We start from the raw sequence: 123,281 nt of genomic DNA, 5'->3' as shown, positions 1-123,281 counted from the left end.
AACCAAATCAAACAACTCAAGACACCCGTTCAGCACCACACATACAGAAAACACAAGTGACTGTGGCTAGACTGTAGAGGGATTATCTTTTGTCCTCTCTCTCCCCATGGCCATATGCTTGGCACAAAACACACCTCCCCCATTACACACTTTTATGCATGTACACACAAACACACTATTAGGATCTACAGCCTTGCATTTGTCAATGGCCAAAAAGACATATTTTTTTAGCCTGCTGGTAATCCTTTGACCCAGTTTGCTTTGCAAGAGCACACTAATACATTACCAACTTTTCTCTCATTCTGTCATCCTCTGTTTTTCTTTCTATAATTTTTCACAGCAGAGCACCCATTTGTCCGCAAAGATTATTCTCTACATGAAACAAAACGTTTGACTCTATTATTCCTTCTTATAAAATGATTAAATATTTGGCTGTAAATCTTGCTGATGCTGTTTAAAATAAACGAAATACAAAAATACACTGTTGAATTTCCTTGAGATAGAATGATAAATGAGATTATTACATTTTCTGAAGAAAACGTGTACTTGCCAAGCAAAGGTCATGATCATAATGCTAAGTGTTGTGGGTGGTTGACATGTCATTGCTATTTGGTTTGAGAAGGTGTTCTGAGTGGTTTTTAACGAAGTCTTTCTAGAAAGTCCACCGGCAGCCATCTTTGGAATTCTCAACTGCAGCTATTTTTCTACGTGAACAAGCGGCATGTAAGAGCAGTTACTACTTGAATGGGGAAAGACTGAAATCTCAACAGTTGGTAAATCTTACGATCAAATCAGCAGTAAAATCTGACAACACTGGAATCATAAACTGGTTTTTTTTTTACCTCTTTATGCTAAAAAAAGGAGCAATGTAATGCTGATGTGCGTTCTCGATTTGATTGACAGGTGATGTCTGTCTGTAAAATTACCTGAGATGAGACTTCCTTTCTACATCCATTGTTGTTCCATTTTGTTCCATTCACTTTAATAGAAGTGGGCTGTCTCTGCTAATTATTCTCTGTTTTAGCTAACTGCTATGCATTTGCTAGTGTGTTATGTATGGTGCACTCAGTAATTTTTTTTAGTCATCTTGGACTTAAACTGACACCTAGCGGCGTGGATGTAGCATCTTTCAAACACAATAATTCAGTTACAGATGTCATTGTATAAACTCACTATTCACAGTCAGAAAGGATTGATTTAACCCACGAGTGAATGTGTCCAATAACAGGGCGTTTACTGAGATTAAGCAAGTAGTATTTGTCTGGTCATGTGATTTTAACATAGCAGCCCTCATGAGGGGACCTTCTCCATGTAGTATAAAAGTACTTTTAAATAGTTACTGATATGGCTGGATTCCTCAACTCATGTAATTGGTCATGATTTTATACATATGTTTCAAAATTACTATTACTTTCTTATGGAGTAAAAGTTTTTTAACCAGGAAAAAAATTACTGAAATCTTTAATCCTAAAGGTCAATACTTTTGTTTTCTGTGTGCCGGCAAATTTTGTCATCAGCACAATATGTGCAGACTATCCATGTGCAGCAGTCATAACAATCTTTAAAAAAGGCACAAATAGCATTGGTTTTCATATAAAGCTCTGTTTTTAGGATCCGGCATTTTGAAACTGACGATTTATAACCTAGGCCTTTGGAAATCCATTGTCATAGTTTATTTTCTAGGGAAATTTAAAACATAACATCATTGTCTCCAAAACTGAGTTTTGGGAAACCAAATCTATTCCAGGAATAGTTAATGCATAGGACAGATTTCCAACATAATGCATTGTGGCTCTAAATTATAGGATTAATTGGCATTAATGGCCAACACCTGAGTCATCATCTCTCTCGTCTGTATCTGTCAGCACACTAAATGAAAATTAAAGCCTCCGTATGGAGCGCCATCCAGTTGAGCACAGTTTTCAGAGGTCCTGTGCCCAGTTGGAGGTTTCAAAGGGGGGTGTGAGTGGAGATGAGAAATGGCAGACTGTTTTGCACCGACCCCATGGGATCCAGCAGTCTGTTGGCCTTCACTGACCCAGATCTGCCCCAAGAAAGATTAAACTCAAGGGTCCTTCTGTTCCCTAAGCCTGAGCTCCACAGGCGGAGAGCGCAAATCCATTGCCAGCTCAACTGGAGCTCTGAAGACAAATTTAGTGTTTTAGAATTGTGCAATTGGTCAAGAATTGTGGAGATTGAGGAAGCTCTTACGGGCTGATGGATTTGTTTATCTTTGAGGTGTGAACATTGCTCCCTTGACAGACACTACAATTTTTTTTTAAAATAATAATAATAATAATATTAATAAGTCTTAGTAATTTCATCTTGCTTTCCAGTAAAAATATCCTTAAAACAAGATTCAAATCTACGTTAAAAACATAAATTCAAAGGGAAAACAGACTTATTTTACTTACTCCATTAGAAAATGTTAAATTTTGTTAGACTTTTTTTGCTTCTCAAATGAACGTATCTTGTTTTACAGAAATGTTTTCAAAGTTCAATATAAGTTAAAATCAGTTGACAGCATATTTGGCATAATGCCTATCTAAACTTAAATTACAAAAAAAAAACGATTTCAACACGTCCATTGACACATTTTTTTTTTTTTTTCACCCAATTTGGAATGCCCAATTCATAATGTGCTTTTAAGTCCTCATGGTCGTGTAGTGATTTGCCTCAATCCGGGTGGCGTAGGACGAATCCCAGCTGCCTCCGCGTCTGAGACTGTCAACCCGCACATCTTATCACGTGGTTTGTTGACTGTGGTGGTGGTGTGGGTGTGATTGAGCGCCGGCTTGTGAATGGAGAGCGAGTTCAGGAGATGACAACGTAAGAATCGTTACCTGGCAATGATTGTCTCTAACAGCTGTTTGTCATTGCAATGAGAGCTGGAGACGGATTTAAGAGCGAGTCAGACACCAGCGAGAGGAGAGAGAGCTGAACCTGAGTGCAGTGTGTGCAGTTTTACATTGGCCACTGAAAAGCATTATTTTTGTTTGTGTTACATCCAGAGTGTGTAAATTAACTCATGTGGTTTGCTGAAGTCGACTCCTGCTTTCTTCTTTCCCCACTTACAAACTTGTTACACCGACCTATGACCTTATCTGTGTAAAGTCAAGTAATCCCGTAAGCGCTGTAACGCCGGTAAATCCCTGATTTCATCACAATAAAATCATGTTAACATGCAAATTGTTTATGTCTTGTGGCTATACATTTGAAAGAGGATGTATTTCAATCTTTATGGACTGGCCCCATTTACTTCCATTGTAAGCATCTTACTGTAACTGATTTTTGCTTCTTCTTATTAATAAATCAGGAATCAGTCAAAATATTTTTTTGAGGTTATCAACATTATGCCACGAGACTTATCGATTCAGCTTAACTTGTACTGAACCCAAAACATTCCTTTAAAGATGATTATTGTAGATATTTCTACTGGAAAACACGACCCTAGCAACTGTGCATCTCTAAACACTAGTATCATTCTTTTCTCGTCTCTAAAGTGCATTCAATGATTAACCTGGTGTTTGTCATAAAACACATTGGCATTGATTTCAAAGCCAAATGCCAAAGCCGGTATTTTACTAGCTTGTTTGAACATTGTCCTTTTGGTTTTAATGTGACAATTGCATGCACTTTGCATACATTAAATGAACAATGTGGTTGAAGGCATCCATCTCCAGGTTCAGTAATTAACATGGAAATGGGAGAATGGTATTTTGGTCCCTTCTGGCCCTCCTGGGTGTGTCTCCACTGACACAGAGCTAATGAATGAGCTGGTGATTTATGGGTGGTTGGTCTCCACTTGAGGAAGAGTGCATGTGAGTGTGTCTTAACTACTTGGTCTGAATTCTAAGGAGGTCTTTAAAGGTGTAAGCCCTGATGATGTCTGTACCTCCTACATCTCTGATTAAATGGTATCGCTTTAAAAAGGAGGAAGAAAATATTTGGTGCACCCTTCACAAAAGCCACCTCTGAAATTGAGATGCATTGAGAAAGTGATACAATGAAATGTTGGCTAAGAAAAGAAACCCTTGGGGTCTTCAACAGAAGGTCCATGACTGCTATTGTAGATGAGTAAACAAAAATACAATATTAATTTAATTACAACAAAAGCTAAATTTAAGAAGCTAGGAGGTCCCTGCTCTGTTCCTCTATCCACCAAGCGGTTCTTGGCCTGGCAAATGTTGAAGACTCCTGCCTTAAACTTTAATTTAGGACTGCCAATCGATACAAAATGTAAATCAAATTAATTACATGGTGCGGCGATTAATTCGCAATTAATCACATATACTGTATAAATATATTTGCTGAGAAAGCTCCTCAACAACAACAATAACAATAATTCAATATATAATGATGAAACAATTATAAATAGTTAGATTTAAATAATTTTGTTATTAATTAAATATTATTAAACATAAGCCATTCATAGCCTACAGTTCACAGTAATACATTTTGCGACTGAATTTGTCAATCAGTCTGAGATTTATTATACGGGCTTGACTAAGGACCCGTCAGTGTACACCTGTGCAGACAGATGCTTTTGGAGCTTCTCACTTTGGTTGCATCGCGTCATAAACATGCAATTTTTAGGTAACTTAAACATAAGTTAAACGTAGTTTAATACTTAGAAAAATACGTCTTGAGATCCCTAAGTGCTCCATAAAGCTGTGTTTTGTGTCCTTATGTTGTGCTGTCTCCTGAAGGGTTGGTTTGTTCTCTGTAAAAGCTGCACGTTGCCTGTACAGCTGAAGTGTTGCTTACTGCCCCCTGGAGAAAACAGATGATACTTCAAGCATGAATTGCATTAGGGTCTGGGACATGATTAATTGCCTACATTTTTTTAACGCATTATTTTAAAATGTAATTAATAATACTGAATTAATCGCTCTGAATTTAATTAGATCGTTTAAATGAAGTTACTGTTTATGCTCGGTGGCGGCACGTCCAGTCTCTTTTGGCACCCAAGGAAAAAAAAAAACGCTTTCAATGGGTATTTTGTTCAAATTAGCTGAAAATGATCTCTCCATCTAAATGAAACACCCAGTGTTATTGGAGATTTGGGCATCTTTCAATTTCCATCAGAATCGGTGGATCATGACAAACTCAGGATTTGATTGCGAATAAGAATAACGTACTATTCTAAAATATGTCTGCATTTATTTTGAATCCATTAATCAACTTGTTTAATCTAAATCAGGTGTTATCAAGCTTGAATTGCCTTAATTTAACAGTTTACATTCAGTTTTCTTACAAGTCACCTACAGTCTGCACAATCCTAGTAGTCGCTGTCTCTGAAGACCGATATATCCGTTTTACCGATTAATCAGTGCCAATAGTTGCTTTTTTTGCAACTATCGGTAATCAGAAAAAACACAGATAGTTGCCGATACTTTTTAAATGATTATTTCTTCATGTTCCTCCATGGCCAAAGCCCTTCATCTAGTGAATATATAGGCTATGAAAAGCTTAATTCGGTTAATATTTAAGTCACTATCACATCACTGTTTATGGACTAATTCACGATAATATAGACTCATATGAAGCACATACAATATTTAACATTTATTTATATAACCGTTATTGATTGTTGAGTTTGTGTTGATTTTGACTGACAGTGTCACTAGAGAAAGGGAAAAAAGTATTTGATTATACTGGAATACCAGAATTGACAAGTAAACTCTTGATCTACTGGATCTACTGATGAATGATGAACTACTGTAAATGAATGGTTTCTTTGGAAGCACAGACATTTCAAAATAAGAGTCCCTAATGTATTTTGGGCTTGTTTATAGTTATAAGTCCTGTGTTACGCACCAAATCATTTCTGGTTATGATTTGGATTGAGCCTCTATGTCTGTGCCATTTACAGTAAGGAAAGACTAAGACTTTTTTTACCTCCTTAGTTATCTGTATCGGCAAATCTGCTATCGGTAGACCTCCATTCCAGAGACAAAGACTGTTCTTGGCATCTGTTATTTATTTTCAGATTCTTTTATTCCCTTCTCATTTTCTACAAGTATACAGTACATTGCTTTCCATATATCTACTTCTTCACTATCTTTTTTCATTCCTATCCTTACATTTCACTTATGTCTTTCCTCCTCCTGAATTTCTCTCCTCAGGGTAGTGAGTCACAGGTGGGAGTAACACTCAAATTCCTTCTGTTTGTCCTCTTCTCAGTTCTTTCTTTACCCTCTGCTTTCTTTTCATCCAACACATCACACTTGTTTTTTTCTGTTATTCTCTTATCTTTCACAACCCCCTTTTCGTCTCTTGCTCAGCTCCCAGCGTTGCCCTATAAGAGGTAATTTAATGGCCCTCAGTGGCGGCTCAGTCAGGTGGAAGTGGCTGCATGCCTGCTGTAACCTTAGAGACAAAAGGTAGCTTTTAACGGTTTGTCTCTGAATAGAACTGCCTAAAAATGCATCGTAGTTTGCCTTTTGTTGTTGATAATTTGCAGCCCAATTTCTGAACAAAACACATTGCTTTTAAAATGCTTTCACACACGGTGTCGGGGAATCTCACAAACCCTTTATAGAACTTTTCTTACTTCACCCCATAATCAAAAGACTGAAATTAGAATATATTGTTTGCTTCGTTAAAGTAAATTAAGCCTATTTTAGACCAAGAATTGTTCCATTGTAATATTATTTTCATAAAAATTAAACACCCTCCCGGCACTATTCTACTGAGCCCATTAGAGGACAGGGCTATAGCGAGGGAATGCAAAATTGTTGCTAGGAAATGGAAAACGTATTGCAAGGGAACTCAAACTATTACGAGGGCTCCCAAAACTACTTCTGAAAAAAATTCAAATAAACACTCACTCTGTCCCATAAGGGACTCCATACAATTCTCATTACCATAATGCAAAAATGTAATTACTGTATTAGAAAAATAAGATGATGTATGAATCATTAAAAATGATTCATTCTGTATATTCATCATAATCTTAAAAAAAAAAAAAAAAAAAACATCTACACCAAGACAATAAATATATAGCTCAGCAAATGTATTTTATTTTATTTATACAAAACAACAAGGACTACCAAAAAGTTAGTCAAATGAACATATTTTTGTTTTTTTTAATGAAATACATTTTCTCACAGTCTTCAAAACACTCCTTAAAAAAAGAAAAGTCTACCCTTTCAAAACATTCGTCAAATGTCAAACTCTCTTGGCTTTGAAAAGAAAGGAAAAGGAACCACATTCTCTTTTGACCATAACGACAGGGATCCACAGATGGAGGGAGATAGACAGACAGACGCTTCCTCGTCTAGCTGGCTGGTCAAACAACACATTTTGTGCTTTGTATTTTTTTGTTGTTTTCCAACACAACGAGAGTGCAACATTTTTATGCTTTGAAATGTAATGTTTACATTTCTAGAAAAGTGGTTGGCACATTCAGACATGAACTTATCTATAATATCTGACTTTTTAACATGATTTCATTTCTTTCATGAATAAATACAATATACTCTTCTTTCCTTGCATCTGGACCCCATGTAAAAAGCTTCAACGGATGACTATTTACAGTGACAGCGTGATGAAAAATGCCCCCATGAAGGTCATAAATAACAATAATAATAACAATAATTAATAACATAATCAAAAGTCAGAGATTCACGCTCAGTGAGGCAGGCTTTGAATCTGGACACTTGTCCTCTTCACTTTGTTTCCTCTCTTTGGTCGAGGAAGTAGATGGAACGAAAATGAAGGGATGTTTAAGTCAAACTTCACTCAGCCTTCCCTTATCTCATATCCTGGAAGAGCAGAAAAGAATTAGAAATGTATTAGTTACATTTTAAAAACCAATGCAATCAGACAGTTTTAACTGGTCATTTAAGCTGGTCACCAGTTGATTCAGCTTTGCTTGTCTAGTTTGTTTTACTGAGCAGGATAAATGTGGCATTCATCTCTCTCAAGACCAAAGGGAGGCTCTTGGTTTGGTATGTCTATAGATGACTTTGAATACGATTGAAACGTCAGGGATTGTCCATCATGTGACATGACAAGATCTGCGAACACAGAATAAAGCCTGTCTCTGGGGTAGAGGCCTCCTCCCCTACCCGTCGGACACCTATTCATGCTCTCTGTCCGACTGGAAAGATAACGCTAAACACCATGACAGGACAGGGTAACCCGAAACTCCCTCCCTAGGGAACGTAAAGCCTTCTTTTATGTGGTCTGTCTTTTATGTTCCAGAGTGTGGGTAACCTGAGAGGGGGGCACATATCTGAGGAGACTCTTCAGACCATAGGGGGTGACCCCAGAAGTGCATAACCCAGTTCCCATGATAAAACTATTCACATATGTGGGTAAAACACTGTAAAAAAGGGGTTAAGGTCTCCATGGCCATGCCACTAGTTCACCCATTATTTCTTTGACTGAACGGCATCCATCCATTAAACCCTGTTCCGATTTTGTGCGATAAAAAGAAAAAGTAACCTGGTACTACCATGTTTTTAATGTATTTAATTGAAATACCATGTTTTTAAATGTATTCCATGGTACTATCATGTTTTTTTTTAACATATTCCATGGAGGTACCATGTTGTTTTATTTATTCCATGGTAATACCATGTTGTACCATGTATTCCATGGTAAGGTTGCATGGTATAACAATGAAATATCATGATACCAAAGAATTTAAAATGGTACGATATCATCTTGTTGTTAATTTTGTTACTATATTAAAGTATGCTGCCATTAGCAAAATGAAATCTAATCTGAAAGTTTTGAGATGAAATAAAAGACCATTTGAAAATAATAATAAAAAATTAATTTAATGAAATAATATACAGTCAAAAGCGTTGCATGCCATAGTATGAATAAGAAGTGCCTCTCTGCCCTGTCATTTCCTTCATACACAGACAGACACACACACACAGGTATGCACACGAACACACATACAAATGCAACACACATTACTAATGCTTGATTTTCATGCAGTGTGTTCAATAGTATCCATCTGCAGAGCCACAGATCAGTGTGTTGAGTGTATAAACTGCTGTGAACTCTCAAATGAACTCTTTCTCCATCGCAGCTCTGAGATTTCAGCTTGCGAGTGGTGGGAAGCTTAATATAACAAATCCTTCACAAACAGGAAGAACTTCAAATATCTTTCGAAATAAAAGTTCAGCTGAAATGAAAGCTCTATTCAACTGATTACTGTATAAAAGTGTAATATTCAAAGCAGTATATACACAATAATACTCGTAATAACAATAATATAATTAATATATTATTATAATTAAATAGTTATATGATTATTATTATCTGTAAGCAATATCACATAAGCAAGTGTAATGAATATCAGCAGGTTGTGATTCAGCCATGGCAGCCTTTTGTCTAAGGTAATCAGATTGTTTTTATTTAATGTTTTCATTAATGCTGAAAAGCTCTGTTGTGCATCTTTAAAAAAAAACAAAAAAACAGGGCTGGTATCGTACAGAATCCTAAATTTTGGTATTGGGAGCAACCCTATTCCATAGTAATAGTATGTACAGTATTTTCGGAAATCGTGCTTGTATCAAAGTAATCATTGAAGCACCATGTAGAAAATACCATTATTCATGAATATGGATAAAAAATGTATTACCCTGATATCTATCAAAGTACAATGTTAATACCATCTAATACCGCCACAGTAATATGGTATTGCTACAGTAATTTTTATGTATGCAAGAGTGATTTACGTATTGCGAAGATGTAAAGTCATTTAGCAGACGCCTTTATTCAAAGCGACTTTTATCCCTAGTTCACACTAATGTTCAATAAATAATATAATATAGAAAAAGCATGTAATATAGTTTGTAAGCCATTAACTGTAGGTTGTGTATGGTTACTAAGCAATGCAAACGTTCAAAGACCACGGTAAAAAAAATAAAATGCAGTCACAGTTGTAAGTCTGCCTTGGAAAGTAAAAAGAGCAGTAATAAAAAAGTATAAAAAACACTTTGCGGATAGATAAATCTATTGTAGCATCTCTTCTGTCATCAGTTCTCTGTGCTGTGGAGAACATCCTCGCAAGTAGATGATTGCTGGCTAAAATGACCATGTCTTTTTCACTCTAGTGAACACTTATATTATATGCTGCATAGCCAGATGGAAGCGGTCTAGACTCATCCACACTTAGTCAATTCTGTCTCACCGATTAATGAGTGTTAAGAAAAGACAAACAAATGCACATGTTTGAGAGGCTATGTTTGACTAAGATGGGCTAATGTTTGAGATTTGGGATTAGGTTAAGGATTTGGTGGGAGAGGATTAATCTTTAAGTGAGCCTGAGAAATATTACAGTGCATTCGGAAAGTATTCAGACCCCTAAATTTTTGTTTTTGTTACAGTCTTATGCTAAAATGCTTTACATTATTATTAATATTTTTGACAAGAGCGTTCACAGGCTAGGCTGGATCAGGAAAACCAACAGACATCCATGGAACAGGAAAACACGAACGACACGAACCCGACCGGGAAACAACCACACAGTCAAGACATCAAGACCAAATGACATTTAGCCAGTAGACAATGAACTGGCACGAGACAGAGGACCAAGGGAGATTAAATGAGGGAGCAAATGAGGAGGGAAACAAATGAGGCTTTTGGAACTGATAAAAAGATAACAGGGCAAACAAGTGGGCAGGGTTATCACTCAAGTCAAAGAAACCAAAGCAAAACCACACACAAACGACAGATACAAACAATAGACATGAGTGCATACCGCCAGAATGACATGAGAGCAACATGCACTCATGCTAACACTCACATAAACAATAGACATGAGTGCATGCTGCCAGAGTGACACAAGAGCAACATGCACTCATGCTAGACAACAACACAAAAGAACAGATGACAAAATCAAAAGGCAAGACACAGACCAGACAAAACATTAAATCACATAACACGAGACAGAACTCAAGTGCCTAGACTCAGCCACCAAGTAAATAAAACAGAGTGACTGAATCCAGACACAATACAGAGAGTAACAAGTCAAGATTGTCAGGGCTCTGCCACATAAGTCAGAGAGACAAAACTGAGGGCAGAATCCTGACACAACTAAGTACTAATTTAAGGGTCTGAATACTTATGCCAATGTGATATTTCAGTTTTTTATTTTTAATACATTTGCAAAGTTATCAAAAATCAGGTTTTTGCTTTGTCTGTATTGAGTGTAGATTAATGTGATTTTTTTTTTTACTTAAAGCATTTTAGCACAAGGCTGCAACATTAAATGTGAAAAAAATAAAGGGGTCTGAATATTTTCTGAATGCACTGTATATAGATGATTTGATACTATGAAGAAATTCATAATTTAATTAAATAAATGTATGTATTATATATAGTATTTATATGCAGAGAGGACACACCTATTCCGGTTTGCTGGTATTTGGTTAAAATGTTTCCCAGTCTGACCAGCTGAAAATTGCCCAACTCCAGTAAAACAAGCCAAGACAAGCATAACCAGGCTGGGAGATCAGCTAAAACCAGCTAACCAGATTAGACTGGTTTCAGCTGTTATTTTTGGCAGGAAATGCAAAAGCTGTATTTGTACAGCCATCAGTCTTGTTATATGCTCATACATCATTCCTCTTCCTGCCCGTTCCGTGACTTTGAGATCCTGTCGACCCCCGTGATGATGAACTTCCTGTTGTGGAGCAGTTGCTGGATATCTGACCCCGGGACAGGAAATTGGGCTTGCTGTATGGAATTAAGTCTTCATCTGCTGAGTGTAACATAAACAAGTCCATAATAGCAGGGGTCAATAGTATAAATGTATTGAAACAATATAAGGAACTTTCATAAAATTTATAAATATATAGATAGATACACAGTGGCCTAAAAAAGCATTCAGACATTTAAACATGTATTAATGGGATTGCATTAGATAACAAAATATCTATCCAAGTGTCATTTATTTGAAAGAGAGCACAAACTGGACACTTTCTGGTTGTAATGCATAGTGGAACATATCCATTAATCCATGCTAATAGCAGATGCCACTTTGTTTGAAACTTTGTTATCTACCAAAACATTATAAAGTGAGGCTTAAATATCCCAAAAGGTTTTGGGGGCGCTGTACATATTCACAAAAGATGACATTGAAAAACAAAAATTACAATAGCACTTAAAATCTTTTTAAGGTTTTTTTAAGGGTCATCCAACATTGTGATAAAGTGTGTTATTAATATAGTTCTCTAACCATCTATCCGTTTATGAGCAGAGTTTTTTCGGTTGGGTGTGCCTTGTTCTCTCCTCTCCATGGAGGAATGAGAGCTTCCCACTCTCTCCAGGGATGGCTGTCCACATTCGAGTCCCCCTACATGGGCACAGTCAGCCTCATCCTCAGGGGGCGGCTCTGGAGGAGGGGGCAGATCTGCAAAGATGTGACCACCATGTTAACAAAACAGAAGGCAGTGCAGTCTACACTACAGTGTATGGCCAGAAGTATGTGGGCACCCAAACACCACATCCATATGTTCATTGTGAGCCTTAAATGCTCAAACAATTGGCATTAATAGGCATATAGTCCTCCCTAACAGCCTCTACTCTTCTTAGAAGGCTTTTTATTAGATGTTGGAACAAGACTGCAGTTATTTTCTCCCTTTCAGACAGAATGGGCCTTAGGTCTCGTTTGGTGTTCCAATTAATTCCTGAGGTGCTGAATTGTGTTCAAGTCTGGTTCTTTGTGCAGGCCAGTCAAGTTCTTCCACATCAGACTCAGTAAACTATTTCTTTATGGACATCACTGTGTGCGCAGGGGAATTGAAAAGGACCTCCCCAAACTGTTGCTAAAAAGTTGGAAGCACACAGTTCTCTAGAATTACATATGCTGAAGCATTAAGATTAAAAAAGGGGCTTAGCCAAACACATTAATTACAAAGGGGTGTCCTCAAACTTTTGGCTTTGCAGTGTATATTAAGAACAGAAAAAACGAATAACCAATTTCATTCTGATCATTAACTCACTGCCTTGCAGTATATCTCGTCGGTATTGACCGCTCTTGGAGGTTTTCTTCTTCACTTTGGATTTCTGCCCAGGAGGTGTGTGTGTCTGGTCTGCAGAGGGTCTTGCTCGGCCTGGCAGTGGTAAAATATTGATGCAAAGTTAGTGAAAGTGAGTGGAAAATCGTTTTAGGTAGAAACTGAATGAACACTGTAAAATGTAGCTTATTTTGCAGCCTTGGGGAATATGGAACTGGTGTTTTACTTTCCCTAAAGTACCTAAAACTCAAATGGCACATTTTAAAATGGCACATTCATGCCATGCTGAATGAATAAATATGACACACACAAAAGTTGTTTTTGATATAATTGTGGGGACTTGCTATTGATGTTTATTGACACACACACACCTGGCGTGGTATTGCTGATGTTCTCTATGCTTTGGGCAGTTCCCTGGCTCAGGTCTCGTTTATGTGCTGAACGGTGTGGCACAGTGTTGTCAGAGCACTCCTGATTGGCCGACAGGTTTGGATTGGATTGGGTGAGAGGCGGGCTTGGCGCTCGTGGCACAGGCACTGGTCCACACGGCAACCGGCTGTTGACGACAAACATGCTCGATCAGTTAGAACACAGTTCTAAATTAATTTGGTTTAAATTTCACATTTCCACATTGTGAAGGCCAACAGAGCATTTCAACATGACTTGTGAGGCATTATTCTGCTTCAAAAAACTATTATGGTTGCTCATGCTAAATAAACCCTATTAGGACATGATCAGAACAATGTAAAAGGAAATCTTTCTAAACTTTCTAGTAGGAAGCTTAATGAGCCCCATTAAAAGTTGGGGAAGTTTAAGAGCCCCACTATTTCCTCTGTGCATTTCATTTGTAGTCTACAAATACAGACTTGCAGAGACATAATTATAAAAACACCATACATCTATCTTTCGAAGACACTGTTAACACTGTTAAAAGTCTCCCTTTAGAAGGAAACCAAATAAATACTTAACAAACTGTGAAATGTTGACAGAGCATGTCTGAACAGAAATGTTGTGGAGCGCATGTGGACGAAGTGAGTTTGAGTCTGGCTTGTGTCATTTTCTGAACTTGATTTCCTTTCCTATTCTACCATCCCTATTAATAAAAGCGATTAGTCTCACCGTGCTATCTGCGGCTGTTCAAGTTGGTGTAAGCGTGGTATATCATGGCAGTGGCTATCGTCTCTGGGAGAAGGGGTTAAGGTGGCGGTGGACTGGTGGCTGTAAGACGTGGTGGGGGAAGAGGTCTCTCCTCTCGGAGGCGGTGGAGGACCATCCTCTTTCATGCCATCTATGAGGAAAGTCCTATCAGGGAGGGGTGGACACCACTCTTCCTCATCTGACCTGTGTGGGGGGATATATTGTCAATATTATGTTCTTGTACTGTATTAAACAACTCACTGCTGTTACAAACAATTTCTCAATTGCATGCCATGACAAAGCCTTTTGTTTATGTTTCAATGAGTCTATATTACATAAATGTTCTTAGCACTCACCTACTGTTCTTGCTTAGGGCACCTTCACACTAGAGAAAGTTCTGGCGGGGTATTTGACGAATAGGAATGTGTATGGTTTTTATTTGTTTTGAGGGTGTGGAAAATGCTGGGTTAGTTTGAAATCAAATGGGAAAATCAACTAATTAGATATCCGAAAACACAACTAGACATTGGTATTTGTCAACAGATGCCTATGTTTGTTCTCTACATATTTTCATCCCCTTTAAAACCGATGATTTTGCTGCATATTCTGATGTAGCGTAAACTCTAGTGTAGGCCCTTAGAGTAGTAAAATGAATGACTTTATTTCTGTTCTATAAACAAATTCCCTCATTTTTACCAGAAGGTTGAGTAACTCTAGTACATCTGTGGTAGCTCAATCAATCAGTGCATACTTATTATGATTGCCCTGCTGCAGTAGGGTCAATGCAACTGGTGGCAGGCATATTGATTTCTGCTGTCATTCAGTCAGATGAGACAGCCTGACCTCCAGATAAAAATATGCATGATCTTTCAGCTCTAGTGGGGCCAATCCATGCAAGAGCAATGGAGAACAAGTTAAATACAGTGGCATTTTGAGTGACACTGACGCAATTTTATGCCTTGGGCATTTTGATGGCATACCACTGAGCTAAATTACACTTACATTAAGTTCTCAGTTCAGGGCTTGGTTTCATACATGCAGTTAACAGCTGCTTGAAATATATTTGGAGAATTATTTAAAGCTGAAGTGTGGAATTGCAAAAATAATGACGATTTCAAAATGGTCTATTGGCTGGACCAACAGATAGCCCCGCCCCAAAGTCAGCCATTGGTTGAGCCAATGTTATTGTGTTGGGTTGGTAGGGACAATAAAACGAACAGAACAATGCTTCGAAAAGAGCTACAGAGCCACAATGTTTACACTTTTTTGGAGAAAATCAACCTACAAATGGCTTATTTATAGTCATCTCTGTATATTACAGTATAGTGGGACAAGGAAAATTATTTTTACATTGAAACAATTACAAACTTCAGCTTTAAGCTTACTAAAAATGCAATAACAGAGCCCATTTTGTCTTAAACCGCCTTAGGGCTGACACAAAGGTTAACCTTTTTATACATGCGTTCATTACAAATTTTGAAACTTCACTAAGGGCTTGTCATGAAAATCCAGTTTAGCTGTGAGTGTTGTATTGCGTGCTAGTGCCCATAATAATGGTCTTATTCTGCTCGGAGGAAGGAACTTGAGAAGAGCTGTAATTGTCATTGGCTAATGCAATTACTGTGGGACTGCTGTGTGAGAGGGGCTATGTCAAGGTTATCAGATTCACGGATCTCCACTGTGTAATCTGTGACTCATGGCTGGATAACTGCCTCACGGATATCCACTGGGCTAGAGTGGCTGCGGAAAGCTATAAGAGCATGGCCGCAGCTGGGGCACTCTGCACCAACCACTGACCATGCTCTTTGCTAACAAGAAACAAATGTGATACAGACAAGGAGAACAGGCCATACTCAAGAGTAGCATATAGCTAACTTTGTTAGCCTCCATATAGAGACCTGACAACAACAATTAAATAACCTGGCCCTGAATCGTAGTTAATGGTGAGACCATTTCTGGAACAACAAGAAGCATTTATGTTAAGCATTTAGACTAAGCAAGCATGTCTTAGACTGCTCTCAGCTTGAAAACATGCTGCAAATTGGTAAAAGATGTCAACATGTATAATTAAGTGGAAATTAAGTAAAAAACTTTAACAAAACAAAAAGAATTTAAGAAAGTGTGCATAAGAACATGGGGTAAGACGTTTTGTCTGGCAGATGTCATTGAAAAAAGTCACTCAGTTCTTTCCAAAAGATTTTACTTGGCGGCCATCTTGGCAATGCCCCAAGGCAGCTATTTTCTAGGCATGTAAGTAAAGCACCTATCTTCTTAAAAGTGAAATGATAAAAATCTCCAAAACATTTAGCCTAGCCAAGATAATGTTAAATAACATGCCAAATCCCCAATTAATTCTGACAACAGTATCATACATCTTTGCCTATTTAGCTTAAATCATGCCAAAAATATGTATTTTATCAGGCCAATCCAGCTAATGTGCATTTGTATTCCGGAGTATAAAGATCAGAATTCCATTACCAATTAAATAATTTGTTCTTTTAACAAAAAGATGGGTCTTATTTTTCTACAACTGCCATTATAAGATTTGCATTAAGAAGTGGTTTATCTCCTCCGCCTATACTGTATTTGGCACAGCACTGCAATTAAATGAATTTGAAGCAAGTGAACTTTACCCCATGTCTTGGATTAGCTCATTATCGTCCTCTTCTTCACATTGGTCCAGCTCTCCAGAGAGGGGTGGAAGGGGCAAAACATCCATCCAATTAAGAGATGGAGTTTTAACTGGCTTCCCCATCAACTTCTGCTTTGATGGTTTTGCTGTAGGAACAGACGCTGCAGTTTAGATTTCATTAGGAACTAAAGGGTCATTTAAAAAAAAAAAAATTGCTAATTTATGCAAAGATTATTTTCTAAATCAGTATTTTTGTGTTAAATATAATTAAAACAATGAATTAAGACTACATATTATTTACTAGAGGCAACTAGTAATCTAATCTATCCACACCGTTTTCAGTCTTGGAGCGATCTGGCTGGGCGTACTGAGCGTTGGAGGTTCCAGGCTGAGTTATCCAGTGACTGCCATCTTGCTCAGGGCTGCATGGCACCTGGTTGGTGAAAGGCATGATGGGTGTGCTGGCGTAGGGCGTAGTATGTTGAGAGTACTGAGCAGAGAAGCTACGCAGATCCTCATTGGCCGGGTCAATGGTGCTGTAGATTGGACCTTCATTGGAGTCAGTGCTGTACTTCTCTGTTTGGTTCAGGTAATTAGAGATTCCAGCCTCTGAGGAAGAAAAGGTAAATTAATAAGGCCTAATTAATAACACTAGAGTCAGCCAATTTGTGCTCTAAGCTTTCATACCTAAAGTTGTACAATGTTGTACAAAGTGTTTTACCGTTATAGTATCTCTCTGCTGTGTCATGTTTAGACGTACAGCAGTTGACCGAGTCTTTCCCATTGTGTACAAGGTTGGTTGTTGGCCAAGAGTCAGCCAGCCAAGGGTAATTTCCCATGTTAGCACCAAGCATACTAGGCCTATGACAAAGAAATATCAGCATAGATTGACAAAAAATGGCAATCTCAATCTATTTACACTTTGAATCTGTGTTTACTTGTCTATAAGTGCCAGTTACCTTCCATTGAGGCCAGAACTTTCTCCATGTGGAAAGCCAACTACAAAAGAGACATGAAAAGATTACATCTTGAGAAGAAAATCTAGAGGCTGTAGATGAAGTTGGTTAGGAGTACAGTGGAGTATTAGCACAAACAGAAATGAAAGACGAATTGTAAAACTATTCCTACGTAAATCACCGTAATGATTTTAATGCAAGAATTTACGTAGGAATAGTTTTAAGTATGATAAATACTTTCTGGTCATGTTTCATGAATAAGGCCCTGTGTGTCTTCTAATATGTGCACACCTGTGCATGTCTGCATACCTGCAGGTGTGTATGCAAATGATGCTGTGTAGTGACTGAGTTCTTTCCTCTTCTTGCGTCTGCAGTAGATCCACACGCTGAATCCCATAAGGATAACCCAGCATGCCCCACCAATACCCGCTATGAAGGCAGGCTGCTTCACTACATCTGTGATCTGCTCAGCCAGACTTACATTCTCGTCAGATTCACTGCCTCCACTAGTAACTGCCGGCTGCTCTGCAGGCAATTCTGAGAGAGAGAGAGAGAGAGAGAGAGAGAGAGAGAGAGAGAGAGAGAGAGAGATAGCATTATTCTCAATCTGATTGTCTTTATAGGTCCCAACCTGGAAATAATTAAACCATTTTCTCAAAGTCCTTAGCAGGGTTTTAAAAACCAATCAATGACAATTAACACAAATTTTGTTATACTCTTCTATAAAACAGATGCAGCCTGATATTCAACACTCACTGATAAGCACAGATACGGGCTGGGTGTGGGTACCCACACCGGCGCTGGTCACTGCCGCCACCTCAACCTGGTATAACACGCCTGGCAGAAGCCCCTTTAATTGGGTGGTCAGCACATTCCCGTCCACGGTCTGATTGATGTGGTAACGTGTCTGAGAGTCATTACCCAGACACCAAACCTGAAGTGAGACAAGATAAAACTTAGATCTGAATCCTAACACTAAGACTGAAATATAAGAAATAGATCTGAACCCATAACGCTAACCCATGTCCTAACCAGGCACAATGCGATAAAGCTTCTATTCCTGTGCCAGTGTGCTGGGTAGCCCTGACCCCAGTGAAATCTCATTGGTCAAAAAAACAGCTTCACAGAAGTCTACATTTAAAATCAAATTATGTTGGGATTTGTTGGGATTATGTCATGTCACACTGGATTTTCACCTTCAGTGTTTACAGACAAATTAAATTACGCCTATTTAGAACATGGTGTAAAATGTTTGTTTCATTTTTGCTTTACTCCTTGATGGGAAAACTTAAAGGAATATTCCAGGTTCAATATAAGTTAAGCTCAATCGACAGCATTTGTTGCAATATACTGATTACAAAAAAATAAATATTTGGACTTTAACCCTTTAATCTTGGATAGGCCCGGTGGCAAATAACACAAATAATTGTCAAAAAATTAATAACTACAGTCTTGACCAGCACAAAATAGGTATGGTTTGAAAGCTTATCCAAAACATGCAGATATAATGACCAATACTGTACAAGTGCTTTGAAATTTTCAAACAAATCAGAAGTGTTCCATTTTGATAATATATAATTTATAAAAAAAATTGTACTGTACATATTATCGCAATCAGTAAAAAAACATAAATCTCATAAAATAGCCATGTGTTATATGTTGCTGGAAAGCGCTCAAAGAGTATAATACAACCATATACTTACAGACAAAAATATAGTGAGTGATAGCAAAGTATATGTCTTTGACAATTATATTGGAGTTGCATGCATTTTCACTTATAAATTAACACGAAAAATAAACGGAACATAAAATATTGCTTAGAGGAGCTGATTATCTTTCAAAGGAGCCCCCACACAAGGTAATCGGATGCACAGATCATTAGATAATCCACATGAAGCACAAGGTTACACATGGTCACCATGAGATGGCGCCAAATACATGATACAGACTCAGTGATGCAAACACATTGAGAAAAAGGCACTCATTCTATGATATCTCATGACTAAAATCATGTCCGTTTGCTATGCAAACCTTTAGTCATTGTTGTGTTTGTATGTGTAATTAGTTCTTATGTACAATTATTATGTTTTATTTGTTTGGAGACGCTTTCGGCACATGGAGATGTTTTTGGACACTACGATAAATTCTATTTGTAATGCTATAACTTTTGATTGCTTTGTCATATTAGTAAAAATAAATTCGCAGAGATATATATTGTCAAAATTGGAAGTAAATGGTGCCAATCAGTAAATGTTAAAATACTCAAAAGTTTTTTAATGAATAATGGATTAATTCGAATAAAATTTGGCGTAGTGGCTAAAGCACAGGGCTGTTAATCAGAAGGTCAGAAGGTCACAGGTTCTAACCCCACAACAACCACCATTGTGTCCTTGAGCAAGGCACTTAAATCCAGGTTGCTCCGGGAGGATTGCCCGTGTAATAATTGCACTGTAAGTCGCTTTGGATAAAAGCGTCTGCCAAATGCATAAATGTAATGAATGGAATGCACGCGATGTGATTTCAGATAGGATGGGTGCGGTCTCGACTCAGTTTGCAGTCTCCATTAAGTGTGCACGTCTGGAGCTTGTCAAGTGTAACATTAACTAAGATCCGACATCATATACACTTTCCACTTCTTGTTAATGTATCAATTCAAATGTGATTCTCATGTATTCATGTGTCGCCTAAAGCTGAGCGCGATGTTAAATTCCTGAACTGATGATTTCACGTCGGAGCTCATCTATACGTCTCTACAAGTTGAACACATTTATAGCCACATCATATAATTTAGTTAAAAATGCACAGACAAACAAAACTTCTGTTTCATTTAGATATTATTATCAGAAATACCAGAAGAAACCACATATTCCATAGTTAATGTGGCATACAAATTCAGCTTCGTCTGTTAAAAAAATTATAATTGTATAATAATAATACTAAGAGTAATTAATAATATTATTATTAGGCTATTATTATGAAAAGGCATATACAAGGCATACATTATTAATATAAATTATAAATATAAGAGTAACACGTAACATTGTAATGCACTTCCGGCTTAAGCCCCGCCCACATCCGGTCCTATCCGAATACAGAGACATATAATTTGGTCATATGAACAAATACAGATAATTGCTTCGCTGCACAGCCCTAATAGCCTGAAGACATAAACAAAATGCATGTTAACATGATGTTAGTGTGATAAAATCACTTACTAACCTTTTGTGTAAAGTTATAGCCAATTTACCAACTGTGTTGCCATGACAATGTAACGTCAACAAACCCTAAAACTACTTTAAATATCGAAAACGTTTACAGCTCAAATAATAAACAAGTTTTAACAGAAGAATTTGTGTGTGCTTTTATAAAATTATAAGCTTTAGATTTCTGCCTTTAAACCCTCCAAAAATTTGCCCCATTCACTACCATTGTAAACGCATCACTGTAACCTTTATTTTAGCTTTTTTTAAAAGAAAAAAACATTAATTTGACAAAAACATTATTTTATTTGTGGTAATCAACATTATGCCACACATGCTGTGGATTTTTTAAAGAACCTGGAATACTCCTTTAATTGAATAACTGTTCTCAACATATTAACATAACTTCAGTAAAAACCACTAGTTGATTTACTCAGGTCTGCTGCAGCCAAGCCTAAAATCGCACCTTGTACTCTTGAATGACTCCATTTTGCATCTCATTGGGAGGTGGTTGCCATGAAACACTGATGCTAGAACTGTTGCTGAGCTTGATGGTTGCCACGGTTACAGCACGAGGTGGTGCGCTCGGAACTGTAAAAGGATTAAATTAAAATGACAATTTGAAAACTTAGTGTCCTTAATAGCATATCTGCATCATTATCCCCCTCCATAATTGTATTTTCCTGAATGACACGATTCATCTTGGTTACATGCAACAGAACAGAATTGAGTTGGACTGGGCTGAATGAACTCCAATTGAATTGATTAGAGCAAAATTAAATTGAAGTGCATCAATTGGAAACTGAAAGAGCTGCACATATCTCACCCTCCTCTGGTGTGCGAAACGTCAGTTGGCGGCTGTCCAGGCCCTGGATCTCGTTAAAGTAGGGTCGTATTTTAATCTCGTACTCTGTGCCTTTGAGCAGGTTAGTGATGATGGCACTACGCTCCGTTGCTGTTTTCACTTCCTGCTGAGACCAAGATCCACCGACAGGACGATAAAGCAAACGATAACCCTGGATGTACTGAGACTGACGATCAACCTGAAAGATGGCGAGAGGGAGACAGAGAGAGAGAAATTAGATAAGGTGAGTGGGAAGGTGAATCATAAGGCCGGGGAGAAGTCAATCTGGTGGGTCGATTTGGGTAGTACTCACATTCCAGCTGATCTTAAAGCTGGATGCGGTCAGCAGCACTGGTTCATGAAGCTGTACGGCCATCTCTCCCAGCTCCCTCTGTACCTGACGGTGGTCAACACCTTGACCTGTAGGACTCACATCTGCACAATACACCTAAAATATTAACATCTTCAAATGCTAAAACATATACTATATGTATGCTTTACCATGTTAGATAATAAAAAGGACATTTAAATACCATATAAATACTATTTTAATAATCAAAGAACATTTATATACGCTACGCACCAGATTTGCATAATCTCACAAAACCTGTCAAGAATAAATCCAGGTCATATTGTACTTTCCCAAAAAAATTTAAGAAAACAATAATAAAATTATATTTTGATGAAAGAAAGTATTTTGCATTGTGTGCATTGCATAATGTGAACAAAATAATGCTATATTATTTGTTTATATATATATATATATATATATATATATATATATATATATATATATATATATATATATATATATATATTTAACCATAACACAAATCTAATGAAAATTATCAAAAAGAATGACAATTATGGCATAACAGATCCAATCCAGATTGAAAAGTAATAGATTTTTATAAAATCTGTCAATATGGGCACAATTTATTTCTGATCACAACTGTCCACCTGTAATTGGTACCTGTTATATGACAATTTCAGACCAGTTATACATATAAAAGGTAATAAAACTGACTGGTCCCCATTGTACAGACCTTGCGTGCGTACAGGCTCGGATATGGGGCTTGGGTCACTCAGGCCATAAGCGTTGACTGCCCGCACAATGAACAGGTAAATAGTATTTGGAGACAATCCAGTGACTGTGTGCTTCTCCAGTTTTACAAAATCTGCAACCGTCTGCCATGTACTACCAGCTGATTGGCTGTAGAAACAGGTTGATCACTGATTAGTAAATTAAATTATTGATCGTTTTGCATTGCATCACATTTACATCACTAGTTATTTTCTTCGTTTTTACAACATTAGTGGGAAAAGGGTTTAACAGCAAAGTCAATGCAGTATATTCAGTGCATAAGAAAGAAAAATTGTTATGTAAAATGACTTGAATCCAGGAAAACCCAACCTTTTAACCCTGGAATTCCTCAAAGCCATAAAACTAAGAGAGTGCCAAAATGGTGACCTGAAGTCTGGCATGGCCCAGCTAAATGAGATGAACCACATCTGGCCAATAAAGTGAACAAAAGAGACTTGTCCAAGATCACACACCCCTCAGGGAGTCCACTCTTGGGAGACTGAAGCTCTCTTTAGGTTGTTTATTTGAGATAATTAACGTGTTCCAAATGGCTGGTCAAGGAGGCTAACCATTCTGCTAAAACAGCAAAAAAGCATGATTTAAAACAAAAGGGCCATTGGTCAGAGATGCCCTTGCAACCCACGGAACAGTGACATAGGGCAAACTAAATATGACCTTTTGACCTTTTGAATCTCTATGCATGTTGGACAAAGTGTACAAGATTATTGTATATCCCAGGCTTAGCCTGACTATATCATCTACAATAACAGATAATCAACCATCACCATGCTCTAACTTAATGGAGTAACCATTATAGCTTTTAATCTGTCATCCTATTTGGAGCTCTCAGTTTAAGTACAAAGGAAAGTAGGTCCCACCCCCTTCTTCTCAAAGTTACACTCAAAGAGTGTGAGATCTGAAGCTGTGAAATTCCAAGACTGGATTTACAAACATTTTACCCTCTAAAATACATGGATCTAACATTGTTCTTGTCATTTTCATATGTATATCTATGGTCATACTACCTCATGTAAGGATGTCCTTGCTTTAACCATATGATTTATTCTTATTACTCTTGTAATCACGTATCATGAATGTTATTACCATTGCAATTATTATAATTATTGTCATGTTTACTATCGTTGAGATTCATTCTGCATTTCAGGAATGTTTATGTTAAGTAATATTTGATATATCAGTTGTATCCAAGATATAAAATGTATAGTTAAAACATGTACTATTTCGAGTGGGAATTTTTAAGAATCCTTTTACACAAAGGTTTGTGAATTAACTTTGAAAAGGAAGGAAGGACTTGACCATGTGACTCTGAAAAGTCAATTCTGATTGGCTCAGGACATTTTTGGGGTGCAGTCAGTCTACACTCAAGACTCTTGTATCAAGGAAGAACACTCTTCCTCGGCTTCTCTTGCTTCTTCACTTCCTCTTCAGCTCCACATCCTCCATGCTCTGGCCCTTGTGGCTTGTAGCCTCTTGTCCCTCAAGTTCCGTACAATGTAAAAGTCCAGGAAGGCTCGGACGCAAAGTTCCGAGGAAGCCCCTCTATTCTCTGCGCTACGACTCACCAACCACTGTGCTCGTCCTCCATATGGAAGGACTCGATTCAAAACCCCGCCTCATCATCCCAGCAACAGACATCCACGATCTTAACAGAGGACCAAAACATTGATGGAACAACCAGAACCTTCAACAAAGAGTCAAAGAACCAAGCAACGCAAGGAAACGCCAGTACATCTCCAGACTTTGCTGAAAGTGCAGGTGTCTCTTTAATATAATTTGAGTTAACCAATTGCAAATCATGTTAGACTGAATTAAGTATAAACTGTTCTCAAGGAATTGTCTACAGACTCCATAAAGTTCATTTTCTTTGTATAGATCATTCCATTCAAGTCACTCTGTTCACTTTACTCACCAACCTGTTTCATGTTTGTTTGTGTTAGATTAGTATTGTTTAGATTAGCAATAAAGTATTGTTTGTATTCAAAGATGTGGTATATTTTGATAAATAATCTCGTCACTTATATATTTGTGATATTATTTTCAATAAGCCATGAGAATGATATTATTCCAATAAATTAGTAATATTAAAAGCAGATACAATTATATGTTGTATTATGATTTTAATGGTGGAAAATTTTATTCAGATAAATAATCAAATTATTTGTCATTTATCTTTGTTATAATGGTTGTTGAATGCGACTAATTCAGTTATAAATTCCTTACATATGATGGAGTTACATGGGCACTTCAACCCATACCCTGTACAATTATACAACCAAATTTCCTTACATCAATGACATGGATGGTTATCTGAACTTCTTTGATTGTCATTACATGCGTCTGTTTAATGAACCAGACCTAGGTAGCTTATACTTTATATCTGGGTGAAAGCTATTTTAAACAAAGGTGTTTCAGCTTTTATTTCAGGACCCATGGCCAATTAAATCCAAATCAAGGTGGTTGGTACAGCAAAAAGAACTTTGCTTAATGCGAACCCAGAGAATTACTCTGAAGACACTTTGCTGTATTGACCCAGTGCTGTTCAGATAGGGAAGATTCATAATAACATACTTCGCCTCTAATAAACAATGAATTTTAAGTGCAGACATCTGTTTGTGCCAGAGGGCATTGGGATATGTCTCTTCACTTGTCTGTGGTTAACCATCATCCTTGTTTAGAGTGGTAGTCACGTGCACTGTGTTCAAGGTTTATTTTTCTCTGGTGGCAACTGCTGTCGCAGACACAAAGCCAATAAAAGCCGACCTGCACAATTAGGCCAAGCCATAAATGCTGGGAACCTCGTAAATATTCCTTCAGCGGCCCACCGATAGCAGTGATAAATCCAAGGTCACTTTGCTATCAGCTGGCATGGAAAGAAAAGAAACAGAGGAAGCTTGGGCATAAAAAAATCTCTTTTCTCCATCTGGAATAATGGGTGAGAATTGGAGAGAGTATCCCACATTTTGTTTCTACAGGTACATGCGCACATATCTATAATCTCAATTGTGGGTGGCAATGTAAATCCATGCTTTTCTTTATAAGGTTTCAAGAGTATAAACTAGGGCTGGGGCGGTATGGATTTTTTCTAACCGCGGTTGAAAAGCAAGATATTCCCGCGGTATAGCGGTAAACCGCATTAAATACATTACATTGGATCAGAGAAGTCCCCCCCCCGACAGACTTTGGCGCACACATCAGAAGTCGCTTTTGATAGACAGACTTTAAATATTGTCACCTACATCCGAAGAAAAAAAACTAGCACAATTTTAAATAGTCAAATTTTCATCAAGCAGTAATTTGGCATGAACTAATCACTGTATAGATTTCCTTATTTAAGATTATTCTCAGATACATTCAGCATTGAAGATGGGTCAGACATGATTTTGACCACTTTATTAAGTTTTGTTTTGTAGAAAGCCTTTCTTTAACTTAAAATTTCGTTTTGTATAAATTGTATCTTAATTTTAATCACTGTTTCATTAACTAATTGCCTGGAATTATAGCAGACATATAATCAGCAGCAGGACGTGGAAGCGCCGATGCGATCTCTTGCGCGTGAGCTCTCTCATAAATGAACCGAAACTCGGCGGCTAGGCCTACTGCCTCACAGACATGAGAAATAAATAGAAATCTTAAAATGCATTTTAAACAAAATTCAAAACAAAATGATACAATTTTAGGCTACAGTAGCCTAGTAGTCAGGTTTGCCGATGTGCGTTACTATTTATTTATTTATTTTTATCCCTGTGCCAATCGGAAACGGACTTCACTGCTGATATTCTGGGGATACAACATAGCCAATAGGCTATAGCCTACTAGGGACTTTAGCCTTTAAAATATCTTTGCTGCATTGGATCAGTCTCCTTTCTAGAACAGCCAAGAGCTTTCTAGCCTCGCGGCAGCAGCGCCTTGCATCGCTCAGACCTTAAAACAGTCAGCGCCATGGATGCGGTTTTGAAAATTTATCAAAAAACGTTGGTGCGGACAGATGAGTTTTGTGATGCGGTTGCGGATTAAATAATAATAGCCCATCCGCACATCTATAATACAAATGGAATGTTATTATGTGTCATGGAACATTGCGCTCCCCAACTCGCGAAAGGTCGGATTTGCTCCATATTTTGATAAGTTTTGTTTAGAAAACCTTGAATCCATGTAGGCTAATATCATTAGACATAATAAATATCATTAGAATCAATGAATCCATGTCATTAGACACAACGAATCCATGTCATTAGACACAACGTGAACACATGTGCAGGCCAATGTTTTTTTTGTTTTTGTTTTTTTGCAGTGACGACGGTGACAAGCTCAGACCCGCGGTTGGAGTCACGTGACCGCGGTATTAAGGTAATGCGGTAACCGTCCCAGCCCTAGTATAAACCCCAATCTTCTTATTCACAGTCTCTCTCCATTCCTCTCCGTCCCTTCCTCGTTCCCTCCCACATCCCACTTTCTCAGGCTGGCCAGTATAACTGGTATACAAGACTCGACATTAAGCATTATCATGTGCTTTTCCTCCAGACAAGTAAATTGGTCATTCACTTGTCCAAGTAAAAAGGTTATTTGTAAGTAGAGAAAAAAGCACATTTAAGTTACATGCTCAATTAACATGTCAAAGTTTATGTTGTATATTTTTCTAAAATGATGACCGATGCCTAACCTAACTGTTTACCTATGCAATCAACTCAATTGTCTGCAAAAGAAATGTAAACTGCACTGGGTAGGAGAGGAGGCTATTGTCATATGCTAATAATTTTATGTAAAAGAAAATTCAGTGCTTTTTACAGCTTTCAACTCAAGTTTTTAACAGTTAAAAGTTACTCAGTCAAAAGCAGCAAATTTTTTCTCATTTTCTTGTTCTGGTTGTTTGATTATTATAATGACTCTTAGACAGCTTACATTCTATTAGCTAATATTTATACTAACAAGTCCGACATTTTAATACAAATTATCTTTTTCTTCACTGTTTACGTTCACGTTACTCCAGTGTTTTAATCCATGCCTTCTGAATTGATCCAATAGTTTTTTTGGGTGAGAGCATACCATCTGATGTCAAGATGTACAGTGACAAAGGACTTATATTTTGGTCTCAGCCAAAACTGATTAGATCGCTTAAGAAGACATGGATTAAACTACTGCAGTCATATGGATTACTTTTATGCTTCCTTTATGTGCTTTTTGGAGCTTTGAAATTTTGGTCACCATTCACTTGCACTGTGTGGACCTACAATGCTGAGATATTCTTCTAAAGAGCTTTGTTTGTGTTCTGCAGAAAAAAGAAAGTACTACACATCTGGGATGGCATGAGAGTGAGTAAAGGATGAGAGAATTTTCATTTTTGGGTGAACTATCCCTTTAAGGGATGTAGCTTGCAGCTGCTGGTTTAGTTGTTTTCAACGCTGTCAAATGTGAATCCAATCAGAATTTAAAGTAAGAACTATCCTTTTTATTATATTAGTTTGTTTTTCAATAAAGTGTTACATATGTTAAGCTGATGGCAGACTGATATCAATAATTGTATATTTTGGTTGGCATCCATTGGGTTACATATAAAAGGAGGAAGTATTCAAATGAGAAGATTATTTCATGTGTTTAATTAATTCACTAGATTATCCAAAAACAAGCATTACCAAATGATTATTTAATATATATACATATATTTTTTTTTATTAGATTTCTAGCAAAAAAAGAAATTGCATTGTGATATATACTGTTTCTGTAGTTTTAAAATTACTGCTCTCTGTGTTCCTCAACACCCCAGGGAAGGAAATTTTATAGCAAACACCCTTTTCAGCCCCACAGCGCACTATAAAGAATCCATTTTAAGGATGTGGGGCCATGCTAACTTTTACCCAGGGGGGCAAGGAAGAGGAGAGAGATCCAGCCTGCATACATGAAATACAGAAAGAATGAAAGTGTGTGTGTGTGTGTGTGTGTGTGTGTGTGTGTGTGTGTGGCACCCCAGATTTCCAATGTTGAATAGCCTGTTTGCTGTATGCCCTCCCTCTAAGGACCGCAGGACCTTGCTTCTGTAATTAGAGGTAGCCCCATTTCAGCCAGCTTTCAATAACGAGGCATCTGTGTGGACTAGATTTGAATTCATTACCATGTCCAACTCTCAAGCTTTATTTCCACATCCACCTAGAATTAATAAAGCTCTGGTGGATTGATCAAACCCCAAACCACTTCAGCTACACTACCCACAATTTAAGATTCAAAGGGGAAATATCATAGAAAAAAAGATTTTGTTTGCTTTTTGACATTTATCAATCTACAATGTAGACATACAGTATTTAAATGCTTCCTAACCAGTCCACAAAAAAACGGGTCATTCAGAAATTGTCTTGTCACGATGTCACAACCATAACCAAATAAACATATACCCACCCACATTTACAATTCAACCCATCTTAAGTATTGGCCTGCCATGTTTAACATAGCTGGTACATGGTATTTAGACATTTACAGTAGCAAATACAGACCATCAGAGAGGGTGGACAATGGTCGCATAAAACGAAATTATGAATGTTTTTGATGCAAGAAAGCTTGACAAACATTCTAAGTGAATTTTGGGGGAAAACAGGGAAATAAAACTGCAACTCAAGGGTAAAATATGTAGAAATCCAATAATTCATAAAAAATAGAGATATTGCCTTTAAACAAGCTATATTTCTGGAGTCTTTGACTGAAATTCAATTCTAGAACTCAAGGACAGTTGCTATTAATTTGGTTTTCTCTGGCAGTAGGTTGCAGCCTGGGGGGACTGATTCTTGCAGCAGTCATCATGTGAGATGTAAGCGCATGATGTAGCTGCCCTCGCAGGACTCTGAGGAGCAGAGGACCGAGGGGAAGAGGTCAGGGACAGGGCAGCCACAGGGTTGTATTACCTTGTCAGTCACAGCTGACCAGCAATGTTAAGGCAGTGACAGTGAATTAATAAAAAATGAAGAATGGATTTGTGGAGTAGCCGCTGGCAAGAGACAATTTTATCCCGGGTAGGGGGAAAATAAAAGTGAAGGACCAGGATGTAATGCACTGTTTACATTGTACAGCAATCCATCGTTTATGAGCTCACCTGAAGGCCTCGATGATGTAAGAAGTGACAGCGGCCCCACCTTCGTGTGCGTTTGGTTGCCAGGTCAGGGTCACGCTGTTAAGGGTCACGTCAGTTACGACAGGTTTCTGTGGTGGACCGGGAAGCTGGTAGGGCTCTGAAACTGGTGGTGTGGAGAGACCTCCACTCTCTGTAGAGTAAACACAGGTTAGGTAAATTAGATTAGCATCCATCTCTGCATATTTAAAAAAATTATATAATAATTGCTTGTGGTAACAACTAAATAATCTAGTATTATTCAGGTCAAAATTTATTTTTTAAGGGTCAGATCAGGTAGATTTAGTCCCAATATTTCACAATTGCTGTTCCACTTCATACAGTTTAGGTCTATGCAGTTCCCTTATCGAGAGGTCTCTCCTATTGCGTAAGTAGCTTACGCTATGGGAAAACTCCGTTTCTCGAGAAATACTGAAGTCTTTATGTAAAACGCATTGCAGCTGCACAGCAGACAGTGATGAGCGAAGCAGCTCGGTCATTGGCTGTGCTGCGGCAACTGCTCGAACCAATGACGGGGCGATTTAGAACGCGCCACCAATGGGGCGCCCGCTTCGCAGCTCATAACCTGCTGAAATTAGCATATGAGGGCTATATAATGAGCATCCTGTCATTCCGGTTCTTTAGATTTAATCTCCTTCAGCAAGACCTTCTCTTCGCTGGATCCTCCGGATTATTGGAGTCTTTCGCCGCCGTTGACACGCATACAGCGGGACTGCTGAGAGGACGCCGGCACCTTCAGCCGCCTTCAAAGCCTTCTGCTACGCCATCCAGCGCGCACCGCATATCCTTTTTCTTCTGCAAGCGTTCCCCCCGCGACGCTTTTTAGAATTAAAAGAGTGATTTTCCAAGGCGTTGTTGCAAATGCCTTCAGCCTGCGCCTCGTGCAGAGGCCCTCTTCACAACGGAGATCGGCACGTCCTCTGCACTCGCTGCCTGGGTCTGGACCATGCAGAAGCTGAACTCATTCAGGGCGGATGTCCTGAATGCGACTCCTTGGGCCTCGCCGAGCTGCGCGCTCGCTTTGCCGTTTTCACCGCCAGCGAGCCAGCTGCCCGCTGCTGCCACCTCTGTTCGAGCCGCGCAAGAAAAGCGCCGCTCACAGAGGCTGCCAGAGCACCCGACTCGGTGATGTCACGCCGGCTCAGTCCCCGCGTGCATCGCCGCTACTAGATGTCTCCCCGCAGCCGGTCCATTTCACGAGGCGGGCCTGCACCCCTCCAATGAAGCGGTGGGTCTCGCCTCGTTCGGGCGATCGGGGACGACGATCGAAAGGATGACAGCCTCTCTCTTGACGCTGCATCTGACGACTGGCCGGGCTCGTTCGACCCGCGCCATCTACAACAGCGGACACGAAGCGGGCACCGGTATGGACTCGGAGATCGTCCGTATCCTGTCCAAGGCCGTGGAAGACCTCGGGCTCGACTGGTCTTCTCCGGAAGAACCCACCCGCAGCTGGCTGGACGAGTGGTTCCTGCAGGGGCGCCGGCAGGCCCCCCGACAGAGACCCTCTCATTTCTTCCCTGAGGTGCACGACGAGCTCACAAATTCGTGGAAAGCCCCACACTCGGCTCGCCTAAAGCCTTCTTTCTCTTCCTCGCTCTCCTCAGTGGACGGCGCGAGAGAAAGAGGCTACGAGGCAACTCCGCCCCTAGAGGAGACTGTGGCCAACCATCTATGCCCACCCTCCACCGCTGGATGGAAGACCAGAGCTTCTCACCCATCATAGCCGTGCAGAACCACATCAGCTCTCACCGGTCGCGCATACGCCGCCGCCGGTCAAGCTGCGTCATCGCTGCATTCGATGGCGGTTCTACAAGTGTTTCAAGCCAAACTTCTCCGTTCTATGGACGAGTCTGGACCTGAACCTGATGCTTTTAAGGACCTGCGCACCGCTACGGACGTAGCTTTGCGAGCCACAAAGGCCACCGCCCAATCCATTGGCCGGGCCATGGCTAACTTGGTCGTCCTTGAGCGCCACCTGTGGCTAACGCTAACGGAGATGAAGGACGCGGATAAAGCACCCTTCCTTGATGCGCCTGTCACTCCGAGCGGCCTGTTCGGATCTACGGTGAGAGATTTCACGGAGCGCTTCACTGCGGCACGAAAAGATTCGCAAGCTATGCATCACTTCCTGCCTAAGCGCTCCAGCTCATCTCAAAAACCGCCCCAGCAGCAGCAGCGAGCCAGGGCAGAGCCACCCGTCTCCCAGCCTAAGAGCAGACCGGAGAAGGACGCTCGACGCCGCTCGCGTTCCGCTGGCCGAAGAAAGCCGCAGGAGCAACGAGGCCCTCAACCCAGAATCACCCTGAATTCGGAGCCTCGTAAGTCTTCCTAGCAGCAGGAAGGAAAAGAGGAAGTACGTGTCTCGCAGATGCCGGACTGCTTCCTCTCAAACATTCAAAACATTACCCAGTCCCCTTACAGGCGGCTGGAAATGTCTATACAGCAGTCAATGGGCCAGCCATAAAACTCGCTCACCTGCAATCAAACGCCGTTTTTACGGCGACACACAGAAATCACCAAAAGAGTCATTTTCTGCCTGTGTCACTAGAGGTTCACATGTCCACACTAAAGTGCGCATTCCAGTGCCAAACACCTCCCCAGCTCAGGGTGGATGTCCCAAACATGTAGATCGTGTGCCTATTGTCATGTATGCACTGCTACACACAAGCACTGTTCCCACAGTTATAAACACTTCCCCAGTAAAAACGGGAAGTGCTATAAGTGTAGCGCGTGTGCCTGCTGCATTGCACGCACCCCTACACACAGCTACTCACACAGTTTCAAACAGCTATGCCGTAAACATCACAGATGTAATGCGCGAGCTAAGAAACTCCCCGCTAAATGCGGAAAGCTTTATGAACGTGGCGCGCGTGCCCATAATGATGGATGCACCCCCATTTCAAAACACTGTTCATACAGTTTCAAGCACTCATGCTGTCGGCATTTCGGAAATAGCGCATGTGCCTGTACTCTCACACGCACCTCTGCACTCGGCACTCAATACAGCTGCTCAGCGCGCACCTGTGCCTCTGAGAGCTGTAGATTCTGTGTTAGCACAAAGCGATTTGCCGGCGGGGCCCATACGTCACTACGACACACCCCCAGCCAGCATTCAGCCCATATCTGTGCGAGCAGAAGCCTGGGAAAAAATCCCTGACATGCCGAAATGGGTTTTGAACATAATAAAACACGGATACTCACTTCAATTCGCTTGCAGACCACCCCGCTTTTCAGCGGTGGTCGAGACGAAAGTGAGGAAAGATGTGTCACATGTTCTACGCACCGAGGTGCTCAAACTGATAGAGAAGGGCGCTATAGAAACTGTTCCTCCCTCTTTGAGCGAGGCGGGTTTCTACAGCCGCTATTTTCTCGTCCGAAAAGGACGGTGGCCTTCAGCCCCATCCTGGATCTCAGACATCTGAACAAAGCGTTAATGATTCACTCGTTCAGAATGTTAACAACCAAACATATCCTCGCGCAAGTTCGCCCCGGGGATTGGTTTCTATCAGTGGATCTGAAAGATGCTTACTTTCACATCCCGATAGCGCCTCATCACAGGCCTTTTCTGAGATTCGCTTTGAGGGACAGTCATACCAGTACACAGTACTACCATTCGACCTATCATTGGCCCCCGTACATTCCACGAAATGTATGGACGCAGCACTTTCCCCTGAGACAGCGTGGAGTGCGGATACTGAATTACCTCGACGATTGGCTAATCATAGCACAATCAGAGGTTCAGTTAATGACACACAGATCTTGGACTATCAGCCATTTACAATGCCTGGGTCTGAGAATAAATTTTGCAAAGAGCGTGCTATCCCCCAGCCAGAATATTTCTTTTCTGGGAATAGTGCTAGACTCAGTGCAGATGACAGCGCGCCTCTCATCAGAGCGCGCGCTCTCTATTCGACGCCTTGCAACATCGTTCAAAACGGGCGAGCACGCCCCCGTCAAACGATTTCAAAGAATGCTCGGCCTCATGGCCTCGGCATCAGCTGTACTCCAGCTAGGATTGTTGCACATGCGTCCTCTCCAGCGCTGGCTCAAGAGCCGCGTCCCCACTCACGCGTGGCGCTCAGGCCACTTTTTGATCAGAGCGAATCACGGCTGTATAAAAGCCCTGACGCCCTGGAAAGCCATAAAATGGTATCAAACCGGCGTGAGTCTGGGCGTGAATACGCGGAGAAAAATGATCACGACAGATGCCTCCAAAATAGGATGGGGGGCCCTTTACGAGGGCAGGCCTGTTTCCGGTTTTGGTCAAACCCGAAAAGCGCCTACATATAAACTGTCTGGAAATGAAAGCGGTCGCCTTGGCTCTCAGAGCCCTGCTTCCGTACCTGCAAAGCGAACACGTCCTGGTCCAAACGGACAACATGACGGTAGTTTCAGTATATAAATCGCCAAGGTGGACTCAGGTCGAGCTCCCTGCACTCTATGGCCAGGAGCTCATCCTATGGTCACAACACCACCTGCGCTCGCTAAGAGCAGCGCACGTGCCAGGCGTCCTGAACCAAGGAGCGAACATGCTATCCAGAGACAAAGTTCTCCCAGGAGAATGGTCTCTCCACCCTCGGACGGTTCAGTGGTTATGGCGAACCTTTGGCGAGGCAGAGGTCGACCCCTTCGCCTCCAAGGAAAACGCGCACTGCCCTCTCTTCTTCTCAAAAAGCACGGACGCGCTCGCCCAAATCTGGCCGAGCCGCCCCTTGTATGCTTTTCCCCCGATCACGATGCTGCCTCAGGTCATCAGTCGGATCAGGGAGGTGAAATGTGCAGTGCTCTTGGTAGCCCCACTCTGGAAAAACCAGACGTGGTTTCCAGAGCTGGTACAGATGATGCAATCTGCCCCATGGCCGATTCCGCTGAGGCAACACCTCCTCGGACAGGCCAGCGGGATGATTCTTCATCCCCGCCCCGATCTGTGGGCCCTCCATGCATGGCCCCTCAACGGGTTCCCAAGAACCTCCCCAGTGGAGTTCTGAAAACTATTGCTGAGGCACGAGCCCCCTCTACGAGGCGCTTGTATGCCCAAAAGTGGAAAGTGTTCAGTGACTGGTGTGATACCAAGAGCTTGAACCCCAAAACGTGCAAGATACCGAGTGTACTTGCCTTTTTGCAGGAGCTGCTGGAGGCGGGCAGCACACCCTCCACGCTCAAAGTCTATGTGGCTGCCATAGCAGCGTCACACAATCCTGATAAAGGACATTCATTGGGAAAGAACGATCTGATTGTTCGTTTCCTAAGAGGCGCTAGGAGGATGAACCCTCCTCGCCCACCTTCGGTGCCGATCTGGGACCTGGCCACGGTCCTGGACGCACTCAAAGGTGCCCCTCAAGCAGCTCTCGCTCAAAACCACGCTCTTGCTGGCACTCGCTTCAGTTAAAAGAGTAGGCGACCTGCACGCGCTGTCATCAAGCGCTGCTTGCCTGGAATTTGGACCTAACGACTGCAGAGTTGTCCTTAGGCCAAAGCACGGGTACATTCCTGAGGTGCTCTCTACACCCTTCAGAGCACAGGTGATATCTCTGGCAGCGCTATCGTCTTCAGCAGACGAGGACGACGCAAACTTACTCTGCCCGGTCAGGGCGCTCAGAGTATATTTGGAACGTTCTGCCCTGTTCAGACAGACGGAACAATTATTCGTATGCTTTGGCGGCCGAACTAAGGGTCTCGCTGTCTCAAAGCAACGAATATCGCGCTGGATAGTGGATGCTATAGCGCTAGCTTATGAGGCCAAGGGCCTTCAATGCCCCTTAGGCATCAGAGCTCACTCTACGAGGAGCATGGCCTCCTCGTGGGCATGGTCGAGTGGGATACCCATTCAAGATATTTGTGCGGCGGCAGGCTGGGCCTCGCCTTCGACATTTATCAGGTTTTATAACCTACAGGTCCCCTCACTACATTCCAACATTCTATCAGTCTGACTGTGGAATGAACTGGAGTATGTACATGCTGGGCATTATCTCCTCCCTTATAAGGTTCGTCTCTGACCAGCTTAGAGGGTTTATTATGCGTACCAGTACATAAAAACTCAGTACATAAGATATGTGTTTGTGTTTGTACAAGGAGCACCCCACCTTGTAGGTAAGGGCGCCCTGTCATACCCCACTAAATAGCTCGCCTCTGGCCGGCTCGTGGAACATCACTTTGCTTTAAGGCTCAGGCACCCGCCTCTGGCTTTATACAGCAAAGTCAGCACGCACGGCGTTTTACATGGGGTTCCCATAGCGTAAGCTACTTACGCAATAGGAGAGACCTCTCGATAGGGAACGACTCGGTTACTAACGTAACCTCGGTTCCCTGAGAGAGGGAACGACTATTGCGTAAGCTGCCGTGCCTGTGCTTGGTCAGTCGCTTCAGTCGATTGAACCTAAAGAACCGGAATGACGGGATGCTCATTATATAGCCCTCATATGCTAATTTCAGCAGGCTATGAGCCGCTGAAGCGGGCGCGCCCCATTGGTGGCGCGTTCTAAATCGCCCCGTCATTGGTTCGAGCAGTTGCCGCAGCACAGCCAATGACCGAGCTGCTTCGCTCATCACTGTCTGCTGTGCAGCTGCAATGCGTTTTACATAAAGACTTCAATATTTCTCGAGAAACGGAGTTTTCCCATAGCGTAAGCTACTTACGCAATAGTCGTTCCCTCTCTCAGGGAACCGAGGTTACGTTAGTAACCGAGTCGTTATGTTGTTTAAACTACTGTTCTTGTCCGTGTTTGGTTTGAGCTATAGTCCCGTTGGCACAGTCTATCTGAAATAACTTGTCGTTTTTGTATAGGTCTAGATAAATAGGACATCATAACAGAAATCAATTTTGAAGAGGAAAATTCTGATCCCAGATTGGTGCTACGCTATATGCTGACATCAGCAAAATGTATATCAGCTGAGCAAACAAACAACAAAAACAGCTTCCTGAGCAAATTTTAGCATTGATAAATGATATGATGGAGTTTATCAAAGATAAGGGCAGATAAAGCTGATGATAAAGCGCTTGTAAGTGTGTGTGTGTGTGTGTGTGTGTGTGTGTGTGTGTGTGTGTGTGTGTGTTGTTTACCTTTCACTGTGAGTACACCACTCCAGCTTGTCTCTCCACTCAAACTGGAGGCAACACAGGTGTAGGCACCGGAGTCCGTTTCCTAGCAACAGCAGGCTCAGGGTCAGCATTTGTATGGACAAACTCAATCACAATGCATTGCCTCACCTCGCTCTTTGCAGCGTGAAAATCTTGACAAATGAGTAAGAATTCCTCGAAATTGCCTATTATTTCACTGTAATACGGCAGGGGTCATCACTTTTCCTTCATTGTTACTCGGCTCTCTGGAACACTCTGATTGGTCAATCGTGACATTCTGTGGCCAAACATTTTCATGTTATGACTGTAAAACTGTTTAATTGACGTTGTCCCTAGCAACCAATTTCTTATATAGGTATGCTAGTTTCTCACATATTATTTTGCAATCTGTTTCTTCTAACATGATATAATAATTATTTCAACCAGGGCTCGAGTTGAGGGGGTATGCGTGGGTATGCCATCTCCCTTGTTGCAAGAAATACCAAAAAGCATCAACCATGTAAAACCACCATCTCCCCTTTTTATCCCCTTTAGATCAATAGTGTTATGCATTACTTATAATTAATCATGCATGTAAAATATAACATTTTCTACATTTGATAATAACAGACTTTAAATAAGGGCAATTAGCAGGTCAGAATTAGATATTGACATGTTTGAGGTGAAATCCCCCAATTAGATTTTGACACTTGTACAGTTTGGAAATATTATGCAAGGCAGACATTTTAGTATGCAATCTGGCAACCTTGAGTGTGTGAGTTCTCTCTCTCTCAATGCCGAAAAGATGCCGGATTTCTGAAAACACGACGGATTTCTGAAAACACTGGCAAGCAGAGACAGTACAAAAAAGCTGAAATTCTTGAAAAAATTTAATGTCGGCAAGACTAGTGCAGAATAATCTTTAAAAAAAAACAAAAAAAACAACTGTGAAACAATTGTGTTCAAAAATATTATTCATATTTAAAAAAAGTCAATGGGTGAAACCAACATGATGGTAGCCATTGTTGAACATAAAAAACATAAAACAGAGCGGACACCTTTAGATCCTCAAGACTGAGTGTGAAGTTTTAAAAAACATCTGAAATTAATTTTGACATTTTTATGAAAAGGCACATTTTGTTCAAGTCATGTGGAGGAACTCTGAGAAAACCCTCACAAATCCATAATATTTATAAAAAATAAAAAAATTAAAACAAATGACCTAGAAAAATGTGTTTTAAAACTTTCAGGAAATGTGTAATGTTGTATAATCTCATGTATTCAAAGAGCAAAGTATTATAATACTTTCACTTGGTCACACCACATGACATTTTAAAGTTGCAATTTATTTATTTATTGTAGAAAATGCTAAAACATACTAGCAATTCTTTGACAAAACCATCCCCTTTGAAAATGTTTTAACAAATTGACCACTGATTTCATCTCAAATCAGGGTGTCAGGATTATTTTGCGATAATGACCAACTGATTGCATATTATCCCTTGCTTCCATAAACTACTGAAATTAAAAGAAAGCAATATATGCAAAATATTCAAGTTAATGCTAATTTGAAATAAAAACATCGCACCAGATTTCCGGTGACATCATTTTGAGGTGTAAAGAATTCTTTGTTTTGACCCTTTACATGCACATATAATTAGATACACAAATAACTATAGACATAACTTAATAGTGAACAGCTTAATCTATAAAACTCTTATTTAACCCTCCTATTGCGTTTGGTTCATTTTTGAACCGAGAGAGGTAGACAAGTACAAAACTTTGTGACTTTTTCAAGACTATCAAAACACACATAATAAATAGTTTTCAGATTTTTAATAAAATTGTTTAAGAGATAAAACCTTTTACATATTTTTTACAATCTTTTTTTTATATCTTTTGGGTTTGCTGGTCAGATTTGGCTCGGGCATCAATTGGGGCTTTACACATTTTTTTGTACATCTATTATCATCAATCAGATGTACATCAATTATATTTTTTCTTATAAACACTGCACTTACATTTTGCCTCTTTCCCATACTCTCTCAACATTGGTTTCATATATTTTGACCACCAAGTTGTATTGAGCAGTTATGAGTAATAGGAAATTAGTTCAAATTACTAGTAATTCTCACATTAGTTGTTAATATAAATTGTAAATTATGATATATTTAGATAAAATTTGTCTTCACATGTATCACACTGGTTTTGCTGTAGTTAATGTATATTTTGATATGTCAAAGAATTTCTGCATTGTATTATAAAAAAAGGCATATTAAACAATAACTTATGTATTTGCCAGTTTACATGGCAAATACATAATATACATGTATTAACAGTTAAGAACTTATTTATGATTTACAATATAGTTTTAGGTGAAACTCATCAGGTTATGAATGATATAATCGTGAATTCCACCAGGTCCAAATTGACCCGCAAATGCAAAAGGTGTATGCAGATTCTGTACGCAATAGGAGGGTGAAAAACAATGTGCAGTGTATCCAATTAAACAACTAATCAGATTTGAGATTTTTCTTTTTTACTAGTGCATCTATGTCTTTAAATCATTCCATGGTTAATTTTGTAATTATTTTGTGTGCATTAATTAAATTTGCAGATTTTGCATCAATCAATTGATTAGGACGGGCATACTGGATGTGTATAAAATGAAGGGAAATACAAAGCTAATGTGGTGAGGGGAGGGTGAAAGTGGCATAACATTTTTACCACAGGGCCGAGGGGAGAAGTCAGGCTAAAATTGCTTATGACACTGAAAGATGTAGTAGAGGTACTGTATTCTCTTTCTTTCTCTCTGTGACAACGATCTAATAGTGCAGACAGCTCAGGGGCACCGATGACACGTCTGAGGACTTGAGTCATCGGTGCTAAACAATCACATACCCTGACCTAGAATTACGATGTGTCTATATCGTCAAAAATGACATTTTTAAGTGCAGACGGGCACATGGCACATTTAAGCATGAATTAAAACCATCTGTAGTTGATGTACAAAGCAGATGTGTATTTGACATTTAATTCAACATAAAGATTTCAGGTTACTATTTACATATCCGTTTAAGTAAAAGTGAATATCTTGGGTTCCTTTAACTTGTCACTATTTCTTTCTCTCTGTTTTTCTCTTTTAATTTTGAAAAGTACAAATAGTTTATGTAGTTATTTAATTATAACATAGCAGAATTGGAAACAGCTAAAACTGCTTGAAACTTCTTGTCAACTACTCAGATATTGACAGAAAAGATTTAAAATGTTTTGTTTGTGTTTGAACCCCTTTTTAGAAGGATAGCTTTTTATCCTCATGCAGTACAGGAGTGTACTGTAGCGTGTTATTTTGGTCACTTATGAATCTCTCCTGGGAGAAGGAGGAGAGCAAACAGACAGTGTAGTAACAATTTTCTCAGTGACCTCTCAGTCTTTAAAGTGAATAACCTAATTGGTTAGACCTCTGCTGTGCTGGCTGGTCATTGGTGGAGAACTGGGTGTGCACAGAGAGGAAAAGAGCTGAGCTTAGGCTGATTAATCACGGATGGCAGCTCAGAACATAGCACTAAACACGCACTTAAAAATGTATGAGTAGTAGAAAAGGAAATAGGGAGCTAAATATTTCCACTCATTCTAAAATAGTCTCTCTCATCTTATCGCTTTTCAACGCTCCCCATTTCTTCCCCTTTCTATTTCACTTTAAGGCGATTCCCTTTAGATTTCACTAACTAACTTACTTTCCACATTTTGCTCTTCTTCACTCCTTTGGCACAGTCGAGAGCAGACATTTTCTGGCGAATCTCCCGGAATAATGGCACGTCTTCACAGTGTTCTCCTTTTCTCTCTCTTTCTCTCTCATATGCTACCATCTGTGCAAACCCCAGTTTCCCTGTCCCTTGTGCTCTCCTATCATGCCAGGGTAATTGTGGACTAAAGGGGGCCAACAAAGATACCAGACAAGAAGGGATGGGGCCAATACCACAGCCAGAGAAACATCCAATCGTTCAAATTTTAACAAAGCATTAAATAAATAGCCAGTAAAATAACAAAAAACACTAAAGCAAAATAACCTAAATCCATACTGATAAACTAGGACTATCACATAAATATACAGGGCCTGGGACGAACATTTTTTTTATGAGTGGGCTCCCACTCTCAGGGGCCCATTGAGAAGTAGGCTATACCATAGAGGATGTTAAGGAACGTTCACACAGGTACTTTGATATTTTTGGCCTATGCAAATGAGCTAAACTGACATTTTTGGCTGTTGCGTCGCGCCTTGACGTTTTTCAGTGTCTAATGCAATACATGCTGCATTTAGTGCTATAGTCCCTTTCACTAGCTGATTTTGAAAGCAAGAATGTGTCCTGTGTTATTGGCTTCTTAGTGGGCACAGGGCCGGGACATTGTTCCCAGTTGCCACCCTGAAAACAGCCCTGTTGATAAACAAAATCTGTGCAAATAATAAAAGGAGGATTCCAATTGGTCACAATAATGTAGCATCTGCTTTGGCGGTAGTTGTCCGCAAAGTCACTGTACATGGCTATCAAGGGCACATTTAATGTCTTAAAGACAATGAGGAGAGTATGGATTATTTACATGGTTGCTGAGAGTAGCACATAAAGATTGCTTGTCTTCCTTCCTCTCTCAATACTAGAATGAGCATTTAATTAAGGCATGAGTGTCTGTTAATCATTACTGGGCACAATCAATTAACACAACATCTCATGTTCACTGCAGTGCTACAACCTCAGGTGAAACCCACAATCACACACCCCTGAAGCCTTGAGCAATGGATTTCATTAGGCTAGCAAGCACTAACATTAACGGCAGCACACGTTCACATTACGATCATAATTACCGGTTTATTGCTGTGCACAACTCTCGCATTAATGGCTGGGTCACCTCAAACCCATCCACCAAGAAAATATTACGATCGATCTGCTAATTAATCCTGTCTGTTCGCTGTAACTTCGTTTGTGCATTTTATGTCTCCGTCATTGATTGGATTGTGGTAATGACATTTTAAAGCAATCATCTGTGTCTAAATGTCATATTTGCATGTCTGAAAATTGTTATGGTAGCTACATTGTAATTGTAGCCTCCAAAGCTATGCTACTCAAAATGTAAAGTTGTTAAACTACATTCAAGCTACCCTTTTAAAAATATATTTAGCTACAGTAAAAACTACTAACAAAAGTAGCTATCTGCACTGAAACTATAGTACTTAAATACATGACTATTAGATTATTTGATTTACAAATGTAGTAAGCGCTGCATTTTTCTGTAACAAAAACAAAGAGGGAAACTAGCTGTGAATAATTTTTTTAATCGGTTCTTTTCAATAAATCAACTTAATGAATTGATTCCCTAGAACTATTACATGTCCATTTATTTATCTATTTGGTAAGTAGCTGTGTAATAAGTGGGATAATATACAGTCAGGTGGTCATCGCAAAATAAACCCATTTTAAAAAACATGGTTGACCTCAAATTGATTTACTAGAATGAATCAGACTTTCCAACACTACATATGAAAATAGCAGAGCTACTGTGACTGTACTGAAAAGTGTTAACTTAGTAATGCAGCATCACTTCGTTTAGCTAGTTACAACATGGAACGGCATGTGATGTCTGTCTGGGTACATTACTGTAAATCAAATCACAATGAAAATTGTTCCAGATGAACACAACTGGAGAGTTGTTTGTACAGAATATCATACTATAGCATATGGTGTCTGCCAGCTCAGAGAGTTGACAGGACATGCTTTGAAATAACCATATGTTAATAATTCATGTGTATTAGCATTTTAGAGAATAAAAGCTGAAAAACATACCCTCATGCACACACTTAAATACAATCTTCATTCAAGTACCTGCAGGGCTGTGATTTGTAAAGTGCCATTTTCCATTAGGCTAATGCGCTCGTCGTTGCCCAAGATTCTTTGCCCATCTCGCTCCCACTGGATACTGGGAAGAGGGTTGCCCATCACATGGCACTGCAATTGGGCGGTTGTCCCTGGGGCAAGCGTCTGATTGGCCGGGCCTTGGCGGATGATGGGAGGGACCCGGTCAGAAGGGGCTAGGGTGAAGAGAATGAGAGAGGCGTGGGCCACAAGAGCCAAATTTGCATGTTACCCACATATCATCCACTCAGTCAAATGACACATTGAGAGGTCATTGAAAAAGACACATTGTGAATTATGCTAACTAAGATACGGAAAGCACATTGTGAACTGATGGCAACAGGGTGGGAAAATATTATATCAGACCAAAATTACACTAAATAACTCTGTAATCATTGTAAAAATTGGATGCCTTAAAGGGATAGTTAACCCAAAAATAACCAATATGACTTTTTTTCTTCCAAGGAACACAAAAGATGATATGTTAGCCTCAAGTCCTAGGTATACTTCCATTTTGATGCAAAGGCTCAGCGTCTGTGCGCAGTCGAACGTAGCGCTACACCTGCTATGAGACATTAGACTTTCTCTTCAGGAGTTTAGACCCATAAAGATGACTTTATGTTCCTTCAGAGTAATACAAATGCAGGTATCTCCACACTCACTCACAAATACACTCTTGACTTGCACATCCACTATTGTTGTTTTTACCATCATCTTCTGATGTTTAGTGGTGATTACATCTTCCTCTAGCGGTTATTTGTGACATCAATTGCTCAAAATGTAAGTGTAGTCACCTTTTGGACCCACTAATTAGTGCAAATAACTCCATGCGCACTCTGCATGTTCAAAGACGCACAATTAGAAAAATCCTGCTGCGTCTTCAGTGCTTGCACACACATACAACAAATACACACCCATACACATTATGCATTCAAGCATATTTACTTGTCAATAAATGGTAAAGATAGAGCTATTTTAGAATTGTATGTTATTAACATACGGAGACCAAACTGCTTATTGATACCAGAATTGTTTTCTCTTTGGTTATATAGCTTATAACATCATCAGGTTCTTAGCTTTATGGTATTCAGAACAATTCCACAGGGATATACAATGTTCTGCAATCTTTTTTTCTCTTTCAGCTGTGTTCCTACTATACGCAAATGTGATAGATGAACATGCCAGAGTTTGCATTAATTATTTATTATTTGTTTGACTAGAGCTGAAAACTCATCTATTGACCCAAGTAAAGAGAAAAGTCTATAGATAAATAATTGAAGATTCGGTCACTTCAGCATTCTCATTTGAAATAATAACAAGGACCAGGTACAGGTAGCCTGCATCTCTAACATTTTCTCTCCACCGCGGTAAGAGAAGGAAAGACCATTAGGTCAGGAAAAGGGTGTATTATTCAAACATACTGTGTTGGCTGCCTACATAATGTGATATTCAGAAGCACGAGTTATATATATATATGCCCTTCCATAGATCATTTCATTATGTATTATGTCAGTACAGAACAGCACACATCAGTTAGATGATGCCAGCATGCTTTAGTATCTGCCAGGGTCATCCTCCTTAGAGGCCACAGCAGGCAGAGGAGTTTCTGTAAAATGGGATTACATTTAATAAATCTGCAGCTGTTTTTTAGCAAGACTACAGAAGGTTAGAAAGAGGGTGAGTATTACAAAAATGACTTGGTGGTACATTGATATCACAAGCTACAAAATATAGATTTTCCTGGTGTTTCCTGTTTGGTGCACCTCAAGTATACAGGAAAATACAACCGAGATAACTTGAAAAATTGTATTTGTATTTGTAAAATGATATTTACATTCAATAGGGTGATGTCATATGTGTTTGAGTAAATGTAAACTTAACATGAGGGCGATTAAATGACAGAAGTATTCCTTCAACATAAATAGTAAACACATTACTAACATACCTTTATAGGAGACTTCCCCAAATAATTTCCAAATGAGCTTTTCAGGGGGGTCTCTACGTACACTACAGTAGAGAGCCTGCGCTAATATTGGACTCAAAGGTAACGCAAAGGTTTCTGTGTAATGTGCTGAAATGCATTTTGTGGTACACACACACACACACATACATATGGAGTATGCGCAAACTGTTTATCCTGTTACTGAAGAGCAAGACTGAGACGGCATATGTTCCTGCGGTTATTTACATAGCACAATTTCGCCTTGTCCTTTCTGATTACGTCTCCACTGCTTCCTGCTGTTCTCTCATTTGTGGGCCGCAGAAATTTTAATTTGGGGCGGCTTTGAAGTCTTTTCATTTATTTTGGTTTAGAGGAACAAGGCCACGGTGGGGCAAAGCAACAATTTGTTCAAACGCAAACAAAAATATGACTAAAATCTTTGTGATAAGGCCTCAGAGAAATATTTCAATTACATGTACAGTTATGGATCTTTAATGTAGTTTGATTTATATTTAAATATCAATACAAGCCGGCTGCTGGTGTTTGAAGCAGCTGGTGGGTGTGTGAAAGGGTAACTGTGGAGCGGAGGGGGGCGGGGCCGGTCGAAATATCGCGCGCCCGGTCCCCAATCAGCCTGATGAGGCGCGCGAGGGATAAAGGCGGCCGGTGACGATTGTTCGAGAGAGAGAGAATTACGGACATGTCCGTCATGTGTGTTTGTTTATGTGTTTTTCAGTTTCTCATTAAAATATAATTTATGTGGACAAGCCGGTTCTCGCCTCCTCCTTGCCCATCCTTCAACTGTGTTACAGTAACAGTATGTGTGTGTTTGTGTTTGTGTGACCAAAGCTATTTTAAAGTTTCACTCACTGCTTTCCACCTCTAGAAGGGCTTTTGTCAGGATGCTGCCTGCAACACTGATGGCCTGGCAGATGTAGTATCCAGAATCCTCGCTGTGAACATCTGTAATTGTTAGCTCTCCACTAAGCGATACAGAGAAACGACCCGATTGTGAAGGAGGCTGACTGGGGAACAGCAGGACCTGTTAAGAAGGGCAAATATTGTTAAATTCAATAAATCACAAAGTTGCTCAATAAGATTATTTTTAGCTCTGTAGCCTTAATAACTTGGACAAAAACAGAGCTGTTTGCTGTATACAACCAATTAACTTAATCTGATTGGTTGTTTGTAAAATCTAGGTGATTTATGATTATGTAACCACACATCAATTCAATTAAATATTAAAGCGATGCGGCAACCAAAAACAGCCAGAGTTTTCAAAGGAATAGTTCACCAAAAAAATGTAATTCTCTCATCATTTACTCACCCTCATGCCATCCCGGATGTGTATGACTTTCTATCTCCAGCAGAAAACAAATTAAGATTTTTAGAAGAATTTCTCAGCTCTATTAGTCCATACAATGCAGGTGAATGGGTGCCAACATTTTTAAGCTCCAAAAATCAAATAGGTCAGCATAAAAGTAATCCATATAACATAAATTTGTATCACCCTCACCTATCATATCACTTCCGAAGATATTAATTTAACCACTGGAGTCTTATGGATTACTTTTATGCTGCCTTTATATGCTTTTAGAAGCATAAAAATTTTGGCACCCATTCACTTGCATTGTATGGAACTACTGAGCTGAAATATTCTTCTAAAAGTCTTAATTTGTAGGGGCCTGGGTAGTTCAGAGAGTATTGATGCCGACTACAACCCCTTGAGTTGCGAGTTCGAATCCAGGGTGTGCTGGTGAATTGGTCCGGTTGCTAGGGAGGGTAGAGTCAGATGGGGTAAACTCCTCGTGGTCGAGATTAGTGGTTCTTGCTCCAAATGGGGCACGTGGTAAGTTGTGCGTGGATCATGGAGAATAGCATGTGCCTCCACATGCTGTGAGTCTCCGTTGTGTCATGCACAGCGAGCCAAAAAAATTATAATAATAATAAAAGAAAAAACGTACCTTGTGTTCTGCTGGAGATACACATCTGGGACGGAATGAGGGTGAGTAAATGTTGTGAGAATTTTAATTTTTGGGTGAACTATACACAATAACAGAATTTACCTTTTAAGGTACATTTTCTTTGTGGCTTATTGCTTCATCTTATAATTTTACATGTCGCATTACTGTTTGTGATTGTTTTTACAAGTGATATAGTAAAATAGGATATGGTATAATCAATAGGTTTGCTCATGTACTATATTTTTATCACTTATATTTTAAAGTTAAGACAGGCCAATTAATGATTGATTTGCATTTACAATAACGAAACACCACTGTGCATTCAACGTGACACTGGGGCATAAATTCTGCTTGACCGCAGTGATTCACTTCCTTATGTGAGCCGAACAATGGCTGCATTATCTCAGCTGCTGTTTAAGGGAGGGGGGTCAGGAAGAACTGATATACAAAAAACATAAGCAGTCTTCCTCTTGTGTGAGGCTGCAACACTAACAGCTGTCCTATTATTCCCAATGGGCAGTGTGTGTGTTAGAGGTCTACATGATGAGACCCGAGAACCCAATGAGTTTCGGGCTGGGTTCGGGTTTGTAATTAATGAAAAAATAAACAGACTTACCAAACTTGTTTTGTGCACACGCTCTCACTCAAAGATGCGCAAATGGACAAGTTAGGGGCCGTTCACCCCGTATGTGTTTTTGCTTGCATCTGTTCTGTTTTCCCATTGTTTAAAGACATGTTGGATGAATGTCTTTCAGATTTGCCAGCTTTTTCTTCAGAGTCTCGTGCAGGACTGGTATATTTTAAACACCATGTCAATTTAAAAAGAACGTAAAATTGTCAAAAACGCATGTTGAGTCACCTGCGCTCTGTTTCATTCTTTGTGCTGCATCTAGATTGTTTTCTGCACAGTTGTCATAAAGATTCAACATTCTAAACAAGTTCAGGCTGCATGGAGGGCGCTGTTTAATATTATACCAGATTGTTCTGAATCAGGTGAAGTTTCAGTGCATAAACGGTAAGGCATTGCGTTTTTCCCCTTCTGCTCTAGTGCAACAGTATTTTCTAGGAGAAGAAATTAGATAGTAAGTGATTTTGGGATTGGGCTTAAAATCTGACGATATCGTTCGGGCCGGGTAGGGTCGGGCCACACAGTCTCGGGTACGGGTCGGTTCAGGTTTCATTTTAAGGTCCGTGCAGACCTATAGTGTGTGTCACTGTTTCATTTTTGGGGTTAATCCCCTGACTCCCTCACCCCTAGCCCTCTGGCTCTGACTGGACTCACACTCGTCTTTAATTTTGTTTCTCTATCAGCCGACATCGAAGAATGACCCCACATACACACCAAAAACAAAGAATAGACCCAAAATTAAACAAAGCGCAGTTCATGACCCACAGTACAGCGGATATGCAATCACTCCTGGCCTATGACACACTCTGCTAGATGAAGAAAAAAAGGGGGATGGAAGAAAGGAAGAAGGGGTATGGGAGCCAGCTTCCTCCGAGTGCTTTAGAACAACCAGAGAATTATATTGTCATTTCTTGTGATGTGCTTTATTAATAGAGACGTGAGGGTGTTATCTAACGGGGCCCAGGGACAAGTTCTAACCCACTCTGACCCGTTGAGGAGACATAAACTGTGCACTCACACATACACATGCAGATACACATACACACAAAAGCTCCTGCAGAAATCCCACAGTTCCTTCTCACCTCTTGAATGGCCTGTCTCTCAGTATCCAGGATGACTGCAAGGCATTTTTTCCATCTTCCACCTCACTCTCTTTCTCTCTCTTTGTCTTTGTAACTCTGTGATCCCTGGACAAAAGCCTTGCAATTCTCCCTGCTTCATATATTGTTGTGAAATCTACACTAATATACTGTACATTAAACATAAATGATTCAATCTCATGAAAACTGCATGTTAAATATCCAGGACATATTTCACCCAAAAATCTAAAGAAAAAATTATATATATAAGTATATAACTTTAAAATATATTTTTCTTAACTGAAATAAAGCATGTTTTCAGGACCATTGAGATTTATTGCATTGTGATTTAAAAAAAAAAGTTAAGCACAATTCCCAACAAATTCTCAAACCAAAATGCATTTGTATGTTTAACTTTTTATTTTTTATTTTTTATAATTCCTTCTCAGTGATAACCTTCATTACATTCTCATAACTATGAAATATACACTCACTGAGCACTATATTAGGAGCACTATGAACCTAATAAAGTTCCCGTCATGGTCTTGGTCATGGCAGGTTTGCTATTGTAGCCCATCAAGGTTTGATGTGTTGTGCATTCTGAGATGCTATTCTGCTCACTACAAATGTACAGAGTGGTTATTTGAGTTACCGTAGCCTTTCTGTCAGCTCAAACCAGTCTGGCCATTCTCAGTTGACCTCTCTCCTCAACAATGCATTTCCGTCTACAGAACTGCCGCTCAATGGATGATTTTGTTTTTTGGCCCCATTCTGAGAAAACTCTTGATATTGTTTTGTGTGAAAATTCCAGGAGATCAGCAGTTACAGAAATACTCAAACCAGCCTGTCTGGCACCAACAAACATGCAATGGTCGAAATCACAGAGATCAAATTTTTTTTCCCATTCTGATGGTTGATGTGAACATTAACTGAATCTCCTGACCTCTATCTGCATGATTTTATGCATTGCACTGCTGCCAAACGATTGCTGATAAAATAATTTCATGAATAAGTAGGTCTACAGGTGCTCAGTGAGTTTATTTTTACAGTATAAAACTAAATTACTGTAATTATTTATTTATTAAAATAAATTAAACAACCAACAACTAACAAATACAACCATGATGTATTTAACTATTTAAATAGTAAGTCATTGTTTTTTTCACAGAACAGCAACAGAATGATTTTGTATTTTTTTCACGTTGCAGTATTTAAAATTTGGATAGGAAAATGTGCTAAATTCTCATGAAAACAATGCAAAATAATCTCAATGTTCCAAAGATAGGCTTGATTTTCGTTAAGCAAAAATTAAATCCTTTTTCTTTTTCCTTGTGATACAAGGGTGAAGCATGACCGGCATATTCTTGACAAGTTTCATGAGGTTCATTCAAATAAACCTTTTTCACACACAAAACACAGAATCAAATTCAGAGAGCCAGTTATGCATTATCAGTGACCACCCACCATGTCCTATCAAACAACAGACAACATGATCCTGTCATCAAACACATGGTGCTTCCCAAGGACCCTATCCTCCATGTGAGATCAGCTGGGTAATGAAAAATAAATCCATCAGATTTCCAGCCTATGTAGGCACTAGTCCTGCCTTCCCACTAACAATCTTAGAAGTATCACTCACCTCTTATTTAATCTCACATCTACAGAGCAGTAACAGTGAAAAATGCAAGATGTGCAATACACATATAGAGTACTTAATTTATCCTGTTGAAATTCTTGATTGAAAACTGTTGAACAATCCGACTGGTTGAAAGACGTTAAGATGTCATTTCATTTTATTTCTATATCTATGGCTATAAGTAAAATTGCTCCAGCTTTGTTGACTGCATTACAGTTCCATATTCTATTCCAACAAGTAATGGCAATTTGACCCATTTAAACCAAGATAATGAATTGGTGGTGTAAGGAAGTACTACTACACACAAGAGCATTTTAGGGACAAAACCCTGAAACATGCTTTGAGGTAACCACATTACATACAGACAGTACAGGTGGTAACCATGTAATAAGTCGAAAAATTGTCTCCAAATCACTGCATAATTGAAATTAATTATATTATATAACCATTACCATTTTGAGTGTGCATTCATTTTCAATTATTCAGTGGTCCAGAGTCGATTATTCCTTTTATTAACAACCAGTACCTTCTCTTCAAATCTTTCCAAACTGCTAAAAATTATTTTCTTGCTCAGAATTTTTGCCTTTTTTCCCCCAATAAAAATATCTTAACATCCTTAAAACAAGATGAATCTATTAAGAAGCAAAATTGCATATGATATTAAGACTTGTCTTCAGAGAATATATATCTTAAATTAAGTTTATTCTTTTTTATTGTTTTTGTTTTGTTGTCTATGTTTGTTGTCTCCTTTTAAGCATAAATCAAACAAAAGTTAGTGAGGTTTATGAGGTTTAAAGCATAAAACTTGTGAAAGCGAGTATTAATATCTTATAAAACTTTGATTCTTAAATAAGAATAGAATATTTGTACTGGAAAACAAGACAAAAACGCTGATTAAGATTTCTTTCTTTATTTATTTTATTTTTTTTACAGTGCAACAAAATGAACATTTGAACTGTTTTGGTATTGTTGACTAAAGAGTCATTTTTAACCCTGAATTACTAAAGAGCCTTTAAGGAAAGACCATAAAAGTATTCAGCCGATATATGTTTTGACACTGACTGTAAGGTTCCCTTGAAAGTGGGTGCACTGTTGTCTCTTACCTGACTGCCTTCTTTCTGCCAGAACACTGCAGGAGGGGGATTTCCCTTTGTGCCGCAAAGGAAGGTGACAGAGCGGCCCTGAGCAGATATCTGATCTCGTGGACGAACCACAATCTGAGGGGGAACTGTACAGAGAAAGAGACCTGTGAAAAACCGCTGCATAACCATACAGAACAAATCAAGATCCTATAGAATCTTGAGGAAGTTCTAGAATTGTTCTGCTATTCTGCTATGACGTTAGATGCAACAACCTGAACTCCAAGTTCAGTGCATCCAAGATTTGTACAGTCAAGCTGTGTTGTTTAGTCTAAACTTTAGTCTCCTAAGGAGATGAGCTATGTGTGTGCATGTTAGCATGCCTGTGGCATGCAGTAAATCTGTCATTGCTGATATTGTCCATTGTACCATGTACTGGGCCCACCACTGCTGTAAAAGAAGAAACAATGTGTGCAGAGTGTCTTCACCATGCAAACACTGACATTTGAGCTATGGAGCCTGTTTAAATTAAGTCATAGGTCATGCATGTATGCAGTTGAATGTATATAACACAAAACCAATACTGAGATCTAACTTGTAAATAGTTTGGGTTTCCTATAAAAATGTGTTCCACATTCAAACAATCACTTTAAGTTATGTTTCCTGATGTGTGTGGCTTTTGTTACGTGAGCCGTATTTCTGCTCTGTTTTGACACAAATCAGGGGCATTACACTAACTCAATCATTTTCAAATGCATATCTTTTTGAAGGCAGGGGTTTCAGTGGGATCTACTGTAATGCTGGTAGAGTATGATATTCTGAACAGAAAGAGATGGATTTAAAAAGCCTATTTATTATGGAAGTCTTTTCTCATCTGTTCCCACAGAGGTACTTAAAAGCATATGATAGCAGATCTGATGCAGCTCTGAAGAGCACTTATCTTGTGGGGGCTGTGCAGGCTTACCAAGAGCAAATATACATCTATATAAGTAATCTGGACTCTTTGGCCTAATGTACATTTTCAGTCCTCTAATGAGGTGCTGGACATAAACAAGGAGCTCTCGAAATTACAAGAGCATCATTGGGTGACCAATAGTTTCGGCTCTTAATACATCTATCTCTCTTTGGATCCATTCTCCCATCTTGCTCACTTTTGTTCACTCAATCTCTTTGATGAGACCTTGTTGGCTTTCTTCTGCTGCGGCTTCTTGGTTCTTGCCCTTGGCATGAGTGTGATCAACGATTCTTTCTGATGGATGCTAATCTTCTAGGCTTATCTGCCCTGCAGCCGTTTTTCTACACAGCACCATGTCAAGACCTAGCACAGCTCCTAACCTGCCAACTGCCTTGCAGGCCTATTCACACCAAGCACACATTTATGCAGTGAATTTTCACGTGGACCACAACAGTAAACCTCTATTATTAGTATTATACCATGATGTATTCCTGTTATGCTGTCATGACATTACTTTCAATATTCCAACCCAGAGGAGTGACAACATGCTTGATGCATTTAGTGCAATTTGTTGCATTTGGCTTGTATTTTGCATTACATTTAATGAAATCTTTATTGTCTAGCACATATGTAAATTTAAATGTTTTTTTTTTTAATACTTTCTCATATCTCAGCTTAATATCCAGAGGCAACTATAAGAAAGCCATTTTTTGTTTGATTTCCCCTTAAAGTGTAAACACTGTGGTGCTATCAAAACATTGCTGTTTGTTTGAGCATCCTGACCAGCCTGACATTGCATCAGTTTCAGGGCAGTACTATCTCTTTTTTCTTACAAACAAATGGCAATCAGGGGGAGTTTTCAGAAAAACTGTTGAAAACGTCATAATTTTCACAATTCCGTTTGGTGACACTAGAAATAACAAACTTCAGCTTTAATGTATGTGAATGAACTAATAGCATTTTGCTAAACTGATAAACTTGCTCAATTTTGATCAACTAAACTGACGATCAGCCTTCAGATGTTCAAACTGGGCTGGGGCTGATGGTATCGATTATTTCCATGCTATTGTCCTTTATCAGATGCCTGTGAATTAGCAATACTGTCACCTTTAACCTTCACCAGCTATTTGATTTCTCATTCTCCTTCCCACTCCCTCGAAATTTTTCTGTTTCACATACGATTAGAGTGATACGCCGGCTCTGACAACACACATTTTTACTCAGGAAGGGCTTTCTCCTTTAGCTCACCTCAAATTTACCACTAATTTATCAAGTCCTGAGCCTGAGAGTGTTTGCGCCTTCCACGCTAATACAGCTAACAAACTGCACTCTATTTCTCTCACACTCTAACTTTGCCATGATTTGAAGTTCTCCGTCTCACCTCTCTATTTATTTTTTTGTCTCTTTCATAACAAAAGCCAAATACAATCCAAAAAATGCTATTTATATAAAGACAGCTGTTTAGGATCAATTCCCCAATTCTCTTACAGCCTGCCTGCTGGATTTTCTCGTAGACCTTTTTGTACATCGTAGGCTGAATCACAGCTTGCAGGTGACAAGCATGCTGAAACAGAACAAGGCCCAATAGAGTGCCTGACCACAGGGGTCGTGGGGTTACTGTCCAGAGGTTAAGCTGAACCCCTAAACCTGACCCTAGAGGTCAAATCTGAAACATATCCCTTGTCTGTATAATTTGGGATCACTAAAGCAAAATGGGGAGGTTATGATACCCATTTGCCATTCTTCTGTCCATTTCTGCCTACAAACCTGTACTGACTGGTTCACCTCTCCCACCTGGGCTGATGCAAGGCCTGAAATATTTAATGGCTTGTATGACATACCTCCAAAATCATCTTATAAAAATACAGGCTCTCCCATTACTCTTTGCAGCACCTTAGATGCAGCTATATTAAATGAATAATTTCTGTTTTTAAGTGGAAACTACTATTCTTCTACTGTAATCTTGCTCAACAACAATTGTTGAGAAATCTCTGCAATTGTCAGACATAAAAAAAATAATAAAAAAAAATTAGCTGCATTGTCACTGATAAGCACATACACTGTCTCAAGGGATTTCACTCTAAAAATATGACTTCATAGTGTAGCAGCATGAACTGAAAGCCACCAAAAAAGTGCCCTGAGCTGTGATAAATAATTACCAGTTAAAACAACATACAGAAACAGCATGTGGTGTAGCGAAATGAGAATTGGAGGCATCATTTACATACTTATATGCTATGACAAGGAGGAGATTTTAAGAAAAAATATACCTGTGGAGGCGAGGGCATGGTCGAGTGTTCACCATGTTTCTGTGTTCACAATGAAAGATGGGAGAAATAAAAGGTAGAGTCCTCAGAGTGTGAGGGAGAGAGAGCCCAGCTGACAAGCTGTTTGTGTGTTGGCCATTGCCGTTATGCTAAACGCTGTCCTGATTGAATTCCCCCTTTTGGATTTTTTGTTATTTGCATTGGTTTTATTTTTTGCTGTTAAGTGAGCATATCTTCAAGGTTTTTCTTTAAGACAAGGTTTTAGTTTGAAAATCGTTGTCTCCCACTTCCTCGTTCCAGTGAACTAGTTACACTGATGCCAAAACCGGAAAAAACTCGCAGCTGGGGAGAATTGAATAGTCTTGAAGAAAATGTAACTAATAAAACTTTTTGTAAGATTTGTAAATTTTATTTTGTTAAAGATTAGGCAATTCAATTAGATGGAAATGTGTTATTCAATTGAAATGGATACATCTTAAAAATAGGCTAAAATATGTTTTTGAGTGCTACTGGATCTACGCATGGAGCAGCAGCAGCGTTTTGAGGTGCTCCTTCAGGCCAAGGAGACTGACCGGAAGGTGCTGCGGAGCCTAGTACCCCAGGAGAGGGCCGTCGCTGCCCTTTCCCTGGCAGCAGCGAGCCTTCATGTGTTGCTCACAAAGATGGGCCCTCAAGATAATCCGGAGGCCTACCTCAAGCTCTTTGAGCACACGGCCAAAGCCCTGAGATGGCTGAACGTCGCTGGACGAATTGGTCCAACTGTCGGAAGACCATCTGTCAGTGTATCTGCGGGCCGGTGCGCACCATGTCCTTTCCCCCCTCTGTTGTCTCATCCCCAGCTCTCTCCCCCCATCCCTCCTCCCTGTTCCAGCTCCCCGATCTTGGGGATTTCCTGTATCACCAAACCCTGTTTCTCCCTTATTTACACCCCAGGTGAGGAAATCTGCTGCCACAGGTGTGAGCGGGAGGCTTGGGCCGGTCTGCTGGAGTTGTGGGGAGCCGGGTCATGTCCGAGATCTGTAACCAGTAATGGAGGTAGGGGCCTTGATCTGGGTCTCCGACACTCCACAGACTGCCCCCGATCAAGTAGGGATGTACCAGAAAGTGTCAAGGGGATAACATACCAAGCCTTGGTGGATTCAGGTTGTAATCAAACCTCTATTCATCAATGCTTGGTTCAAAACAGGGCACTGGATGCAAATAATTGAGGTGAGATTGAGGTGTGTGCACAGAGATAATCAGAATTACCCCATAGTTACTATCACGATAATGTTCCGTGGACTGTATAACAGGGGAACTTGGCTACTACAGTTTGCATAGAGAGATAAAGTACTTGTATTGGTGCCCACATCAAGCTCGAAATTACTCGCGAAATGGCAAGGGAACTTTGAGGTCACACGGCGAGTTGGGGAAGTCGACAATGAGGTAGTGTGTATGGATTGTGGAAGGGCATGTCAGATTTACCACCTCAACCTACTAAAACCTATATTGAACGCTGCCCTGATTTAATTCCCCCTTTTGGATTTATTGTTATTTGCATTGGTTTTCTTTTTCGCTGTTAAGCAAGCGTGTCTTCTGGTTAAAAGATAAAGTTTGAGTTTGAAAATTGTCATCTCCCGCTTCCTCATTCCTGTGAACTTGTTAAAATACCCCATATATATCCCACCAAGAATCAGATCAAAATTTATTAAAAACTAAAATAAAAACATGCCAAATAAATGAATAAAAATAATTAAATATATAAATGTAATGTATGTGATATGCATTTGTTTAACTTTTGAATTAGGTTAGCAATGAAAAACATAACTGCTCAGGAGTAAAATCTTCCAAGTTATAGATAGAATGCCATCTGTTAAGATCACTATGTCTTTTCTGGATATCTCCTCCTTGTAAAAGCACATATGGTGTATTTAATAGTATACCAGAAGACAGAACCGTGATGGTGCCAGGCTGGCTGACTGGTTAGTGACAGGTCGAAAGTGTCACCCACTCACAAACATAGACTAACAAAAGTGTTAACGCTATAACATTATTCACAAATCGCCTTATCTCTTCAAGGTCATCTACAAACACCCCCCAAAAAAAAATGGGACAAAAAGTCTTTATTTGTCTTAATGGGACAAAAAGTCATTATTTACCCTCCGCTTATGTTGGTCCAAACCTAGGGTTGTCACAATACTAAATGAATAGTAGTCTGTACCAATACCAGTTTTCCAAACAAACAGTACCAAATATTTTCATGATTTTCAATACTAATTTTTATACCACAAAACAATAGGTAATACTCTTTTGAACACACTCCTTTAGAATACTTTTATATGTACCATTGCATCTTTTTAACTTAATAAAGTGCTTTAGCAAGGATCCTCACATTATAATATAAAACACAACATTGTTCTTACCTTTGTCAAATAAAGTGCTGCACAACAAAGCATCACATTAGAAATTAATACATTGATGAAAACCTCTATTCAGTATGTAAAGCACTCTTTCTTGTGAGATATTGCTTAAATATTATAATTATAACTATTATTATTACTACTACAGTAAATATTACATTATACTACAAAGTAATAACATATGTCTGTTTTCTTCAATTGATTTCTTCTTTAGATTCAAGCTTTTATTTGACTTAAACGCTTTTCCGTTTGCTGTGTTTTTGACAGCAGTTTCACACCTCCAGTTTAAGAAATAGTTCACACAAAAATGGAAATTCCCTCATAATTTACACACCCTCATGCCATCCCAGATGTGTATGACTTTCTTTCTTCTGCAGAACACAAATTAAGATTTTTAGAAGAATATCTCTGCTTCATAGGTCCATACAATGTAAAAGAATGGGTGTCAAAATGTTGATGCTCCAAAAAGCACATAAAGGCTTTGTTAAATTAATATCTTCAGAAGTGATTTGATAGGTGTGGGAGAGAAACAGATCAATATTTATGTAAATTGTTGCTAGAAATTCTTCCCCCTTCCAAGAGGCCTATGTATTATAAACAGAAGACAGAAGAAGTATGTGAAAGAGGAGATTGACTGAGCAAGGAGGAGAATTTATAGTAAAAATGTGCTAAAATATTGATCTGTTTCTCACCCACACCTATCAAATCGCTTCTGAAGACATGGATTAACTACTGGAGTCATATGGCTTGCCTATGTGATTTTTGGAGCTTCAAAATTTTGGCACCCATTCACTTTCATTGTATGAACCAAAAAAGTATTCTAAAAATCTTTATTCGTGTTCTGCTGAAGAAAGAAAGTCATAAACATCCGGAATGGCATAAGGGTGAGCAAATGATGAGAGAATTAAAAATGTTGGGTGAAATATCCCTTTAAGTTATGTGGCCCAATGTGATTATTAAAGCACAAAATGCTGCGATTTAATTATATAAATATATAGTCTGCAGGTACTGCACACGTCACAGTGAATGTGCACTTCTGTCAACTTCTACCAACAAGCACAGTGCGTGATGCTCTTAAAATGCGGTATTTCAATGTATTCACACATTCACTTTGAAGAACACAGAGTGTATATTTATTTAATTAAATTACATCGTTTTGCAGTTTAATAATCACACTAAGAGATATCACAATTTTTATTTGATTAATTGTCCATTTCAGTGTAAAAGGAGTAACAAAGCACTCGCTCAAATAAGCATGTGAGCATTTGAAAGCAGTCTTCTGTCTGTTAAGCAGAGTGCGGGGAGCGAATTTAGTTTATGCTCGGTATTACTGGTACTGCAGAAACACTGGTATCATTTAATCATTATTATTATAGTATCAACTTGATCCTGAAGTACATACATTTTGACATCACTATCCAACCCCATATACAACTTTCTTTATTCCGTGGAACATAAAAGAGAGATTAGGCAGAATGACAGCCCCAGTCACCATTCACTTTCATTGAAAAAATATACAGTGGAAATGAATAATGACTGAGACTAACATAATGACGAACATGTCGTTTTGAGTTTAACGGAAGAAAGCAGGCTTGGCCATAGGAGTTTGGAACAACATGAGGGTGAGTAAATGATGACAGAATTTCATGTTATTATGAACTATCTCTTCAAAATATAGAAAACACAGCATCTATCCCCAGAGGGGTGGAAATGACAGGCAGTTGTCACCGTCAAACAGTGATGCAGACAGAAAGCATGGTGGGGTTATGCTTCACTGCTCAGTGCCGCAATTAAAAACCCCTACATGCAATTAATACAGTCTTTAGAGTGTAACAGATTAAACACTTTACAGGATTGGAGGTTATCTACACAAATACAGAGCATATGTTTACAATGACTAGCTGAGCAGCAGTTTATGTCCAGCAATATTTGCCAGATTCACTCAACATACAGTATATTTACTGCATAATCAAAATGAGTATAATCTGCATAAATGCTGTTTTTCAAGGAGCTTGTGCTGTTTTAAATTATCCTCCCTTGAGAATACAGTAATATGCATATGCGAATATCAGTCATGTCATTGTTTGGAATAGGACAGACTTTTTTCCCCTGTCTTTTTTGGACAGCTCATAATAAGTGTGTTTGGATCTAAGGGCTGCAGGATTAATCTGGTTTAAATTGTTGTAACATGGGTTTAAATCATCTTTACTGTCTCCTAGACATGCTAATGAAGAGGGCAGATGAGGAAAAGCATGCCATGGATTATCTTTTGACATGACACTGAGTGAATGATGAAACAAATTTGCTTTAGTGGGAAGAAAACATTCTCTCTTCCTATTCCTGCCTCTCACAAAGTCTGACTAACCTAAGCTTCACTCTTTAAATATGTCCATGACTCATTTCACCTAATCTATGAACCAGTGTATATGGAATGTCTTTATGACTAATATTCTAAAAAAATAAACATTGTGATACACTCAGTACAGACAATTCACTAGCTCCAAAACCTAGTAAGCTGACTATTGTCTACATAGGCACATTCTAAGATAGCATTCTAACTTAAATGGGACCTCATAAGTGACTGATTTGAAATGCTCTACAAAAAAAAAACACTACATTAAAATTAGATAGAACTATTTTATTTTGATAGTTTTGAGTATGGAATAAACACTAATTGAAAAATATAATGTGCTTATGATGACCTAAAAACTAGGTTTCCTAGGTAATCAGCTCAGAGATTTTGGAACAGAGTCTAGATTTCCACAGAAAGACTGAAATTACATGTTTGAGCAACCCTAAAAGTGTATTTCCCACACGTTCAATTCGATGTTATCCAAGACACTAGAGAGAAATAAAAGTGCAAAGACCCATCTTGGTGCTGTAAGAAAACTTCCTTTTACCCCTTTAGGAAAACATGTTCTTTCTTTCACACTGTCTGTCAGACTTTCTAGCTATCACAGAAGTGCTTTGTCAGCATAAGATATAGTAATTTCCATTTCTTTGTTTTTCCTTGACAGAAATAACACATCTGGAAATGACTCTTTGGTCAGAACTCTGTACATGCACTCCTCATTGTGCCTTTAGTTAAATTATGTTCTGTAAAGGAAACAAAGCAAATTATATAAAAGGTTAAGCTCTAAAAAAAAAATGCAAATGTTTATTTTATGCTATTCAAGAACACTTCAAGGCTAAAACGATTGTAGGTCTGGTGACCTTGAAAGGATACAGAGCCAAAACCAAGTGGTTTTTGGCTATTGCCTGACCATTTGGAGCTGTTTTAGCTGACAGAATAGCCCACACTGCATCAAACCTTGCACAGCCTTTGGGAAAAATTAAGTTCCAGATCCCACAAATCTTGCATATTATATAACTCACATTGCTACATTATGAGAACAAAATAAGAGTTCCAATCAGGTTTAAAGTGACAGCAGTTTGGCTTTGGAGTAGAAGACCAAGCTTGCGGCTTCTCTCCCCTTTCAGAATCTCTGAAATCACGTACTGTATTTCTCTAGAGTGGAAGGAGTGAGGTCAATCCTGTTTTGTGGTAGATTGTGACTTTTGTAAGTTTCCTCACTAAATAAAATCCAGTTCGCCCACCAAACCATTCAGTTTAAGCTCTTAAGTTTCAAATTCCTGCATTTTCAATGTTGTTTTTTTTACAGTGAAAGCCTCTTTTACCTCTCTGCATATCTGAGTTAATGAGCTGGACTGAACTACTCTCTGAGTCATCGCTTTTGTGTATTTCAGGTTAGGTAAGGTAAGATTTTAAGACTTCTGAGGATGTCTTTGTAGGTACTTTTACATTCATTAGGCAGATGCTTTCATCAAAAGCAAAGGTTTACATTTTATCAGTCAATGCATTCCCTTGAAATCGACCAATGTCCATGGCTGTTCATGCCAGGTTCTACCAGTTGCTATACAGAAACTTGTAGGTGGCTGATTGTCCATCCCTCAAGGGTCTTTAACCTGTCACAATCATTCAAAACCAATCACAACCTCCACAAAAATCTGAACCACACCCACAAGCATGCAGAGAAATGAAATGGAATGGTACTTACGAGATGGGCCCACTACAATGGAGGTGAGGATGGAGAGAGAGAAAGAGAGAGACAAAAGAAATTATAAAAATGAGAAGAGTGGACTGGTTCGATGTTGTTTTGCATTTATATCATTGAGGATGAATGAAAAAATAGCCAGAGTGGTAAATGAAACATTACTGTGGAATGGAACACCAGTGACAGGAAGAAGGGTATGAGGAGGAAGTATGAGGAGGAAGTGATGAGAGAATGCCATTCAAATTAATGCTGCATGCTTTTGGAATTACAAGATGACTACTCAAACATCTGTTTACATTGTCAGTCTCACAAATTATTTGATTCTATGGCAAAGCTCATAATGGGTTCTTGTGCACCCTTTCTATTTGATGTTAAAATACTTAATCACAATAATAATTCACCTATTTATTATTTTGCAAATTCCTTAAGAACAAAGAAAGCACACAAGTTAACATTGGCTAAAATAAAATACCCTGGAATTTTGAATGGGCAGCAATTATGGTTGTTTTTATATGACGTCAAAACGATCAAGTAGAAGGTGGAGATTTTCTGCATTGTTTTTTTTTAGCCTTTAGAGTAAAATAAATCCTAGACAATTCTGAGTTTCCATTTTTTATTACAAGTTCAACAAAAACATTATTTAAGAATTGGTAACTTGCAGTTATGGTAATTCCAAAATTACATGAACAGAGAATAAACTCTTTCCAGAACATAGATTCCTTCAGTCTAAAAGTAGTGCCACTACACTGTTTCTGCAAAACTGTACTAATAATGTTTTAGTTTCCCTCACATGATGAATCATCTTTCATTAGCTGTCAGGGAAAATAATTCACAGCAAGTGTGGTAGTGTAAGCATCTATTAAGTGTGTGGAATATTCTTAATTCAAGGCCACAGTCATGTTTTATGGGGCAATATGTGCCTCTAACCAGATGGAATTATGTTAATTGTATCTGTCAGACTTAAATAAATGGCTGTTGCCATAGCACTTCGTTCCAGTAATCAGTGAAATGCAAGGTGAGCGCAAGTGCATCTGGGCTCTGGCTAATAAAATTGAGACTTTGTTGAATATATGAGAAAGATGCTAAACTCAGAGGGAAGAATATAATAGAATTATTATCAAAGCTGGCAGATGTTTCAGTGTGTGTGTGTGTGTGTGTGTGTGTGTGTGTGTGTGTGTGTGTGCATGTGTGTGTGTGTGTGTGTGTGTGTGTGTGTGTGTGTACGTGTGTTTAACAAAGAGTTACTGAGCTAAGCAGCATTTGTGTGTCTGCACAGTTGTTGCAACTCACCGTGAACCTGAAGTGTTCCGGAAGCTTCTGCTTTGCCCACGCTGTTCTCAGATAAACAGGTGTACGAGCCTTCATCTTCAGCTTTCACCTTATTCAGATGCAGACTGTTGTCTGCACGGATCTCAAACCTATGAGAAACCACATACATACTGTATAAAGAAATACTCTACAGTTCTTTGCTTATAAACTGTGTCCCACTGTTCTAAGCCATCTGTATCAGCGAAGTTTCACGGCAATGGGTTTGGTGTGTAATGCTTTTTAGTGTGTTTTAAAAAAGAAATAATCCACTCAATGCTGTGCATCAACATCCCTTATTCTTGGAAAATCCCTGTAATGGATAGACTCTCGTGGGCCACTGTTTAGGTAAACAATCACATTTTTGTCAATCACATCACATGGCTCACCTTCCCCGAGGCAGCTCTCCTTCCTCTTTCTTCCAGCGTATTGTCGGAGTAGGATCTCCCTGAACTTCACACTGGAAATCCACATTGTCATCAGCAAGGACCACCTGATTCACAGGCCTGCGTACAAACATGGGCCGCTCTGTGGGCAATAGAGCATCACAGACAGATGAGTGTGAGAGAGGCACAATGAAAGAGAAAAAGTACAAAGAGAGAGAAAGAAAACCTACCAAACACTACAAGCTCAGCTGGGTCACTGTCCTTCTCTCCAACCATATTAGTGCCGACACACACGTACATTCCTGCGTCACTCTTCCGTGTGTTAGAGATCATCAACTTCCCTCCTCGGATCTGTAAAGAAAAGCAAAGTTAAAGGGACATACAGGTTTGGAACAACATGAGTGTGAGTAAAAAATTAAATACTTTAAATAATTTAATAAACATTTTCTTTAAATACTGTCAGTCAAAAGCACATATTTATAAAACATCCAAGGGAAAGAGACACTAAAAACCAAAAATCTTATCCTCTGTAGGAAACCAAGCATCCTGTGATGTTTTATGAACATGGTTTCTTGGCTCTAGAAAACTGCTAGAGGTGCTAAAAACTGAAAATATAAAAGCAAAGCGAGCTTGGTTGTTTATGAAACACATGACATAGAAAGAATGGCCAAACTGATACATTTAGAATACGTTGTAATATCCTATTTAGTTGAGTGGCTAATAAAAGAGTCATAAGAGGGTAAAACACATAAGTAGTGACAATAAGAGAGAGGGAAACAAAGAGACAGCTTTTAGTGTTGTGGATGAAATAATAAAGATAAAAAGACATAAAAAGATATTACATTTTTAGTTGTTTATTCTCATCTGTGTTATAATATAACTAATAAACAGTAACTTTTTCAAATTTCTGCTCATATAATTTCTGTTTTGTCTGAATGCCTTGAAATTTTTTTATTGAATTCAACCATGCTAATAAAGAATACTGAATTGGAAATATCTAAAAAATGTATGGATCTAATGAAATCTAAATTGAATCTGGGAATGTGAATTAAAATTGAGAAACATACAAATAGCAAGTGAAAAAGGGAGAAGAAATGAAAAGAAAAAGAAAGAAGAGGAAAAAAAGGGAAAAAGAAAGAGGATGATCAAAAGGAAGAGGAAGATAAAAATAGAATGAAAGATAAATGGAAAGAGGAAAACAAAGAATAAGAAAAAGAGGAAGTGAAAAATGAAGAGGAAGAGAAAAAGAGAAAGACAAAAAAGAAAGAGAAATGGAATGAGAAAAACAAGGAACAAGAGAAAGAGGAAGTGAAAAGAGAAAGATTAAAAAAGAGAAAAAAGATAAGGAAGAGAAAGAAAGAGGGAAAAGAGAAGGAAAGAAAGACGAAGTGCAAAATTAATTGGGAGAAAGAAAAAGGAAGAGAAGAGGAATAAATGAAAAGTAAGAGGTAGAGGAAGAGAAAGAGAGAAATGAAAATAAAAGCAAGGAAGAAAGGGAAAGAGAAAGAGGAAAAGGAAGAGGGAAAGGAAGAGGAAGAGGAAAAAAGAGAGAGAAAGAGGGAGGGAAAAGAAAAGAGGAAGAGAAACAGGAAAAAGAAAGAGGTAGAGGAAAAGGAAAAAAGAAAGAGGAAGAGAAAGCGAGAACGTGGGAGGGAAAAGGTAAGGGGGAAAAGGAAAAAAGAAAGAGGAAGAGGAAGAGGAAGAGAAAGAGAGAAATGGGGAGGAAAAAGGTAAGGGGGGAAAAGGAAAATGAAAGGGGAAAGGAAGAGGAAATGAAACTGTGTTGGGTGAATGTTATGTGAACAGGAAGAGGAAATGAAACTGTGTTGGGTGAATGTTATGTGAACAGGAAGAGGAAATGAAACTATGTTGGGTGAATGTTATGTGAACAGGAAGAGGAAGTGAGAGAAAAGGGATTAGACTCACCGTTATCCTCTCATCCTTATCATTTACTTTCACATTGTTCCTCTTCCAGGAGATGGTGGGTTCTGGGTGGCCTCTTGGAGGGATGCACTCCATCACTGCTGGCTCCCCTGCCGCAACCACCACGTCACTGGGTGTCTGTCGAAAATCATCCCTGAGAACTGCAGAAACAGAAAGAGGGTTTCAAAAGATAAAAAAACATCAGCCACTGGGTTTGGGGACTACTGTGAAAAATCTGTGGTATAATTACTTTACAAACAGCTGTACTCTTTGTGCTGTACAACAGCATTTTAAGATATTAATCTATTGCTATATAATCATTTTCCTGGTTTAATTTATTTGCAATGTTCTCTTGGTCTACCTCTCCCCCTAGTCTTAATTTGCTCACTGTCCATGTCGGCCTCATAAATAATGCAACATTTCCTCTAACACACGACTATGAATAATTAAATCAGTTATACACTGGCAAAATCACCCAGTTTGAGAAAAAAATTTTAAAAATCAAGCCGCTGTTACTAATCTGGACACAAAATGTTGCAAACATAAAGTTTTACCGACATGTCGCTTTGCCGGTCACATGCAATCTGCCACTCAGCACTGCTATGCAAAAACACACAGGAAACATGCAAATGCACAAAGACCCAATCCTCTCAGCAGCGCAAGCAATAACCATCACAAATATCCTTCAATCGACCTTCCTGCACCTTTGGGGCTGATGGTATCAATTCACCTCTCAATCCGGATTTCCATTTTATTGCCCTTTATCAGATTTCTCTGTGCCGGTACGTGCCAATACTTTAATCTGACCAGAGCTCTATCAACTCCGCAAAATGATTCTTCAGCTGCACGTTTCCAATTTGTGTTTGTGCCCCAGAGCGAAAGGTTTGTGTTTAGATAGACTGTACGAAGTGGAAGGTTTCCAATATTGTGCTGGATCAGCTCCAAATGTGAACCAAACTAGCTCTCTCACTCAGAACACAATATCCTGAGCTCAGACACAAAATAAAGACACTGAAATAGAACCCCTGTGGTAGTCAGCAAACCGAGAGAGGGAATTTAAAAGTTCCTTGCATGGCCAGAGGGAACAGACTGAACTCAAACATTGACAAATGCTGCAGACATTAAATACTGCCTGCAGAATATCTGTTTGCTGAATCCTATTATATGTTACCTTGATAAATTCCTGTCCCAAAGAAACCAAAAATAACACGACTTAATGACTACAGACCTGTCACCCTGACGTCTGTGGTCATGAAATCATTTGAGAGACCGGTGTTGGCCCAACTGAAGGACATCACTGGACCCTTTCTAGATCCCCTTCAATTTGCTTACTGAACAAACAGGTCTATGGATGATGCAGTCAACATGGGATTGCATCACATCCTGCAACAACTGGACAGACCAGGGACATATGCAAGGATTTTGAGGACTTCAGTTCGGCTTTCAACACCATCATCCCAGCTATTCTCCGGACTAAACTAAACCAGCTCTCTGTTACCATATCTATCTGTCAGTGAATTACCAGTTTTCTGATGCACAGGCAACAGCTAGTGAGACAGGGAAAATTCTCTTCCAGCACCTGTACAATCAGCACTGGTGCCCCCCAGGGATGTGTACTCTCCCCACTATTCTCCATCTACACCAATGACAGCATCGCCAAGGACCCCTCTGTCAAGCTTCTGAAGTTTGCAGACGACACCACTGTCATTGGCCTAATCAGAGATGATGATGAGTCTACATACAGAGGGAGGCTGAATGGCTGGCTGTCTGGTGCAGTCATAACAACCTTGAGCTGAACACGCTCAAAATAGTGGAGATGATTATAGACTTAGGAGGAACACTCCAACACTGACCCTCCTCACCATTCTAAACAGCACTGTGGCATCAGTGGAGTCATTCAGGTTCCTGGGCACTACCATCTCACAGGACCTGAAGTGGGAGACCCACACACATTGTCTCCATAGTGAAAAAGGCCCAGCAGAGGTTGTACTTCCTTCGCCAGTTGATGAAGTTCAACCTGCCACAGGCACTACTGATACAGTTCTACTCAGCAGTCATTGAGTCTGTCCTCTGCACTTCAATAGCTGTCTGGTTTGGTGCAGCTAGGAAATCAGATCTCAGAAGACTACAAAGGATAGTTCAGAATGCTGAGAGGAATATTGGTTGCCCCTGCCCTCCATTCAAGAACTGTACACTTCCAGAGTGAGGACAAAGGCTGGAAAAATCACTCTGGACCCCACTCACCCTGCCCACAAAATTTTTGAACCGTTGCCTTCTGGCCGACGCTTCAGAGCTCTTAGCACCAGAACCGTCAGGCACAGGAACAGTTTTTTCCCTCAGGCTATCCATCTCATGAACAGTTAAAACTGCCCCATTGAACAATAATTATGTGCGATTCACAGTGTAGTCTTTTTATATTTATCCAACACATCCAACCTCTTCTGCCATTACATTCTCCTGCACTGTATATAATAGATTTGTATTTAGATTTGTACCATGTTGTGTATTTATGTGTGCGCCTGTGTATATGTATGTATGTATTTGGGTTTGATTCCTGCACCTGCAGGTTTCTTTTCAAATTGTAATATATAGATCTAAACCGCAGTACAATTGCATCATCACCATGAGAGTGCATTATACTTGACCAAAAACGATATTTTACTCTTGCCTACTTCACTCTGTTTCTATCTATCTCATTCTCTCATCACTATTTCACTCTATTTCTCTTGACTGACCTGAACCTCTTTAAATTCTGTAATCCAACAGAGCTGACAAATCCTGATAACATCCTGGAGGCATTCATCTGTCCCTCTCTTTTTCAGCCTGACCACTTCACACATCACCTCAAAATCAAGCAATCTGAAAAGTGGAGTGAAATTTTAGGAAAGTTGTCTGGACAATGCTAAAGTTGAAAGAACATTCTTTTGTTTCAGCTTTAACTCAAACGGATAAATCAGAAAAGTTACATAAAACTTTCTAAACACTTTTAAATATTACAGCAAATATTTGAAGTTGAAAAGTTTGAGCTTTACAGCCATAATTTGCACATCAAAGACTAACGATTAATTAATTAACGAGAGACCATAAAGTGAAAATGCTGCATATGGAAACAGTCTAATTAGTAGTATTGACGATCCTCTCAAAAATCTATGAACTCTACACTTTGGAAAATGATGGTGGGTTTAGAGCTCCATTATTTCTGCAAATTGAATAGCATAAAGCTACTCACCCGCAAGCTCTTTGTTTTTGCAAAAACAATTCACGGTAATCACTTCATAACAACACATCATTAAAACTTTTTGTGTCAACATAACAAATAATTTTTGAAAATAAAAGAAAATAACACTTTGATCCAAAGTTCTAGAAGCTATTCAGGCTGAATTGTGTAGTTGCATGGTTTATAGTAATGTGTTAAATGAAAAGCACTTACATATATCCCATTTGTTCTGTCCTTGAGGTTACCACCTAAACACATTAGCATTTAACAATAAACGGTGTATGAGTTTTCTGAATACTACCCTAAACACAAAGCCATTAGTCACATCTGCAAATCCATCATTAATCTCACATAATAGATTGAGTGCAGGGATGTCAAGGTTTGCAGCTTACAGACACTGCATGTCCTTCAGCCCCATGAGCTGGCATCTCAGTGAGAGTTTGATGCTATCTCAAGGTCCCTATAACCTCTTGAGCAGAGGAACCACCAGGGAACGGACAGAGTGCTTCTGCGGCGGGTGCTCGGGATTAGAGTCACAAATCTTGAGAGGTGCTATGGATCAATATTATCCAAGATTTATTATAGCTGAAACAGGCTCAAAAGCTACAGCTGGACAAAAAAACATGCCTGCCTCCAGATGGAATAAAATTAGCTTCTGACCATTAATTAAGGGTGAGAATTAATTTGTGCACAGAATGTGTTTACGCAGCGTAAGGGAATCAGTGTGTGTGTGCTTTCCTTTTAGGATGGATAATGTACAGTCATTACGTCTAAATTACTGAGTTGTACTATGTCAGTACAATGTCATCACAGCTGGCCGTGAGAGTTCAGTTTGATGGATGAAGCTCTGAGCGTGTGAGTGAGTGAATATAGGCTATGTGTTGTTGATTAATCCAAAGCAGGACAAGAAAACAGGCAGATATTAGTGTTAGCTCTCAGGGTGGCCCTCTTTTCACCTCTAATGGATGTTTGTCAGCTGTCTCTGTTTTAATTTCCGTCTCTTCAAATGTATGCGATTGTGTGGCTTCTGGCTTGAATATACATTACACTTCATGACGATGTCAGGGTGAATGATGAAGTACTGAACTTGACAAACATGACTATAATTGGAATGTCTACCAATGTCTCACAACAAATTTAATCTAGTCTTGCCGAACCTATTTTGAGATAAAGCTAGTTGTTGTTTTGCTCACAATCCATGTTTGGTCTTTGTTTTGTTTAATAAACAAGTTTTTTAACAAGTTCTAACACAAAATTCAGATTGGATGAGCCATGTTTAAAGTTGATGAGCAATTGATTTTACACTTATTCATGTTAGATTCTATAGTAATATAATTGTAATAGTTAATTAGTAGGGTAACAGTTGACAATAAGGTTGTTGGTAACACTTTATTTTAACAGTGTCCTTGTTATACATATTACATGTATTGACTATAGGTATAGCAGTAAATTACGCATAATTACAAGCTACTAACCCCAAACCAACCCCTAACCCTAAACGTATAGTAAGTACATGTTGTTAATTAATTTTACTCAGTATTTACTTGTGAAATTACACTGTAACAAGGACACTGTAAAATAAAGTGTAACCAGGTTTGGACCCACTTTAAATTATTGTAAATATGTGTTGTTGCATTGTACTTACATTTAATGTACCGGCATTTAATTAAATCTATAGTTACACTGTTAACCTTACCATTAATACTGAACCCAACCCTACTCCAACCATTATCCTAAACTATAAAACATAACCCCCAACCCTAAACGCAAATGTTAATCTTGTGAGAATTTTGTAGAATAATTTGTAGTTACACAACAAGTACATTGTATTGTATTTTAAAGTTAAAACATAATAGTTAAAGACACCAAATATATACCACCCCTGGTGTTCGCAAGGTCGAATCCCAGGGCATGCTAAGTGACTCTAGCCAGGTCTCAAGCAACCAAATTAGCTAGGGAGGGTAAAGTCACATGAGATATCATCCTCGTGGTCGCTATAATGTGGTTCGCTCTCAGTGGGGCACGTGGTGAGTTGTGCACAAATGCCGCGGTGGACACCGTGAAGCCTCCACACACACCATGTCTCCACGGTAATGCACTCAACAAGCCACGTGAAAAGATGCGTGGGTTGACGGTCTCAGACGTGGAGGCAACTGACTTAGAGTGCATTGGGAATTGGGCATTCCAAGTTGGGGAGAAAAAGGGGAGAAAATCAAGAGAATAAAAAAGAAAAAATATATATATAAAGTGGGACTGTTAATTCTATATTAATGTGCTAATTTGCTACATTGCTTGGCAATTGTAAACAACCTAGTTAGGCTAATAAACAATAATATTTGGCAGAATATTTTTTTTTTCATTATTGTTATTTGAATAAGTATGAATAAATTTAACTTTTTAATTAGAAATTAATGTCCTTCATATTTTGCTTTGCATCTCATCTAAAAAAAAAAAACCCTTAACCAACACAGTAAAATAGCTGAAACGAAGTCTTTCATAGCTTATTGCTTTATTAAATGGCACCACAACAACAACACTAATTTTTAAAAACAAGTCGTATAAGTGGCTTGACAAGGTTTTAGCCAGCAGGGGTCTTGGCGTCAGTCAAATCCATTTGGGCCAGCTTGAATCCCTGGCACTACCTGGAGCTTTAATTAACCCTGTAAACCAGGCTTGAAACACACTCTATGTAGGCTTTCAACTAATTAATTTCTACACTCACACACATACATATATGAATGGAGAGAGAAAGTCCTGTGGGCTAATGGAAATCTAAATGTTGCCCATCAAGCCAACACCAGGGGCCGGTTGCATAAAACTGTTTTAGACTACACTTACTAGTTAGTCGTCTAAAAGGTTGGTCTTAATTTTTTCAGTCAGTTGCATAAAAACGTAGATCAGACTCATTTAAGACCAAAATGCACAAGCACACCCCTAGGCTAACTTTTGTTAACATTCCATGTTGCCATGAAAAATAGCTGTCAGCTGAGCCAGTGGGGGCTTCAGTTGACAGCTGAAAGGGGCTTGAGTTGAGACTTTGTAGAAGACTTGGTAACAAAATGTCATGTTTTTTATGATTTGGGCTAAAATCACTAAATTTCTTCATTAGAATACATTTTGAAGCACTGTAGTCCTCTAATAAGCAAATATTTTCAGCGATGTAAAATTGTATTGAGCATTCACTGTCTGCCATTTTATTAAAGCTGTTCAGTGTCTTACATTTCCCACAATGCAATGCAAATTAGACTGGCTTAATAAAGATAACTTTGAGTTTGTTTTATGCAACAGGCACTCTATGGCGTCTTTAGCTAGTCAAACTAATTGTTAAATGCAGTTTTAAGTTAATGGCTATGTTTATGCAAACTTTTGCTATCCAACTTCAATAGTTTGTGTTATTTTACAAATCTGTACTTCCAATAAAGGACAAGCTTTAGAATTAGCTCTTACTAAGGCAAACATCACTATTTTTATTGCTCACTTTTAGGGTTAGGGGTTTGAACAAACTTAACCCATGTTCTGTAAGACAAGGTACAGATGACTCGAACAGGTGCGAAAGGATATAATTCCTAACTAGTTCTAGACTCTTTCCTTAGAACAAGAGAGGCTCAACTGAGCCTGATTAGACTCTGCCAATTACCCTTAAACCCAAGGGATGAGGGATTAAGACTACGACCTTCGACCTCCTTGCGTTGGCCCTGGGGGGGAAAGCCCCCTCTCCATCTCCTTCTCTCCATCTTTCTATCTCCCTCTGAAAACAAAGTCGGTGTAATCCTACCCGTAAGCGCTACAGTCCACTTCAATTACCTTCTTCTCCTGCCACTAGAGCTGCATTCTGTGGGGCATGGCTAATGAATCCCCCGACTCACAACCTTTCCCCTCTCCAAAATCAATTCCTCATCCCCAGTCCTTCATTAATTTTAAAGTCGGATCTTCGACATTGTAAGGAATCCCTTAAAAACACACATATAGCTCTGCTGGGGGCTTTCACTTGCACCCAATGCAGCTGTCTATAAAGTAATGAGTCTGTTTGTTTGAGTCACCAAGTGGCCAGCTAAAAGCTTCATAAAATCAATTCATAGATGTGTATCAGTGGAAGCAGGTCTTTCCAAGGTATGTTTGAGATTACTTTTTAGCAATACAGGCATTTTTCTTTGTAGAGGATGCACTTTATAAGTATTTGTACAGCTCAATAGCTCTAAATATGACCACAAGTTGTTAGAATAGAAATTTGATGAAGGAAAAGTTTGTGCAAAAATCCCCCAAATGTCACACCAAAGCCAAATAACTTTTTTCTTCTGTAGAACACCAAAGGAGAAGTTTGGCATAATGTCTAAGCAGTTTTCTTCCATACAATGAAAGCTAATGGGGACAAGAGGCTGTCAAACTACAATGTAAAATCGAATTAGTTGACATACTTAGATTTTTCAAGACAATCGGTTTGCATGTTTTTCTAAGAAAACATACTTAATTAGCTCAAGTAAACTGAACGTAATTTTATAAGTAAATTTAACTAGTTACAAATAAGCTTAACAAAATCTCATAAATCTGCACTTTTGTAAGGTAAAATTTATTAAAGAAGAATGGCTAAAACTTAACAGGCTCCAAGTTCACCAGAGGAAACACTAATCACCCTCATGTTGAATTCACAAAAATCTCAATTATCAACCAGCAAGAACAAAACAACAACAATAGTCATAAGAATTAAACTAGATCTATTATGCAAAATTTACTTTTACATGGTGTTGTACATAAATGTGAGTCAGCAGTGTGTGTACACAACCATCCTACAATGTTAAAAGTCCACCCACTCTTTCTTATATTTCTATTAGTCAAAATCTGTGTGTCAAAATGAACATTTTTTCGTTTCTGCTCTAAAGTGACGTCGCGCTAGTGCAGGCCTCGCAGACGACTGGTGACTGACTCCACCCTATTATCATAGATCCTCCCCTGAGTGATCTACACACAGTCCGCCATTTTTTTCCGCATTGGAGCAGATACAGTGAGAAGAATAATGTCTCAGCTTTGTAAGCATCTTAAGTGTTCTGTTGTTGGCTGTAAAAGTGAACATAAGTGTTTTCATGTATTCCCAGCATCAGAGCCACTGAAGACGCAGTGGACAAGTTTTGTTTTTGAAGGAAATGTGCCCCAAAACATAAATAAAATTGTGTATGTTTGTGCAAATAATTTTACACTGGACTGCTTTGTGAATGAGTGTAAATATAAATAAATATAAAGATTTTCAAAAAAAATTATTCTCAAGCATGGATCAGTACCAATGTTCCAGCTTTATATCCTGAAGATGCAAGTATCGCACTTTATATTTTGTGAATGTTTGCAAATCACCTTTCCAAATGTGCATATTAGCTGATTCCACGGATAATGCAGCTACAGTTACCATTGTCTCTGATTGTATTCACAGAGACCAGAACTATGTCGAGTGTGGGGAGCATCAGCTCATTTGCATTTAAAGAGACACACACGAAAACACCCTGTTTTTGATTCCACCCAAAAAGAGGCATTTACAACATAGTATAATAAATGATCCATGGGGTATTTTGAGCTGAAACTTCACAGACATATTCTGGGGACATCTGAGACTTATATTACATCTTGTAAAAAGGGGCATAATAGGTCTCCTTTAAAACTAAAAAATGTTTAAAAAAAAACTATTATTTTACTACAGAAGTTCCCTTGTTTTGGCCAAACAAACAATTTATTCAAGCGCAAGAGTTTATGGGTATTCCACACAGCTGCAATTTTGTACTTGGTAATTTTGAGTTAGTAGTACTCGAAGCTAAAGTTTAAAAAACTTGTGTATTTGAGTTATGATTCCAAAATGTGGCATTTAAAGTAATGTTTAATTAGGACAACTTAAATGTTTTTTATTAATGACAACTGACAATGGTAAATCAATTAAACTAGTAAGAACTTAAGATTAAGTGGAGTAAATAATTTTTTTATAATTTCAGATGACAATTAGCATTTACAGTGTACAAATGTTCAAAATGACTAATGCACTTTATTTCAAGGGTCTTCTGAAGCCAAAGATAGCTTTGTGAAAGGAACAGACTGAAAGCCAGTATTCACTGAAAATCTTGCCTGACAGCAGTGGTCATCATTCACTTTCTTTGTACGGAAATGAGCAGCTCAGACATTCTGTTATAAATTTCTCCTTTTGTGTTTCTTTCATAAAAGTTTTGAAAGACATGAGGGTGAGTACATGATGACAAACTTTTCATTTCTTTGTGAAATATTAGTTTAAGGTACTAGAATCTTTTAAGCTCACCTTTCCAAAGCTTCTAAAAAGCAGCATTTTACTTGTGTTTTGGACTAAATGCACAAATGCATCCTCTGAGCAGTCAATTCATGTCTAATAAAAGGTTTGTTGTCAAGCGTGATCAAGCACTCAAGAGGCCATTATTTTGTTGCCTGAAAGCTTGGATGTTATATGAATCCTCATGAATAAAATCTAATATTCAAATGTATGAGCGGGCATGACAATAGCTCTCCCTCAGTGATGAAAGGTTTACGTTCCAAGGGCCGCTTTCGGCATTTGAGTTGGTCATCTGTCAATCTGTCCTGTCCGCATGAAACGATCTGTCACACATGCACAACATCCACATAGACAAACACACTTGTGTGAAAACAGCTTCATCAGAGCAGACACTGGCTGTAATCTCAGCGCATGATAGTTGTGAGGTATTAATCTTATTAAATTTGGGTCAGGAAATCGTGAACTGTGTCAATATCAGTTTTCCAAGCTCTAATCCTTGTGCCTCAACACAATATTGAAAATCAGCACCACTCCCTCCATCATGAATTTGATTTAAAGGGCTTGTTTACCTAAAGATTTGAATTCTGTCATCATTTACTCACCTTCATGTTGTTCCAAACCTGTATGAGTTTCATCTTCCGTGGAACACAAAAGATGTTAGGCAGAATGTTAGCCTTAGTCAGCATTCACTTGCATTGAATAGTTTTTTCCATACAATGAAAGTGAATGGTGCCTGAGGCTGTCATTCTGCAAAATACCTCCTGTTGTGTTACAAGTCACACGAGTTTGGAACGATGTGAGGGTAAGTTAATGATGACAGAATCTTAATTTTTTTCAAGGATGCACAGACATCCATGTGATGTCTGATACGCACAGTTGATACATTTGACATGTTTATGATTTTGTTTTATTTCATTTAATATTGCTTTATTTTATTCAAATTTGAGTAATGTGGCTTTAGCAAACATAATCAGGTGAACAGGTGTTAGTTAGAAGGCTATTGATTTCTCTGATTATGTATAATGCTAATCATTATCTGTGTGTGTGAACATACGGAGAGCTTTAGGCCTGTCTGTTGGCCTCTAAACATCTCATCACCTTTAAATGACCAGATTTGTCCTCCAACCCCCTAGACGTACACTTATCCTCAATAGACCATCCCTGACCACCTTAGACCAGGGCAGACCTGAGGCAGAGATAGGGAAAAACACTCCACTCAGACAAGACACCCACAAGCACTTAAAAAAGCCCTCAGGGAAACTTTAACAACCATGGCATGGCTGTCTGGTATGGGGAAAGTGTCACAAAAAAATAAAGGTACAAAAAAATAAATCATATTTGGGTACAGTATGCAGCAAACTTCATAGATATTTTGGCTAAAATATTTTAATCTACTGCTGGTGACATTTAGGATTCTCTTTTGAGCTGTCAGTGTGTGTGAGTGATTTCCATCTGTTCTCTGTTAGTGATCTGTTGCCACCTCTAAGAGTTCCCTTGTGGAGTCAACACAATTACAGCAGCTTTGAAAGAGTGCTTCTCTTCAATACACCTGTCCATGGCCCACATGAAAAGACATCTCAATATCTTCTACAAAATCTCTGGATAGACGGGGCCATGCCACTGCCCTGCAGTCAGTTATGGTCAGATACAATATACCAGCAAGGAAGTTATAAAATAAAAGCAGAAGACCCTGAAGAACTCGTGACATTTTGTGGAATTTAAAGTCTGATCTTCTGAGCCATCAATGACACTTCTGAGGATAAGAAGGATCTAGATCAGGTTTCATATCTTCTGGCTATAAGATTCCATGGCAGCTTGGAGATCATAGGTCATAACTGGCTTCTGCAGTCACGTAAAGGAATGGGTCAGAATGGTTGACTAGTTGTCCTTCAAGTGAAAGGACAACTAGTTTTTCGAATTTTATTTTAGATTTTTTCAAATATTGAAAACATAATTAATATGTCTTTTGTGTGAGTTTTTTCACGAGTATTGTGTTTTTAAGACCATGTCATGATGTCAAATGAACAGCAGAAAATGAAACATAACAAAACAAAACATTAAATGTCTTTTGTGTGAGTTTTATTTTTTATGGGTATTGCGTTTTTAAGACACGGCGCGAACAAAACGTAACAAACGTAACGGAACAAAATGTACAGAAACGTAACGAACCACTAAACAAAACAAGACGTAACGTAATGTAATGTAAGTAATGAAACAAAACACAAAAACTCTTTCCATTCTGTTGCACTCTGTTTTCTTGTCATAAAAACTCCCCTATGCGAGCGGCCCATATGAAATGCATATGATCAGAGCGTGGTGGATGCTTAAAATCGCTAATTCTACAAGGAATTCCTTATAAGCAACTAGTTGACTATTTCATTATAAAGAAATTTAGTTTAGCATATTCCTAGTCACAATACCATTAGTATGGCCCGGTGCCGAACACATCTGTTGCAGTCGATGGGCCCACAGGCTGGACCAGTTCCTAACTGGAGTCTGGGGGGGAGGTGAGACAGGAGTGGAGAGGTAACAGGGGAGCTGGGGGATTTATCTGACGCTTGAGGCACGTGCAGCTTGGACATCTGCCTCTCTCCCCTACCCCCACCAGCTGACATCCCTTGCAACACACACAAATACACATATGCGCACACAATATAGTTTGCAAGTGTGTGCGGCCACACACACACACACACACACACACACACACACACACACACCAATCTGGTGCCTGACGTTTCATCATCCCAAACCCCGATAGGATCAAAGAGGCCTCTCTAGACATAATGAGCCCGGTGCAAGCTCAAAGCAGAGGCCCAGACAGATATTGCTTTGGGGACAGTGGGAAATCAACGTTAAAGCTTCTACTCCTCTACTCACTTTTTTTTCAGTCTCTCAGCTTTTGTGGCATTAGCATGTGCGTGTTTGTCTTCGTCTCGACGTTCATTTAGATGCTGTCGCTGCTGTTTAGCCATCACCTGAGTCCTGTTAGAACACAACAGCTGGGATCTCTCTCTTTCCTTTCACAGCTGATTGATGAAAAGCATCTGGATGCAGTGATGTGGTGACTATGCATGAAAAACAATTTCCTCCATCTGAGAGAAATGCTCAAAACCACCAGGATGATGTTAGTATTCAGGCCCTGTCTCTGCTAGAGGGCCAAAATTGAAAACCGGACAAACAAACCAAGTAAAAAGGTTAAAATCTAAATTGCCAATTTTATGCAGTTTCGCAGATCAACCCTAACAGATTAATAGACTGATAGCTTCTGACAGTTTTCTTCTGTAGATCATAAATAATCTGGAATAAATAGTTTTAAACATAAAATACATGAACATTAACTAAAATGGTATCTGCTATAAAAAACAAACAAAAGCATATGTTTATGCAAAATAAAACACAATAAAATTAAAATGGGAATATTGAAAAAAATTAAATAGTAAATTTGATTAACTAAACTTTGCAAATTTGTACCACTTGCATGTACTAGGACACAAGTCAGCTTTACAGCACTCTTAAATCTCTGGTAGCAGTGGCAGGCCATGCTACCAGAAATAACAGTGATAGCCAACGTCATCCTGCAATGCTTAGGATGGTAAGGAGGAAGCTGGGATTGGCTTGACAAACACATAGACATTTAATTACACTTTTCAGTGTATAAAGAAACAAAAACACACACTTATTTTCAGCCAGCTGCATCAATTCATAAAGACAGTCAAACATGCAGACAAGCTTTGTACACCTCTCTCTCGTCTGCCGCTGTCTCTTCTCCTTAAATACACCCGCCTCCCCTTTCTGGAACACAATGCTGGTGTGGCGCGCAGGTAGAAGTCATTCACCACTTATCTTCCAGGCCTTGCTCTGCCCAGACACCGCTTGGCTCCTCCCTGCTCACCACACATTCTTTTATGACCCCAAAGCAGTACCCATCACCCCTTTCCAGCCTGATGAAATGATATGCATCCAATATGAGGAAGGCAAAGAACGAGAGACAGAGAGATGTACGAGATGTGCTGCCAAGGTGCATAATTTCAAGGCTATTAACTGCTCATAAACAGGCCTGTCTGGTCTTCCCCAAAACCTTTTAGCCCTTGCCGTGTCAAGGCAACAAATTGAAGTTATAAATTATTATTCTTTATGGATAAGGCCGCATGTGCAGAGCTAGGGGTGGGTGTCATTATCCAGAAGAGAAGAGGAGGGGGAGTTATAGACCAATAGTGGCATCCAGATACACAGAGCCAGAGCATCAACTCTAACCTCCACCCCATTCACTGTTAATCACTGACACACCAGTGGCTGCCTGGGGCAGCCCATTCTACAAAGCTGGTGTTTTATACAAAATAGAGGACTAATGAAGAGACGGTCAACAGGGAGTGAAACAGTAATTTAAAAACAAATGTGCGCTTGCATGTCCAATGAAGATTCAGTAAATGGTTTTGTGAGAATATTTGAATGGTTGATATGTATTTACACTTCTTTCTTCCTAAAATTCTCTCAGATGGTTAAGGCCTATTTTTAACAAATGTGAAATGAATGATGCAAAATGTCGCTGATAAAATTTGTATTCAATTTCTGCATGTAAATCTTTGAGAACCTCTAAAGGAAGTTCCACAGGAACCCTCTATTCACAAGATATTCTGATCTGTCCTCCAGTTAATCTCAGGCTCTCTGGTCTGGTGCTAAATTGGAGGTTAATCTTTACACCCTTCCCAGAGTGGGATGGCCTGCCATTCAGAACATACACTGATGAGCCAAAACATTATGACAACCTGGCTAATATGTTGTTGGTCCTCCGTATGCTGGCAAAACAGCACAGGCCCACCAAGGCATGGACTCTACAAAACTCCTGAATGTGTCCTGTGGTATCTGTAATCAAGACATTAGGAGCAGATTCCTTCTAGTCCTGTAAGTTGCGAGGTGGAGACGCAGTGGGTTGGACTTGTTGGCACATTCCATGCACATTCCATGTTTAGGTGCATGCAACGATGTTTAGGTAGGTGTCACGTGTCGCCTGTTGCTGGTTTTTGTTTTGTCCCTCCTCGGACCACTGTTGGAAGGTACACACCACTGCTGACTTGGAGCACCCCACAAGCCTTGTCGTTTCAGAGATACTCTGACCCAGTCATCTGACCATAACAATTTTGCTCTTGTCAAAATCGCTCAGGTCTTTACTGCCCATTTCTCCTGCATTCAAAACATTGACTACCAGAACTGATTGTTCGCTTACCATCTAATCTACCCAGACCTTGACATGGCCTTCACCTGTGAGTGGTCATAATGTTTTGGCTCATCAGTGTACATACCACATATACACAAACTAAACTCATCACAGGCACTTCAGGTAAAAGCCAACATTATAAACACTTCGACAAACCCATGTTAACTTCCTGCCATGATTTGCTTCAGTTTTAAGGATTCATTTAGCCTATCAGTCACTTTCACAATGTGTAAGTTGCACTTACATTACTACTTCATTACTGTTGTGATGTTGTGATGGAATCTAAATTTCAAGGCGTTCTAAATTTCCACTTCCAAAGATGTGTTAGGCTATTCAAACTCATCCTTAAAATTAAAGCTTACATAATGACAATACATTATTATTTCTGCTTAACTTGCAGGTCGAATAATCTATCTGAATAAATTATCTTAACCCAACAATTAACTGAACAAAATCAGACAAGCATCATATTTTCTCATCTTTGAAGCCCAATAAGAGGTCAACTCCAAACCATTTGCGTAACATTCCCTTCTGTCCCCATTGCATTCCATTATGAAGCATTTCCAGAACAACAGAAGCTTCTGAACCACTTAAAGTTTTTTGGAGGGAAAGGGGGTTGCTCTGTGGGAGGCAAACTGTCTAACACATTCACCCTACTGTAAACTCATCATTATTCAGTGCTTGGGTGTATTGCATGTATAAACCGTTACCAGCCCTGCGCCGCTGGACAGAACGCTGGCCCATAAAATGCCTGAGTGGACAACAAAAGTAGGGGAGATAAGGGGATGAGGGAGGGGAGGGGAGGCCTCTGTATTGATGCCACATCTAGGAGGAGAGCACCAGGCCCCCTCAGAGCTGGTCTTTTTGTATGCAGATACCGACAACAATAAGTCCATTAGTGATGTGGTCTAATATGGCGCGTGTGGCCGACCACTGTGGAGGCTAATAGAGACACAGTCTTTAGAAAGAAAGAGGATTACTTTAATCTAGTGATGGTCTTCTCTTGATTAATGAGAGGACAGAACTTAAACTCTATGTCTTTGTTCACAACTGTCCCATTTTCCCCTAATGAAGTGTCCCCCTGTACCGGTCCAGAGCCATCTGGGGAAACTGAAATGTTCAACTGTCCAAAATGAATCAACTACCGGTAGGATGAATTAGGGTAATCTGGAATTTTTTTTGCACTTTCAAACAATGTCAAAAATTACCCTAATACCCTCTACTAAAACTCCAAAACATATTTAGTTTTCCTGTCAAAATGCATTTATTTCCTTCTTAGGAAAGAAAACAAAACAAAACAATATGCAACAATAATGCTTTATAAAAATTTTCTAAAAAAGACATAAAGATACAGTATAACAGTATAAAGATAGAAATGCACTGAAATAGCACCAATTCAAGTAACATTAAACTTTCCCAAAGTCTGTGGGAGTTTGATTAATTGAAAGAACAAGTCACCACATATGTAGGTTGCATATTCACTGCAATAGGCATTAAACCTCTTAAACTCTCATTCGCCACAATATTAATCTGCCGGTAGACTGCAGCTATCCGTTTTGTTACAGCAATCGTGAAGCCTCATTTATGATTCAGGTCAAGGCATCAGTGCCTCTTTGAACTACACAGGATAAGTGCTTACAGACAAAAACATCTCATTCCACATTTTGGTGATAGTTAAGACTTGCCATGCTTCTGTGGTAGTTAAAATGTACCTTACTTACCGTAGGCTGAAAAATACTTGATTTCCATCACAAGACCCATCTGGGCTTGTTGTTTACAACAAATAGACTCAGGAGCTCCTTTCTCCATGATTTGATCACTTCCATGGCTGTTGTGTGTGTTTGTAGTGTGTGCGTCATTGTAAAGAGTCCGAATGGATACATTGAAACGGTTCCGCCATTCTAACCAGTGTTTATGCTGGTTTGTGCTGTATTAACAGTAAACGTTCAAATCGTGATTAAGCAATATTAATGTGCGAAACCTTTTAAATTAATTGCATGTGCTAATTTTGACAGCTCTATTTGAAATACACAAAAACATAAAGGCAGTACAAATAGAGTACTATTTTGATGTATAAATACTTTACAATTTAAATAAAAGATTTTTCACATTGCCATAATGAGAATAGCATAAAGACCATCTTTTTTCACGTTGCGGTAACAAGAAAAAATGTGCATAACTGTCATGAAAATGTCACAATGTAAAGCTTCTTAATGGCCATAAAAAATAGGCTCCATTTTCTATATGCAAGATATCATTTCCTAATTGGTTCTTTGGAATAAAATGGAACCAGCATATTTTCTAGAGAATTTTCATGAGAATCACTAAAGCCAAACATCTCCTTTTGTGTTCCATGGTAGAAAATCATGTTCAAAAAAAATCAAAAAATATTTTTTTTACAATTTCGAAAATGTCCTAAATTACCCTAATTCACTCTATGAAAACTATGGGTTTGTATTGTGTCTTTTCGATCTTGCAATAGGCCACACACTTCTTAATTCTGGTGAGGAATAGTAAAAAATGATGTAAAAGCAATGGTATGATTGCAGGCATTGCTGGGAGATTTAGAGAGAAAAAAAAGAATTATTCTGTAAGCACAGCCAATTTATTTTAGTGGCTTTCCTGCAGATATGCTCTAGTTAGGAAAACTGCTGCACAATAAAATGATTGATTTTAAGACAGGTTCTGGTTGGAACAGAGGTGTTAACAAAACAAAAGACAAATTAATGTACTACACAGAGAGGAGTTCAGCTGCATTAAACTGCAGCTGCAAAGGTAAAAAGATTTCATGCCATCTTACAAAAAGCCGATCAGCTCGTAAGAGCTGGTAAATGGAGCATGGCAATAACGAGAACAATGTCTAAAATAATCAATGCACCACCAGCAAAGATGTTACTTATTTAATGGATTTCAATAGGCCGCAGAAATCGAACTGAGTCTGAGCCTTACAAGATGCTGCGGTCTTCTACAATAGCACAGGTGGCACTGAAATCATAGGAGGAGACAGGGCTCAAACCCAACACAGCAGTCAGTATCTGAAAGCACTCTGCATGATGAGTCAGAGCACATCAGCGGGACAGGTCTTGGATAAGGTTTGACGTTGAAGCCTTTCCTGGCAGGGGTTTGGGGAGAGATTCGTGTTCAAAGGTAAGCCAGTATACAAGAGTAACTCTGTCTGGAAAGAGCTTTGTATGCTTTTGAAACAGACATCACAAACACACGGATGCTGAAACTGAGACAAGTCCATCTCCGAGATGGATTTTGATTAGACTGGCCAGGAAACTTGATTGGTTGACATTGTTTGATGGAACTTAACTGTCGGCTTTTTTTGCATGTCCTAAATGTTTGCATGATTTGCATCAGTTCTTGTTCAATTGACCTTGAATTTGCTTTCAAAGGTTTTTAGAACTTTATTAGACAGTAAAGTGAAGATGAAACAGGGAAGTGGTGTGTGAGAGTGTGTGTGTGTGTGAGAGAGAGAGAGAGAGCAAGAGAGAGAGAGAGAGAGAGAGAGAGAGAGAGAGAGAGAATGGAGTGTATGGGGTTGTAAAGAAGTCAATGGAAAGGAGGAGGCGAGAACCGGCTTGTCAATATAAATTCTAATTTTAATGATAAACTTAAAAAGACAAACACACACACACACATGACGGACATGTCCGTAAACTATCTCTCTCTCCCGCACAATCCTCCGCAGTCGGCCTTTATCCCTCTCGGAGGCTTGATTGGCCTGATAAGGGACCGGGTGTGTATAATCACGACCCGGCCCCGCCCTCTGCCCTGCCACAGGGGTGTATAGGATTGGTACATTATGCAGGTGCCACAACTCGAACCCGCGCCAACTACCACTGTGCCACAGCCCTGAACGCTGACCTTGAATTTTAAAAAGTATAAGAAACTAAAGCTGCCAATCAAACGAATCGGGCCAGATTTGTTGCAGTATGAGAAGCTAAGATTGAATGGCAGATAGCTTCTGTACAAGTAAGAAAACACTGAGGATAGAAGACTAAAAGATGGTATAAATTACCAGCCAAGGGAAATGTAATTAATAGCTTAAAGGGTAACTAAACCCCTGCTCAGAGTCTGACTCCACCCACTAGCAATATTTGGAAAATGCTGGAAAAGTGGGCAGACACCAGCGGGGATAGAGGGTACGAAACGAGGGCGGGGCTGAGCGAGGGGGCGTGCACCTGAGACCCGTAGTGACGGATTAATTGACAGCTGCTGTCAGACTCTAAAATGGAGTGTGACTGGAGTGGTAATTTTCTCCAGGAGTATTACTATTATGTTATTATTATTCCTCACATGGTCGCAAGACGACATGTACATGAATCTGATGAGTTTTATCGAGTTGATGTCAATAGCGCGCTCTGTAGGTATATTCATATTTTGCTGCTATGTGAAACAATCCAGCAAATGCGCCGGCGCGTTTGTCGACCCCAGAGGATTAAATTTAGCCTAACCATAAATTGTAATTCAAATATATATGATCACTCACCTCAAGACACCGCTGCGGTGGTGCTCCATGCAGGAGGAGCAGCGTTTGGCACTGCGTCGCTTTTCAGCGCGAGCTGTTTGGAGAAGCCCATTTCCACCTCCATTGCGTTGGAGAAGCAATCCCACGTAAAATGCAGTTTGTACACTCCTACAGCTCTAGGCGGGAACTCGCGGTCTTCCAGGCCAAGGACATGCAACCACTGGCGCCTAATTTCCAAGTCTGCTGGAAAGCTATACAGTCCAGCAGTGCTGTTGCAACCAGCAACACTACACCTACGTACCATCCTGACCACTGTACTAAATACAGATAATCTACACTAACTTGAAGCTATCCTAACTGACGCAATACTATGCTACTAACTAACTATGCTTCTAACAATACTACACTAACAAATATGCTAATTAACTACCTAGACTACACTAAATAATCTAAATAACTATATAAATGCTATGCTAAATAGATGCTAAAATACTCTATCCTGATCGTTTTCAATACTCGCAATTCCAACTCCTGACTCGCTACAGTGGTTTTGAGGAAACAAGATGGTTTTTATACTGCCATGGGCGTGGTAGCTCCTACCAAGGGCGTGGTGAGCTGGAACCTGCTTACGTCAGCTGTCACCGGTTACGTCACGAAGTACCGCAAACAGCCAATAGGAAAATTTAACTGCAGTAGCCACCGTTCAACCTGAAGAGGGCAGCACTCAGACGTTTTTACACCATATATTGTAGAATTAAAACACTTTATACACAAATGTCAAAAAAATTACTTGAATCAATGACCAGTACTAATAAAGCCCCATTCTTACAGATCATTAACTAAAAAAAGTTGGTTTAGGGTTTAGTTACCCTTTAAAGGGATAGTTTACCCAAATTTTTTAATTCTCTCATCATTTACTCACCATCTAACATGTGTATGACTTAATTTATTCTGACACAAAAAAAAAGATATCTCAGCTATTTAGGTCTGTAAAATGCAAGTGAATGGTGACCAGAACGTCAGCATTTTGGAGCTTTTCAAGTTCTGGTCACCATTTACTTGCATCATAAGAGGCAACAGAGCTGAGTTAATCTTCTAAAAAAAATTACTTGTGTTCTGCAGAACAAAGAAAGTCATACACATCTTAGATGGCACGAGGGTGAGTAAATGATAAGATAATTATTTGGTGAACTAACCCTTTAAGCAGTATTGCTTTTGCTGGTGGTGTGTGTATGGGTCAGATTTGGCCTATATTGTGGGGAAATCACCTAGTAAAATGGCTTAATAAACTAATTAGGTCTTAATGAAAGTCTAACATTGCAGAAAGGTTTGTGTGAGGGTTAGGTTTAGGGGCAGAGTAAGGAGATCGAAAATATAATTATCTCTGCAAACAGACAAAACATGTGTGAATGTGTGTCTATGCTCTTCTACCTTCTAAACACAAAACAATATCATTGCCCATTGCAATGAGAAGCAATCAATCATCCGATCGCAGAGATCAAGATTTTCAGAGTAAAATAACTTACATTTTGGCTTGTTTCTCAACAAAATTTTTGTATGTATTCAGAAGACTTTGGACATGAAACATGAGTTGCAAGGACTACTTTTATGAGACTTTTGGGTCCTCCTTAAATTTTTGGGTGAAATATTCCTTAAAGTGAATGGAGTATTTCCGCCAGTTTTATCATTTGCCAGTTGAAAATCATTAGTATGATCACTAAGAATTATTATTAATAATACAACATTAGATATAGTAATACATTCAGTAATGGAAAGAATGATTAGACAAACCAATTAGTGTTCATTTATCCGAGTTGGAGGCAACAATTGAAAGAGGGGTGTCAGAGGTGGGCTGTATTGTTCTCCGAGTCCTGCCTGCTCTGGTCATAACCCTGATTATACAAAAGCACAGATGCACCCCTGCTTATTATGTTTAGTGTGGACAGGATTGTCTAAACGCCTCCTATGACCACCTGTTGCTCATTCAGCAAAAGTCTCTCCCCTCCCCTCTTTTTCCTTCTGCATTTCCTCACTGTTCCATAACACAGTTTATTATGACTATCTTTGCTGCATTAATCCTTCCTCTCGCTCTTTCTCCAAGGTGGCCATGTGTTTGCATGTCTAATCCTGATCTTTATTTCTCCTGGTTGGCTTTAATGAATTCATTATGCAGTGCTCGAGTAAAATAGCCAAAGGACAGAAGTGCTGTGTCACCCCATGTCCGAATGACCACACGCTGTCGGCAGTCTCCCTGACCCCTAGAGTTCAGCTGGCTAAGTGGTCTCATTATTTCTGCATGGACACAAAGACACATTCACAGATATGCAGCTCTGTGTTTAATATGTATTTGCTAAAATTAATGAGGACAGGTGAAAATAAATCTGACACATCTTTTATGCAATACCTTGTCAAATTTAGGGAGATTAAAGGGATCGTTCACCCAAAAATTTTTATTCTGTCATAATTGACTCATGTTGTTGGAATATTGTTCCAAACCTTCTTTTGTGGTTACAGGCCTCAATCACAATTACATTTGATTGCATCTTTTTTGCATACAATTAAATGATCTCCTTTTGTGCTCCTTGGAAGAAAGGAGGTCATGTGGTTTAGAACGATATGAAGGTGAGTAAATGTTGACAAAATTAACATTTTTGGGTGAATGATCCCTTTCCTTAAATAGCTCATATTCACAACATAGACCAAGGAGTCATAAATCTACTTTGTAGATGCCGATACAGAATACAGGACTGAAATGGCCTTGTGAGTCGTGATGAAACAGGAAGACGGATAACAGAAATCTGATTCATGCAGTTTTTATAGCAGTATCAGGGTGAGCCTGTGCCTTAGTGCTAAAAGTCTTTGTACAAATTTAATAAAAAAAATGTCATTCAAAATGCTCTTTTACAATGCTCTTTTCTGCTGGTTATATAATCAATTTATATTGAGGAGTTTCAAAGTGTGGACTGGTACAAGGCACGCTTTAGCACTCACACTAAGTCTAGATTGAGGAGTTTTAAAGTGTGGACTGTTACAAGCCACGATTTAGCACCCACACTAAGTCTAGATCCAATCCAATAAGGTTAATAGCACTGAGGGCAGGCAGCCCAGTGAGGGGATGGCATGCCCTGCTGAACATAAGCCACTATTACTTTATTCTATCTTGTACTGAGGGGTTTCAGATAAATAGGCTTATCTGTGAGGATGTCTCTATTGCTTAAACCCTAGAGGTGTATCCTACAGAGTAACCCACAAGAAAGAACTTTCTGCCATCAAATTCTCTATGAATAAGATGGCACCATTCTGAGTAAACTCTGTTGTGCGTGAAAATCCCAGGACATCAGCAGTTACAGAAATACTCAAACCAGCCCGTCTGGTACATATCACATTTTCCCCCATTCTGATGGTTGATGTGAACATTAACTGAAGCTCCTGACCCGTATCAGCATGATTTTATTCATTGCACTGCTGCCACATGATTGGCTAAGTCTAATACAAATTTGACGATTTAAAATAGCAAGGTGATGTTAAACAGGGTGAGGCAATCGTGTCATAGTATAAGGAGCCTCCAAAAACAGCCTAGTCCTTCAAAAGCAAGGATCATTCAAGACTTGTCAATTTGCCAACAGATTCTTCAGCAAATGATCCAGCACTTTGAGAACAATGTTCCCCAAAGACCAATTGGAAGGATTTCTGACATTTCACCCTCTACAGTGCACAATATAGTTAAATTCTTGGTGCATAAAGGGCCAAACGAAAACCACTTCTGAATGTGCGTGATCTCTGATACCTTAGACGTCACTGACTTAAAAAACATAATTCATCTGAAATGGATATAATGAACATGGGCTTGGGATAACTTTAGTAAACCTTTGTTAGTCAACACCACTTGCCGCTACAGACGTAGATGCAAAGCAGAAGCCCTACATCAACATTGTCCAGAAGCTCTGCCAACTTCTCTGGGCTCGGCCTCATCTTAGATGGAAAGTAGAACAGTTTTTTTGGACTGAAGTGTTCACATTTCAAATATATATTTTTTTTTAAATAAAAGCTGTTGTGTTATCCGGGCCAAAGAGGAAAAGGGCCATCCAACTGTTATTGGCTTTGATCATGCCCATGGCATGGGTAACTTGCACATCTGTGAGAACAGATATGTAAAAATTTTGGAGCAACATATACTGCCATCCAGCACCGTCTTTTCCAGGGACATCCCTGCATTTTCCAGCAGGACAAATTCAAACCACATACTGCTCGGATTGTAAGTGCATGGCTGTGAAGCAGATTGTGGGTGCTAGATTGGCCTGCCTGCAGTCCTGACCATCTCTAATTGAGAATGTTTGGTGCATTATGAAGCACACCATATAGCAACAAAGACCCTGTACAATTGTGCAGCTAAATACCTATATAATGGATGAATGGGGGAAAATTCCACTTTCTAAACTTAACTTGTGTCTTCAGAATAAGACATTTTCCCACCTCACAGCCAATCACAACAGAGAGCAAGTACACAAGAATATCATATATTCCTTTCACCTGTTCTTTCTCAACATTCCATAGGACAGCTGCTCTCATTTTCACCTGTTGTTTTGGAAACCAGTGGTGGGGGTTACAGCACTGCCCCCCCCCCCCCCAACAACTTTCATTAGAAGCCCCGAATGGCTTAAGTTTATTCAAAAGCCCTTTCCTGCCTCGCAAACTTACCTACTACCCTCTTTTCCATACTGTAAACAAATGAAGAGAAGCAACACCAAACACTGAATCTCAACTAAACATAATTTAAAAAGTAATAAACCACAAACCAAAGATGAGCCGCCACTGATCGCTTCCCTTTCATCTATCATTTAAAGTGCGAGGGATCTGTCACTATAAATCATCACAGCTCCGGCTTCATCTTCCGAGTAATGTAACTGCACCTTAATAACTCATCACCCTGGCCATAAATAGTCTTCAAAAGCAGCGTACATAAACAGTCTGCAAAAACTCGCTCTGGGAATGTAGATCCTCCCACACACTCCGGGCCAAGAGCCTGTTTCTGCTCACCACAACATCTTGCGTTTGACCAAAGCTCTGTGCCCTCATAATGTATGACATGCTGCCGGCTGATGACAGATCAAGACGCTTGGCATATGGGATCCCTCCTTCCTTCTCTTTATCGTTCTGCCTCTCTCTAAATATATATATATACACAGAGTACATATAAGTCTACCAGATCGCCAAAAAGCCCTCTGGCTGGCAGTAGCTGAAAACACTAACCCCTTTCTCATGCCCACCAGCTGGCTGATGGAGCTGTGCCACGCTGGTGAAGTGGCACTGCTTTATGTGCCCTAATCTCATCTCCAAACCACCATCTCCTAGGAGCCAAAAAACTTAATTTAATCAAACTACATCTAACCTCAGATGTACTGGAATTATATAGCACTTTAGAAATCATTGGTTAATTGGTTCTATAGGATTTAATTGTTTACGTCTATTTATAATGTTGTGGTATAGACTGTTTTCCACCCTTTCTGACCCTTAAAATTAAACAGACTGATTAGGATACTGAACCTTTAAGACCTCTATATGTAAATTATCTCTGTTATGACTGCCTAACCTCCACATACCGGCTTAGTTCACACTGTAATTTTTAAATAGCTGAATACTGAATACGGGTTGATATGGGGTGGTCACATGTTAATGTTTTTGTGATTGTGATTTGTGCAGCTTTTTTCAACTTTTTTTTTATTCGTGCAGCTTATTTTTTTATAAATGGTCTGGGTGGAATGGGGAGGGAGCTTTACATTGTGAAAGATAGAGCATGTCTAGAAAGTGCATTGACATGGCCTATTTAAGGAGTGCATAAACTGAGCTGGTAATAAAATATCTTGCTATCTAAACTAACTGCAATTTTAGACTAACAACATACTGACTAAGCTATGAAATCTAGCTATATCTATGTGCTTCTTTGAAGTGTAAGGCTATTGGTGATTTCTCAACTTAAGAGCAGTTGGGCCATAGGGCAGTGTAGACATTCCATACCGTGCACAGCAATCTCTAGAGGCAATGTTGCATTATTATCTGACAGGAGGGACAAACATGTCATAACTAATGATGAAGGCTACCAAGACGACGGGGGCAGGGATAAAGAACAGTATAGACAGCTGGCGAGGATGTGTGGTTTCTGAATCTAGACTAGAAAAACCTAGAATCGCGCATGGGGTACTGGAATGTCCAAACAATTTGTTTATCAAAATACGTTCTGCTCACCTTGCACATTTAGTCTTTGGGTAATGGCAGGAAGGAATCCATTGGAAAGAATATATGAAAATTTCTGCATAATTTGAGAAGAACTCCTTTCAAAAACCTTTCATTTGTATGCGCAAACATGGGAATTTCCTACGTTTGATTAAGCATTTTAGCCTGCTTTGAGTTCTGTTAAAACAGAATTGTTTAGATTCTACTGTAAAATACTTTGAGGGTTAAATAGATGAGTTTCAGAGATGCATACATTTTCAAACATAAAATTGAGTCACTATCATATTCAAAATGACTGCTGGCATCTGTAATGCAACTTTGGCAAACTAGTTTTCTGAGCAACAATAAAAAAATGTATTATTGAACAGACCATCTGTTCCGTAACACTCGTGGATCATGAACTTACACTAAACTCAGAGCTGAGCAATAGCAGAGTGTCTGTAATAGCGCTGAATATCACTCAAATATGAACATTCCCTAAATTCAGATTTTGGGAAAGTAGGTTAATGGTTTCAGTAATATCATCAAGCAATCATATCATTTAGAGGAGTTACTGTTGAAATCCATCTGAAATATTGTTAAATCTGAAAAGGATTGTTGAGAATGAAAAAAAACCATTAGCTTACTGCTCGGCAGTAAATAACTGCTATTTACAGCTTTGGAAAGAAGTAACAGTTCCTGAAATTGCGTAAGAGAGACTGTCTAAAAAATGCGACAAATAAACATCTTCAATTAATCCTAAAAAGTGCGGCTGTTTCTTTGGTTTCCTTTTTAAATAAATATATTGCAGCTGGTATGAAATACCAGATGGTGAATTACCTGAAGAATGTGTACTTTGATGACACCATTTAAAAGTAAAGTGTGTAATTTCTGCTTTCAGACAGGTTTTCCCTTACACTATGTCTGTACGCCATTGGTCAACAAACAGGTAGTTGGCATATTAAGCTGGGATAGAAGTAGTATTTAAACTTAAAAAATGAAACGCTTCAACTTTAAGGTTAGCAGGTCTGCAGTCCACCTAGAAACATTCTGATGTTACATGTATAACAAATCACATAATCTTAACACACCAGCGCTTTGGGGTCACGTGACGAAAACATAATGTTGTGGAAGCATAATGAAATTGGTGATAATGTAATGACAAAAATTAAATACTGCCATTGGAATTTAATTACAGCCTATTGGATATGGGAAGCACTGCTGTTAAAACCTGGAGCCATTCCATGAGAAACACGGAAACGGTGGTGTATATTTTTAACGCAACATCTGTCACCAGGAAGCAGCCAGCATTATGCTCCTCTCTTGCCTATTTCTGGGGCTGAATTTATCTCTGATACAAGCTGCCATCCATCTACATTAATACCACAAATCAGATTACCTCCTCTAAAACTAACAATGACCTCAGTGCTTTCCTCCATCCAGGGACAGGGTTATGGGTCGCCGCAGTGATCAGAAGACTAAACAAGATAGAGAGGAGATGGAAGAGAGAGGAAAGAGATGAGGAGGGGAGGACAAAATGGGAAAGCTTTATAGAGTGAGGGGGGAAAAAAAGATGAGTGCTGCGGAAATTTGTAGCAAGAGAGATTGAGGTAGGGAGGCAGACAGAGCGAGGCAGTGATCAGTGTACAAATGAGCTGACTTACTTGCAACCTCCAAAGAGGCATTACGGCTGACAGCCTCGCCCAAGTAATTCCTTGCCACACACACGTACACGCCTTCGTCAGGCTTGCTGCGCCTTCCGTGAACAATTCGGAGGAAGAAGAGGGAGCCACTGGGGAGAAGCATGCGGTGGGAGCGCGGATCCTCTCGGTCCGTTTCGACTCGCTCGCCATCTTTGTACCACTCCACCATGGGGGTCGGCCGACCCTCAGCTTTACAGTTCAATGTGGCAGGTTCGCCTTTGGAAACAATCAGGTCTGATGGGTGTTCGACAATCCGTGGAGCAGCATCCTCAAGCCTGGGCCGAGATCCTAAAAGAAAAAACAAATCACTGGTCACATTAGCATTACATGGGAAAACGATGCTTAGGAATAAAACAAACTGCAATATCATTAACACTGTCTTAACCAGACGCAATGCGATAACGCAACAAGCACTAAAATATATCTCTGCCATGTTAATCTGAAATTTTTTCCAAGCCAACCAACTACTACAACAAGTTACAAGCCATTTTGTTGATCGCTTAGTTTCTATTTCTTTACAGTTAGTTTTTGGTGTGGACTGAAAAATTCCTTCTCGCTGGAAACTTGTCGCATTGTGCATGGTTAGAACATAATACCCACAGTAGGTGGAAGGTGGGATACACTGTATATAATTTGTCTTCTGTTTTAAGGCACATTTGAATTCATATTGACTGCCAAGGTTTTTTGTTTTGTTTTGCACAGTTGTTGTGGGGGGGGTGGATGTTGAATGGTATGGTAATTCAGGTAGGCTTTGAAATTGCTTTTTTCTCTCTCCCAATTTGAATGACAGTGTGGTGGTGGGACAATTACAGATGAATAACATCAACACCAACAGATTCTCAACAGGACTGGGGAATTTCAGCTATCGGGAGATTTCTGGGGATGAAAGGGAGTCACTGTGCATGGTGATTTTGAAAATAATTACAGATCTGGGCAGCAAAAGTTATAGTGGGTTTAAAATTATTTTGCAACATGACAGGAGAGTGGCAATGATTTCCAGTAGACAGAGAAAGGGATGGAGAAAATATCCTCCACTTGGAAATTAATCATGTGCTAAAAAGGTATTCCTATAGATGTAAAAAAGAGCTACAAACAACTCTTAATATGCTGTTGGTGATAGAATTGGGTTTCAATACCCATCACTAGATCAGGACTACAATATATATTGAATATTCATAATATATAAGCTGCAATTTTGATGGTGATATAAAATTAAGCAACATTGTGAATATCTCAATAATTTTATCTGTAAAGTTATATTTATTTGGCCATTAATGTTCTGAAATGCATGCCATTAGACAAGTTATGCAACTCTGATTGAGTATGTGTGCAATAAGGCAGAGATATTTATCCTCTCCGATTTAAACTTCAATACCAAATACAGCATTAGAGTTAGTAAGTCAATCAATTTCCATGAATCAGTTAAATTGTCCATTTCAAAAATCCTGATTAAAAGATTAATTTACATCATCAACCAAAACCTTTACACAGAAATCTCTACATGGAATTTTTCATATATTACATATGATTTATATGTAAAATATATATATATAGGTAGGCTAAATATTGTTGTTCATAACTATGTGTTGTTATTTTGGTGCATGCAAACAAATTAATTAAATTTTATTCTTCATGATTATTTGAATTTGAAGAAACTTGATTATTTCTTAACTAATTTTTACTGTTTTTTTTACTCCTTATCAAATTTCAGAGCAAATACATATATATTGATATTGACTATCATCAAAAGGCCAAAAAATACAGAGATATACATTTCTTTAGCAACATTGCCCAGCCCTTCCTATCACCACTCCAACACTCGCCAAAAGTTATATGGAATTATGAAAAACAACTAATGCATTTCAGGAGAAAGATGAGAGATTACTGCTAATCTAAAAGTCCTCAATTCAAAGCAGTAACCTGGCATTAATACTAGTGCTTTTAAGGATTAATTTTAACAGTGTAAATCTTTAAGCCCTTACTTTCTTCAAATTCAGTCGAGTGGATAAACACCCCTGGGCTCAGACGCTAATACAACCTAAAACAAAACCATTTCCGGACCACTTTACCTTAACTATGAATAAAATGACACAATGACTTCACAATGGTAGTTCATTGGACCTCCGTCCACGAGAGAGAGGGAAAAGGCCAAACAACAGGCGTTGCCTTCACCTCTGAATCCCCAGGACTGCAGCCCTTCCACTCTCAGAAAACAAAAAGCCCCACGGCCCCGCTGCGTTAAGGGAGCAGAGACCGGCAGGGTTTAGCTAATAGCTTTTAGCCTACACATATGGACTGTCGAACAGACTGCTGATAGCAGGGGTTGAATGAGAAGCACGGTGGGGTAAGAATTAGGGGTGTAAATTGGACATTTCATCACAATACGATCTTATATCGATTCTCTTGGCCTGCGATATTTGCCGATACTTTAAAGTCTACTGCGATACAATTTCAATTTGATTCGATTCAGGGCCCTGCGATTGATATTTTGATATTATGTGCCTATTTTACACAATCAATACAAATTTATTTGCCCTTAAATTCAACCAAAATATATTTTAAATATTAGCTCTCTGAAAAGAACAAACTTCCTAGTATCCACACTGGGACATCCACAACAAAATGAGGTCATATGTTGAAAGAAATTATACAAATAAAAAAATAAAAATAACATCACACATAAGTGATCATCAATCTTTTGATTATATCTTATTTTTCAGTTTAATCCAATTCAAAGTACTTACATACCCATTAAATATTTCCAACTATCCGTGCTATCCGTGGATTTCTTATCTACAACTTCCACAGTTGTAATGAAAATTTCTGTTACAGTTAACTGGGATAAATGTTAGTAAGGTCTTATAACTAATGCTGGGCAGAAGGTGATTTCTCATTCACTCATTAGTGCTGTTCAGAATGTCAGTGTTGTCAAGACGTATCACATGTTGGTTGAACTGATCCATGGTACATTTAAATAGCAAATTCTCAAGTAAAATTCAAATGGGTCACATGTGCAATGATATCGATGGAAGCATGAATTAATCGCACATGTGAGCTGATCTGTGTTTGTAACGATAGGAGTGCCCGGTTGACACGCACGCACTGATCCTGTCAATGGTCTGGAGCTCGCGTTTCACTGGAAGCCCAGACGCACGTGCATTTAGTGCTCAAAAAGTGAAATTAATGTAATAAAGTTGCTTCATTGCCTGACAGAAATGCATATGACGTGGCTGATATGAGAGTATTAAAATAAAGGTGCATCTTAAAAAATGTCTATATCGATATTTACATGTTGTATCAATAACATTGGATCGATGCATCGATCCAGATCGATGGATCGTTACACCCCTAGTTAGAATCCAAGAACAGGCTTACAAATAAAACAGGCCAAACACATGGTAAAAAGCGGTGAAGTGCAGAGCTAATTTAACTAACGTAGTAGTAGCTAATGCACCTCACCTGATCATGACCTCTAGAAGTGCTAGCTTGTTAAAATGAATGTGCATGAATATGCTGAAACCAACATCTGGAAAAGCGGACTAATATCTCACCCTGTTTTCTGACCCTGCAAAAGCTTTACAAGCAGTCAGATATTAAATGATTGACACCAAACTGCACTGCCCATTATGAGGTGCTAGAACTTTCAACAACTAAATTGAAAAAACAAGCACCACAATGGGTGTTTGGGGGATTTTGACAAATCTAAGGACTCATAGGAACTTTGTGGTCTCACACTCTGTCAGAGATAGTATCCCTCAGGGAAACAGGGTGTTTTGGAGGCTTTCCCAAGCAGAAAACATATCTCTTAGATTAGAGCATCTTTGACAAACAGTAACAACAATAGAAAAGAACACTAAAATGTCTTACATCCTGACAAGTTGTAAGACTTAAGTTAAAGGAGCTTTGTAGAAAAGAAAAATCAGAAATGAGACCTCTTATTTCAAATGTTTCTGGAGACTTTTGACAAAGGCCACATCCACACTAATCTGTTTTCTCTTACGTTTACGTTACTCATCCACATCAGAATGGCGTTTACCTCTGCCGAAAAATAGAAACTTTTGAAAAAACTCTCCACAACTGTGAAGGCCTTCTTTGGAAAACAAATAGTTAGGAAACAGAAAATTGAATAAACTAGAAAACAAAGATTTCAGGTTCTATTTTCGTGACCCCGCTAGGCAAAGTGCAATGCTCAATGGCCGTGTGCAGAGTTAATTTTTACGAGAGAGCTAATTAAACATTTTCATGGCAGCACAAAGCGCAGGTGGCCATGGGTGGGAGTTTTTTTCCGCAATCTGTGGGTGTATGCGCTCAAACTGAGGATGTATTGTGAGTTAATGAACTAGTATAAAGCTAAATTTGTTAATTTCCTGAAAAATAGGTAATTGCACCAAGACGTTTCAGAACCAAGTCTACAATTGTATTTATGATGTAATTTGTATTCATATTACTCCACCTGTTGTCTTCGAGTGATTTTTAAGTCACTGCAAAAGAGGCCAGTGGAAGACGTTGGAGAGGCTAAAATGTTAGGATTTTACAAGAGGTGGTTATACAGGACTTTCTTGACCACTTTGTCATTTTGATTACATTTTAATTTAGTTTGACGTGTAATTTGAATTTAGAAATATTTTTGGTTTAAATTTTTGTTTCACTAAATAGCCTAATTTTTGAAACAAATTCGACATAGAAGTGAAGTGTGTGCAAAAATCCACAGCCTAACCTGGAAGGCTGATACAATCACTCTTAATACCATTCATGTCACTTTTATGACTTATCACATAGCGCTGCAATTAGTGCTAGCGCTCTTAAAATAGGGCCCTTCTAGTCACATAAATCTAAAACCAAATTATCTGAGCTATGCTGAAATTATGTAAGATAATTTGAATTTAAATCTCTACACTCTTACTGTAAGTCTCATTTGTTTCTATTTTTATTTCTCCTTAAAATTTTTAAGAGAAATATCTGAGACAAAGTTACTTAAATGAAACACAACATAGAATTATGAAAAAGCAAAACCTTTGAGCAATAAAATTGTCCTCAGGGGAAGTGAACAAATAAGGAACAAAAGGCTGAGCTGACGTGAATATAATTTTAATGACCTAGTCACAAATGCTACCGACTGCTTGGAACAGCTTTGATTTCTGGGTGGACAGTGAAGTGTAATTAAGACAATCTTGCCCATATTGATTCAAGTTTAAGACACAGGGCAACATCACTACCACAGCTGCCCAGTTTCTCAGGATTACAGCAATTTGTATGTGCTGCTGAAAATTAGAGCATGTCCCTTTTTAGAACACTGACAACACACCATTTTGTTATAATATCTGTTGTGTGTGTTTCCCAATCAGTAAAACCCAGTGGCAATCTCACTTTGTGACATGCAAGTAATGATTCCAGCAGTTAGATTGATTCAGGCATAAAGAGAGGTGTCACAACTACAACTCATCTGCTCTTAAAGGTACCAAGTCCCTCTATCGTAATAGGGGTTTGACCTTGTTATGTGAAGGAAGATGGGGTAGACGAGCTGACTCGGGGTGAAAATACATGCATCTTGCAATCCTGACCAATCCCAATGGGCTTTTAGCACTAAAAACATTTATCTCCACTGTTATGATGATCTCTAAAGCCTAGTCCAGCAAAACAGAGACAGATGATGCAAGAGATGTTGTGTTGCGGTAACAAGACATTCGCTTTGGGAAATTTTCAAATGATGCTACAGAACAGCAAGTGTGTGTGTGTGTGTGTGTGTGTGTGTGTGTGTGTGTGTGTGGTGACATATGCAAATATTTTTAGATTTCCAAAAGAAGGTGTCAATGCCAAAGAATCTCCATGACAACCGAACAGGGAGAGGTCAGATGTCATTCCAATAATTGTCTTCTTTCCTTGAAGTATGAGTGAAAACCTTGAGGTCACACAAAAATGAATACAGAAGCTTTTAAGAATCAAATATTAAAATGCAGTGTATTGAACAAGGACTTATCAGTGCTGGAAGAAAAAAAAGAGAGTATAAAACAAAGTGTTTAATTCTAATGCTTAGATTAATAAGACAAGATCAAGCAGAACTATGGCATCCAAAACTTAACAGCATGTCAAATTGTGATTGTGAATTCTTATAAATGAACTAAGCTTATACTATTTAAGCTAATAATTTTAAAACCATTATAATTTACTCACTATCTTTTGTGGAACACAACAGGCACTGTTAGGCTGAATGTTAGCCTCAGTCACCATTCACTTTCATTGTGAGGAAAAAATATGCAATGAAAGTGAATGGTGACTGAGGCTCTCTTCAGCCTAATATCAAAAGAAAGAAAGTAATTCGGGTTTTGAACAACAAGAGGGCAAGTAAAGGCTGCAGACTCTTTAATCTTTTGTGATAAGGAAAACACTTTCTCTTTGGCATTTTGAGTGAAAATTACAACCTTTTAGTAGCAGGTTTGCCTCACAAAATAGCCCTGGCAGAAGTTTTACACCACAGACAAAAAAATAAAAAATAAAAGTTTCTGTGAGAATGACAAATTCTCCCAACCCTCATCTGATATTCTTTTGAGTGGCTTCAGGCCCCCCTTAAATAGTTTATTATTTGACAACCCCACAGCTCCTCTTTTTCACCGGAATCTGGGAATTGATTTGCAAATGTGCATTCATTACCCTCCGTTAAATTAAGAAGTTGGTGGTGTTCCTTCCAACATTCATTCTTCACCAATCTTTTCAGTTGTTCTGCATTTGCAAACAAAAGGGCCCTTGAAAAAGAACACAAACCCAGGGCCATAAAGCTACGCTCTTTACTCCTGAGGCTTCTGACAGTGGGAGGACAACGTGAGCAGATCACATGTAAAAAGGAAATTATACAGGAGGGCTGCTGTTTTCCTCTGGGACGAGCGATCTTCTGCCTGAATCAGTCCTGCAAGGTGGAAACCGGGGTGGATTAAGCAAAGTGGCAACCACAAACATTTCCTGACAGAAATTTGACACCTTAAGGGGTTACAGCAAGAGCTGCTTATGTGCTTCCTGCTTAAGAAACAGCGAAATATGTGGTGAGTTTACTGTAGGGGATGAGAAGAATTTCTCACTCGAACAGGGAGAAAAAGCACAGTCACAGAGCCTTACCAAAATAAAGTCAATGTGCCATTGTGGGTTCAGAGGCTGTGTCCATTAGATGAGCTTTGATGTTGTTCAAAGGGGAGAAATTCTCCTTTGTACAGCATGGATACTTGTAAACAAGGGTTTTAACATGACTTGTTTAAAAAATATTTCAGCAAAACCAGTACATATCTACTTTTTGACTGTTTAATTAAATAAAAGATCAAAGGGGAATATGTTTGTATCTCAAAAACAAAAAAGCTTTAAATATTGAAAAACATCAGAGTAGATGAAAAACAATTTCAGCATCAAGAGTTTAGGTTCAAGTTATATATATATATATATATATATATATATATATATATATATATATATATATATATAATACATATATATAAAATGCAAAATGTGTAAAAAGTTTAAAATTGTTCAAGAGTATCACATACCACTATGTAGGACACATTTACATTAGATGTAATACATGCCCACATTTAGGATAATTTTTGAGCATTTTTAGAGTACAACAATATGTGATATATAGGCCTAAACCAATCCTAAATTCTCAATAACCTTTAAAGTGATGCAAAGGCATACTTCGGTACCAAGTCGATAATAAAATAAAAAAAGATGTAACGATACCAGTGTTTCTACTCAATCCGGTACCAGCATGCAAAAGCTCACACGCTCACACTCCTTTTACACTGAAATGGACAATAAATCAAATTAAAATAGTAAATAGTCCTAGTGTGATTTATTAAACCGCTAAACACCAGTAATCTAAATACAAACACTCCAAAACTGTGTCCTAGGTTTCATTTGTCAGACTCAAAGGCCAATGTAAAGAAATTAGATTTCAGACATGACTTAAAAGTCTTCAATGATCTCACTGGACCGGTGTTATGATAAATTGAGTCTACCCGGTAAATGGAGTCCCCATGGGGGTAACCATTTGTAATGCCTGAGCAAAAACATCATGTTATCGTGATAGCATGTCAATGAAGTTTAGGCTAACTGAAAAACACAAACAATGACACATCTTTAATTTCAAAATCTTTAAATTCAGTTATATACTATTATGTATAACTTATGGTTTAAAAGTCACTTAATGTTGCATTTACAAAGATATATATCCAAATACATTAGAAAAACGATTTTAAAGGATTTCTACTTTTTTTTTACTATAGTAAATATAATACCCATTAATAGGTCCCTCAGCCAATGGAATTGCTGTGACGTCAGAGACACGACACGGTGTTGCAAACTGTTTATCTGGAAAAGTGAAGATTCCGGCAAAAAACACGTCATCGATAAAAGCACGATTCAAAATAAAAGCCAGATGCCTGAAATTTAAGAAATTGTGATAGAAATATATACAAAATGTATTGTAAAATGTAATATTAACTGTAAAAATAATAATAATAACAACAACTAAGCAATATATCACAAATATGACTGCTTAACAAAAACAATTAAATTTTGAAATGTTCTATTTTCACTTCTTGAAAATAAATTGATTAGACACTATTAGATACCATTTTGATGAAATAAAACATGGAGTTCTGGAACATAACAATAAAAAGGAAAATGTGATTTGGGAAACAATAAAAAAATATTTCAATAGGGTGCTAGTTAAAAAAATGTAATCAATGCATCCTTGCAGTTGCAGTATCCTTGCAGTTCTTTTAATGGCATTGAAATTTTACTTTTTAAATAGGCTAAACAGGTGTTTTCGATAGCATATTATCATATTAAAATATTTAGGCTGTGGGACCAAAATTGGAATTGAGAACAGTAAACTTCGGAACCGACTACTGAAGTTTTGGAACAGTGACAATGCTATCTTCATGCATCAGATCATCTGGCTACTCCATTTCTCTAAGATCCTTCTCACTTCACAAAATAAACAGCACTTCAAATGAACCTTTGGCTGGGCAGTGGTCATGTCCAGCTTTAGGTATTGATCCCTCTATGGATTCCCGGGAGAGAACTTGCAGGAAATGAGGAGGGAAATAAATGCGATTCTTTCGGCAGTTCGACCAGTTAGTGAGAATCTCTTCAAGTGCTGACCCTAAATCCTGCAATCTCAAATAACACTGAGCTCAGAGTTGCCTCGGGAGATCAGGCCATGAAGCGTAAACAACCACCTAGTTACCCTGGTCTTGTCGAAGTAGATAATTTCTTAGGTACGAGGATGACCTAAGCAGGCTGCAAAGAATCTAGCAAAAGGTTGAGGCATTGTAGTGCCTTTTGTGTTTTTCTGGGAATAGCTGGATTTCCAGCACAACATCAAGGCCAATTATGGTTCGTCAAGCCCTGACGATGCACAAAGACACAGACTGTCCACATATCTAGAAGAACTAACTGTGCTGCTAATGATATTTGCGTTATGTGCACTGTGTTTGAGACAAACCGGCACATGGAAAACCGAAGAATACTTTGGCCTTTAACTGGGTGGAGCCAAGTTACAACTGCATTTTGGTTTGTTAGTCAGACTTCACAAAAAAATGACAAAAGCATTTATGTGACATTTTAAAAAGACGAATTATTGTGCAATTCCTAGTAAAATTTAAAAGTGTATGTAAATGATCTGAGAGATCATTACTTTCACCTGGGTTTACAGGGGTTTATTTAGATTCTACAGCCCAAGCCTCCAATAAAGGCAGTACAATAATACCACAGTATGTTTTCCCTGACCTTCCCTGACCCTTTCCCTGACCAGCATACCGCAACTTGTTGAGATAGCATCAGTTTCCAGGTCCTCCTTAGTGGCGCACCAGAAACCTCCATGTTCCACTGGATTCATCTCCACAGAAACTCTCCCCCTATCCACTTTCCTTTTGACCCCAACACCCCATCAGTCAGGCCCACACAGAATAACAAATTTTGTGGAAAGTGAAGTTTCGTGGTGAGGAATATAAAAGTAAAGCAGATCTAGATGCAAAGACTGTTTCATAATCCTTCATTTTTTCCCCCTGCTATTCACACTAGTCATTTTAAAACCACAAGAAAACTTTTAAAAGCTTCTCTCAGAGGGCTTCCCCAATACCTTAAGAGTGCCATTTTTCAGCTTCAGGTCAAATATCAGTAAAAGAGTAAAACAAAGTGGATGCTGACTTTGAAGAAATGGGCTTCTCATTATAAATGATCAACCCTCAATGGTTATGGCCTTCAATGAACAGCCAACCTGACTATTTATGAACTGAATCTTTGAAAGTCAAACAGACTGAGATGAAAAGGAGTAAGCCGTAGTCAGCACTATAAAGTCAGATTTCATGTTAAATACATGATCAGTGTAGACATGCATTGAATGCGACATGCCAATGATTAGGCATATATTCAACATTTGTCTACTCTCAGCACAGCAAGAACCCTGCATATCTCCCCTGAGGTACAGGAGATAACATATCACATTCAGGATGTGTTCTTGTTGCACTGCTGGCTTGTGATTGCAAGAGGAAATGACCAAAATAAGGGTTAGGAAAACCCCTAGGCTTCCCTTAGCACTAGACGTAACCTATGTATGTAAACTGGTGAAATACACAACTGAATCATTCACAATTTGTGATTCACACAACAGGTTTAACATTTATGTCAAGTGGTGCTTGTGAGATGCTGGGTGTTTTGCATAAGAATGACTCACTGAGGTTGGTCATGGACAAGTCTACTCTTGGTTTGCGGATGTAGTGTAGTCTAGGGCATACGCAGGAATCCATCATATGCCCACCTATCTTTCTGAGGATTTTACGTATGCCCGCCTAAATAAGTGATGATACACATGGCCGCTAGAACAACGAGTAAGCTTTTGTCCCGGAACTTTCAATCTACTAACGGGGTGCCGCAGCACCATTGAGTGAATTTTGTTTTTTTTATTATTTTAAAAAGTGTACAGTGATTATCTCTAAACGCACAAGGAGCAGCGGTAGACGGTGGCGAACTGATGGCAGAGACAAGACAGACAGTCCGACTACGCTGATCCACCAATCAGAACATTCATTTCAGACACGACTGAATAATTGCTAACAATCATATTTTCTGTTTCAGTAATAGGTGGGACATTTCAGTCTAATGCTGATTCACATGCGTCACTGGAGTAACCATATTTTGCACTGTAAATATATATATATATATATATATATATATATATATATATATATATATATATATATATATATGCTATACATTTAAATATAACTTATGCAGTTAAACTTATATAGTACACATCTAATACAAATAACGATTAATTCTTATGTAGGCTATGGTAATTCAAGATAACATATTAACGTGAACATTACTACACTCATATGAGCTATACAATGCAAAACAGTTTGTTACATATTATGTATGTATTAGTTTATTAATTACAGTAATTATAAAGTATTAAAAATGTTCATGGAAGCCTAATGAAAGCAACATTAATGAGACCTATTAATGTAAATACATTTTTATCATCAGGATACCATCGTAGCAGTGCACTGTACACTATGCCAGCAAGAAACTTACCCTGACATACATGTTGTAAGTTCATGTGGGACTATGATTACAACAATATTTCAATTCACAGTATGCCCACCTCTTCAGACACTACTACACCACTGGTTTGTGGGGCAAAAAAACTGACATGTTAGGAGTGAAGAATTTTTAACTTGGAAAGCTTCATTAGATAAAGGTCTAATTAGTTGACTGTGTAGCAAAGTTTTGAATACAAATGCTGAAAAAATAAATTACATAGCTTTAGTAGTTATATTAATGAGATCCCTCTACGTTTTAAGAATGTAATAGTAGTATGACAAATATCAAATATGCAGAGTACCACTGAGTTCTATAATTCGCTTGCAATAGAGTGCAACAACTTCCCAATTATTGAAATCTAAACCTAATTAGCTTTGAATTTTTATAATCTTATATAATAGAGACTGAAAACGCAAACCCTGTGAGAATTAATTTTCAGTTTCTCTGGCACACAGGCTATAAATAATGAAACCTTGTCTGAACTGAATTGTACAGTACAGCCCTTAGAGGACAGAGAGATAAATTATTTTCTGAAAAAGTTTTATGTTCCCTCACATTAAGTTTTGCATTACTTCACAACACTTTGCGTTCCTTTGCAATACGTTTTTTGTTCTGTCGCAACACCTTCTGCGTTTTCTCGCAATAATTTGTGTTCTATCACAATAAGTTTAGCATTTTCTCACAATAGTTTGTGTTCCCTCACAATAGTTTGTTTCCTCACACTAAGTTTTGCATTCCGTCGCAATCATTTTTTTGTTTTCTCGTAATAGATTGCATTCGCTCACAATTGTTTACACAGTAGGTTTTGCGTTGCCTCACAGTAAGTTTTGCGTTGCCTCACAGTAAGTTTTGCATTCCATCAAAATAATTTTTGCATTTCTCACAATAGTTTGCATTCCATCGCAATAAGTTGTATGCATTTTCTCGCATTAGTTTGCATTCCCTCACAATAGTTTGCGTTTCCTCACAGTAATTTTTGTGTTCCTTCAAAGTCAGTTTTGCGTTCCCTCAAAGTAAGTTTTGAATCCCCTCGCAATAGTATACGTTCCCTTGCAATAGTTTGTGTTCCCTCACAAAAGTTTGTGTTCCCTCAAAGGAAGTTTTGCATTCTGTTGCAATAAGTTTAGCATTTTGTTGCAATACTTTGCATTCCCTCACAATTGCATGTGTTCTCTCGTAATTATGTTGGGCTCCCTCACAATAGTTTAATCCATCCCTAACAAAAAAAACAAAAAAACAATCAAGGTTTACTACATTAACTATAGTTCAACTATGGTATTTGTAGAAAAACCATAACCACAAAACCATCATTTTTGTTACATTAACCATATTTTAACCATATAATAACCATAGTATTAGTAGTAAAACCATAGTAATAATACAGAATAACCAGAACAATAATAATAAAAACATGGGTACAAAAAACATGGGTACAAAACTTTTACTTCAGTAACACCATGGTTTATAAAACCATTATGAGGAAATAAAAAACTTATTGTGAAGTAACTCAAATGTATTGTGAGAGTATGCAAAACGATTGTGAGGGACTGCAAAACAATTTCAGAAAATAAATTCCCGCCCTTTCTGGGACTCCATAGCATCATAGGCAACTCTTGGAACAGTTTTGTTATCTTGGTAATACCAGCACTAACCAGCATACACTTGGCTTAGTTGGTATTTTAAGTAGGAAAGGCAGCCAATTCCTCCTGTAATCGAAATTATTTAGCATAGAATAGAGCTGATAATATCAAAGCCTTGCCACACATCTGTAAAGACAATAACAACAGCTTGTTAACACTTCAATCGTTCCGACAGAAACAAAGACAAAGAATACTGAAACCATGGAAAACATTCACAGCATTCTTCGCATTGCAATCAAGGACCGATTTCAGCAAGGCCAAGATGTGATTTAGATCTACACGGCCATTAAACAACAACAGTGCAAGTAATGTCCTTGTCTAATAACGCCTCTGAACTCAGCACCCAAACAATGACAGCAACTGTTATTTACTGCAACAACACACAGATCACGACTGATGAGGATAACTGGGAGCCTAGGGCAAATAAGTCCAAATAAGTTGAACAGCATGCAAAGTGTGTAAACAGGCGCCAGAAGGGTAGAACGAGAAAGAGTGTGTGTTAATGAAGGTAATCTAATAGCGATGCCCATGCAGATAGTGACTGAGTCATTAAATTGGTGCTCCTGATGAGAGTACACACGGCCCCAGGCCCTTTTGTTTACAGAGTGCCCAACACACATACACACACACACGCCGGCTCTGTTCGCATCAACTAGCAAACACTACAAATATAGCAATGACCAGAGGTCTCTGTTTTTCAAAGGAAAACACAGTTGCCCCATGTAAACACTCAAAGCCCAAACTGGCTGTTTAGGAGTGAGTTGTTACTCAGTGCGAGAGTGTGGTAATCTAGGCTCAGCAGACCCTGATAATGAGCAGTCATACTGTGGAAAATAAACAGATGACTCGGATCAAGAATATTTTCTTAAATCAAGGAGCAAATGTTATTTTCAGAACATAGATTCGAACAAGTGGCTGAGAATTCATGCAGTGAAGTTGAACAGGCTAGGAATGCTACTGTACAAGACCTGTAGATAGTAGGAGTCTGGAAATGTAAAGTGGTATGCTGTCTTGGCACACAGGCTTCCCCAGCAGTGCCCCACAGCTGCCCACAGCTTCTTTACACTCAGGGCATTCCTGCAGCGCTCACTGGCATACAGATAAACCACAGACCACTTAAACACAATCCAAAGTACTCAACAAGCTTATCCCAATGGGTGTATTTACATGTTTAAAGAGTGGGGAAGTAAACTTTTTATGCATGGTCCAAAATGAATACTCAACAAATGTGAATAAAAATAAAAATTACTTGCCAGTTGGACGGTAATTTTATTAGGCTGGAAGTTGGTCAGGAGAGTATGAATGATAGTCACTATTATGATGAGTGGGTTTCAAATCACAACAACTTGCACATCAGATTACAACTTTTACCTCAGTGGAAATTTTACAATCAGAGGTTTATCTAAGATGCCTGAAGTATATTTTCTAACTCCTCATGGTGACACATACATGCAATATTCCTTGGATTAAGCCACGCAAAACAAAAACAAAAGGAATACCGTCGCAATATGTCAACGTTTTGTGACAGGTGCAGTTTCATCTCATATATGATGCTCCAGTTGTTTGTCACAAAGATGCAACGGAAAAATAGCTAAATAATTACATTATCATAAGGACAATATATCCTTTTTATTAAAAATAATGCAAAATAAATTAACATAGCTAGTATGAAATATTAATGGCTTTACATTTTTCAAGTCACCCACATTTGGCAGGTGTGGCAAAAACATACATTTTGGACTCCAAGTGTATGTATGCGGTTATCTGCGAAAAAGAGATTTGTATAAATAGTGAGTCTTCACGCCAAAAAAAGAGGATTACTGTGATACCTTGCTGTTGGATTAGGAAAGCAACAAACAAATGCAGATAATGTATGTGTGTTTCAAAAGCTTAGCCTACAAAATAAATACCAGCAAATCATGTAGAAAATGACATATTTAGTCTATGTTTCCTAATCTCAAATTCTGGTTTATAATGTAAATACATAATGCATACAGACAGACAGACCCAAACTGAACCTGTTAACCAAAATCTAAACTTCACTTGCTGAAAAAAATGCCCTCCTGCATCCATCCACCCATGTACAGATTTATCAGTGGGCCAACCAACCAGACATGTTCCCAACAATTTGGGAGTCCCACTTAAAGCCAGTACACGTAAAGAGTATAGGCCATTGCTTTTTTATTTAAATGGATAGGGTAAAACATACAGGGATGAGAGGTGGCAATGGGTTCATCAAGTCAGACTCAAACTCACATTACCAACATGAGCACCGCAGCTCAATGTGTCAGAGCATGAACGCTCACCACCAGGCCATGGACCTCAACATAATACACAAAGTTTTGCAGTGCAAAAAGTGACAAGAATATTAGTGACAATTCATCAGAAGGCTCGTTACCAACACAGATGGAGAAATTCACAGGAACAGCCGAGAAGTTCTATGTATTTGTAACTACTGGGTTATTGGAGAGGGAAGAACCACTGTTGCAGTGCATTTCAATATTGAAGTGGTGAGAAATTTTCTGATTAAAGGTGCTGTAATTCTACTTCCATGTTACTGATCCACTGAATTAGCCACGCCCCCTCTTTCCAAAACCCTGCACTCCAAATATAACATAACATTTAAAACAACAGTAGCAAAATGACGCCCTCAACAGACAACTGTTATGAACATCATGACTTAAAAGTTATTGACAGGTGAAAAGTATAACTGTCGGCAGACACATTTTTGTTTACTGTTTACAGAGTCAAGAGCTGTCACAGAGACAGGTGAGATATCTTACAACACTTATTTTCTTTCAGGGAGTTGGAAAAAGTTACAGCACCTTTAAGGAGTAGCTACATTTCTTGACAGTGAGCCTGTTTACATGCACACCAATACACTGTTAACTCCTGAAAAATCAGCTTATTAAAGGGATAGTTCCCCCAAAAATGAATATTCTCACATCATTAACTAACTCATGCCATCCCAGATGTGAATGTATTTTTTTTCTTCTGCAGAACCCAAACGAAGATTTTTAGAAGAACATCTCAGCTCTGTAGGTCCATTCAATGCTATCGAATAGTCCCATAACTCCAGTAGTTAAATCCATTTCTTAAGTTATATAATACATGTGGATGAGAAACACATCAATATTGAAGTCCTTTTTTTTTTTTATTTACTATAAAGCTCCACATTCACTTTCACAATCTAAAAGTGAAAGTGGAGATTTATACCAAAAATGGATAGAAATATTGGTCTGTTTCTCACCCAAAGTGATTGCATCGCTTCAGAAGACATATTAAACCACTGGAGTTGTATGGGAAAAAATATATGCTGCCTTTATGTGATTTTTGGAGCTTCAAAGGTCTTACATTGTAAGGAACTACAGAGCTGAGATATTCTTCTAAAAAACTTTGTTTGTGTTGTGCAGAATAGAAAATGTTGTACACATCTGGAATGGAATGAAAGTGAATAAATGATGAGAGAATTAAATTTTTGGGTAAAGTATCCCTTTTAAAAAAAAATGACAAAGCAAGAAAACTGTATTTATATGAGATTTGAAATAATCAAGTTATTCACTGCTTTTGACGTCAATTCATGAAGAGGCATGCACATAACACTTACGTTGATTGGATAAGAAGGTAAGAATGCCGGTAATGGTGTTTACATGCAATGCAAATCAGGGAAATGGGAAAACTCTACCTGTGTTGATCGGTTTATTCTTAAACGGTTTGTGTCCTTACACCGATAAATGAAAGCTGTTTAATGTGTTTACATGACCACACACATTGCCGGTTTATTAAGCCTAATCTGTGCAAGAGCATGTAAACATGCTCAGTGAAGCTAAATATTGGGCCTCAGTCAGTGTCACTGCTTTGGTGGAAAGAGAGATATATCTCTATTATTGAGAGATATAGCCTATAGTCATTTGAAGAATGGACAGATAGAGTCAAGAATGGGTTATGTTCCATCAACAATGAGTCAGGTGTCCTGATAATATAGCTCTTTAAACCTATTAATCATGAATCCCTTAAGTGTCAGGATCTTTTGTGCTCTTGAGGACCAGGTTCTTATAAAGGAATATTTTGTGTCCATTACAAGTTAATCTCAATGGACAACATTTGTGGCATAATGTTGTTTACCACAATATATAATTTAGATTTATCCATTGTTTATTTAAAATGGAAGAGACTTACTTACAATGGAAGTGAATGGAGCCAGTCCATACATTTTAAAATACAAATATTTTTAACAAAATATAGCCTCAAGATGTATAGGATTTCAGTGTGATAAAATGACTTATGTATTACTAGAGCCATTAGCAAACTTAGGGGGGAATCCACTAAGAATGAATTGCAAACATGCACACAAATCGTTGAAATCAAATTCCAATCTTGCAGGCCAAATCTGAATGCTATAGAGCAGAGGATGTATCAGACCACCATTACCTGACACACTTTGGCAGGTCTGAGCAGCATCCCTGACTATTGTGATCCAGACACCAGAAACATCTTTTTAACATACCGAAAGTGCGCTTGACTACTCTTTGCATCTGAATATATGCCAGGATATAACGCTCTTCTCCATCATTTGATAAATATTTGACGAATTACAGCTGATATAACAGATAGAACATGTACAAAAACGTGGTTAGTGAATAAGTTGCAGGTTTTTGCGCTGAAATATCACACGCAAAAGTGCCACAACTATTTAGTGAACTACCCCTAAGTTATTAAACTACCATCACTAAATTTGAAAAAGAAATTGCTGCAGACAGGTGTTACATCTAAACATATCCCAAAATACTCACATAACAGCCCTACTATTAATGGTTTCCAGATAAACACACTCAAAATGCTCCCTCATACGGTTTTGGTCACTTCCGTCTGATTCTTTGTCTGGTGTTTCCCATTTAAAACACGGTTTTGGGGGTCACCACCACAGCCATTGGAACTAATTCGTAGGGCTATTGAACTGTCTTCATCTGAGGCTAGAGACCCAGGGTTTGACAGATTGATGCCAAAGCATTGTGCTGTGTCCCATTCAGTGCCACGCCAGCCAGAGCTGATGTCTTTAGGGTTCAATTCAAGCTTCCTGTCAGTGCTAGACTCATAAGCCAGAACCTTATGTGTTCTTGGCTTCCCTAAAACTGCCCTGTTCTCCCTCCAGAGGAGGAGGTGATTTGATTGTGCTATTTTAGGACATGACTTATGCTCTTGCATTGTCAAATATGGAACAGCCTTGGATTTTGTGCTTCTAATTAAAGGTGTTAATTTTATAAAGCACATTAAATGGATAGTTCATTCAAAAATGAAAATTCCTCATGTTGTTCCCTAGAACACAATAGAAGATGTTAGGTAGAATATTTGCCTTGTCACAATGCACTTTTATTGTATGGCAAAAAGATGCAATGAAAATAAATGGCAACCGAGGTTAAAATTTGACCTTCTCTGTGGAAATAATGTCATTTGGGAAATTAACTTTCCCTTTAAATGCTTTACATGGGACTTCTGAACATTTCTGTGGAGTTATTATTCATTCTTAAACAAGATCTCTGCGGCAACAACAAAAAGAGAGCGAGAAAGATGTTCCCGAGCTGTTTTGTCTCCCGGCAAGGATCCAGTAAAAAGCGTAAATGTGACGGGACAGAAATCAGACTGAGACATCAGACGCACTCAGTAGGAGATGCTGTGTTTATCTCCCCCTTATTGACAGCCTCTTGACAGCACAGTGTTCACATAGAAGAAACAGGGAGTAACTCGGTGTGAGTGTGTGTATGGAAGAAGCACAATTTTCTGAGTCACACCTCTCACACACAAAATATGCTGTCATGCATTGAGGAAAACACTAAATGATGCGCTTTATGCGAAAAGTCACAAAGCTTTTAAAATGCTGCCAATCAAAAGTGTATACAGTATAGGGCATTATAATGGCTATAGATCTCTTTGTGCATGCATTATGAAATTAATAAAAAAAAACACCCATAAAAAGGTAATGTTGTCTATTTTTGATAGAGTCTTTCTATCATTTCCAGTGAGGTTCATCTGGTTTAAAGAGTATCATCACTGAGTGAGTCAAAGTGCTGATCAGAGGCCTGCTGTCGTTATATGCATGTTTGGGAACGATCCGGAAAAAAGCCAACAGCTGTTTGTGGCTGCTTAAAACGACTTCAAAAGAAGTTGAGCTAACACACGTCCTCCTCGAGGTACAACTACACAAATGCAACACAGACAAACAAGCTCCATCCCAGGCAAAATCAGGCACCTACAAATGACAAAGCTGAGGGCTTGGAGTGTAACTCAATGTATTTTCTTTCAAAATCCCTTATCAGGTATGGTGAGAGGAGATAGCCGGCAAGCCCCTGGCACATAACTGCGCTAGATTAAGTCAGCTCTTAGAGAGGCGTGGGAAAAGAATGAAACAATCCTCACAACTGATTGGCCTAAGTTCAGCTTCTATACTGTGCTGCACAGTTAAACTGAACAAATCTAGACTCAAACCCAATCACATTTTGAGGATTTTGGGCCTGTTCAGATGGTGGTATGACTCAGGTCTTGATCTCACCGGATCTGCCCATGAAACAATAGCAGATTGCAGTATTGATTACACATCCGAGAATGGTGGCGATTATAGCTCTAGTCAAATAAAAGCTTTTCGTGTCATTTTAAGCCACGTCCGGTGGCTGTGTTGCCCTTGATTATATTGGGAAACAGATTTCAGTGTCAGTGTTTACAACTCCATTCTGCAAGGCAGCAGAGCCAGCTATACCTCTGATCTAAGCAGAATAAAATTCAAACTATGCAAGTTTGTAGCTATATTGAAGAAAGACTGTTTGTTTTATGTGTTAATTAATTAATAATTTCTGCAAACAGATATTATTGTGTAATAAAATGCTGTATTTAAGAGAATTCTCTTGCATTCAGGGATTGATCTCCTAAAGTACATAAGTGCATTTATTGTAAAATGAGTCAACTGCTCATTTTCATCCATATGTTCCAAGTATAGCCTATAAACTAGAGGTTTAGGGTTGAATACAAATGTACAATTTTACACATACAGCCAATAGCATGTGATGTATGCCTCATAAAGACACAGGAGAGCCTGTATAATTCACTTAAGACTTTATTGTATATTACCTGATGCCTTCAACATATACTTATTGATTTCCTGTTTTAAACCCCACTAATCCTTCTGTTGCATATATAGGAAAGTAAGCATTATTTTACAACCTAAATAACAATAATATCTCACAGAATACCACTATCCATGTGGTAATACACATTATTTACGTTAGACACATGTATGTTCACAATCTTTTGCGTTTCCAATCTTCATATTGACATTGCATCGTTGTTTTTTCATCCAACTTACCTTGAGCCAAGCAGATGAGCGCAATCAAAATGAACACAGCATCTAAAGTCCTGCGAAACTCCATCACCTTCTGATATAAAGTCACTTCTGTCGCCTATCCCCAAGCCTCCTGTATGTTCGTTAATTCACCCCCAAAAGCGCTACAATCCGGTTAAAGTGAGAGGAGACGCATTTGAGCAGGCAGCCAAATCGAAGAACTTTCAAAAATAAAGCCAAAACATACAAAAACCTTTTTATTTGCCCCTTGATATGTAAATAAACCTCGGCATCAAAAATCCTCCTCGCGTGCGCCCGCTGTGTTGCGCTCGAGCGCTGATCGTATGGATATAGAGTCAATATAGAGGACAGATAGATGTGATGCTCACAGTCCGTCCCAGATGCTTTTCTTACATCTTCCAAGGTTCGTTTCACGGGAAATATATTTCTTTAGTCGCTTTCGCTCTTTAATATCCCGTCAAGTTAACCCGGATGATTTCCATCGCTCGCGCTGCCCCACACTCTTGCCTTCGCTGTGTGAATGAACGGATTTACTACTCGCGTCTACGGGCGACCTACTCGTGGCTCAAGCCCACCCCCTGCCCACCTTCAGCAGTTACCCACAATGGGGTAACTGCACTCTTAAAGCGCCAGTGGCTTGATTTCAAACAACTCTGCATGCATATATCGCTGTTAATAGTGAATTCATTAAATTTAGAGGCAGTTGCACGTGACCAAAACATCCTGGGTGTGCCACTTCTAACTGACCACTATTTTTTTTCTTCTGGTAATAACATGAGGGAAATCAACATTCATAATTAAATTTTCTGTGTGCTTTGTTATTATGACAAAACTGTACGTTTGCCAATGCAGTACAAATGAGGGAGATTTAAGTATAGTCACAACAGTGCAAATTGTGTAAGTATTCTAATATTCATTAAATGAGTACAATACATCATTACAGGAATAGTTCACCCAATCTAAATTTCTCCCCCTCATGTTACAAACTCATATGTTTGTCTTTATTCTGTAGAACACGAAATTAGATTTTGTGAAGAATGTTCAAACAGGGGTTGTCTAGGTCCTAAAATTACAACAACAACAAAAAAGCCACCATAAAGTATCATAAAAGTAGTCCATATAGCCTAAGAAGTTTTCTATGATCTAGTCGTAACAGGTTTGACATCAACAACATTAAATGTCTTTGGTTCTTATGACCGTTTGTCACTGACATCAAATATACATCTTAATGTGCCTTATTTTAATGTAGGCTACATGAGAACTACGATGAAGGGGAAGACTTTCAATGAATAATTAAATTATCATATGGCTTCAGAAGAAAAAAGACTGTATGGACCACTAATATTATAGTGATTGTGATTGTTTTGTCATTCATTGAGCTCAGTAGCCCCAGTCCCCATTCACTTTCATTGGGCCTCATTCATGAAACACGCGAAGAACTCATTTTTGTGTAAATCGTTTCTGAAGCTGTTCTGACGTAAATTCTCAGATTCATGAAAGTTTTCATATTTTCAAAATGTTAGTTGGTACAAACAAAATGTGCACCTGCTCCCGACCAAGTGTAAATCATCATGCGTAAGACATCCAAACGTATTGGCATGACTACATTTTGATTTGAAGTTAAATTAAATAAGTAATAAAAAAAGCATATATATGCCCTCTAACATAACTGGTTGGACAGTTTCTTCAATTGATATGAGCTCTGTAATTTAGGTTTCATAATTCTGTATAAGCATCGATAAATCGAGTTCAGTTAATAATGTATGGTCAGTGCTATTGCTGTTAAACCCATAAATAAACAAATCGTGTGCAGGTGTGTACACAATACAACAGGTGGGAAAAATTAGAAAAAGCCTGCATACTGTTGTTGCTTGCAAATCTTTATTAGTTTACAGCATTTTGGTCAAAGAACAGAACCAGAGAAGGTTTATGGTGGTGGACATCCTTCTTCCATTTTTTACACTAAAGTTCATGTAAAACCATTTTTATTAACATTTTGGATTGTTTGATTACAAAGATCTTCCAATGACAGCATGGTGACAGTAAGTTTCTTCCTTTTTTGAGAGGCTATTGAGTTTGCTAAATAAAGATTTGATATGCGAATGCTCTTCATTCATAAAACAATCTGGGGTGTACGCAGCGTTTGTGAATCTGGAGGAAAGTTTTCAGGAAGGTTTATTTTCTGCATAAATTACCCCCAATTTACTCATATATTTACAAAAGTGTTATGAATGAGGCCCTTTCTACTGAAAACTGCAGTTAGACATTAAAAAAATAAGAATTTATTAAAGTAACTCACTTTCCTACAGAAGAAAGTAAGTCATATGGTTTTGTAACAACATGATGGGGAGAAAACAATGACATTTTCTTTTCTTTCTTTTTTCTGGTTTAACTGTCTCTTAAACAACAATTATATTGATTTAGTCAAAGGCCTGAGTTTAATCATTATAATATTAAGATTCTACTGTTCATTTCAGTATTCTATTTTAATTTTGAATAAATAGATCTGTCTCCTAAAAGCAGTATCAATCAGCCCCCAAAGATTTAGGGCTCTAACCGAATCATAAATCACAGAAATGTCATTGTTTCGGGGGAATGACTAGATCAGAACTGAAAAGCAATATCAGAGGTATATCAGTGTGGTATGAGCCTCAGACAATGAGACATGACACAAGACCCTCTGTCTGCAGCAAGTAATGATGGTGGATGATACTGGTGGATTCAACCATGGCAAATAACACAGAAGAATCACTAAACAGGGAGCAAAGGGCTGTTTTGTATTCACAGCATTTCAGTCTTCCCATCCCAGGCATTTTCTCAGCTACAGTATTATGCCACTACATTTGTTGAAACATCAAACATTACATTTCATGTTCATTTTGAGACAGAATGAACTACATAAATGTTACCATTATTCAAAGGATATATTTATTCTAATTTTCCTAATGTAATATATTGTCTTTCATTGTGTTCTCAGCAGAGGACAGTCCGCGCCTGTGGTACACAGGGAGCTTCTGCAGCGATTACCCTTAATATTGTCCTCATGTATGATGCATGAGCAAGTTTAACTTAATTGCAAAAACTGATTAATTGAGCTTCAGCATGTAATTGAATAAAACATGATTCCTTTTTCTCTCTTATGACTGATTCAGCATGCGCCAACTACCGTAAAACATTAGCTGGACCTGCCAGGACGAGTGTGCAGTCTCTGAATTTAGCTGAATAATCGCATTAGGGTGAGAGTTATAGTGACATCATATCATCATGTCTTAATGATGCCATTAAGAAACAGTCACAGGAGTACAGAATGAGTGGGAGCTCTGCGAGGGTTGGTAGAGATGACAAATTATCACTGGATTTATAAAAGCTAACAATGAGTCGCTCACTGTTCTCACAGTGAATGCACAAACCTTCTCAGAATATGTTATATAATATCTGCTTGCTTTATTCACTGGAGAACTAAAACACAATGACTGCATGAGTGGGTTTTATGTTTGCTTCGTTTATTGATCATTTCTTTTCATCAAAGAAGATAATCTTGTGCGATTCCTGCACAAGAGTAATCCACTCATTTCCACAAGGCAAATGAAATACACCATAGAGCCAATTCACAGGCTTTATCAATAAAAATTAACGTAACCACCTGAAATAAGGTGACCACAAAAACGGCTTGACAATTTCTCAATTAAGCCAGGCTGGGATCAAAATTGCACCTCAACATATCAGACATAATATCAGTGTTCAGCAATCAACGGTGACAGCAGAAAACGTTCTGATAACGCTATAGCACTATAAGAAATTAGCCCAACCGTCATACAGCTGCTTGAGTCTGTGCCAGTGAAATGTGATTTATTACACTGATCAGCCGCACCATGAACACCTGACAACTCACACTGAACAGAGGCCAAGTCATCTGACAATGTGAATCAAAAATTCAACTCAAAAAATGAAAACAAACATGTGATATATTTAAATCTAAAAATTAAGGACTTTAATTTTTGAGTAAACAATCCTTTTAAGCTTAGCCTAAAGAATCTTAATACATTTATGACACCAGAACAGCTAGAAATATGTAGATCAGCAGATAAAATGTATGACCAGATATGTCACATACAGGTGACAATCACATGATCTATGCACATTGACAATATCACACAATCTCACCCTCCCACACACCTATACAACACGGCCACTCGATTCATGCACGTGTCCAGCATCTGGTCCTTCTAAAATCCCCATAGCAAGATACTGACTGCCCATCATACTGTGATGGCCATGGAGACTGACAGAAAGTGGAAACCAAAATGACATTTAATGTAAAAAGCAATACAGTGACTCCTTATGTAACGGAAAAGGACCGACTCCCCCGCACCCCAAAAGTGGAAAGTGTTGCATACGGTATGACAATAGAACATGAGGGAAGAATGTCAAAACACAGATGGAACAAATAGGAAGTGCAAATGCTCCATATGCACAAAAGCTGGAAAAGGAACAAAAGACCTGGCAGGAATGTGTTTATTTGCCACCCTTTGATGAGGACCAATTTGCTTGATTATACACTAAAACAATCCCAGTGGCTTGACCACAGCATCTGCACAGGCAACACAGGGAGTGATTGTTATGTTCTGCTTTGACAACTAAAACCATTCCAGGGAAGAAATATTGAAATATTAAAAATAAAATAAAAAAATAAAATATATACATTCTTGTAGCAGAAGAGTTAATCATCGATAAGACAATACAAAAAGCGGCTTTAGAATACAATGTATTGTTTACTACCATATTATTGATCATAAGTCAATCATTGGCATACAGTTGACAGTAATCCATTTCACAAGTGAATTTGTCAATCAGTTCGAGATTTATTATGAGGGCTTGTTTAAGAGCCTGTCAATCTACACCTGCATCAGACATGCTTGTGTAGCGTCTAGGGTGAGTCGCATCATAAACAAACAATTTTAAGTTCACTGTTTCAAGTTAAATATAGTTTAATACTCAATCTTTAAACACATCTTGAGATCCACATCTTGTTTTCTTCACTGTATAAACTGTGCGTTGCTCATACAGCTGAAATTTCACATACTGCCCTCTGGAGTAAACAGGTGGTACTACAAGCTTGCATTTCTCAGGAATCTTCCTTATTATGGTGCGATTAATTGTGTTAATTGTGTTAAATCGACAGCCCTAATATATATATATATATATATATATATATATATATATATATATATATATATATATATATACACACACACACACACACACACACACACACACATATTTACATACACGCACTGTATATTGTAAAATTCTATAAATACACTAATGAGCCAAAACATTATGACTACCCGCCTAATATGCTGTTGGCCCTACACGTGCTGCCAAAAAAGAGCCAATGCATGGACCCCTGAAGTTGTCCTGTGGTCTCTGGCACCAAGACATTAGCAGCAGATCCTTCAAGTCCTGTAAATTGTGAGGTGGAACTGCCGTGGATTGGACGTTTTGTCCAGCAAATCCCACAGATGCTCAATCAGATTAACATCTGTGAAATTTGTAGGACAGGGCAATATCTTTAACTCTTCATCATGTTCCTCAAACCATTCCCGAACAAATTGTGCAGTGTGGCAGGGTGCATTATCCTGCTGAAAGAGGCCACTGCCATAAGCGAATACCATTGCCATGAAAGGGTGTACCTGGTCTGCAACAATGTTTAGGTAGTTGGCACATGTCAAATTGACATTCACATGAATGGCCAGACCCAGGGTCTCCCATCAGAACATTGCCCAGAGCATCACACTCCCTCCACCGGTTTGTTGTCTTCCCATAGTGTATGCTAGTGCCATCACTTCCCCAGATTAACGGCACACACATAAATGGCCGTCCACGTGATGTAAAAGAAAACGGGACTCATCGGACCAGACGACATTCTTCCACTGCTCCAAGGTCCAGTTTCAACACTCGGGTGCCCATTGTAGGCACTTTCGATGGTGGACAGGGGTCATCATTGGGACTCTGACCGGTCTGCAGCTACATTGCCCAATACGCAGCAGGATGCGATGCACTGTGTCTTGTGTCACATTCATCCTGGAAATAATTAACATTTTCTGTGACTTGTGCCACAGTAGACCTTCTGCCTCTTTGGACCAGACGAGCTAGCCTTCATTGCCCTCACTCATCGATAAGCCTTGGGCACCCAACACCCAGTTGCGGTTTGTGGTTTGTTCCTCCTCGGAACACTGTCGGTAGGTACTTATCACTGCTGAATGGGAGCACCCCACAAGTTTAACTACTGTGAACTTGCCTACAATCAGACACATACAGGACTTCCTGGAGTGTTCAGACTAGTTAATAATAAAATGCTTCTTAATAAGCTATACATTTATATTGAAATAATGCGTAGTTTGATGTTCTTAACTGATTATGCAGAAAACGTCTCGGGTTATGACTATAACCCTTGTTCCCTGAGAAGGGAACGAGACACTGCGTCGCTGAAAACGACTCTTTGGGGAACGCTCCTTAGCGTGCGCCTCTGAATTATGAATAAAACTATTCCAATCTTGATTGGTGTTGCGTCATGACGTAACATGTGACGGCATAACTGGATGCATAAAAGTGACGCCGGCACACAAACACATTAGCCTAGCGATGAAGCAAGCCGCTCTCAGGCATTGAGGGACGTGGCAGGACGACGCAGTGTCTCGTTCCCTTCTCAGGTAACAAGGGTTATAGTCATAACCCGAGACGTTCCCTCCGGGGAACTCGCGACTGCGTCGTTGAAAACGACTCTTTGGGGAACGAATGCCCACTAGGCCACGCGACCGAAAAAGGCCTGCCCTAGAATGAAACTGAACTCAGGCACTCAGCTAGGACGAGAGCACACGTGCGCCAGGCGTACTCGGGAGGTGCAGAAAACCTGATGAAAGTGTGCGGGGTAGCCAACCGGCTGCCTCACAGATCTCCTGGAGGGGCACTCCCGATAAGAGAGCCCTAGAGGACGCCATGCCTCTAGTTGAATGAGCCCTTATGGCCAAAGGTGAAGGCAAATTGTGCACCTTATAGGCCGAGATAATAGCCTGAACAATCCAATTACTAATGGTTTGTTTCGAAGCAGGGAGCCCCTTCTTAGGTTACCCAAAACACACTAACAGTTGGTCCGACCTCCTCCAAGAAGAGGACCTCTCGAGGTAAATGCTCAAAGCTCTGACAGGGCAGAGCAAATGGAGCCTCTCTTCTTCTGCCGACACATGAGGTGGAGGATGAATGCCTGCAGGACCGTAGACCGTGCCGTGTTAGAAGGCACCTTAGGCACAAAGCCAGGTCTCGGGTGCAGAATGGCTTTAACTCCGCCAAGCAAGCTGGTGTTACTGCCAGGGCTTGAAGATCTCCCACCTTCTTTAGAGAGGTAATAGCTAAGAGAAAAGCCATCTTGAACGTCAGGTCTTTGGGCGAGGCCGACTGAAGGGGTTCGAAGGGGGCCAGGGATAACCCTTCGAGAACCACCGCCAGGTCCAAGGCAGGAACCCTGGACCTGGTTGTCGGTCTCATCCTCCATGTACCACGGAGAAAATGAATGACCAGCTGGTGCCTCCCCAGAGGCCCAGCACTCAATGGTGCATGGAAAGCCGCAATGGCAGCCACGTACACCTTAAGTGTGGAAGGGAGAGACCACGAGAGAAACGATCTTGAAGAAACTCCAGAACTGAAGCCACCGGGCAGTTAACTGGATCTACTTCATGTTCTCTACACCAAGTGGAGAACACATTCCACTTGAGGCCATATAATCTCCTAGTAGACGGAGCCCTAGAGTTAAGTATGGTTTCAACCACCCCGCTGATAGACCAGCATTTAGGTACTGAACCCCCTCAGGGGCCAGACCCACAGTTTCCACAGCTCTGGACGAGGGTGGAAAACTGTGCCCCCTGCCTGAGACAACAGATCCCTCCTCAGAGGAATCTGCCATGGCTGAGCTATCAGGAATGAGATTATGTCTGAGAACCATACTGGGCCGGCCACATCGGGCAACCAGAAGTAGACTGATGCCCTCTTGGCGGACCCTTTCCAGGACTCCCGGAGCAGAGCGATCGGGGAAATGCATACAGGCGAAGCCTCGGCCAGGCCTGTACCATGGCATCCAACCCCATTGGGGCTGGATGTGAGAGGGAGAACCAAAATGGACAGTGGGACGTCTCTCGAGACGCGAATAGATCCACTTTCGATGGTCCAAATTTGTCCCATATCAACTTCACCACCTCTGGATGAAGTCTCCATTCCCCGGGCCTCAGCCCCTACCTTGACAGGATGTCTGCTCCCTGATTCTGAACCCCGGAACATACATGCTCTGATAGACAGTATTTTCCCTTGGGACCAAAGAAATTATCTGATGCGCCGGTCTGCACAGAGGGCGCGATCTGAGTCCCCCTTGTCGGTTCAGATAAGCTACCACTGATGTATTGTCTGAACTAGGACATGGTAACCTTAGATGTCTGGAAGGAAGCTCCTCAGAGCCCTGAACACAGCCAACATCTCTAGACAGTTTATGTGCCAAGAATGATGATGGTCCTGCCACAGACCCCTGGCAAAGCGGCCGTCCAGCCAGTGAGGGAGGCATCTGTCGAAACGGTTACCCGGCGACATGACGCTCTCAACACTGGCCCTTGGGACAGGAACCAAGGTTTCTTCCACATTAGCAGAGAACGAAGGCATCTGCGCGTTACTCTGATTTTACGAAATGGATTCCCCTTGGGGGAAAAAACCCCTTGGCTTTCAGCCACCACTGGAGGGGCCTCATGTGTAGAAGGCCCAAAGGTATAAAGTTGGATGCCACTGCCATGAGGCCCAGCAGTCTTAGAAACTGCTTTACAGTGATGGCCTGGCCTAGCTTTAACCCGGACACCATCGCCAGAACGGACTCGATATGTGCAGGAGACATGCGTGCCTGCATCGTAACCGAAGTTCCACACAACACCCAGAAACGTTGTGCACTGGGATGGTTGTAACACACTCTTTTTGTGTTGAGTCTCAACCCCAAACTTCGAATGTGGCCAAGGATCTACATCTCGATGCCGAACCGCCATTTCTCGAGACTGGGTCAGAATGAGCCAATCATCGATATAATTCAGTATGCGGATGCCCTGAAGTCTCAGAGGAGCAGGAGCTGCATCCATACATTTGGTGAATGTGCGGGAGAGAGTGCTAGGCCGAACGGAAGAACCCGATATTGGTAAGCTTCACCAAAGCTGAAACTCAGGAACCTCCTGTGACGTGGAAGGATGGATACATGAAAATAGGCATCTTTTAGATCTATCGTGACAAACCAGTCCTCGGATCTGATCTGGCTCACGATGGCAGGAATAGTAAGCATTTTGAACCTGAACCTCCTCAAAGGCCGGTTCAAAACTCTGAGATCTAAAATCGGCCTCAACCCCCATCCTTTTTGGAACTATAAAGTACCGGCTGTAAAATCCGGACTCCCTGTCTGCATGAGGAACACGCTCTATGGCCTCCTTTAGCAGCAGAGATTGCACTTCTTGTTCCATCACCTGAGTCTGCTCCGAACCACTGTAGTCTGCACCACCCCAGAGAATTTGGGGGCGGTGCCCGAACTGCAGTCTGTACCCTGATTTTATTATATGCAGGACCCATGCAGATATGTTGGGAAGATGATTCCATGCCTCTACAAAATCTACTAAGGGAACCAGCCTCTCGAGGCTGGTCTCGGTGTTTTTCGAGCACCGTTCTCGACTTCCTGAAGCAAGAGACCGGCAGGATTTAGTCGATCACGGTTCTTGTGACCACAATTGATGCTTGTTTTTTTTTTTATATATATATTTTTTGACACTAACGAACGGCGTACGTCCGCTGGAAATTGATGTGGCCCGAGGCGCCAGAGACGGCGGAACCGACACCCATTTCCTGAGGACTCCGCTACGAGAGAAACCTCGGTTGCTCTGCAGCTGGGAGACAGCCCTCCAAGGTTCTACCACCTTGGTAGGACCTCCTTCCCAAGCTTCTACTAAGGGAACCAGCCTCTCGAGGCTGGTCTCGGTGTTTCCTAAGCACTGTTCTCGACTTCCTGAAGCGAGAGACCGGCAGGATTTAGTCGATCACGGTTCTTGTGACCACAATGGATACTTTTTTTTTTTGATTATCTTTTGACACGGCACGGTGTGCGTTCGCTGGAAATTGATGTGGCCCGGCGTCAGAGACGGCGGAAACCGACACCGATTCCCTGAGGACGCCGCTGCGAGAACAACCTCGGTTGCTCTGCAGCGGGGAACTCTGTGGTGCGAGGAGCTGACTGATGGCTGGGGCTGATCTGCTTGCCCTACTCGATTTAGACTTACCTTACGGGGAAGCATCAAGCAGAAAAGATCTAACCTTTTCCTTTATCCCCGATAAATTCAGCCACAGATGCCTCTCTGTGGCCACCATAGCTGCCATAGAGCCGCCAATAGCCATTGAGTGCAGGCAAGAACCAGCCCGACCTGCCGCCATGTAAGCCCTACTTATTAAAGCAGATGTATCCCTGCAGGGCTTACTAGGCAGCGCCGGGTTTTAGCCCATATCCCGTGCCCCCAAAACATCGTCTGTAATCACCACACTGGGGCTGGAGACATGGGATCTAATGCGGTTTACCCCACGATCTCGAGATATATATTTATATATATTTTTTTTGTGGAGATCGGGAAAAACGGCAAACCCCGGCGCTGAGGTTGTGATCTGTGCTGCAGGAAACGCTCGCCTAATTTGTCTTTCAACTTGCGTTTCCTGCTCATTTTGTGGCCAGCTGATATCAAGTCTGGCCACGCGCACGCCACAACCTCAATCAGCTCCTCATAAGCTTGGTCGAAAACTGGCGTGCTTGACTCACGGTCGTCTGCATCGAGTGCTGAGCTTATCCACTTCCTCGAAGCAGAGAGCTCAAGCATTGGGACCTGATCGTGGGCAGAAGAAGCCGCGACGCGGCTTCTGCACCACTCACAGTAGGCTCGGGATCCTCAAACGAAGAATGAGAAAGTGCCGCAGCAGTCTCATTCTCATCTGCAAGATC

The 123,281-nt window shown here is 39.3% G+C and overlaps 1 protein-coding gene across 2 annotated transcripts; it reads right to left on the bottom strand.

Annotated features, from left to right (window-relative positions):
• Nucleotides 1-7,013: 7,013 nt before the first annotated feature.
• LOC127636509 (roundabout homolog 2-like) lies at nucleotides 7,014-112,772 on the bottom strand. 2 transcript variants are annotated; one of them, XM_052117037.1, is made up of 27 exons: nucleotides 112,235-112,772; nucleotides 91,613-91,939; nucleotides 64,562-64,719; nucleotides 62,866-62,986; nucleotides 62,639-62,777; nucleotides 62,235-62,362; nucleotides 51,293-51,417; nucleotides 45,753-45,924; nucleotides 42,911-43,116; nucleotides 37,038-37,119; nucleotides 29,939-30,107; nucleotides 22,805-22,971; nucleotides 22,072-22,193; nucleotides 21,741-21,957; nucleotides 21,381-21,505; nucleotides 18,471-18,648; nucleotides 18,024-18,251; nucleotides 17,718-17,757; nucleotides 17,480-17,619; nucleotides 17,092-17,367; nucleotides 16,760-16,904; nucleotides 14,109-14,330; nucleotides 13,361-13,545; nucleotides 12,975-13,085; nucleotides 12,209-12,382; nucleotides 11,589-11,731; nucleotides 7,014-7,769 (listed from the first exon to the last, which is right to left on the bottom strand). In XM_052117037.1, exons 1-27 carry the CDS (start codon nucleotides 112,296-112,298, stop codon nucleotides 7,758-7,760), a joined length of 4,176 nt encoding a protein of 1,391 aa, XP_051972997.1. In that variant the 5' UTR covers nucleotides 112,299-112,772; the 3' UTR covers nucleotides 7,014-7,757. The 2 variants fall into 2 exon arrangements, with proteins under 2 accessions (XP_051972997.1, XP_051972998.1); XM_052117038.1 differs by having other exon boundaries at nucleotides 11,589-11,728.
• Between the last annotated feature and the right edge of the window lie 10,509 nt (nucleotides 112,773-123,281).

Source organism: Xyrauchen texanus, chromosome 44 (genome assembly GCF_025860055.1).
Source record: "Xyrauchen texanus isolate HMW12.3.18 chromosome 44, RBS_HiC_50CHRs, whole genome shotgun sequence".
In the NCBI taxonomy this organism is placed as follows: Eukaryota; Metazoa; Chordata; class Actinopteri; order Cypriniformes; family Catostomidae; genus Xyrauchen; species Xyrauchen texanus.
The sequence above is the reverse complement of the archived record's forward strand: the minus strand, read 5'-3'. Positions and strand labels throughout refer to the sequence as shown.

Excerpts from the sequence above, each read along its gene's own strand:
- LOC127636509 (XM_052117037.1), bottom strand. The coding sequence starts at position 112,298 with ATGGAGTTTCGCAGGACTTTAGATGCTGTGTTCATTTTGATTGCGCTC. Across the intron at positions 51,418-62,234 it reads CGGAACACTTCAGGTTCACG|TTCCCCCTCAGATTGTGGTT; the intron begins GTGAGTTGCAAC and ends TTCTCTGTACAG. Across the intron at positions 18,252-18,470 it reads GCCCGTATCTGTGCTTATCA|AATTGCCTGCAGAGCAGCCG; the intron begins GTGAGTGTTGAA and ends TCTCTCTCTCAG.